We start from the raw sequence: 144,179 nt of genomic DNA, 5'->3' as shown, positions 1-144,179 counted from the left end.
TAAGACCGTAAGCAGTCCAGGGACACCTAAATCCCGTTGTCCAGTTGTATCCAAGCGCCTACAAACCACACCGTCAACTCCCTCCTTGTCAATTTCCTCCTTAGTCAGGATCGGAAGTAGTCCTCAAGGCCATGTCACTGGCATGACTGACTCTCCTATCCGGGATTCCTCCGGAGGATCCTGCATTGCTACGCCTCCTGCTGCCGCTGCTGCTGTTGCTGCTGCTGGGAGTCGTTCATCATCCCAGAGAGGAAGTTGGAACACCACTACTTTTACTAAACAATTGACCCTCCAACAGTTTCCCGGGAACATCTTTTCTATGCCATTTTTCCAGTGAGTGTTTGCTGCTCTGCAGCGCCGATCTGGCGCTGTGGAGTAGCACTTCGGGAATCGGCGGAGAGGTAAGTATAATTACCTATGGGTACAGGTTGTGCAGTGTGGGACCCCCTGGACCCAGGGGCCCGTGTGCACCGCACACCTTGCACCCATTGTAAAGACGCCTATGTGTGGAGAGCTGTCAGCGGGGAGCAGGGGGCTGCTGGTTGTGGGGGAAGGGGGGTTTGTGGCGGGGTTTGTGCAGACGGGACAGTGGATGAACAGGCCCCACACCACCTTTCAAAGTGCCCTCACCCCCTCCCCATGCATCTGATGGTGTGTATGCATTTCATGGTTTGTATGCATCTCATGGTGTATCTGCATCTCATGTGTATATGCATCTCATGTGTATGCACAGAGATGCAGTTATTAAGATGCGCGGTCTCAGAAATGTCTTGAAAATGTATTGGGCCTTCCTGGCGGTGACTGGGAGGTGACTATGCAGATGCATGGAGATGGCCCGTCTTATGGGCGTGTTATGGGATTGTATCAGGTGTGTCACTGAAGTGTTGCAAACTCAGACGCCTAATCGCTCACGTTGGAGGCCATTCTCTGACGAAGAATCTGCACCTAGCATAGGGCTGGTGCAACTTTATATGGTGCTACCAATGGTGGCGTCTAAAGTTGCACCAAGCGTCGTTTGAGCATTTAAAGATGCTCAAAGTGGGCGTTTCAGTCCTTGCACATTCAGATGCACTTGTACACCAGGGAAGGGCTTATGTCGGTATTGGCATAAAGTCACAGAAGCAATAGTGGCAAAAGACGCACACACGGGCGCTGCAGCATCCAACTCGCAATCAGGCCAAAGTATTTGTGGCTTACACAAACTATAGCAAAAATGTAACAATAAAGGGCACAATGCAGCATTGAAGGTAAGTTCGTTTTGCTGACATATCTTGCGTGTTTTCCCACTGTGTATTCTAAAGAGCCAAGCATATGCCAGTATGGACAATGCTGACATGTACACACCTCCATGTGTGCCTAAAGGGGTGTTAATGAGTGGTAATGGGGAATATGCAGACAGGCTAAGTTCAGTGAGGGCATGGTAATGGCATGGTATGGTTCTGCATACAGGGGCAGATTTAGAAATCAGAGGGCCTGTGTGCAAAGTGGTTCCCTCCACCCCCACACCCCCCCACACACAGACACATAATCCATCACCATAACTCAAATTTTAAGAAAAACACTAATTTACTAAGCTACAAGATAAAGAGTTTAGATTTTCTTTTTACTGGCTTTCTCATTAGCAAATACATCTATTGCATCTGATGTCTAGAGGGGATTGGTACGGGGTGCCGGCGCTTGGGATCTCGGCTATCAGAATCCTTATGCCGGTATCCCGACAGGGTGAGGAAACCAACACCTGTCGGTAGGTATCCTAACCCTCCCCCTCTCCTAACCCTCCCTCCCCCTCTCCTAACCCTCCCCCTCTCCTAACCCTAACTCTCCCTCCTCGGTGCCTAAACCTATCCTCCCCCCAGGGGCGTTTCAAGAGAGGAGGGAATCCGTGTGCAGTCTCCGTCTCGGGCCCCCTCCTCTCAGTCCAGCGGCCGGCAGGTGCACTGAGCACATGGCTGTCAGTGCCGCACTGATAGACTCTGGGCACTAGAGTGTGCCCAGAATCTATAGTGTATGCGCAGGTCACCGGAAAAGTGGTTGCAGTGGCCAGTTTCCCTGTACTGCGCATGTGCAAATCTACGGGAAAATGGCTGTGGCACCCATTTTTCAGCTGTTTTTACAGTGCTGAGACCGGCGCCGATGTGGAACTCTGGAGAGGTAAGTGTAACATGGGTGCATGGTGTGCGGTGCAAGCCCCCCTGAACCCAGGGGCCCGTGTGGAACACACACCCTGCACCCATTATAAATATGCTCCTGCCTCCCCCTCCCCACACCCTAAATCTAACCCTCCCCCCTTAGTACCAAACCCTAATCCTACCCCAAGTACCTAACTCCCAACCCTAATGCTAACACTCCCCCTATCCATGCTACTTACCTTGAGAATTCCGGTGATCGGGATATTAACTGCATCCCATCTAGAGACTGGGCTTGTGCATTTTCAATGGATAATATACTGTAGCTAACCCACTGAGTCGTTCTTGAGATATAGTGCTCCAGAGGTGGGCAGGGAGCTGCAGCGCAGTTCAATATTCTAATAGGGGAGCCACACCAACTGCCAGTGATGTTTGGCAGCAGTTGGGGTGACAGTTGGTGTGGCTCCCCTATTTGAATATTGAACTGTGCTGCAGCCATGATGAGTCAGTCAGGACATTGCACAGGAGGAGGAAACATTTTACCCCTTTTCACCCCATTAGGAGTCAAGTTTAAAAAAATTACTGCGTAGTGGGTGCTTACATCATGAGAGGAATATACTCCCCGAAGTTCATCTTTCTAGGTCTAGGGGTTTGGACTGGTCGCTGATGAGTCAGTGAGTCAGGACAATATGATATATATATATATATATATATATATATATATCACAAAAGAAGAGAAGGGGCGCTCACTGAAACAATGTAAGTTTGTATGTATTATAAAACAGTTAATAATAACAACAAAAAGTCCCCGTTTTAGATATAATGTGGACAAGAAATGGCAATCGTAATGCTCCAATGATCAGTTCTTAGACACAAAGGAAGACAGTGGATATCCTCTCCTTTTCACATGTTTTGGAGTAAAAAATTCTGTTGATCTTTAGATATGATGAAAAACTCTGTTATCCAGGATATACGTTCTTTCCTTCAGATGGTGCTGATAGATAAAACACTGCCACAACAGTATTAAAAATAAAAATATTTATTCTATAAAATAATAATTCTATATGGAGTAGCTTACATCAATTTGTAAAATCACAGAAACAGATGAAACCCACTGCGTTTTGTCCCTTTTGATGGGACTTCATCAGGGGTATATCATCATGTGACTGAGTCTAGAGTCCTAATGTTAACCAGAAGAACCACAATGCAATACTCAGCTAGTAGAGCATGTGATGAATAAGTACACTTAACTTTTAGATCCACTTGTCGGGTATGTCTAAACCCAATGTGGCATAACACTACTCAAGTTTACTGCTAGAATCAACTCAGCATGCTGCATATATATATGGAAAACAGATTGAATTCTGATGCTCCGTACAGGTTATGGTGGTTATAACTTCTATCATAAATTCTGATAAATTGAATCTTCTTATCACACTGTTCTCCTCCCTTCAATAGGTGGCAACTCAGAGCCTGATTCAGTGCCGCTCGTAAGCGGCCGCTCGTTCGCTCTGAGCGATGTTCGCACATCTGCACATGCGTATGGGTCGTAATGCGCATGTGCCAACCAGTCAGTGTGGTTGGAAATCGTGTGTTCGCAAAATTGCGAGTGCCTGCTAAATTGAGTGACAGGATGAGGCGTTTGTGGGTGGAAACAGGGAAAGGTGCTTGAAAACGGGGAGTGGAGATCCGAACGCAGGCGTGCCAAACGGTCAAAACGGGCGTTTTAAGGGTGTGCATAATTAACAAAGCAGCGTCATCGGCCACGTCACTTGGTTGTCTCTTAGCCTGAACTGTTCGCATGATTGTGGTAGGAAAATCCTACCACAAGCACTACGAGCAGTTCAGACGCCTTTCGATGTACTCGATTAATCTAATAAATAGCGGAGATGACGCATGATGCGAACGGCCAGGGGGCGTTTTTACAAAATAGCGAGCGCATATTTCGTTCGCTCGCCCAGACATAGAGGCATCAACAGACCGCAAAGAGCGAGCGCTCTATTTAAATATCCGGCCCCTTTTTCTGAACGAGCAAGCGCAAATAGCGTCCGGCTCTGAATCAGGCCCTCAGTCCAAAGGTGAGACCGCTTGGTGGGATGGTCAGCAGCTAAAATATAAGAACAGGTCAGGACGAGTGCCTGATAGTGTGGTATTTTAGTCAATACTTAGAATTATAATAAATGATTAGTTGCTCGTACCCTTCATACGCTTGTTGGGTAAGCATATCTGATACATCGTAAAGGAACAGCATACGTCCTCAGTATACACCAGCACCTGTGACCCTCATCCCCATTGCTGCCATTGCTGCTATCCACCTGGTGGACCACCATTGCTGCCTATGATCTGCTAATCATACCCCAAAGGAGATCAGCCATCCCGATCTCTAAGATAAGCAACCTTTTTTTACTTATTGGAATTGTATGTATTGTCTGAATAAAGATCAGCTAAACTTATGCTGAAGTATAGACTTGGATTATTTGCAATTACTAAGGTTGCCAATGGTGGTTGCTGGTGTATACTGAGGACGTATGCTGTTCCTTTAAGATTTATTAGATACACTTACCCAACAAGCGTATGAAGGGTACGAGCAACTAATTATTTATTGTAATTCTAAATATATATATATATATATATATATATATATATATATATATATCTATCTATCTGTGTGCTTAATAATAAACTATATGTATATATATTCAGATTATCCCTGGGTATTCTATGCCATGATTTCAGTGAGGTCCAGGTATGCATTTAGTGCCGTTTTCATATGCTATAACGTGTGGAGTTACTTTGCATGCTGTGGGCACACCTAGTTACATTTTGTATACGCATTGGTGGTAATAATATGGCTGTGCCAACTAGTGATTGATGATAGTTCAATCACATTTGACATATGGGAGCCTGATAAACAGGTTATTGTGTGTTTTTTCATGTTTCACAGATATTGTTATATCCGTCTTCCAGTACTTCATATATGACTTTGTTGAACTGAGGTCTTGAGAAAGGTACATAATTGTGCCGAAACGTCGACCATGAACACAGACTTACCCATTCCACTGATATGTCTATAGAGGAATAAACTTTAAACATTGTTTTAAGCAGTGAGTGCATCCTTCCTTTCAGGAAATCTACTTCTATTTTGGGACCTATGTCCTTGGAAGCACCCTGATGAAGTCACGTCTAAGTTGAGAGTCCAGGACTTTTGACTTTATATATATATATATATATATGTATATATATATATATATATTAGTAACCACAAATGGAAGGACCAGCACACCAGGTGAAATGTCAAAAAAAGGAAAATTTATGTACGGTGCATAAATTACATGCACCTTACATAAATTAACCTTTTTTTGATATTTCACCTGGTGTGCTGGTCCTTCCATTTGTGGTTACTCTTATGCAATTCTTTATGTCTCTCTCTCTCTCTCTCTCTCTATATATATGTATATATATATATATTTATATATATGAATATATATAGCAATCATTGGTGTGTGAACGTTTCAATGTCTTCAATTCACATTTTCATCAGGACATTGAATTAAAGACATTGAAACGTTGACCTGATACGCTGTTCAGTGGTGAATTTCATGCCTGGTGTGCCACACCTGTGATTGATATACATTGTGATTTTTGAAGGCACAGAGCACAGTAATTATTGAAGGAAGGAGTGCCGGACTCTGGAGGTATATAATCAGCTTTCATAGGCTCTCCCAGCCCAGTAACGTATGTTCCAGGAATAGTGAAGGGGCGCACAATTGTAACACTGTGCACTTGATAGGCCAGCACTATACAAAGATGCAAATACAATTTGAATAGATAAAGGCCTAAAGCTGAGCCTTGAGTGTGAAGCTGCAGGTCCTGTCAGGTCACTGTCCTCCTGTTAAGGCTGGAACCAGCAGAAAATGGTCCCCACCAATCAGGCAGGTAACAAAGCTGAAAGCTCCAGTCCCAGGAGGGATGATGAAGATAGGAGTTTTCAGTGAAGGAGTCTCGTGGCTCATCCAATCAGGCTCCATGTCTGACAGAGTGCAGCCTGAGCCTCCAATTCATTAATCACTGCTGTTTAGGAGAACGTGAGAAATGACATATAGTTATATAATAAAAATAATAATATTTTATATAATAAAATAAAATCTGTCACTCTGACCCAGGCCAGCTGACATCACATTCCTGCTGTCTATAGTGCTAGTCAGTATATGACATATACATAAAACACAAATAAGACAAGACAACTATAAGTACATTTTAATCAGTGTTTATAATATAATATATAAAATATATGGATGTAAAAAAAAAGTTAATATCATCATGAGGTATAATTTTATTTCAGTTATATCTGGTAATGGTTACAGTGGTTCCATTTCTATTCCTGGTGGCTAGCAGTACTCGTGTTCCTCATTCAAGCAACTACTTTTTTCTCTAATGTACTGTTGTAGGGCCAGGCTGTCACACACAGTGTAAAAACAGTAAAGCTGGGTACACACTTGTCCAATCTACGGCAGATCAGGCCGCAGATCAGACTATTTATACAAACCTACTGCAGACTTGCTCGCAGAGTCTACATCTAATCCTCGCTACTCACTTGTCTAATTTTTCAACAGATCTCCAATCTGTGTCTGCTGCAACAATACATTCAGCTGTGCAGGAAATGGGATTTAACAATGAGGAATTGAATTATAATGTAAAAGAGGGGGAGGTTGAGGAATAAAAAACCTGTTTATTGGATGGGGACATGATTTCAGGTCACCAAAAAAACAAAATGCAATGATGTAGGGTTCCCCCCACAAAGGCATAACCATCCCGGGGCTCTTTGAACTGGCCCTGGTTAAAAAAATACAAGGAACAAAACGTGTAGAGGTCGCCCATATCTTATGAACCAGCACCAGGCTCTTGGAGCTGGCACTGGTTCTAAAAATACTAGGTACAACAAGTAGTGGTCCCCCATATTTTCAGAACCAGCACCAGGCTCTACTAGCAGGGGGACCCATGCCACAGCCAGGGGACACACTTGACGGGGTCCCCTGACCAAAGCCTTCACTAACTAGTCAACTCAGGCTAGGGATTCCTGGGAAAGTGGGGACCCTCCCAATAAAGGGGTCCCCCCTATCCCAGGCACCCAAGGCCAGGGCTGAAGCCCAGGGCTATCCCCAGCACCCCTGGGCTGTGGGTGCTGAGTTGATTAGTAAAAGTTTAATATTGTCTTTTACAGGTGGAACGCCTACTGGTACTTGTAAAACCAAAAGTACCAGCAGATGGGGCATTAAGAGCCCGCTGGTACCTATAGTACCCCTGTAATAGATATATTAAAATAAAAACAAAACACAGAATGTTTTAATAATTATTTTGCTTCACCTGGTGTGCGGCAACCTTTAAGCTCTTTTACATGGCCACCGCCTCCCCCAGGACTTCCACGGCGTCTTCACCTGGAGGACTCCTTTGTATGGCTGTGGCCCATCCAGGACTTCCCTGGCATCTTCTATCTTCAGGAGCTCTTTAGTGCTCCTCCTCTACCATTGGATTATCACCTGCTGACTCAAGCTGGCTTATATAAGCCGGCATAAAGGGGACAGGGCGATGACGCGGAACGCCATGATAGGCTCGCTGCAGTCATTTTGAACTGCAAAAGTGGCGCTGCGAGGGCATTTTTGAAATGGGAAGCCATGATGTCACCCACTGCCGAACTCTGCATACAGTTCATCGCCATTGCCTGCTGATGCCTACTGTCGCCACCACCGCATGCCCGCTGTGTCCCGCAGCTGTGGGATCTGCCGCCACGCTGATGGTGTGTTGGGCTGCTGGGACCGGAGATCGGTCACCAGCTCCAGTCTTCGCAGCCTACACACTACAAAATTGGTCGTTTGGTCGGTGGCCAGGTCTCCTATTTTTTAAGTATGACTAAAAAGCAGGAGATCTGACAGGTGTCCAAGATTGGGTGTGCGGGTCGGTCTGCGGAGGTACACACCTGTCTAATGTCGGGCAGACCGGTCTGGAGTCGGATCTACCAAAGATTGGACAAGTGTCTACCCAGCTTAATAGTATAAATACACGCTGTGTGTTATTATCGGCATCATTAAAAGTTCTGGCAGTCAGCAGAGGAGGAGATGAAGTGAGGGACAGGTTGTGGGGGGTAGAGCCAAACCGCCAATCAGAGCCTGCAGAGTGACATAGACTGTGGGAGGCAGTGGCGGAGTTAAATACCGGCCAGTCATAGCCTTCAGAGTGATTGACAGACAGACTGTGGGAAGCTGGGGGCGGACCCAAACTCCAGGCAGCTGGAGCCTTGAGAGTGAGTGACATACATACTGTGGGAGATGGGGCCAATCAGAGCCTGTAGAGTGAGTGACAGACGGTGAGTGGTGATGGCCGAGCCAAATGCTGCGCTGATGCATTAAGGCTCCCTGGTCCTCTGGATTTTTCTTTCTTTACCCAAATAAAATACTACTTGAAAACTGTCAGATGCTGGGTGCAGGGTGAGTGCCACGGGCTCCCACTGGTGCAAGGACCCGTGTACACTGCACACCCTGCACCAATTGTTAATACACCTATGTGTACATAAGCTAGTTACAGATCTTTTCCACTAGGGATAGGGCTGGTGTGAGGGCCCATGTGCACTGCACACTGATAATGGTGACGGATATGAAATCAAAATTCCGGAATTTTACTGATATTCCATGAGAGTAGATAGGTGTGAAGTACATATATGTCTGTATATATAGGGCCTGATGTTCTGGAAGCTGCACAGACGCCAGACCCGTTCTGCGCATGTGAAGAACGGGTCTGCGAGGCCTCACGCAAACTGGCAGCAGACTGACAGTGATTGACAGTCTGCTGCCGTTTGTGGGTGGGGAGGGGGCGGCGATGCCCTCTGTTTCCCGAAATGGAGGCGTGTCACCGCCTTTGCGGGGGAGGGAAGAAGCCAGGATCTCCGTCGGATGACGGAGATTTCCTGGTCTCTTCCTCTAAACTGCGGCCGATGGTACGCAGATTAACCGATGATGCGTTGGACAACGCAGCTCGGATAAGTAATGCACAGGGGGCGTGATGCCTCCTGCTGCATTATCATATCTACAAAGCTGCCTGCGTGCATACATCATATACCTATAGCCTGCGTGCAGCTTTGCAATTACGATTCTTACAGAATCAGGCCCTCAGTCCTCAGGACCCGCCCAAACAGTGAATATTTACCATGTCTCCTCATAGAATCACAAGTGAAATAATTAGCTCCACCTGTGGATCTTTTACAATGTGTCAGTGAGTAATGACTACACTTGTGCACCTGCTGGGTGACATGGAAATGTGACCTGTGTTCGGTCATGAGGACCGAGTTTGAGAACCACTGATCTAGTAAGTATCTACAAACACACAAAGGTGTCATAGGATGGCAGTCAATAGATCGACAATGAAAAGGTCGAGTGTGTACGTAGACACCAAGTGGTCAGCAGGTACAAAAGGTCAGCATTGGAATGTGCAATGGTTAGGGTTAAGGTTAGGCACTTACCGGAGGGTTAGGGTTATGCTTAAGATGGAAAGTTAGGGTTTGGCACTTACCCCGATGGTTAGGGTTATGCACTAGGAGGGACAGTTAGGGTTAGGCACTTATCCAGACCAACCTTCTGAGGAATTGCACCAGATACTCGAAATGCATTAAGGACTGAAACCACAAAGAAGCAACCTTTGGCCCTCATTCAGAGCCGCTCGTTAGCGGCAGTACGCTCGTTCCGAGCGATGTTTGCACATCTGCGCATGCGTACGGTTTTTAGTACGCATGCGCGAACCAGTCAGTGCGGCCGAAAATCGTTGGTACGCAATATAGCGAGGGCCTGCTATTTTGAGTGACAGAATGAGGCGTATGTGGGTGGTAACAGGGGAAGGAGCTTGAAAATGGGGAGTGGAGATCCGAACGCAGGCGTGCTTAAAGGTCAAAACGGGCGTTTTATGGGTGTGTATATTTAAAACAGCAGCGTCATTGACCACGTCACTGGGTTATTTTATAGCCAGAACTGCTCGCAAATTTGTGGTAGCAAACACCAACCACAAGAATAGCGAGCATTTCATACGCTGGTCGATGTACTCGATTAATCTAATAAATAGCGGACATGACGTATGGTGCGAGCGGCCAGGGGGCGTTTTTAACAAATAAACGAGCGTATGTTTTGCTCGCTCGTTCAGACTTAGAGGTGTGAACAGACTGCAATGTGCGTACGGATCATTTGAATAGCCACCCCTTGTTTTTAAACGAACGACCACAAATAGCGAACGGCTCTGAATCAGGCCCCTTATCTGCTACCAAATGCTGCTTGTGAGACACTGGGGGCAAATCCGGATTGCTTCACAGTGCATCCCAACGCTGAACTTTTACCATCATCTGGTACGCAGGCCATTAGGTCTTTCTTGCTGTCTTATTAATGTATGCATTTATATGCTAATTTTGTGTCTATATACATTGTACGTTTAACATTTTATTGGATGAGAAGTTTTTAATGTTATGGTCAATGTGGACCTAATAAACCGTCATATCTGACTATATACAGGATTATGCTGTTTTATTTTTCTACTTTATTTTTCATGTATTTGGTTTGGAGTATGCCAGAAATTGACACTCAAGAAAACAGTAACCCATCTTTATTTATTCATTTTCTTTTGTAGTATTATTGATTTAGCACCATAGTTTTTTTTCACATCATACCTACCGTTAAGTACTTACCCAGATGGTTAGGCATCAGGAGGGAGGGTTAGGGTGAAGATTAGGGTTAGAAAAAAAAACATGTTGACCATTTTATTGTGTTGACCATTCCAATGTCAACCTTTTGTACCTGTCAATCTTCATCCATGTCAACCTTTTGTACCTGTTGACCTTTTGTACCTGTCGATCTATTGCCTGTCTACCATTTGGTGTCGATCTTTTGACTGTCTTTCTAAATAGTGTAGATATTTTAATCCACACCCAGTGTAATATGTAATAAATATGATATTGACAATTAATTATGTTAACCATAATTTTAGCATAAAAAGAGAAGCATTGAATGAATAACGGGAGTGCTTCTAAAGCAATATTAGGCTGAACTTTGATTTGGGGTTTATCCGACATCCCGTGAAGTCAGGCATTAATGCTTTTGCTGTATTGTTTCCAAAGGCAGTACAGTGTGGCAGACAAGTGGTCTTGGCCTGATTCAGAGATGTACGTAATGGCAATTTTTACACAGACCGAGAAATTTTTTCTATTGCTTATGCGTAAAAGCCACACTGTGTATGTGCGATTGTTTTGTAATTCTGCATGCACAGAGAACTCTTAAACAAAGTGAGTGATAGGTAGTCGGCATTTGTGGTTAGAAAACGCAGGTCTGTCTTACCTTTTAAATGCCGTTACATGGGTGTGCATAAATTAGCCATTGTGATCTCATATGCTGCATGAGAGCTCTCTGCGTGTCGGCAGAGCTGCTGTAATTGAAGCAGGTCAAACTTGCCGCAAGGGCTGCATGGTTGGACACTCATAGTCTTCTATAGGGTAACGCCAGGATTTTCTGGCGTTACCCTCCGCACCGATAATAGGGTGGCCGAGGCTTAGTACATATGGAAATACGGTAAAAATCCTGAAAACGGGGGTTTTTTACTGCATTTTTCCTTTAGTACATCCCACCCTGAGGCCCTTAATGATATCCCTTTCAGACCGAGAAAAAAAAAAAATTACCGGGTCAAACATTTCAACCCAGTAATTTGCTGATCAACACAGGTCGTTTTTCTGTCTGAAAGGGTCAACTAGGGTCAAAAATCCCGGGACTTCGACCCCAGGAATTTACCAGGGTCGGAGACCCGGAAATTTTGACCCAGGTTGACCCTTTCAGACAGAAGAAATACCCGTGTTAATCAGCAAATTATCGGGTAGAAAGGTTTGACCCGGTAATTTGCTCTTCTGTCTGAATGGGGGTTCAGGTAGGGTCCAGCAAAATGACACGGCACTCAAATGCCGGGTAAAAGCCGGGTTTATGACATTTTTCTGTCTGAAAGTGGTATAACACACATAAAGAAGCATTGATGAGTCATTGGTTCAATATGTTTCAGTCAGTGGGAGATGTATGTAAATGTTGGTTTGACCTTAGGACATCTTGTGGTGAAAGTTAGAACTGTTTCAGATTAATTAAAATGCATCCATGCAGTTTTAGCTCCAGTAAGTTATACTTCACATTTTCCTTGTATGCAATATGTTTTTGTTATTTGTTATTTTACCTTATTTAGAAAAGTCATGCAGATCTGATCCAGTTATGGTTTAAATGCTTTGATGTCTTAGTATTACTATGTATTATATGTTTAATCTGTGTACCTGACAACTATGTGCCAGAACCAGCACTTACTTAGACTTGGCAGATGTAAGTTTTGATGTCAAAACTACTCTAAAGGGGGGCATCCACTACACGATTTTAGCAGGCGTTGTTATCGTTCAATTGTTTAAAAATCGTTTATAAATCGTGTAGTGTTTGGTCGTTAACGATCAACGAAGCGCGCTCCCGCTGGTCGTTTGATCGTCTCGTCAGTCGACTGAACATGCAGGTCAATTTCACTTGATCTATTAAAGATAGTTTGCAAATTGTTTGCAAATCGTTTGCAAATCGTTCAGACTGAAAGATAAAATTTCAAGGGAAAAAATCAAGGGAAAATTGTTTAGAGATTGGACAGGGAGTAGATCGTTTAGTGGCTGTGCCCCTTTATGGCTTTCAGAGACTCTCTCTGGCAGCGGTGCTTGTACAGATTGCTGGTATCTTGGTTCTGGTCGCTTGACTACAAATATGGATCACATTAGTTTTCCTCCATTGTCTGCCAGCATGCCCATAGATAATTAGCTCCCTTGTGTTTACAGTGCCTATGCACCCTTGTGGCCTTTAAACACCTTGTGCATGATGCAGAGTTGGACACTGCTGTGTCTGCTCTTGCATCTGTTGTCGATGACTCGGCTGCGATGATATACAAATCATACTTACCAACTTATAAGTAGTCCTTTCCGGGAGCAGCCGGAGAGGACCTGGTGCTCTGTGCTTTGGGGGGCGGGGCCAGGCTATAGCCGTCATAAGGCCCTGCCCCTTTACTGTAAATCCCAGCAATTTGCAGGTCCGTGAAGAAGGGGCGGGGCTAAATAACGCGATTCGCATCATTAAGCCCTGCCCCCTCAATACGGACCCGCAAATTTCTAGGAAGTGGGAAGTGGGCTGGATGCGAGAGATCTGCCTACTCCTCCGGACGGTGCGGGGGGTTACTTGAAAAATCGTGAGCCTCCTGCGACCCCCGGGAGAGTAGGCATGTATGTTAGTATCAGCCACCCCCTGGTGTAGTAACTTGCATCTCAATGAGTAAGCACTGACACACCCACTTTCAGCATTTGGATGCTTTACCATTGCTGGCAATTCATGACAGTGCACCATTGCGTGTACCATCGACACACGCACCAGCCCTATGGCAGGTATAGTTTTTCCGTCTGAACATGATCACTGTGACTGTGACTTTATGGCTGAGAATGCAGCTGCTGTCGCTACGTGAACATCAGCATTGCGTTCGAATTGCGTACACCTATGAATACTGTGTAACAACCCTTGGTTTCCATGACCATGTATCCTACGCTTTACTACCAAAGACATCCCCCCAGTTGCTATGGGCTAACATTTCAGTTCCTTGGGCCTGATTCAGAGATTGATGGTAATGCAGCTGCACTCACAGCAGCTCTCGCACTAGCAGATGTGGGAATATGCATATGCTAATCTCAGCCTTCTCTTTGTACTGGACAGTGCCATGGAGTGTACAAGCACCCACATTAAAGGCTGTGTGGTCTGTGCATTTGCAAAGGAGTTTGTAAACACTACAACACTGACGCAACATTGGCCGCACCATCGACATTTGTGGTAGCCTAGGGTCAACTAGCTACTCTCCTCTAATCCAACTAAACATGGCCTCTGAAGCATTGTATTTGCTATTGGGAATACAGTAGCGTTCCCAGACATGTCTGTGACACTCCCATAACACCCATGAAACGGCCCCTTTTTGCGATCACTTTAGGTCATCTCACATTCTCCACCCTGATACGCTCAGGAAACGTAACCCCTTTTTCAAGTGTTCGCGATATCGTACACAATTGCATCTGGCATAGGACACTTAGGTTCACTGAAGCTCAGTAAAGGACTCCAGGACTTTTCATGAATGCGCAGTAGAAAAACATAGCTTAACTGCGCAAATATCAGACCTGCGTCTGCATTCAGTATGGTATCCCGGCTGCCGCATGACCAGCAGTACGATTCCCGGCTGCGGCAGCCCGACAAAACAGCAGAGCCCGGCAGTGGAAGCCCGACAGCGCTGGAAATCCCGATCGTCCCTAAGGTTAGTATAAACTAATCTAACTAACCCCCCCAACCCTAACCCTCCCTGGGGTGCCTAACCCTAACCTCCCCCAAGTGCCTAACCCTAACCTCCCCCCTCTAAGTGCCTAACCCTAACCCCCCTTTCCCCGCTGCCTAAACCTAAGTCCCCTGGGGGGGTGCCTAACCTAAGTCCCCCCCGGGGGTGCCTAACCCTAACCCTCCCTCCCCCAAGCCTAACCCTAGCCCTCCCGGGGGAGTGCCTAACCCTAATCCCCCCCTGGGTGCCCTAATCCTAACCCTCCCCCCCCCGCAGCTGTCCGCTCGCGACGCCCGGCATCCCTTCGATCGGGATGCCGGGCGCCTGTCTCCCGGCGTCGGGAAAATGACAGGCATCTAGATTTTAGACGCCTGTCATTTAACCCTAGGCGGGATAGAAGATTCGGGAAGCTGGCGGTCGGGATTGCGGCCGCCGGCTTCTTAAACGTATCCCCTGTGTCCATCTCTGAATCAGTCCCATTCTCACTGAATTTGTACACAATATGGGTAGATGAATAGGAGTATATATCTCTAGACAGGGAACTAAGATTAATTTTGTTTAGTGTCTGGATATTCAAACAAATCACCAAATGTTTGGAATCGGATCTGTGTCCAATTTGCCACACATGTATTGACTGATGAGCAACACAATTAAACCTCCCCTGGAACCTCCCAATTGCACAGATAATCTTGAGGGAATGAAGGCAAAGACCTGTCCAATAGATTTAAGTCTATGAAACGTTCATCTGTTCTACTTGACATGTGGATGCAGCTGACCTGGCATCTACTGGGGCTTCCCTCTATTCCCACCTCTCAACATTGGATCTCTCTCCCGCTACCTCAAAATTCTGATGCAGGGCACTTCGGACAAGTGCATGGCTTTGCTGATGGCATGTCACATCTGAGCGCACATCAGAGGGCTTCGGCCAGGGGCAGAACTTTTCTTTTAGGTGGGCAGTTTACGAATTAATCATGACTTCTCCCCTCTCTACTCATTACTCCTCCCACTTTCAATCTTGCCCCCTCCCATTTTCAGTCTCAACTCTTTTAGGCCCCTGGCACTGCAGCTGTGGTTATCAAACACACCATGACAAAGACGCTGGAGAAGCGTTGAAATGCATAGGTGACTATTCTGCAATACACCTGTTGCACCATCCAGATACCAACTGCTGCAACGCTTGTCATCCAAGTAACCTTTCCTGTCTGGCTTAATGCCACAAACAGAATGGATACCAACTGCGGGGTAAGCCGCCTAGGAGAAAACAAGGCTCCCCTTTTCACGGGTAGAGCCGCTCCATTTGCAGTTCCTAGACACTCACCTCTATTGCCCGCTGATGGTGCAACCACCTTGGCATTGTGAAAGCCACTTATTCAAGGGAGAATTTTGTCTGGAGCCATGTGCAATCTGTTGCTATCAGAAAGAGCTGCTACAAATCATGACCACCGTGTACCTGGCCATTCACCCTCAATGCTGGCTACCTGGGCTCATTACTAACACTTCAAAATCCGCTATCACGAGGAGGAATATCCACCTAAAACTCCTCACTTTGGTGGCAAGTATTAATTAAACTTTTAAAGCATTAATACCGGACCTAACAAATCAATCAGACTGTAGTCTATTAGAAATTAGGTGTGCAGGTCAATACGCTCCAGCTAGAGGAGTACTATGTAAATGTGTTACATTGTATACTTTTTATGACACCCATATATGTGTCTTTTAATGAGATTATGTTATTTTGCTTTGCCATTTAGTAAATAAATAACCCTTTTTTTTAGATACGAACCAAGTATACATTGACTTGTCAGTTGTATTCACCCCCTGATTCACTAGCTGCTTTTTTACACATAGTGGTTATCAAATACCTCAGACACATAGATAGATAGATAGATAGATAGATAGATAGATAGATAGATAGATAGATAGATATCACATGTCTGATCGCTGATTGTGGCTCTTGGACTCCTGATAAACACATGGAGCAGTTATAGGTCTGGCCACTAATAATAATAATGATGATGGTGGTGTGATATGCTGAGGACTCTGGGGCAGGGAGACATGAACAAGCCCCACCTAGCCCCAGGAGTGCACATCAGAGGCCCCTAACACAAGCCGCATGCTGTCTTACTACCTGGTCGGGATGAGATCTACCACCACTGCCTGCTTCACAAGCAGAACCTCCCTGAGGACCAGGGACATTGAGAAAGCCATCTTCCACGTGAGTGGAGAAGTTTCGCTACGGCAGCAACAGGATCAGGGAAAGTGAGAGTGAAGGTTCTGACGTCACTATGAGCTTGTTCCTTCCTGCCAGTAGGGGTTGTCCGTCCACTCCAGCCGCGTGCCTTGTGTCACGACCAGGGTTTCTCGGCATGGCGGTCAGTGGGTAATACCTGTGAGGACGCTATGGCGAGGGGCATCTGGCGGTGGTGCTGGTGTCTGGCGGGGAGCATTGGCTGTGCGTGGTCCTATGCGGGCATTTTGTCATTCTGGGCTGGTCAGGCCTGGTGGTGCTTCTGTTCCGCTCCGGCATGGGCGCCGCCATCTTGCCTATGGCCATGTGACCTTATCGCCCTATCCTGGTGTGTCACGTGCTCTCTCTCTCTGGCCTGTCATGGTAGAGCACTGGGTATTTAAGGGAGTTCAGAGCTCCCTTCCATTGCCAGTGCAACATGTTTCTCAGCGGAAGCTGAGAGAGAGTTCCTGTGCTTATACACCAGTCGTTGGAATCCCTGCCTAGCCTGCTTCACCTTGCCTGCTCCAACTCTGCTGGATGCTCCTGCCTCCTCCATTTACCTTTCCCTTGCCTGAGTTCCTGAGTCTCCTGTACCCTGCACTTTGCCTCCACTTGCATTCCACTGAATCCTGTTTTCTTCAGCCTGCACTTCTCTCCAGCCCCACAAAACCTGGAATACTGGACTGTCTCCTGTCTGTCACTACCTAGACTTTTTCCCATTGCCTCACTACAGTTCCAAGTGCACCTTAGTACTACCCGGACTATTGTGTTGCCATATTCATGTCTACTAAACAACTCATTAAAACTTCCACTTTCTCTTTTAAGTCTGCTTCAGTGTCTGCTCCTAATAACACCCCGGGTCCATAACAAAACCAGAACCTCACACCTTGGACTGACTGGAAGTAGCCGCAGCTCACTCCCCTGCACGGAGCTGCAGCATCAGTAATACAATTTAGCTGGATCCACCACTGGCAGCGACCTGTGGGCCTTCCAGCAGTGAAGCCTAAATACTCTTGCGGGTTTCACTGGTGGAAATAGGGGGCTTGCGTCTCTGCCAGCACATATCTAGATTAACATAAGTAAATTCACTAAAATCAATTTTATTTCCTTGACACCTTAAAAACAAAATGTGTCAAATACAACCAGAAAAGTACAAAAACATCTCAGTACTCTGGTGCCCTAGGACAGAGGAGCATTTTCTTTCAAGATTGTTTTTGCTTGACCAAGTTGATCCTACGATCTGCTGAGTCAGAGATAAAGAGCAAGTCAGGACAATAACAACTTTATTAGCCTCAAGCAAATTCATACTTCTCATTAACATTTATCCCTAGAACTAAAATTGTAACTGTAAGGCCAATTTAATCACTAAAACTATCCAAGCTCGAAGTGACAGTGGAAAATAAAAAATATATATTTGATATACGACTTTTAATGCTTTGTTAATACATTATACTATTGTTGTACCATTAAATCCTTGGTTGTCGCAATTTTGAAAAGGTTCCCACAATTGTTTTAAATAAGTAATTACGCTGAGTGGAACTATCTTTGGGAGGTCTTGGTGAGATTTGGCATGGGTCCTTGGCTCATGCATGCTGCTGTTTCTGGCTCGGTGTACAGTCTTATCTGTGCAGTTAGTGAGTTTTTTGGCTTTTCTGGCCTCCTTATAAATTTGTCTAAGTCCCATATCTTTCCTATCGATGGTTCCTTCCACACAAAGTCATCCCTCTCCTGTCCTCTGCAGTGGACCCTACATTTTTGCTATTTTGGAGTTTTTGTAACCCCTAACTTTGCGGATTATGCAACCCATAATAATGACAATATCACCGTCCAATTTAAGTGTAAGGTTCAAATTTGGAAGAAACTTCCTCTGTCTGTTACTGGACACATTTAATTATTTAAAATGATCTTCCAGCCCAAATATTTATGTGTCCTACAACACTTCCCATTTTATATCTGTAAAAACTTATTTTATTTTTTTTCAGGTATTGAATGCCTTGTCTTCTCCTTCATCTCCAGAAAAAGATGCCTATGATTGCCTGTGTACCCATTGCTCCAAGGCCTGGGTGACTAGCCCTCCCTAATATTACAGTGGCAAACACAGGATTTTGAAAAGGGGGTGTCCAAATACTAGGTTACACAACCAATGACAAAAAAACCTAAACACATACAGGCAGCACTCCTCGGGTACTCAATAATCCAAGATTGCTAATCCATTTATTACATCTTTCATCAATACCTTAATGAAAGAAAAAAAGAAATGGATGAATTGAATACGTTTCGGGGGTGCCCTCTCGTAGTTCAATTATAGATACTGAAAATACCATGTGGAGCTTTTCAGCCCCTGTAAAAAAAAAAAGGCGGCATTGAGTCCTCCATTGGAAACAGACACTCACACTGGCACAGACACGCACACACAGACAAAGACTACACAGACACACACACACTGACAAAGACTACACAGACACACACACGCTGACAGAAACACCCACTGACAAAGACTACACAAACACACACATACACACACTGACAAAGATTCCACAGACACACACACTGACAGACACACCCACTGACAAAGACTACACAGACACACACATACAGACACACACACTGGCAAAGACTACACAGACACATACACTGACAGACACACACACTGGCACAGACACACACACTGACAAAGACTACACAGACACAAACTGACAGTGACACACACCTCTCACTTAAAATCACAAATAAATACAGCTCTGGAATCATTTATTAAGGATCAACCCCCACCCTGCCAGCACCCCTGCCCACTCGCCTTGTCGGCACCCCCTTCCCAGTCCACCTCACCAACATACCGCACCCCACATGTGAAACACAGACTTGCAGTGCAGCTCCAGGAGAAACTGCAGGCACGGCAGTACGATCTCTGTCACCCGGAAGCAGCTCTCAACCTCTTACAATGCTGGTGCTCCCATATGAACTGCCTAGGAGGGGCTGCTCGCTACCGCTGCAGCTCCCCCTACAGTCAGCACAGTATAACAGCAGGCACAGTTGCCTGAGCTTTGGCAGGAGCCCGAGCCTCTCTTTAAAAAAAAAAATAGTTCAGCTGCACGGCTATGGAGCAGCTGGTAGGGGGGGTTTCTAGGTACTTAGAACCCCCCCCTGCGTGCGCGGGTGTATTAGGCTTTATTACATGGTCTTTCAGCTTGCTCACTAGGTGGACCTGTTGTGTGATGTGATTGTAGTGATCATACTTTGTTGGGCTTCCTGGCTGACCAAACCTTTATCTCCTGTGCTGGTTTTAGTTTCTAAGCTAGTGTTGTCTAGGCCTGCTCTACTAGTGCAACAGTTTTTTTTGATGTGGTGCTTTGCTCAGGGTCTGTTTTGTGGGGTTGGGTGGATCCTAATGTTCCACTCTGGTTCAATGGCTTCTACCCTGAGCTAGGCATGCCCAGTACTTACAATATCTGGCTGATATATGTGATCTCCTGTATAGGGCAGCTCTTTCAAGATGGTATCCTCAAGTCTTTTGAACAGTTGCAAGTGAAATTTAGCCTTACTTATGCTGTATTTTATAGATTTCCATACCTTCATCTACATCATGCCGTGCATGCCCAGTTCGTTACTGTACACCTGCTGATGTCCCCTTCCCTTGTAATGATTGTTTCTTAAGTCACAGGAAAATTATCTCATTCCTTTCCAACAATCTTATTGCCTGTTCTTTCTCAGATGCTCTTCTCCTCCTGAAATTGAAGTTGGAAATCGACATGGTTATTCCTACTGATGAGCAGTGGGGACATATTTTAGGCTCCATTTTATACACTGCCCTCTGTGACCATTATCAACCAATTCATTGTTATATATTTCACATATCCTACTGTACCCCTGTCTGCCTTGTTAAGGTGGGTGTATATGATGCTGCTGACTGTTGTAAGTGCGTAGCTCCTGTCAATGGCTTTTGGCATTTTTTCTGAGCCTGCCCAGATATCCATGATTTTTGGATGCAGGTCTGGTCTGACATTAGAACTACTGTCTCCATGCTCCCTCCCAATGACTCCATATCCTGCTTATTTGGTCTCACATATAGGAAAATGTTCGTGTAACCATTTATAAATAAGTGTCTCTCCAGATTTGCCAAGGTCATAATGGCTAGAGTTTGGTTTGCTCTGGATTAGTGGATAGTCATAATTGACAAGGTTTGGTTTATGACACAGCTGATATTGAGCATTATGTTTATACAAGTAGGAATGCTGTCTATACATATCACAAAATATGGGATTGGTGGGCTCACTCTCGTTTTATTGTGTCAGAATGGCTGGTCGAGACAATCCTCCTTAGTACTAGCCTTGCCCTCTTCCTCATTCCCCACCCTGCACATCACTCCATTTATATATGTTTTATAGTTGGATGTTTCTCCCAGGATGTCTGATGTTCTGGTTGGCTTTTGTGTCTCATGTCTCTGTGTTTCTAATCTCAAAGCCTTATTGGTTTATTCCTTGTTGATATGTATCATTGGGATGTAGTTAATAGACCAGCAGACTAAATGCAACCGGTTTATATCCCGACTGCTAAAGCCAGACAGGAAACTTAAGATAGACGTCTAAATACAGACGCCTATCTTAATCCTGATGCCGAAAGACAGATGCTGGACCGAACGAGGTAAGTCTGGGCTTCTTAGCACTTAGCCGCGGGGGGGAGGGAGGGGTGGGGGAAAGGGGGGTTAGGTTTAGGGACTCTTGGGGGGATATTGGTTAGGCACCCCCCTGGGAAAGTTAGGGTTAGGCTAGAGGAAGGTGGGTTAGGGTTAGGCACCACTGGTGGGAGGTTAGGGTTAGGCACCCCCCTGGGAGGGTTAGGTTTAGGGTGCAGCAAGGGGAGGTTAGGTTTAGGCACCCCTGGGGGGCTTAGGGTTAGGCACCACCTCGCAAGTTTTAGGGTTAGGCACCACTAAAGGAGGGCTAGGGTTAGGGGGAGAGAGGGGAGGGTTAGGGTACTTACCAGCACTGGTCAGCATCTTGTCCTGTCGGGATTTGAACTGGCTAAACAGCTGCCGGTATTTCATACCCATTCCTCATTTCCATATGCTTGTGTTCCATTTCTCTTAATGTCACAGCATTTTATGTTGTTATTTACTGTTGATATGCTTTTTTGTTTTACTCTTCTTGAAACCCAATAAAAAATACTTCATTTAAAAAAAAAATATTTTTGAAGCATTATCTTGAAAACCTGATGACATTTTGGCAGTTATGTCATTATCTGAACATGTACAATATGGGTCTCATCATAGTGTACATACTGTACATATACTGATTCTCTAAACTTCCTTAACAACCTCACTGACCCTCTATCCCCCCTTTTGCTCTCAAACTCTTATTTTTCTGTCAGAAACCTTTATCACCTTTGCCTTTAACACCTGTCTCTCTCTCAGTCTCTTTTCTGTGCTCTGCTCCCTTTCTTACCAGCCTTATGATGTTTGTTACTTTCTATCTGTTGCAGCTGTTACCTGTCGGGTCAATATTCCCCCCACTCCGCTCTGTTCTAATTATTCTCTGTTATTTTTGTTTCATTTTGTTTCTCTGTCTTCCCCTTCTTTTCATCACAACTTATGGAGCATACACACGGTCAGATTTGTCAGATGAACGATCGAACAATTTGAACGATTTGAACGATTTTACCAAAGTTTTGAACGATTTGAACGATTGAACGATTTTTGACTGCATTAAAATGAATGGAATCGTCCAAGTCTGACTGCAAACACATCAGATGTCAGATATCGTCATCTGACAAACGGGAATGCGCATCGTTTATCGTCCATCGTTCAGGCATGTCAGATATGTCAGATTTTCCTTCAGATATGAACGACTTTTAAATCGTTATCGTTCTGATCTGAAGGAAAAATCTGACCGTGTGTATGCACCATTACACGTATCTGCATCTGTGTTCTATTTACTCCCAAACAATGTCTGATAACTCCCCTGTAATATCTCTTAATCATTCTATTAAAGCAAATTTTCAGCCGTTCCATTACCTTAATCCCCTCTATTGCTGTGCTCCTCTCGCTTTCAGGGGGCGATTCAACTGATTCTTAAATTGCGGTAATTATTGAGCCCCCAATGTTGCAATTCAATTGTTTTGCATGGACATTAATTATCGTGCTTGTCGTGCCCAATTAGCCTGGGGTTAGCCGCGTACAGCAGCTAAACCTATATAAAGTCCACGCTAGGGTGCCAAACTCCTGTTTGGGCGCCCCAAAACCAGGACTTTTCACACATTTCTGCTCACCTCCTCAGGAGGGGAAGAGCAAAAATGCCGCTGCTGGTTGGCTGTTCATGCCCGAACGGAGCAACAATTAAATAGTCTACTTTTATCTTCCCTTCAATAACTAATTTTCACTTTGCGGTAGTCACTGATACTGAATAACACATTTTACATGTGACATAAAATCATTTACTCTACATTTACTCTGGAGAATTTCATTTAACATTTAACAGGTTGAGCGAACAAAAACAAATATATTTACACCTAATACTTTTTACACAATGGACTTCCAACTTACCTCAATGTTTATTATTATTATCCTTTATTTATATGGCTCCACAAGGGGTCCACAATGCCTTACAAGGTACATAGAAAGAATCGGTATGAACAAAACAAGAACAAAGCCAGATCAGCAAAGCAGAGGGTGTGGCGAGGGGCGTAATGCACATTTGGGGGCAGAGCAGGGGCATGGCTGCATAATCGTGTCATCACGGCCTTGCCCCTATTACACAATGTGGTGATTACTGGTATTGTGCTGCAGGGGATGGGGCTACGATGATGCCATTCAGCGTAAATCATTCCATCGGCTCCCCCGGGACTGCCCACTTGTATTGTATGAGTGGGCAGCTGTGGGGGGAAAGGGGATGCCGGTGGGGGATGTGCGGGGGATTGGTGGCCGGTTGGGAGACTTGTCCACCTTTGCAGATTTTCGGGAGCTTCCTGGCAGTTCCGGGACGGTAGGCAAGTATGTGATGGTGATTTGAGTTGGTTGCAGGGGTGCAGGCCCCGCAAGTGGAACTCTTTACCTCTGGTCCCTACAGCAATGTCACCCTCTGAACCAGCTATATATATGCTTCTGTATATGCTCTATGCTACACCACAGAAAGCACACTCAAAAGTAATTCAAGTGTACTTTTTTATTTATATTAAGTTGTAGTATTAAAAAGTGGACATTTGTATTCGATGGACATGATACTTGGGCATAAGTAACCCCCAGGAGAGCTTTAGCTTTACATACTATCAGAATATTTAAAAAGAAAAAAAGAAAAATCTACAGGTGCAACTGATTGACTGTAGTTATCTTACAGATACATAAATGTGTGCTATTTATAACACTGTGATAAATGTATTGGTTTTTGAGTTTAAATAACTTGCTTTACTATACGTGTTACAACAAATTACTAATCCTAGTACTCACAATTAAATGAATTCAGTTCCTGATGAAATTATTATTTCTCAAATGCACTATTTCTAAATCATCATTTAACACCAATAACTGTGACTCTATATATACATATACAGTGCATCCGGAAAGTATTCACAGCGCTTCACTTTTTCCACATTTTATTATGCTACAGCCTTATTCCAAAATGGAATAAATTTGTTTTTGTCCTCAAAATTCTACACACAATACCCCATAATGACAACGTGTAAAAAGTTTTTTTGAGATTTTTGCAAATTTAATAAAAAAAAAACAACTAAGAAATCACATTACATAAGTATTCATAGCCTTTGCTCAATACTTTGTTGATGCACCTTTGGCAGCAATTACAGCCTCAAGTCTTTTTAAATATGATGCCACAAGCTTGGCACACCTATCTTTGGGAAGTTTCGCCCATTCCTATTTGCAGCACCTCTCAAGCTCCATCAGGTTGGATGGGAAGCGTCGGAGCACAGCCATTTTCAGATCTCTCCAGAGATGTTCAATCGGATTCAAGTCTGGGCTCTGGCTGGGCCACTCAAGGACATTCACAGAGTTGTCCTGAAGTCACTCCTTTGATATCTTGGCTGTGTGCTTAGGGTTGTTGTTCTGCTGAAAGATGAACAGTCGCCCCAGTCTGAGGTCAAGTGCGCTCTGGAGCAGGTTTTCATCCAGGATGTCTCTGTACATTGCTGCATTCATCTTTACCTCTATCCTGACTAGTCGCCCAGTTCCTGCCGCTGAAAAATCCCCACAGCATGATGCTGCCACCACCATGCTTCACTGTAGGGATCGTATTGTACGTCCACCCCACTATATGCTATGCTGGTGTGCTATACATCCACTGACGTGCATCCTCCATGGGCAGGATGTACTTCATGTGGATCTATTCACAAAGGGTATATCATACTGCCACACATGTGTCAGTTTTCCCATATATGCCTTGGGTCCTTGTATGGTTCATCACCCACAGTGCAACCTTCGTAGTGCGCCCAACAAGGCTGCCTCACCTGGTACACTCGTGGATGGGATGAAATATACATGTACCTGATTATTATGTTGGAACCCTACTCCTAGCATCAGGATGCTGCAACCACCCATTTTGTGTCATCTCTTCTAGGCGTAACCTATTCCACCCAGGGTAATCCTACGTAGTGCGCCGAAGACGGCTGCCTCATTTGGTACCTTTGTGGGTGGCATATATAACCCATGGAAGTTATTTCCAAAAATGTCTGCACCAACCCTGCAATATGCTTATTGTGCTCTCTCTAGGTTTAGGTTGATTTTAATTATCTCAGTGTGGTTTTCTATTCTTTTGCAACACTAAATCCTTGTACAATGTACCATGTTTTCTGAGGTCTGTAAAGTGACTTTGAGTCCTATGGGAGAAAAGCGCTATATAAATAAAATTATTATTATTATTATTATTATTATTATAATTATTATATACAGGACCAGTGATCACAGTGTGCCATTAGATGCCTCAGTATGGCCATCCTTCCTGAGCTGGATGTTTTTATTTTAGATGTGGGCACCATTCCAGACTATTGGAGCAAGTCCGGGAGCCTGGAGGAGCAGCAGAAGAACCTAACACTGCCCTGGACATATATGTATATATTGGGCTCTATAGCAGTGCATCCCTAATAGTGCATGTTTTCCAGATCTCCTAGTTGGTGCACAGGTTATTTATTACTGTCTGATACATGTTAAAAGATCCACAGGTGGTGCTAATTATTTCATTTGTGATACTGAGAAGAACATTCAACACTAGTAATATTCTATTATACTACTATTTGTACTGTGTTCATGTGTGTGCTGGGGAGGGGGGTTTCCAGGCAGACGGAACCCCCCCCTGCGTTTGCCTATGGGACTGGTGATGAGCGGTGCCTGAATTGCTCCAAACATTGGCCCTGATTCAGAGCCGGACGCTCTGACAGAGCGCTCGCTCTGAATCAGGGCCGTCCCTCCTCCTTTTTGGAGCGGCCTCCTGGCTGCTCACATAGCTGTGGGTGACCACCCACAGCTACAGCGAGCTGCCAAAATGATGGTCGCGATGGTCAAGACCATCGCGACCATTGGGCTTGTGATGAGACCGTTGCGGTAGGGTCTCTTGCTGCCGCAAGCCCTGGAGTGCTTTTGGCTCTATCAGAGCCAAAAGCACTCCCACTGACTTCACTAGTGATGTCAGTTGGGCCGGCCCCAGATGGTAGGCATTCCCATGGGAATGCCTCCATCTGGGCAGCCACGCCCCCGGCACGCCCACCAAAGGGGGCGTGCTGTCAATCACCATCGACAGCACGCCGCCTGTGGTGCGAGACCCATAACAACGGCTTGGCCGTTGTTATTCGGGTCTCGCGCATGCGCACAACGGAGCCGCCTCCGTCGTGCGCATGCGCACTTGGGCAACATCGACCTGCTTGCGATCGCTCAGCGCTCGTGAGCGGGTCTGAATCAGGCCCAGAATGCCTGGCATTCACACCAAAGAGTTCAATCTTTGATCAGATCAGAGAATTTTGTTTCTCAGGGTCTGCGAGTCCTTCAAGTGCATTTTGGCAAACTCCAGGTGGGCTGCCATGTGCTTTTTACTAAAGAATGGCTTCCGTCTGGCCATTCTACCATACAGGCCTAATTGGTGGATTGCTGCAGAGATGGTTGTCCTTCTGGAAGGTTCTCCTCTCTCCACAGAGGAATGCTGTAGCTCTGACAGAGTGACCATAGGGTTCTTGGTCACCTCCCTGACTAAGGTCCTTCTTCCCCGATTGCTCAGTTTAGACGGCCAGCCAACTCTAGGAAGGCTCCTGGTGGTACCGAACTTGTTCCATTTACAGATGATGGATGCCACTGTGCTCATTGGGACCTTCAAAGTAGTAGATATTTTTCTGTATCCTTCCCCAGATTTGTGCCTCGAGACAATCCTGTCTCGGAGGTCTACAGACAGTTCCTTGGACTTCATGCTTGGCTTGTGCTCTGACATGCACGGTCAAGTGTGGGACTTATATAGACAGGTGTATGCCTTTCAAAATCATGTCCAATCAACTGAATTTACCACAGATGGACTCCAATTAAGCTGTAGGAACATCTCAAGGATGACCAGTGGAAACAGGATGCACCTGAGCTCAATTTTGAGCTTCATAGCAAAGGCTGTGAATACTTATGTACATGTCATTTCTTAGTTTTTTTTATTACATTTGCAAAAATCTCAAAAAAACTTTATACACGTCATTATGGGGTATTGTGTGTAGAATTTTGAGGACAAAATTAAATTTAATCCATTTTGGAATAAGGCTGTAACATAACAAAATTTGGAAAAAGTGAAGCACTGTAAATACTTTCCGGATGCACTGTATATAATGGCAAGATAAGGTGTAGCAGACAAAAAAATGGGTGTCTATCCAGTGGCGTAACTAAGGGGGGTCGAGCGGGGCATGTGCCCTGGGCACCATGGCAAGCCTGCAGAGGTGGGCACTGCCAGCCAAGGCATCGTACCTGCATGCCCGCCTCCCACCACCATTGTGTCCTGAGTCTGTCCTTTAATGAGCAGGCAAGTGTGACTGCTAGCCGGATGCTGGCTTGGCTGCCTATAAGGGGTGCTGCAGCAGAATCTCGCAGCCCCTCCTAGGCAGCCTTCCTACCAAGCTCTATCCTCCTGACCTGGACTAGAGCTGCTGTCTGTGCCAGGTGAGGAGTGATTCTTCCCTCCCTGGTGCTCTCCATCTCCGTACACCACAGGTAAGCTATTGGGGGAGTTTGGGGCGGATGGCTAAACTGCCGTGGGGGGGGCTACTGGATGGCTAAATGCTGCAGGGGGGAATTGGATGGTTAAACTGCCATGGGGGGGTATTGCGTTGCTAAACTGCTGCGGGTGGTGGATTGGATGGCTAAGCTGCTAAACTGCCGCAGGGGGGGGGTTGGATGGTTAAACATCCACAGGAGGGGAGGGGAGTGTTAATTTTTTTAATGTTGGGGGATGCTGGCTGCATTTGTGTGATATAAGTGTGTGTCTGTATAGGTTTTCAGTGTGTGTCTGTATAGGCTTTTTGTATGTATGTAAGTGTGTGTCTGTATAGGCTTTGTGTGTGTAAGTGTGTGTCTGTATAGGCTTTGTGTGTGTAAAGAAGAAAGGGTCTGGGTGGGCAAGATGGCACTGTACTCTAAGAGATTTCTGCCTTTCCACACTAATTAGACTTATCCCTGAAAGTCTAGAAAATAAATGGAAATTTAGTGGAATAACGTATGGAGAAGTGGCCGATATCACTTATAATACACAAGGAGTGCTCTTGGAGTTTCAAAATAAATACTTATCTCAAAAAAGATGTTCTGTTTTTTCCGTCCTGTTGTGATATTTGATTGTCCAACAAACCCCAACGGTACTCCAAATATGTAAATAGAATTATGACAAGCAATGTGTAGTATCCTTTATGATGCAAATTATATCATGAAAAAATTATTCCCAATACTCCCCGTCAAGAATGAACCAGGATCTATGTGGAAATGTAGGATGGTACACACTCTACTATGTGATACATTTAAAGACACACCTGACTTACGAATAAGTCGTTCTAGATACTGCTTATATGGGTATCTTTAGAATCCTTTCTTAATGGTGACATTCTATCTCCATCAATATTCCTCTAAATTAATAGGTACACACCTAACTTACACAAACATAGGTGGTAATCAACTCATAGAGGTTTCTTTTTTCTCTTAAGGGTGTATATAACAATATCTCCCCTATTTTCGGAGTATACCGTGGACAGTAGGAAATGTATGGTGCATACCCGTACTCACATGTGGGTTGGTAAGTGCATCTGGGTTTCTTTATCTCATATTCCAAAAAGTCCAGTATTCAAAAAATTGGAATTAAAAGGTATACATTTATTTCCACATCTTCATTAAAGGATATAATACTTAAAACATGCGGTCAGCAAAATATAAAAACATCTAAGTAGCAAATCGGAGTCTGCACCAGGGTACAATGAGGTATGTGTGACAGAGCTAATAAAAAATCCTAGGTTCGCTCTATACAAAAAATGAAAAAGCAGATACCTCAAGAATACCACTGTGCAGAGTCCTCCTTCCTGTGCTCCTCCAGAACCAACGCGTTTCGAGAATAATCTCTTTATCAAGGTGTGGAGGTTTCCAGCCAGGTTACTCATTTTATACTCCTCCGGTATTGCGTCATACCAACGTCACTTCTGGTTCTGATCTGTAAGTCCAAATCCCCGAAATGGCGCAGCAAAATAATCAGCAGATCTCCCATCCCTTTTCTCTTCACATCGCTAAACTCCCATTTCTCTAGCCTCCGGGGAGTGCAATAAGAGTCCATAAACTTAACTCTGGCAATCTTTACACAAAAAACGGAAACGGAAGTGTCTGGGTGATCGCAGGGGTGCTTGGGAGATGTAGTTTTTCCTGCTTATAGAAACTGCAGGACTCGTATTGAACATGCTGAACAGCAGGGATACCTGGGAAATGTAGTTTTTTTACTAGATATGAACTACGTCCTATTTGCTTATAAGGAGCAAATCGTTCTTGGAAGTAAACGGATGTGTGTGTGTGTAAGTATGTGTCTGTATAGGCTTTGTGTGTGTGTGTCTGTATAGGCTTTGTGTGTGTAAGTGTGTGTCTTTAAAGGCTTTCAGTGTGTAAGTGTGTGTCTGTATCGGCTTTGTGTGTGTGTCTGTATAGGCTTTGCGTGTGTATAAGTGTGTGTCTGTATAGGCTTTCAGTGTGTGTGTTTGTCTGTATAGGCTTTGTGTATGTAAGTGTGTGTCTGTATAGGCTTTCAGTGTGTGTGTGTCTATACAGGCTTTCTGTGTGTATCTGTATAGGCTTTGTGTGTGTGTGCATTTGTATAGGCTTTCAGTGTGTGTAAGTGTGTGTCTGTATAGGCTTTGTGTGTAAGTGTGTGTCTGTATAGGCTTTGTGTGTATGTAAGTGTGTGTCTGTATAGGCTTTCAATGTGTGTGTATGTATAGGCTTTCAGTGTGTGTGTAAGTGTGTGTCTGTATAGGCTTTAAAGGCTTTCAGTGTGTAAGTGTGTGTCTGTATCGGCTTTGTGTGTGTGTCTGTATAGGCTTTGCGTGTGTATAAGTGTGTGTCTGTATAGGCTTTCAGTGTGTGTGTTTGTCTGTATAGGCTTTGTGTGTGTAAGTGTGTGTCTGTATAGGCTTTCAGTGTGTGTGTGTCTATACAGGCTTTCTGTGTGTATCTGTATAGGCTTTGTGTGTGTGTGCATTTGTATAGGCTTTCAGTGTGTGTAAGTGTGTGTCTGTATAGGCTTTGTGTGTAAGTGTGTGTCTGTATAGGCTTTGTGTGTATGTAAGTGTGTGTCTGTATAGGCTTTCAATGTGTGTGTATGTATAGGCTTTCAGTGTGTGTGTAAGTGTGTGTCTGTATAGGCTTTCAGTTTGTGTATAAATGTGTTTCTGTATTGGCTTTCAGTGTGTGTGTAAGTGTGCGTTTGTATTGGCTTTCAGTGCGTGTAAGTTTGCGTCTGTATAGGCTTTCAGTGTGTGTGTAAGTGTGTGTCTGTATAGTCTTCGTGTGTATGTAAGTGTGCATCTGTATAGGCTTTCAGTGTGTGTGTATGTGTCTGTATAGGCTTTCAGTGTGTGTAAGTGTGTGTCTGTATAGGCTTTGTGTGTGTGTGTGTGTCTGTATAGGCTTTCAGTGTGTGTGTCTGTATAGGCTTTGTGTGTGTGTGTGTCTGTATAGCCTTTCAGTGTGTGTGTCTGTATATGTCTGTATGTATGTATGTGTGTATGTATATGTGTCAGAGTGTGTGTCTGTGTGTGTGTATATGTGTCTGTATGTATATGTGTAAGTGTGTGTGTATGTGTCATGGTGTATGTGTATATGTGTCAGTGTGTGTGTGTATATATGTGTCATGGTGTATGTGTGTATATTTCAGTGTGTATCAATGGCAGTGTGTGTATATGTGTCAGTGTCACGCTTGGCGCTGGGGAAGTGGAAACTCTGGGTCCGGGTTGCGGGAGGAAACGAAGGCGAGGGGCCTGGATATATGTTCTCCTCATCCACAGCTCTCGAGTGTTGACGAGACCTGGGCAATGGTGCGGAGTCTAACCCACAGGATGGTGTTCGCCAGTGACCCCTCCAATCGGGATTTGGGCTTAGCTGCACCCTGTGAGCAGGTCGCGGTCCTTTGACCAGGTACCCGAGCTCAGTGGGAATTGGAGACACAAATAACTGTGGCCCTAATAAGAGATGCCTAAGATTTAAGGCACTGTGGAGTGATCCACAAACTACGTAAAGAAGTCTGGCAATACTGTAGCACAAAGTTCACTAGTGACAAGTTTAGCACACAGGCAGATATGGTAATTCACTGTTGCATGAAGTTCATTAGAGGCTCGTTTAGCACACAGGCAGATGGTAATTAACTGTTGCACAAGGTTCACTAGAGACACGTTTAGCACACAGGCAGATGGTAATACACTGTTGCATGAAGTTCACTAGAGACATGTTTAGCACACAGGCAGATGGTAATACACTGTTGCATGAAGTTCACTAGAGACACGTTTAGCACACAGGCAGATGGTAATTCACTGTTGCACAAGGTTCACTAGAGACACGTTTAGCACACAGGCAGATGGTAATACACTGTTGCAAGAAGTTCACTAGAGACACGTTTAGCACACAGGCAGATGGTAACTCACTGTTGCACAGGGATCACAGTAACGTCTTGGCACATAGGCAGAGATGGAACACACTGTAGAGGAAATAGAATGCCAGGAACCTGGACCGGAACTCAACTAGGGACTAGGAGACAAACGTTGTTCAGGCAGTTTGCAGAAAGGTGGATGCAGGCTATATACCCCACAGAACCCTTTGATAGGTGCACAGCGATCAGCTGATGCTCACCTATCCCAGGCCGGAAGTACAGTCACATGGGCCGACTGACATGGCGGCGCCCATGCCGGGAACCCCGATTCCAGACACCGGACCTCCCGCAGTCCCCTACGCACGGGGAGAATGCTCAGCGTCCTCTCAGCTGCCGCGCCAGCTGCCCGACCGCCCGGGAGATCAAAGGAAGCCGGCGAGGAGGTAAGGCCGCGCTGATCCCCGGCAGAGCCCTGACAGTCAGTGTGTGTGGATATGTCTGTTTGTCTATGTCGGTGTATGTGTATCTGTGTGTTGAGAGACAACGCTGGGGGGAGGTGATGGTGTGCTGAGAGACAATGTGGGGGGATGATGGTGTGCTGAGAGGCGATGGTGTGGCTAAGAAGATAAGACACAGGGAGGAAGATGATGGTTTGGGTAAGAGATCATGCAGTATGATGACGGTGTGGCTAACATGATGCAGTGAGATGATGGTGTGGCTGAGAGATGCAGGGGGAGATGATGGCGGTCTGAGAGATGCAGGGGGGAGATTATGGTGTGGCTTAGGCGATGCCGTGAGGATGGTGTGCTGAGAGATGCAGGGGGAGATGATGGAGGTCTGAGAGACCAAGGGGGGAGATTATGGTGTGGCTTAGGCGATGCCGTGAGGATGGTGTGCTGAGAGATGCAGGGGGAGATGATGGTGTGGCTGAGAGACGCAGGGGGAGATGATGGTGTGGTTAAGAGATGATGCAGTGTGAAGATGGTGTGGCTGAGAGACGCAGGGGGAGATGTTGGTGTGGCTAAGAGATGATGCAGTGTGATGATTGTGTGGCTGAGCGATGCAGGGGACAGGAAGTTACACAGGGGGAATGAATCTGGTTGAACCGCTGTTGTAAGTTGTTGACCTTGTTAATATTCTTACACAAACAGGCATCTTCCGGACAATGTGACCTACATGAATAGTGAATACTGACTGAAGACGCCGTCATCCCAGGGAGGATGTATTTCTTCAGAGGTTTCACATTGTGAGAAACCAGGGGTGTATCTAGGGGTCCAAACGCCCCTGGCAAACTAAGGGACTGGTGCCCCCCTCCAATGACTGCTTCTACTAAAAAAAAAAAAAACCACACACTGGGGGTAGTTTAATTTACACACGTGAAGAAATAGGGAGAGTATAATTTTTATTTCTCTTTTTAATATATATATCTTTTATAGAAACCACTATATATACATTTTTTATGCAAAAAAACCACAGGAAAAACAGTGAATCAAAAACAAACAAAATGCATTATGGGTAACATAATTTACATATATTCAAATTGGGTTATCTATACAGCATTATGCATTTTAACAACTGATACCTTCACTCCACCATTAATTTACTGGGATGATAACTCACATGAATCTTTTATATTATCCCACATAAGAATGAAGACAGTCCATACGGATCATGTCTTATTCTCCACATGGGGTTAACCACAACCTATAAAGATCATAGCCAATTCCCCAAACTGAAGAAAATACAAATTTATTAAACTTACACTGGGGGTAGTTCAATTTGCATGCCTGTAGAAATAGGGAGACAATATATATATATATATATATATATATATATATATTATTTTATATATATTTTTTTCAGTTATAACACTCACTACATGAAAATCACTGTTTACTAATTTCTATATGTCAACAACACAGGAAAAGAGGGCATCAATAACAAACAAGATGCATTGTGGGCAAGATAATTTACCTTGTGAATAGAGCTTTGTGATTGATGTGGTGCTTGTGCTCTTTTCCTACACAGTTGACATATTGGAATTAGTGAGTGGTGATTGATATGTGTTAGGTATTGTAGAGATATATTAGGAATAAAAATAAAAAAAAATTACTCTCCCTAATTTTAAATGTTTCTGATATAAAGGGACATATAAGAAGGCTAATACATGCTAGCAATCAATTGGGAACACTGGCAAGAGCAGAGGAAACAGAAGGAGACCAGGGATCCTTGCTGCAGCTGACTGTGGGACACTGATAAGAGCAGAGATCATGTGCTAGTGATGTCGGGCAAGGGCCATCCAGGCCAATAGGAAGAAACACCCCTGTGAGAAACCACTGTATAGGTAAGATACATAAGGAATGTTCCCAGACTGACAAGAAATGGGTGGTGTGCCATGATGGCACACCCCATTTTAAGTAGCCACACCCCTTCAGGTATTTGACGATGCCCATTTTTTGCCACACGCCCAAGGTGCGCATAATATATTATGCTGTCTGCAGGGGGGCGCCAATCTTACATTTGCCCTGGGCTCTGGAGACCCTAGTTACGCCACTGCCCTTTACATTTTCTACATGCATAATTGTTATGAATGCAATGCAAGTAGCAAGATAGGGTATGAGGTGCTATCTCCTGGGGTAGACGGTAGGGCTTGCCATGCAACAGCCAGTTCACAGCACAACCAGTCTATGTTGCTTGATTCAAATAGCCTCTGCTATTTTTATTTTCAATAAAAGTAAAAATAAAACATAATCATAAATACTATCCTAGCCTATCCATCTCTAACTAATACAAAAGGCTTCCCTCTCTATGGGTGAAAGGACCTAATGTTCAACTCACAAAAATACAGTAGTATAGCACAGCACTCACTTTAAGTAGTAATGATGTATGTCAGCAAGCCAGCAGCTTGTTCCCCAGGCAATGAGAGACTGACTGGAAAACCTGACAGACCTTTATTAGCCTCTCACAGGTGGTCTGTTAATCAAGGCTGCTCACTATCACTAGAAACCTGGGACATACATAGCTCCTCCTTCACTTTCTCCAACTGCTTCTGCAAAAGCCTGATGAGGGGAATGACTTGACTCAAGCTGGCAGTGTCTGAACCGACTTCACGTGTGGCAAGTTTGAAGGGCTGGAGAACCTTGCACAACATGGAAATCATTCTCCACTGCGCTTGAGTCAGGTGCATACCCCCTCTTTTGCCTATGTCATAGGTGGATGTTAAGGCTTGAATGGCCTTTTGCTGCTCCTCCATCCTTTGAAGCATATAGAGCAGGGGTCTTCAAACTTGGCCCTCCAGCTGCTGTGGAACTACACATCCCAGCATGCACTGCCATAGTTTTAGCATGCTGTTATATAAAAAAGGTGGCAGTGCATGCTGGGATGTGTAGTTCCACAGCAGCTGAAGGGCCAAGTTTGAAGACCCCTGATATAGAGGGTTGAGTTACACCGCATCGCAACCTCTTGCTTCAGGTGATGTCAGGGCAGGTTCAAGAGTGTGTGCTGGTGCTCCAGTCTTCGGCACGCAGTCGCTGAATGGCAAAAGTGGGCAGAAATTTTTCTGGCCACCCAAAATCGTCTCCTGCACGCCCCTGTCATTTTTCAGAACATTCTACACCACCAAATTTATTGTGTGAACAAAACATGGGATGTGCTGGAATTTGACCAGATGTAATGCCCGCACAATATTGGTGGCCTTGTCAGATATCACAAATCCCCAGGAGAGTCTAAGTGAGGAAAGCCATTGGGCGATGATTTCCCTCAGTTTCTCTAAGAGGTTGTTGGCGGTGTGCCTCTTACTGAAACCGGTGATACACAGTGTAGCCTGCCGGCCCTTTACTTATGACACAGGTGCACGCTTGGCGCTACTTTGTTGATGCACGTGCGGCTACTGCGCACACAATTCACAAACACAGGTGCACACTTATTTGTTGATGCACGTGCGGCTAATGCACACACAAACAGAAAAAAAATATTTTTTTCTTGCACTTGGGGGGAGCACCCCTGATGGACAGAGCACCCATAGTTCACTTCACCTGGGTGGTGGGTGGCGGGTTGATTGTGTGAGTGTTGTGTAAAAATAGAATTATAAATACATTGTCTTTCCAGTAGAACTGCAGGTCCCAGCAAGCCTCCCCCGCATGCTGGTACTTGGAAAACCACAAGTACCAGCATACGGGGCATTAAGGGCCCACTGGGACCTGTAGTTCACCTGTAAAGAAATGTTTAAAGAAACACACACACACCTTACACAGTATAAGTTTAATACATACATAAATACATACACACTCACACATACTCACCTATATTACCTCAAGTGGTCCCCTTGTCCAGTCCAGGTGTTTTTATACTTCTATTTTTACACAACACTCACACAATCAACCAGCCAACCACCAGGGATAGCGCCGAGCTATCATCTAAGGCTAGGGGTGCCCTGGAGAGGGAGACCCCTTTTTTTGGAGAGGTCTCCAACTCCCCATGGATACCTGGTCTTGGCTGACTAGTGGTCAGGGCAGATGCTGCGGCTGGGGGGCCCGGTGATAGGTCTCCCCTGGCTGTGGTATCAGTCCTCCATTAGAAAGGGTCCAGGGCTGGTTCTGTGATTTACAGGGAGACCCTACGCAAATTTTTCCCTGTAAATCCAGAACCAGCCATGCTTCCCATAGCCCACTGCTGGTTGTACTGAGTACAAGGAGACCCTACATAATTTTTTCCCTGTAGTTAGTCAACCAGACCTGGGTTTGAACAGTCCGAGGCTGGTTCTGTTTTGGGGGGTGACCTCACGTCAATTTTTTTTAAACTTTTAACTGTTTAATTACTTTTTACAGTCAGATACATGCAGGCATCTCACTGATGTCTGCATGTATCTGTGTCAATCCGACCTGCTCAAGCTCAAATCAAAAGCATGAAGCAGGTCTATTCTATTGGTGATTTGAAGTTTGATTTGAAGTCTGATTTTGAGGTCTTTTTCAAATCGAATGATAGTAAGTAAGGGTTTTGTGTGTTGGGCTATGTAAAAGTACCAATGTTTTTCTGATGGTCGATTTGAGGTCGGTTTGATAAAAAATTTGATTTGAAGTTCGATTTTACATTCAATTTGGCCTTTAGTAAATACCCAAAAGCAAAATCAAATACAGATCGAATGAAAATCACACCTCAAATCACTCAAAATACCAAATCGACCTTTAGTAAATTTACCCCCATGTCTGCAGTATATCCAGCCTGCATTGCAAAGGGCTTTATATCCTGTCTGCAGTACTGTATTTCAAGTCAGCATTGCAAAGTACCTCAGATCCTATCTGCAGTATATTAAGCTTGCATTACAAAGTTCCTCAAATATTGTCTGCAGTATATCCAGTCAGCATTACCCCATTGCCTCTCATTCTGTCAACAGCATCTGCGAGCCAGCATCCTCAAAGTGCCAGTGCCTGCAGTATCTTCTGTAAGCTTCACGAAGGTGCCTCTGATTCTGGGCACAGTGGCGGATCCAGGGGCAGGTAAGCAGGGCTATTGCCCAAGGCACTGCGGCCTGAGAGCGTGGCCGCAGTGTGTTGGTGCCATCTAATTACACAGCTCTTGCCCAAGCTTGCCTGCCGCAGAGCCACCATAAGAGATGACCGTGGCGCCATCTTTATGGCCACTAGTTTTCTCCCAATGCCTCCAAGAATGCCGGTGTGCGTCGCGACCAGTCCAGCGCAGCTGATGACGTCACTGAGACTGTGAGCGCCGGGGAGAGGAGACCTGGCTCTGTCCCGTGCTTCCTGTCCCTGTCTGCCTCTACTTTGCGGGACTCAGCAGGCGCTTCCTGAACCTGCCTCTATTCTGCAGTACTTAGCCGTGCTTCCTGTCTCTGTCTGCCTCTACCTGTTATTCAGTTTAACAAACTGAATAATGGGTAGTAGCAGGCAGGGTAAGTAAGCACAGCTGAGCCTGTACGGTTCTTCTCTTCACCACAGTCCCACCCCACCGCTGCTCAGGGCCGGTTCTCCCGTTACGCATGGTATGCAGCTGCGTAAGGCGCCACATAGTGGAGGGCGCCTCAGCTGTGTACCATGCGGGCCACGGTGCAGACTGTGTCTCTGTGATACAGCTGCGCCGCCTGTGTAGCGCTGACCGGACGGAGTTCGGTCAGCGCTGCACAGCACAAACACACAGCTGCCGGCTCCGGCAGCTGTGTGTTTGCTTTAACAGCTGATGAGAGTCAGACAGACTCTCATCGGCTGCTGCTCCCACTGCCAGAGCCGGACATCTTCCGGCTCCCGCAGTGGGTAATGGGAGTGACATCATGACGTGACATCCCTCCCATAATGCAAAGCGGCGGATGGAGGAGCTGATATCGGCGGCGGGACCAGGAGCAGGAGCGGGTTTCAGGTAAGTGTTTTTTTAAATTATTTTTATTACGTCTCTACTGGGTGGGGAAGGTGGATTACTACTGGGGGCTCTACAAGGGGGATTACTACTGGGGGCACCACAAAGGGGGCTACTACTGGGAGCACTACAGGGGGGCTACTACTGGGAGCACTACAGGGGGGGTACTACTGAGGGCACTACAAGGGGGGGCTACTACTAGGGGAATTACAAGGGGAGATTACTACTGGGGGCACTACAGGGGGGAATAATACTGGGGGCACTACAGGGGGGGATTACTACTGGGGGCACTACAGGGGTGAATACTTTTGGGGGCACTACAGGGGGGGAATACTACTGGGGGCACTACAAGGGTGGGGGGAAACACTACTGGGGGCACTATAAGGGGGGGATTACTACTGGGGACACTACAAGGGGGGATTACTACTGGAGGCACTACAAGGGGGGGGAACACTACTGGGGGCACTACAAGGGGGGGAATACTACTGGGGGCACTACAAGGGGGGGAAACACCACTGGGGGCACTACAAGGGGCACTACAGGTGGGGAAACACTTCTGGGGCACTACAAGGGGGGGAAACACTACTGGGGCACTACAATGGGGGGATTACTACTGGGGGCACTACAAGGGGGGGACTACTACTAGAGGCACTACAAGGGGGGGAACCACTACTGGGGGCACTATATAAAGGGCACTGCATAGGGGGTACCACTACTTGGGGCACCGCATAGGGGGGAGTACTACTGGGGCACAAGAGGCACTGCACAGGGGGGACCACTACCGGGGCACTGTAAAAGGGGCACTGCATGGGGGCACCAAAAAATATACTCGCTTACCAAAGAATTTGGGCTAGGGCCGGCCCTGCCACCGCTCTTGCTGTTCCCCCTGGCCGAATCCTAGGAGAGTGGCCGGCCCTAGGCAATCAAAAGGAGTCCGAACCAGAGAACACATGATCCCCAGTCTGGCCTGCACTTGGTAAGTCCCAGTATTCTGCACTTCTGCTGGTGATGTAAGCAGCATTGCACGTGAATTTGAAAAGGGTGGAAGGAGAAGGGAGCATCCTAGCACGCTCTATAATAATTGCCACACATCTAACTTGCATTATGTGTAAGAGGCACAACTACTGTGGGCATCATGTGTAAGAGGAGCACAACTACAGAAGACGTTATGTGTAAGAAGCACTACTACTGTGGGCATTGTGTATAAGGGGCACTACTCTGTGGCATTATGTGTATAAAGGGCACTACCATTGTGGCATTATGTGTATTAGGGGCACTAATACTGTGTGTCGTAACGTGAATAAGGGACACTATTGTGTGGCGTAATGTGAATCAGGGGCACTATGGACCTTATTCAGGGGCGGCCGTACGGTCTACGACCGCACGGTCGCCTCGATGTTTGCCCAGTGTGCATGCGCACGAGGGAGCCGGCTCCCTCATGCGCATGCGTGAGACCCGCTACGACCGCCAGCGCCGGTCATAGCGTGTCTCTTTCCAAAGGGGGCGAGCTGTTGATGTTGATTGACAGCTTGCCCCATTTGGAAGGCGGGCCGGGGGGGTGGCAGCCCAAATGGAGGCATTCCCATGGGAACGCCTACCGTTTGGGGGAGGCCCCACTGACATCACTAGTGATGTCAGTGAAGAGCTTCCGGCTCTGACAGAGCCAGAAGCTCTCCGGGGCTTACGACAAGTGAGACCCTACCCTAGGGTCTCGTCGTAAGCCCCGATGGTCGCGATGGTCTCTGACCATCGCGACCATCACCCGAGCGGTCGTTAGAGCTGTGGGTGTAAACCAACAACCTAACGACCGAAACAGAGGCGGGCGATCAGGATGCAAGCGGCCGCCCAGTTTCTGAGCGACCGCTTGCATCCTCCGACCGCCTCTGAATGAGGCCCTATGTGTGGTGTAACATGAATAAGATTGTGCTACCGCGTGGTGTAATTTGAATTAGGGGACTATTGTGTGGCAATGCCACTTCCTTGTGAGACCATGTCCTTTTTTGGCACGCCTTGTCCCTTTATAAAAAATGGGAGTGAGGCCACAAATTTATAGTTTGTAGGGGGGCACCGAACACCCTAGCACCGGCCCTGCCGGGAGATGGAGCATGGGAGCAGCAGCAGCTTGGCATCAGGTGTGGCACTGTGCGTCCTCACACCACTCACTCATCAGCTCCAGTACCTGCTCCCTGTTCAACAGGGTTGTAAATTAGAAAAAAACATGTGCTCAAACACCTATGGGCAGCCACTGACCCTGCCTGACTCCTCAGAGAGACTGTGAGTTTTATTTTCCTAAGGATTAATAATAAATAAATGCTTCAACTTCAAGCCACACAGACAGTATATAGTTGCCCTTTCAACTAGATGGGTCTATTCATCATCACTTAATTTTTCCAAAAGCAGGTGAAAATGAAAATTTTCACCTGCAATTATAAAAATTAATTAATAGGGCAAATCATCTAGGAGGTACAGCAGGAGATATCTCGGATATCTCCGGCTTACCTTCCTCTGGCAGAATGGCCCGCTGTCCCCATACACTAGAATTCATCAAGCTCCAAATATATAATATTTTTGGACCTTGATTGCTGGAGCATTTGCTATCTTCAGTGCTCCCGCTACCTGCTCCTTCCCTATGAGAAGGAATCCCGGGTCCCTCCCCCCTGTCCGGCTCCTTCCTCCTTCCACTGGATGTCGGGGCTCTTGTGTGCATGTGTGACCTGTAGGTCACGCATGCGCACTTCTCTCACACTTTTCCTGAAAAGGAGCAGTGGAGCTGCTTGCGGGACAGTTGATTTACGGATCCGCTGTCACCGCACCGCAGCAATGCTGAATTGGTCCGGAATCTGTGGCGAGTTAGAATGTTAATTAGCGGGGTCCGAACAGACCCCGATAATTATCATCATGAATAGACCCCTTAGTGACAGGGAGGCTATGTATACATTTGCTCAGCACTGTATAGCAGTGGCACCCTGCAGTATGGTATAATGTACATGGCCCTGCAGAATGCAGGCAATGCACTATGATTTTCTAAATTACCTACAGATGGGCCCAGCTAGTTTGTTGTTCATAGTGCGCCATTCAGGCCTCTGTGTCACGTCATGTAATGTTAAGTAATGGCTGTACTGTGGCATACCATGGTATTCTACAACAAAACATAAGCCACGGCATGTAATACACCGCTTAACTACTGGGTGGTGAGTGCTCCACTGATGAAATTTGTACTACTGAAAACCATACTGTTAAATTGGATGGATATCCCTGACGAGCGGGCCAATCACATTCACGCAGTGTATTTGCATATTGCATGTTCGCACAACCAATCTTTTTAATAATATCACATAAGCTCTTAGAACGGGACACAAATCAGTACACATACTGTACATAACTTCAGTAGTGTAATTGCTGTGTTCTTATGATGGTAAAACCGATACTGTACATTAATGAGATGCACTCACAGCTTTCAATGAGATGGGATGAATTATTCCCTAATGGTGGGGTACTGTGTTTACATGTACTAGTATAATATTTTGAAAGGAAGACACATTTTTTTATTATTAAAAACAGCAGCGGGTGGGTGGAGTGCACACGGATGAGCCTGCTATTGACCTTGTACACATTGCCTGCTGGCGTGTGTGGACTAGAGGTTTGAGTGAGCGCCTTTCAAAGTGGTCGTCCCGGGTTCAAGACCTGCAAAAGAACAATTTTTTTTTAAATCTTCACTACAGGATTAAAAAGAAATCACTTGGTAGTGTGTGAGTTCTGTAATTTATACAGGTATCTGTCTTGACCAAAAAGACGTACTCCCAGCATTGCATAAAGACCAAGCAATTGAAGTTCAGTATTCTTATCCCACCCTACTGAACTCAATACATTGTCCACAGCTTCCCACCACCTGGCATTTCTATGCTACTTTATGCCACTGTGCTGCTGATGCACTGTGTGCTCAAGAAAGTGGTGTGTGGCCCTGCATATGCCATGTAGCGCCCTGCTAGTCATGCTATGCTGTGGCATATCGAGTCTCATAGTACTGCGCATGCCCAGTGGAGCTGGTCTGGAGTCCCACACTGTGCATCCCAGACTTAGATACTAAAGTGATTTCGTGACTTAAAAACTAATAGTGGGCTCTGGGCCTGAATCAGAGCCGGACGCTCTGACCAGAGTGCTCGCTCTGAATCAAGGCCCTCCTACATGAAAATGGAGCGGCCTTATGGACGCTCGCATAGCTGTGGGTTACCACCCACAGCTATAGCGAGCGTCCATGATGATGGTCGTGATGGTCAAGACCATCGTGACCATCGGGCTTGCGACTGAGACCCTGCGGTAGGGTCTCGCTTCCGCAAGCCCTGGAGTGATTTTGGCGCTTGTGAGCGTCCTGCGCTCGCGAGCGGGTCTGAATGACCCCCTCTATTTGAAAGAGGGGTCTCTGTATTACAAACTGACTGTGAGTTTTAAGCTGCACACTTGCATCAATGTCGGCACTGTCGGCGCTGTCCCAGACTTAGATACTATAGTGATTTCATGACTTTGAAACTAGTAGTGGGGTCTGAGTGAAAGAGGGGTCTCTGGATTACAAACTGACTGTGCATTTTTGTGGCACTGGTGGCACGTCGGCGCTGTGGTGGCTGCCAGCTCTGAGGGTTGCACATGGGATCTCCAGCGCATGCCCAGTGGAGCCACTCCATATGCCATGTAGCACCCTGCTAGTCACGCTATGCTGTGGCATATGGAGTCTCTCATAGTAAAGTGCATGCCCAGTTGAGCCGGTTGGGAGTAACACACAGTGCATTAGCACTAGGCTGATGCACTTTGTTCTGTACATGACAGGTGCGGCTTTCAACACGGCTGGTGTGTGTGGGCTAGAGGTTTGGGTGAGTGCCTTGCAGAGTGGGGGTACTAGGTTTGAGACCTGGTAAGGGACATTTTTTTTTAATCTTCACTACAGGATTAAAAAGAAATCACTTGGTGGTGTGTGAGTTCTGTCATTTATACAGGTATCTGTGTTGACCAAAAAGACGCACTCCCAGCATTACATAAAGACCGACCAATTGAAGTTTGGTATTTTTATCTAATCCTTCTGAACTCAATACATTGTCCACAGCTACCCACCACCTGCCATTTGTATGCTACTTTATGCCACTGTACTGCTGATGCACTGTGTGCTCAAGAAAGTTGTGTGCGGCACTGAATATGCCATGTAGCACCCTGCTATTTGCACTATGCTGTGGCATATGGAGTCTCATAGTAATACGCATACCCAGTGGAGCTGGTCGGGAGTGACACATTGCATCAGCACTAGGCTGATGCACTGTGTGCTGTACACAACAGGTGCGGATTTTGACACGGCTGGCATGTGTGGGCTAGAGGTTTGGGTGAGCACCTTGCAAGAGTGGGCGTCACAGATTTAAGACCTGGTAAGGTACATTTTTTTTTTAAATCTTCACTACAGGACTTGGTGGTGTATGAGTTCTCTCATTTATACAGGTATCTGTGTTGACCAAAAAGTTGCACTCCCAGCATTGCATAAAGAGCGAGCAACTGAAGTTCAGTATTTTTATCCAAGCCTACAAAACTCAATACATTATCCACAATTTCCCACCACCTGACATTTTTCTATGCTATTTTATGGCACCCAGCAACATTCTATGCTAAACCGCCTTCCATTAGACATTGTATTGTACACATTACAGAGTTGTTTCTCTGTGTGTATGGCCACCCAAGTCCCTTCACCACCTCCCCCCACCATGATGCATTACTATTCAACCTCACTGAGCTAATTGTATGGCTCAGCACCATCCCCCACCATCATTTGATTCTATTCAATGCCGCCATATGCGGAGCACACTATTGTTATTGTACACATTGTCTACTGTAATTCGTAGACGTCACATCACATACACGACAGGTGCAGCTCTCAGTATGGCTGGTGTGTGTGGGCTGGAGATTTGAGTGCACACCTTGCAGAGTGGGCCTCCCAGGTTCGAGACCTGGAATGGGATTTTTTTTTTTATTAATTTTTTTTTATTTGGAGAATCACAAGTACCAGAATGTGGGGCATTATAAGCCCACTGTACCTGTAGTTCCAAAGCAAAAGAAATATAAAAATAAACACACACCATAAAAAGATAAAGTTAAATTAAAACATACATGCACACACGGAATGGATATGAAGTATCCCGATGCCGGCAGCCAGAAGGGAGAAGGTAAGTACCCTATCCCTACCCCTCTCCCCCCTAACCCTCCCTTAGTAGTGCCTAACCCTAACCTCCCCCTCTATTGTCTAACCCTAACCTCCCCTGGAGGGTGGTGCCTAACCCTAACCTACCTCCAGGGGTGCCCACCCTAACTCTCCCCCTCCCATGGCTAACGCTAAGGGCGCCCCAGACTTACCTCGTTTGGGCTGGTGTTCTTCGGCGTTTGATGTTTCTTTCAGTATTCCGATGCCTATGTTCAGTCCCATGCCTGGCTTCTGCAGTCGGGATATAGACCGGCGGCATCTCGTCCACCGGTCTATTGACTGCATCCATGCACACACACATGTACACACACTATAAATATATTACTATTTACTGTATAGTATATATTTATATTATAGTATATTTATAAATATAAACTTAATGCAAGTACTACATTAATACTAATGAAAAAAATACACAAAACAGTTTTGAAAATAATATTTTCAATAAAACACCAAAAATATAAGAAAATTAAATGTAAATCAAAATTAAATAAAAATTGTACATATTACCGCCGCCGGCAGCTGAATGACCAGCTGTTTGAGTTGCTCTGTGAGAAAAAAAAGTACAGTTTTAGAACAGTAATAGGGTACAGTAAAAGTAGAGAATCAAGTCTTTCACTAGTACTGTACAGTCATTGACTCTTAATAAAACCTAATGTACCTAAATAGGATGTACAGTACTTCACATGGATCTATCATACAGCTTATATTGTAAGTAATTTTTGATTGCGCACAACATGGATGGCTCACCTGGCACTCTCGTAATGGCATAAAAAAAACTACATGGACCCGACTTATGTATTTTGGGACTCTAATACCCAAAATGTCTGTACCAAATCTGCTTGACACCTACTGTATTGTGCACTCTAGTTTACTTTTTTACTTCTGTACTAGTGTACAGTACCTAATCCACAGTGTGCGCTTTGGGCCTGATTCAGACCCATTTGCTAAGCTGCGTTCGCACGTAGCTGTCAGCAGCCAAAGTATGCAAATCCTGCGATCGATAGCAAGACATTAGCACATCCACTATGTCTTGCCGTACGATCGCGGTATGTTTTTAGACGCCCACCAGCCTGACACAAGATGCCTACTTTCCCTGAGTAACATACATCATCTCCAGGAAGTGTATTAAACAATCAGTAACATCGAGTAACATTGGACCCATACGCACCACTTGTGGTTGACCATACCCTACCGCAAGCACGGCGAGTGCTGCTGTGTGTAAATCAGCCATGTGATGTGTACGCTGACGATGCATCTTAACTATGCATGCCCCTGAAATGGCATTCTAACGCACAGACATGCTTGCATTCGCACCACCACACCCCCGTTCCCATTGACCACCCCCTGTCACCCCCCACAGATGGCACGTCCTGTCACTCACGCTTGCGGTGCATCTGTGTATAGGCTGCGAATGCTTCCCAATCACATTCACTAGTTCGCGCACGTGCACTGCGTCTTGTACGCATGCGCAGATTGCAAACATCGGCAGGCTACATGCGAACGCAGCCTTGTGAACGGGCCCATTTTGTGTTAAGCACCTTGAGCCCTGCTGGAGAAGGAGTGCTACAATACTTAATGCGATGCTGGGAGTGCATCTTTTTGGTTCAACACAGATACCTGTATAAATGACAGAACTCACACAGCACCAAGTCCTGTAGTGAAGGTTTAAAAAAAGAAATGTCCCTTACCAGGTCTCAAAAACCGGGACACCCATTTCTTGCAAGGCGCTTACCCAAACCTCTAGCTCTTACATGCCAGCCGTGTTAAAAGCCGCACCTGTTGTGTACAGCACACAGTGCATCAGCCTAGTGCTGATGCACTGTGGGCCTGATTCAGAGCCCGACGCTATTTGCGCTCGCTCGGTCAGAAAAAGGGGCCGGCTATTTAAATTGAGCGCTCGCTCTTTGCGGTCTGTTGACGCCTCTATGTCTGAGCGAGCGAACGAAACATGCGCTCGCTATTTTGTAAAGACGCCCCCTGGCCTCTCGCATCCTACGTCATCTCCGCTATTTATTAGATTAATCGAGTACATCGAGAAGCATCTGAACAGCTCGCAGTGCTTGTGGTAGGTTTATCCTACCGCAATCATGCGAGCAGTTCAGGCTAAGAGACAACCAAGTGACGTGGTCGATGAAGCTGATTTGTTAATTATGCACACCCTTAAAACGCCCATTTTGATCGTTTGGCACGCCTGCGTTCGGATCTCCACTCCCCATTTTCAAGCACCTTCCCCTGTTACCACCCACAAACGCCTCATCCTGTCACTCAAATTAGCAGGCACTCGCTATTTGGCGAGCGCTCGATTTCCGATCGCACTGACTGGTTGGCGCATGCGCATTACGACCCATACGCATGCGCAGTTGTGCGAACATCGCTTGGAGCGAACGAATCAGGCCCTGTGTCACTCCCAACCGGCTCCACTGCTATGAAGTTGTGGACAATGGCCCTGATTCAGACCCACTCGCGAGCGGCTGTCCGCTCGCAAGTGGGTCGATGGTCTGCAGTGCGCATGTGCACGACGGAGGGAGCTCCGTCGTGCGCATGCGCGAGACGCGATGAGTGAAGGACTTTCCTTCGCTCGTATTGTCTGATCAAAGGGGGCGTGCTGCCGGGGGCGTGCCTGCCAGACGGAGGCGTTCCCAAGGGAACGCCTACCGTCAGAAGCCGGCCCCACTGACATCACTAGTGATGTCAGTGGGAGTGATTTTGGCTCTGATAGAGCCAAAATCACTCCTGGCCTTGCGGTTGAGAAACTCAACTGCAGGCTTCTGCACGCAGTGGCGATGGTCGCGATGGTCAAAACCATCGCGACCATCATCCTGCACGCTCGGATATGCTGTGGGTGGTGACCCGCAGCTATACGAGCGTCCAGGAGGACGCTCCATTTTAATGGAGGTGGGCCCTGATTCAGAGCGAGCGCTCTGGTCAGAGCGTCTGGCTCTGAATCAGGGCCTATGTATTGAGTTCAGTGGTATTGAACAGAAGCGAATGATGGTTGGGGAGCATTAGCGAATATTTATCCCGCCTCACTAAAAGCTGTGCGTGCGTGTGAAATATATTTATAAAAAAGTACAGGACTCACACACTTAGGGGCATATTCAATTAGCCGCGGTAAGCCATTTTCAGCTGAAAAGTTTCGCTGATGATGTCATTTCGAAAGGTGAAAACTTATCCCTGCATTAAATTTCAAAGAATTTTCGCGTAGGCGAAAAGTCAATGCATTGGAATAGGCGAAAAAGATTCGCCTATGAAAGCAGGCGGAAAAAAGTGTAGAATTGCGGTTTTGGGGTGCAAGGGTGGGGAAACCACCCTGCACCCTTTGGACAGGCCCCCAAAGGTTAATTGCCTCAAAAAAATCAAAAAGAAAAAGAACACCCAAAAAATTACTTTGAAAAAACGGACGAAAAAGTACAAAGTTGGGGTACAAACTTAAAAACAAGCAAAATAAGCTTTTGGGAGGTCTGCAAGTATGGGGGAGGTGTTTTTTTTAATTACAGGTGCTCGCTGAAGGTGCAATGTGACAATGTGAATATCTAAGGTGCGCAAAACCTGCAGCCTATTTGCTTAGCAGAAACAGAATGTCACCACACTCTTTATCAACATATGCAACAGAAAAAGATTACTGGATATGCAAATGGCGCTGGATGTAACTTAAAAATTAACAGCTATAGATGATATTCAATATCTTAATACTTATACTCTGTAGGTGGATGTCTCCCAAGATGTAATGATCAATAAATGCTCATGGGTCAAACCAGCATTTCTCCAGGTTAAATATACAAGAAAAACAACAAGAAAAGCACACACACAATCTTAGTGGTTATGTGAGATCCAGAACAGCTGTCTTGTATAATTTAGTGACGTCTATATTGATCTGTGAAGATAACGTACCCCAACTTACATAGAAGCAAGTGGGGATACACTTGTAAAGGTATCTTTATCTTCCCACATGTGAATTAAACCCTCTGGTCACTGTGTGTTTATGATGATGGATATGAGTGTTCTAGAAATAGATGTGTACCATCACTCACGTGGCAAGTGGCGTTCCTCAGCTTATATGGGTTTCTTTAAGCTTTTCTAATTTTCTCAATAAAGGGTTTTTCCATCCATTAATTACTCCCTAAGTGTGAAGATCATATGAATATGAGGGAGATGGACGCGTGTAAAATTATTCTCCAAATTTATTTACACACAACAAACACCTATAAATCATGTACATGTAGATAAGAAGGGAAAGAATTCTCACAACCTGTGAGCAGCAGACAGAGTCCAGAAATCCGCCCTCTCCAAACAGGGAGAATAGTCTCCAATCTTTGTAGTTATCAGGTCCAAATGTCCAAAAGTAAAATAAGTCCCGTTTGTATTGACGCGTTTCGATCTGCTCCTGCAGATCTTTATCAAGATGCATGGGACTTAGTCATGTCAGGGCCTTTTAAATACCCTTGCTAATCAGTTGGTTGCTTCCATGTGTGCACCACCCCTACTCCTGCATGAGGCATAAGTAGGTCTTTCATTACAAGTAACATCCTTATGGGTTATCCATGGTGCTCATCATGCGTCGACTTTCCCGCTCTATGGATGACGTCATCATTCACTTCCGTGTTCACACTTCATGCCTCCCCAAAGTTGCTCCGTCTGTGGTTATTCCTGCCATTTTACGGAGTCACCACGGACGTAAAGGAAGGAGGAACTTCAATCTTCCATTTTTCCTCTTTGACGGAAGTGACATCGCGGCCCCACTGCCTTACTTCCGGTGCCACGTTGCGGATCTCCTTGTGTTTCTTCATTACCTAGGTAACCTCTGTGCTTTTCTTGTTGTTTTTCTTGTATATTTAACCTGGGGAGATGCTGGTGTGACCCATGATCTTGGGAGACATCCACCTACAAGTATAAGTATTAAGATATTGAATATCATCTATATCTGTTAATTTTTAAGTGATATCCAGTGCCATTTACATATCCAGTAATCTTTTTCTGTTGCTTGCTGAAGGTGCGTTTTTAAGGTTTTGTAAAACTTTACTTTTGTTTTTTTATAACCAAGCTTGCACCCATTTTCATGTACCCCAAATTTGCTGGTACTATTTATTTTCTCCCAAAAAAACTGCTAAATGCTATTCTTCACCACTTATGCAGAGACGCTAATTAGCAGCTATTGAGAGCATTTAAGTACCCCAAATAGCTTCAGTAGGGCTATTCAGGGGCATCTACATTGATCCCCAATGTTAGTGCATTTTTTGGGTGGTGTCAGGCTGATTTTCCCAAAACTAACAGCACTCTTTGCCTGTTTGCGTTTCGCTGGGTTCCATTTTCGCGTCCTTTGGAATTGAATAGGGCGAAAAGTGGGGCCGCGCACGAAAAGTATTCACCTCCAAAACAGGCGAAGTCAGCGAAAAGTACGGCAGGAGAAATCTTTCCGACTTTTCGCGTCCAATTGAATATGCCCCTTAATGTAATGATTTAAAACTTTATTAGACATTCTTCTACAGCCCTGATTCCATGAGGAAAATGCTGTGCTATAGTGTACCCAATCGCAGCTTCTGTCAGTCAATCATCAGGTGGTGATACAGAAAATGCATTGGAAATCTGACACATGCGTTGTGTAGTTTAGGAAAAGTGACACCTGGTGGACAAAATGTTGTATTACATGTTATGACTTTTTTCCAGTGCTACGCTACATTCCGTTATGAAACATTCTGTGTGGCGCGCCTCAAGGCGTACTGTGTGGCGCGAGATGCATGGCGAGCTAAATGGTGTATGGAGCAGCAAACTAGCTGGGCCCATCTGCATCAATGTACAGTTGCTAGGTTTACTACATTGTAAAAATATGTCATGGATATCCGTTTAGAAGCTTTTCATGAATGTTTAGTATTGAACAAAGCATAATGTAGAATGCTATTTCTAATCTGTATATTAAGACACAGGTCTCTACATCTTGGTACAATGATACACAAGGTCTTCAATTACAGCCTGGTATGCAGCAATGAATGGGACAGTGTGCTTTACTATATATTGTAGTAGGACTGGGTTTCTTCTAAATAAGAGGAACTTGGGACTCTGGGCCTGATTCTGACCCGCTCGCGAGCGCTGAGCGCACGCAAGCGGGTTGATAGTGCCCAAGTGCGCATGCGCACGACGGAGGCGGCTCCGTTGTGCACATGCGCAAGACCCGAATAGCGATGGCCAGGCCGTCGTTTAGGGTCTCGCTCCAAAGGGGGCGTGCTGTCGATGGTGATTGACAGCACGCTCCCTTTGGTGGGCGTGCCGGGGCGTGGCTGCCCAGATGGAGGCGTTCCCATGGGAATGCCTACCATCTGGGTTTGGCCCCACTGATAGAGCCAAAAGAACTCCTGGGCTTGCGGCAGCGAGACCCTACCGCAGGGTCTCGTCGCAAGCCCGATGGTCACGATGGTCTTGACCATCACGACCATCATTTTGGCCGCTCGCTATAGCTGTGGGTGGTCACCAACAGCTATGTGAGCGGTCAGGAGGCCGCTCCAAAAAGGAGCAGAGACTGCCCTGATTCAGAGCGTCCGGCTCTGAATCAGGGCCTCTGTGTGTGACAATGAACATATGTCAATGTGTGTATAGGGCGTGTAGCCCCGCAATAAGTATTTTATTTTGTTTGTATCTGTTTTTTATTGCACCCATGGCCATGCCCCCTATCAAGCCACACCCCCGAGCTCAGGATGGAAAGGAAACTTTTGCCCTGAGCTCCAGAATGTCTAGAATTGGCCCTGTCTGGGCACAGCTCCTTCTATTTAGCATTGGTCAAACACAGACTACTACAGCTCCCGGCTCCAGACATCTGGTGTTTCTGTTGTGGTTCTGACACTAGCACCCCTGTGGCGGTTTCCAGTTCTGAGTGTTCTGCAGCTGATTCCAGTTTTGAGGGAGAGGTGTATCTAACCTCGGAGAAAGATAAAGTGGATAGAGCTAAAGTACCAACCAATCAGCTCCAACTGCTCATTATTCAAACACAACCCATAAAATGACAGTTAGGAGCTGATTGGTTGGTACTTTATCTCTCTTCAAGGTTTGATACTTCTCCCCCTTAGTCTCCTTGTGGCTTGTTCCCAGTCTGAGTTCCCTGTAGTTGACTCTAGTTCTGTACACCTATTTTCAGGCCTCAGTTCTGTGTGTCCCATGACCGGTTCCAGTCCTGAGTTCGCTGCTGCAGTTTTCAGTCCTGGGTTCCCTGGTTCAGACTCCAGTTCTGAGTTTCGCATTTTGGCCTGCAGCATCCACAGAAGCCATGCCACTTTTCAAGGTAAGGCCCAGATGAGCAGGAACTTCCTCCAGGCCCACAGCTTCTCCTATACTAAGCCAGCTAATTCTAAAGGTTCTGATCCAGATCTACAACACCCGGAAGTCGTGACAGGTAGCTGCTGACTCCAACCAATCAATGGAGCTGTAGCACAGGAAAGTGAAGAGAGGGGGCAGGGCCAAACACAGTGGAGGGCAGGAGGGGATTGGATACTGAAGTGACCCAACATATGCTGGGTCCAATAAACTAATTACATTATTTAACACCTACTGTACTATTTTTTTATAGTCAGCTAGCACAGATGCATTTACAGTATGACACTAGGTTAACATTTTTAAAGAAAAAAAATGTCTTGAGTAAAAATACTGCCTTGGACAAATGCTGTCACTGATCAGATAGTGACCACACAGACAACACCCATGACAGTATAAACATACTTGCCGACTCTAATTATCTCCTTTCTGAGAGAAGCCCAGAGAGGAGATGCAACTGACAGCTTCAGGGGCAGAGCTGGAGTCTCCATGTCATTAGGCCCCATCCCTGTGTGTGTTGCAAAATGCCATTCGCATAATTTTAGCCCTGCACCCTCCCTACGGACCTGAGATTCTCCGTATGGTCTCCCCACCCTGCCCACTTCATTAGGAGATCCCCTACTCTTCCAGGGCTGTGGGGGGCTACCCAAAAAATTAGGGCTGACAATATGGGTATCCTTGCATTGGCCAGAACAGTTTGTTTGTCTGAGAGCATCAGTGGGTTGGTTTGTGCTCCCTATCCTTCATCCCTGAACATTCTTAGATGTGTACAGATGTGCTTTATATGTCATGGTAGCTGTTTAGTCTCGGTCTAATCCTGGTTGCTATAGGTATCTGGACAACCCAGAAAAGGTTATTTGGGTGTTCAACAGGTTCCATTTATTGAAGAATACCCCGCTACTTACCATCGGGATGCCAGCGATTGGAATGCCAGCGCCGGGATTCTGACAGGTGTCGGGATTCCGGTGCCTGCATTCTAAGTACCGGCATCCCGACTGTTGAGATTTTAACCACAACCCGAGGAAACCACATACCAGTAGGGAAATGTTCTTGTTCACTCCTACATAGAGGATCACCGTAATCATAGTTTAAACTTTACTAATTTTTTTTCTGCTATTGAATGTTTTATATATTTATCTATATCTTTAGTTAAAGGTAATATCTTTCAAACTATTCATTTTATGATTAGAGTTAAATGAAAGCATTGAGGTGAGCCTGTAGTCTATTAGTATGCAGATTATTATTTGATACACTATTCCAAGTGTTTTAATTATAATTTATTACCCTATAAAGCTGGGTGCACATTAGATGATGTGTACCCAGTGCAACAACTCCAGCGATGGGACCTGACATGCAGCAGGCGCATACACACTTGCCAATGCCAGGTCCAATGGGAGGGGGTGATGTGTCATGCTGCATTCTGCAGCATGAAATAATTACCGACATTCCCCTTCGGCCATGCAGTAGGGCCGACTGACAATTGTAATATAGTTTTTTATTATCACTTTGAAATTTAAAAAGGGATAATGGGATCCTGATAATCCACAATATGTTCAGTGTTTTTAGATTTCCTTCAAAATCAACACCCCATAGGTCACCCCATTTATTAGGGAGGAGGGCTCATCAGCAAATGCTCCTGTATTCACAAAGAAAAGAAACTTTGCACCAGAGGTTAGATGCTATGTTAATTCGGGAGACCCACTGGGGATTTACCCAGATGCACATCTCCCCAGTCAAACCCTGTCACTGTTTATTACGGTACAGCAACATTGAAACCTCTATGGGGTGCAAGAAAAATCTACAATATTGGTGTTTGCAGAGTGAGAGAGAAATGGTGAGAATGCTGGCACCTTGCGTTCATTGCCTCTAATTGTATTGCCTCAAAGTAATCTTATAGATATGTGTAAATAGTCAACAGCCAAACAATTAATTTGTTTAGAAATAGTTTATTCCCACTATTTCTCTAATTGGTAGGATCTGCCAACCAGACTGAAACCTTGAAAGCGGTAGAAATAAATTCAAACAATATAGTACTAAGTGGTTTGTCTTCACAGGCCATATTTACATTGGTTAACCCATGCTATAAAATACCTGGGGCCTGTGTAAGGACCAAGACAGTCCTGACGAGGCTTGGTACCTAGGAGATATCAGAGAATCAAAACTTTTTCTATTGTGCTAAGAAAGCACTATTTTTTGTCAATATCAATCATGATTCAAGCGACACTTGACCGAGAGAGTCCTTCTTGAGTCTCAAGAAGGACTCAAGGAGCTTTACAGAAATCATGAACATACAGTAATACAGAAGTTTAGATTTGCAGGTATTACAAAAACCAATAAACATAATACAGGGTTGATGCAGCCATTTTGGATAGTTAATTTATTATTTATCCTACCCATGGAAGTACCAGACGAGGCAGCCATCTTGGACGCACTACATAGGTTACTCTGGGTGGAATAGGCAATGCCTAGAAGAGATAAGACGTAATGTAGAAGCTACAAAATACTACAGTGAAATTACAAAATCATTAGGTCCATCCATTGTTCAATCTACCCACGAGAGTACCAAGTGAGGCAGTTATCTTGGGCTCGAAACATAGGTTACAAGGTGTGAGATAAGCAATGCACGGAACCAAGTCATATATGGGTAAATTAAATATCCAGCATCATCGGTCCCAATCCGATTATACTCATTCATTCAGTATTATATATTCAGTTCCATTCCAACCTGCTGTTCAATAGAGATTTTCTATTCCTGTTCTCGCCTTCAGGCCCATCATCCACTGCCGTATCTCTACCTCCTCATATCTGTGTGTGTGTGTGTGTGTGTGTGTGTGTGTGTGTGTGTGTGTGTGTGTGTGTGTGTGTGTGTGTGTGTGTGTGTGTGTGTGTGTGTGTGTGTGTGTGTGTGTGTGTGTGTGTGTGTGTGTGTGTGTGTGTGTGTGTGTGTGTGTGTGTGTGTGTGTGTGGCATAACGGATTGTGGGATTCAGGGGGAAGGTGCTCCTGGTGATAGAGAGCTGGTAATGTTAGCTTAATGTTAGGGAGCCATATGGTGTTTGGGAAATGTGTTGATATGACATTTTTATAAGTAAAAGCCATCTAACAAGTGCAACTACCATCAAGTGGGTTTCTTTGTAAGGAGAATCTTACTATCTATCTATCTATCTATCTATCTATCTATCTATCTATCTATCTATCTATCTATCTATCTATCTATCTATCTATCTGTCTGTCTGTCTGTCTGTCTGTCTGTCTGTCTGTCTGTCTATCTATCTGTGTTTTCAGGTGTTCTGTCCAGTTTACAATGCAATTCTAAAAACTAGAAACATTATTTACTAAATACATAGCAATATGATGCAGAGCATACAGATTTGACAAGTGATCTGTTAAGCCCCAGTGCTGCATGGGAGTGTTGCCAAATTGCCGTGCCTTTGTGAATACCAGGGTCCTCTGCAGAAGTTGTGCACTGTTGTTCTCTGACGAAGGAGGTGTAGCCAGGATATCTTTGGAGCTTTGCTTCATCTCTCCGGTACTCAGTCCCCTATACTCTTCTTCCTTGGTGACCCTAGAGTGAACACATGGGGCATGAAATTTAAAGAATAGAGGAACTCATTCAGACCTGCTCTCTAGAGGCTTTCGCTCGCTCCCAGCGTAAGCAAATCTAACGCACGCCCAGCAAGGCAGGCGATCGTACGGCAAGGCATTAGCAAGCCCACTATGTGGCCTGCCCCTGTTACCACCCACAAACGGCCTCTCCTATCACTCATTGAACTGGGCTGTCTATGCTGGGCGAGCGAACGATTCCCGATCTTTTGCAGTGGTTAGAGCACGCGCATTGTGATACATACACATGCGTAGATTGCAAATGTCGGCCAGCTACGAGCGATCGCATCCTAGCGAGTGGGTCTGAATCAGCTCCAGAGTGCATTGTGGGAAGCAGGAGGACCTCAAGTCTTACTTATTTTGCTGATTCACCACTTAATTGCTATAGAGTGACTATACAACTGTAAGTGAAGGCAAAACACACTTACTGTTGATATGAGGAGCACAGTATATCAGAAGGTCAATGGGTTCTGACAACACAACTCACCAATTATAAAGTTATTTTGAACATAATGTATAGTTGTATAATTGTTTACTATATCTGGGATCTGCACTCCTGTAAATTATTGGATTAATAGAAGGCACTGATCTGCTCATAAAAAGCAAGAGGCTGTAGTTCTTTAATACTGGTAATGGAAAGTCAGTGTGATTAACCATTAAAACTTTACAGAAATTACACTGGGGAATGCATTAGGGATGGACATCGGAAGCCGATGGTTAGCAATCATCGATGTTTATGATTTGATGAAAGTACTTTTTCCATCGAGTACCTGGAATTCAATGGTTGCCAGCCATCGGATGCAGCTTTTCGATGCTCATCTGATGGCTGACTGTGGGGGGAAGCACATACCGCTGCTCCGCATAACAGCGGGTGAGTAACAGGATAATACTGTATATCTACTCTCACTATATGGGGAGCCTGGGGGCAGCCAAGCATCTCAGAGAGTTCTGGGCATGCCCCCACCATGACATGGGGGGGATGCTGCGAGTCTTCACCCTCTTTCGAAGAGGCTCTGCCCCCTTTTCTGGTGTCAAGTGTAACTATCGTGATAGTTATACTATCTAATAGTTGCGATGCGATGGCTAGCTGCCATCGCATTGCTGGATTGATGCTGGGCTTCCTATGTCCATCCCTTGAGTGCATTAGTTTTAATAGTACATAGGTTTTCCTAATGAACAATGAATCGATGGTACCAAGACTCACAGTTTATACAATTTTTATATATATATATATATATTAGGGGTGTGCACCGGCCACTTTTCGTGTTTTGTGTTTTGGTTTTGGATCTGGATCTTTCTTCGTGTTTTGGATCTGGATTGGTTTTGCCAAAACCACCCTTCCGTGTTTTGGGTTCTGGGTTTTGTGTTTTGGATCTGTATTTTTTTGAAAAAAAGCATAAAAACAGCTAAAATCACAGAATTTGTAGGTTTTTCTGCTCCTATGCTATTATTAACCTCAATAACCTTAATTTCCACTCATTTCCAGTCTATTCTGAACACCTCACACCTCACAATAGTGTTTTTATGTCCAAAAGGTTGCACCGAGGTAGCTGGATGACTATGCTAAGCGACACGAGTGGGCGGCACAAACACGTGACCCATCTAGGAGTGACACTGCAGTGGCAGACAGGATGGCAGTTAGAAAAACTAGGCCCCAAACTGTACATAATGCAAAGAAAAAAAGAGGTGCAAGATGGAATTGTCCTTGGGCCCTCCCACCCACCCTTATGTTGTATAAACAGGACATGCACACTTTAACAAATCAATCATTTCAGCGCCAGGGTCTGCCACACAACTGTGGCTGAAATGATTGGTTCGTTTGGGCCCCCACAAAACAAGCTGGCAATTAATGTGTCCCTGCACAAACTGGCTCTACGGAGGCAAGATGTCATCCTCATCCTCCTCATCCACCGATTCCTCACCCTCTTCAGTGTGTACATCCTCATCCTCACAAAGTATTAACTCGTCCCCACTTGAATCCACCACCACAGGTCCCTCTGTACCTTCTGGAGGCTGGTCTCCCTGGAAGAGCTGATAATTCATTTTGATGAACATCATCTTCTCCACATTCTGTGGAAGCAACCTCCTACGCCTTTCGCTGACAAGGTTCCCGGCTGCACTAAACACTCTTTCGGAGTACACACTGGAGGGGGGGCAACTCAGGTAAAATAGAGCCAGTTTGTACAGGGGCCTCCAAATTGCCTCTTTTTCCTGCCAGTACAGGTATGGACTGTCTGACATGCCTACTTGGATGCTGTCACCGATGTAATCCTCCACCATTCTGTCAATGGTGACAGTATCATATGCAGTGACAGTAGACATGTCAGAAATTGTTGCCAGGTCCTTCAGTCCGGACCAGATGTCCAAACTTGGTCCTGCCTGCCCTGCATCACCGCCAGCGGGTTGCTTAGGATACCTAAGTTTTTTCCTGGCAGCCCCAGTTGCGGGAGAAAATGAAGAAGGAGCCGTTGACGTGTCACGTTCCGCTTCAGCTGACAGTGTGTTCACCAGCAGGTCTTTGCACCTCTGCAGGCTTGTGTCGGCCGGAAAGAGAGACACCACATAGGCTTTAAACCTAGGATCGAGCACGGTGGCCAAAATGTAGTGGTCTGATTTCAACAGATTGACCACCCTGGAATCCTGGCAAAGCGAATGAAGGGCTTCATCCACAAGTCCCACATGCCGAGCGGAATCGCTCCGTCTTAGCTCCTCCTTCACTTTCTCCAGCTGCTTCTGCAAAAGCCTGATGAGGGGAATGACCTGACTCAAGCTGGCAGTGTCTGAACTGACTTCACGTGTGGCAAGTTCGAAGGGCTGAAGAACCTTGCACAACACGGAAATCATTCTCCACTGCGCTTGAGTCAGGTGCATACCCCCTCCTTTGCCTATGTCATAGGTGGATGTATAGGCTTGTATGGCCTTTTGCTGCTCCTCCATCCTCTGAAGCATATAGAGGGTTGAGTTCCACCGCGTCACAACCTCTTGCTTCAGGTGATGGCGGGGCAGGTTCAAGAGTGTTTGCTGGCGCTCCAGTCTTCGGCACGCAGTCGCTGAATGGCGAAAGTGGCCAGAAATTTTTCGGGCCACCCAAAGCGTCTCCTGCACGCCCCTGTCGCTTTTCAGAAAATTCTGCACCACCAAGTTTATTGTGTGAGCAAAACATGGGACGTGCTGGAATTTGCCCAGATGTAATGCCCGCACAATATTGGTGGCGTTGTCAGATATCACAAATCCCCAGGAGAGTCTAAGTGGGGTAAGCCACTGGGCGATGATTTCCCTCAGTTTCTCTAAGAGGTTGTCGGCGGTGTGCCTCTTACTGAAACCGGTGATACACAGCGTAGCCTGCCTTGTAACGAGCTGGCGTTTCTGAGATGCTGCTACTGGTGACGCTGCTGCTGTTGCTGCGTAAGGTGATACATCTACCCAGTGGGCTGTCACAGTCATATAGTCCTTAGTCTGCCCTGTTCCACTTGTCCACATGTCCGTGGTTAAGTGGACATTGTGTACAACGGCATTTTTCAGGACACTGAGGACACTTTTTCTGACGTTTCTGTACAGTCTCGGTATCGCCTGCCTAGTGAAGTGGAATCTAGACGGGATTTGGAACCGGGGACACACTACCTCCATCAATTGTCTAAATCCCACTGCACTAATGGCGGATACCGGACGCACGTCTAACACCAACATAGCAGTCAAGGCCTCAGTTATACGTTTTGCTTCAGGATGACTGCTGTCGTACTTCATCCTCCTCGCTAAGGACTGTTGGAGGGTCAATTGTTTAGTAAAAGTAGTGGTGTTCCTACTTCCTCTCTGGGATGATGAACGACTCCCAGCAGCAGCAGCAACAGCAGCAGCGGCAGCAGTAGGCGTAGCAATGCAGGATCCTCCGGAGGAATCCCGGATAGGAGAGTCAGTCATGCCAGTGATATGGCCTGCAGGACTACTTCCGATCCTGACTAAGGAGGAAATTGACGAGGAGGGAGTTGACGGTGTGGTTTGCAGGCGCTTGGATACAACAGGACAACGGGATTTAGGTGTCCCTGGACTGCTTACGGTCTTAGCCAAAGTTTCTGAACTTGACAGTAACTTTTTATGAACGCGCTGCAGGTGCCGTATAAGGGAGGATGTTCCTAGGTGGTTGACGTCCCTACCCCTACTTATTTCACCTTTACATATGGTACATATGGCAAGACAGTTGTTGTCCGGATTTGGATAGAAATATTGCCAGACCAAAGAGGTGGAATGTTTGGTCTTCTGCCCAGGCATGACCGTGATGGGCTTTTTCATCCCACGGACAACAACTGTCTCCCCCGGAGCCTGATTTAAACAAACCACATCACCATCAGAATCCTCCTCGCCAACTTCCTCCTCAGCGCCAGCTACACCAGTATCCTCATCCTGTTGTACTTCAACAGTGACATCTTCAATTTGCATATCAGCAAGTGGACTGTGGGTGCTCCTTTCAGCACTTGCAGGGGGCGTGCAAATGGTGGAAAGAGCCACCTCTTCCCGTCCAGTGCTGGGAAGGTCAGGCATCGCAACCACCACCACACTTGGACTCTCTTTGGGGATTTGTGATATCTTCTTAGAAAGCACAGTTCTTCGCTGTGCTTTTGCCAGCTTAACTCTTTTGATTTTTTTAGTGGGAGGAGTGCTTCCATCGTCATGTGAAGCTGAACCACTAGTCATGAACATACTAGGGATCGACCTTAGCCGTTCCTTGCCACTCCGTGTCGTAAATGGCATATTGGCAAGTTTACGTTTCTCTTCAGCTGATTTAAATGTCTTTTTCAAGGTCATTTTCCTGAACTTTGCCATTTGGGATTGTATGTGCCCTCTACTATGACATTGGGCATCGGCCTTGGCAGACGACGTTGATGGCATGTTATCGTCTATGTCATGACTAGTGGCAGCAGCTTCAGCACTAGGAGGAAGTGGTTCTTGATCTTTCTCTATTTTATTTTTATCGGAGAAAGTTTGGTCCTCCATTTATGTTATATCGATTTGATATATACGTGCGGCTAAACACAGAAAATAAATTTTTTTTTGGTTCGGACTGGAGTGTACTTTGTGGGTTACAGCACCCTTTAACGGTCAAGCCAGCCGGCCCTTTACTTATGACACAGGCGCACTCTTGGCACTACTTTGTTGATGCACGTGCGGCTACTGCGCACACAATTCACAAACACAGAAAATAATTTTTTTTTGGTTTGGACTGGAGTGTACTTTGGGGGTTACAGCACCCTTTAACGGTCAAGCCAGCCGGCCCTTTACTTATGACACAGGCGCACGCTTGGCACTACTTTGTTGATGCACGTGCGGCTACTGCGCACACAATTCACAAACACAGAAAATAATTTTTTTTTAGGTTTGGACTGGAGTGTACTTTCGGGGGTTACAGCACCCTTAACGGTCAAGCCAGCCGGCCCTTTACTTATGACACAGGCGCACGCTTGGCACTACTTTGTTGATGCACGTGCGGCTACTGCGCACACAATTCACAAACACAGAAAATAATTTTTTTTTTGGTTTGGACTGGAGTGTACTTTCGGGGGTTACAGCACCCTTAACGGTCAAGCCAGCCGGCCCTTTACTTATGACACAGGCGCACGCTTGGCACTACTTTGTTGATGCACGTGCGGCTACTGCGCACACAATTCACAAACACAGAAAATAATTTTTTTTTTGGTTTGGACTGGAGTGTACTTTCGGGGGTTACAGCACCCTTAACGGTCAAGCCAGCCGGCCCTTTACTTATGACACAGGCGAACGCTTGACACTACTTTGTTGATGCACGTGCGGCTACTGCGCACACAATTCACAAACACAGAAAATAATTTTTTTTTGGTTTGGACTGGAGTGTACTTTCAGGGGTTACAGCACCCTTTAACGGTCAAGCCAGCCGGCCCTTTACTTATGACACAGGCGCACGCTTGGCACTACTTTGTTGATGCACGTGCGGCTACTGCGCACACAATTCACAAACACAGAAAATAATTTTTTTTTGGTTTGGACTGGAGTGTACTTTCGGGGGTTACAGCACCCTTTAACGGTCAAGCCAGCCGGCCCTTTACTTATGACACAGGGGCACTCTTGGCACTACTTTGTTGATGCACGTGCGGCTACTGCGCACACAATTCACAAACACAGAAAATAATTTTTTTTTAGGTTTGGACTGGAGTGTACTTTCGGGGGTTACAGCACCCTTAACGGTCAAGCCAGCCGGCCCTTTACTTATGACACAGGCGCACGCTTGGCACTACTTTGTTGATGCACGTGCGGCTACTGCGCACACAATTCACAAACACAGAAAATAATTTTTTTTTGGTTTGGACTGGAGTGTACTTTCGGGGGTTACAGCACCCTTTAACGGTCAAGCCAGCCGGCCCTTTACTTATGACACAGGCGCACGCTTGGCACTACTTTGTTGATGCACGTGCGGCTACTGCGCACACAATTCACAAACACAGAAAATAATTTTTTTTTAGGTTTGGACTGGAGTGTACTTTCGGGGGTTACAGCACCCTTAACGGTCAAGCCAGCCGGCCCTTTACTTATGACACAGGCGCACGCTTGGCACTACTTTGTTGATGCACGTGCGGCTACTGCGCACACAATTCACAAACACAGAAAATAATTTTTTTTTTGGTTTGGACTGGAGTGTACTTTCGGGGGTTACAGCACCCTTAACGGTCAAGCCAGCCGGCCCTTTACTTATGACACAGGCGCACGCTTGGCACTACTTTGTTGATGCACGTGCGGCTACTGCGCACACAATTCACAAACACAGAAAATAATTTTTTTTTTGGTTTGGACTGGAGTGTACTTTCGGGGGTTACAGCACCCTTAACGGTCAAGCCAGCCGGCCCTTTACTTATGACACAGGCGCACGCTTGGCACTACTTTGTTGATGCACGTGCGGCTACTGCGCACACAATTCACAAACACAGAAAATATATTATTTTTTTAGCACTTGGGGGGAGCACCCCTGATGGACAGAGCACCCCCTGGACAACACTACAGCACCCCTTTAGGACTGGGACACTGCACAGGACTTTGGAGTGGACACAGCCCCTATGGAGAACTGACTGCACAACACAGTCCAGCCAGCCCCTATGGACTTTGAAGTAGTGGACACAGCCCCTATTAACAACAGCAGCACAGCACAACACAGCCAGCCCCTATGGACTTTGAAGTAGTGGACAACAGCAGCACTACACTACACTACACTACACAGCACTAACTCCCACCCTCCCTCTTCACTGTCCACAGCCGAGTGAGAAAATGGCGCCGACGCGGGTACCTTATATAGGATCCAAAACCCGCGAGACTCGGAAGGCGGGATGATGACGTTTTGCCTCGATGTCAGATCCGAGTCAGGCGGGAAAAGTCGAGCCTGACTCGGATCGGACTCGGATCGGGGGGGCTCGGGGGGGTTCGGATTTCAGAAATCCGAACCCGCTCACCCCTAATATATATATATATATATATATATTATATATATATATATATTAATAATTTAATATTGTTGATAAAAAGTATATTCAGATGTGTCCACATACACTTAGCCTCAATATGTCATATGGTGCGAGACATCTTTAAGTTGCCAGGTCCTGTGCAAATCTGCTTGGATTGAGCGTCTTTTTTACCTGAAATTTCATTTTAATCCCAATGTGATGTGACTAGGACGCATGAGGAGACTGCACTGATTAAATTGATATGCGACACTTGTATATCTATGTGCGACTATGGACCTCATTCAGACCCGCTCGGTAGCGCTGTGCGCTCGCAAGCGACCCGATGGTTTGTGAACACGCATGTGCACACTTCATTGTGCGCGAACTACTCTGTGCAATCGCAGCCTGCTCACTTGCCCAGGAAAGACGGCCCAGTGAAATGAGTGACAGGAGAGGCCGTATGTGGGTAGTAACAGGGGCAGGTCACTAATAACGGGGGTGCGGAGGTGCGAAGGCAGACGTGCCTTGGCGTTTCAACCAGTGGCGTAAGTTCATACCAGACACGGAGGCAAGTTATAATTTGGTGCCCCCCCCCCTATCACAGTGTGCAATTTGCATGCAGACAGGCTATAGATAGACTAAGGCAGCAGCTGATGGTCTGACGTGGAGCTCTCCACTAGTGTATGGTGGCTTCTCAGGTGCTGGGAAGGGGTGCCATGTATTAGGTGGCCATGACGTTACACTCTGGGTGCACAGTTACAGCCCGAAGTGGGGGGAATATGTTGTGGACAATGGAGAAGGTGCCCCTTCAGGGCTGGAGCCCGGCGGCAGGCGCCTCTGTTGTCTCCCATAGTTCTGCCCCTGGTTTCAACGCCGTTTTTAAGGTGTGCCTAATTAACAGGCAGCATCACAGTACACGTCACATGCCTGTTTTTTACACTGAAGTCCTTGCAGTGCTTGCGGCAGAGTAAGGCAACCACAAGCGCAGCGTTCGCTACTGATGGTGCTCGATGTACCAATGTTTTAATACACTTCCTGGAGATGACGTGAGCTAGTGGGCGTCTCAACATACGCTAATGGGTGTCTGCTTACACAGAGCGATTGCTCACACAGCCAAAGTGGGTGTGCTTATGCCTTGGCAAGCGAGCGCTTCCCATGCTGTCACTTTGACAAATTTGCATACACTGGATGCGAGCGATCGCATCTAGCGAGCGGGTCTGAATGAGGTCCTAAGTGTGTAAATGAAGCACAAAGGAACAAGGCGTGGAAAAAAGCTGTGGCGTTTGCATCACAGCACTTCATATACAGATACAGATTAAATTGCACATGGATATACCAGTGTTACATATCATATTAATCAGTGCAGTCTCTTGGTGCGTCCTAGTTGCATCACATTGTGACTAAAACACATCTTTGGGTAACAGAGACACAGAAAAGATGCTTGGCGGGACCTGGCGCACCAAGAGGGGCTATTTGGCATGACTGCAGCAATAGTGTATGAGGACACAACTGTAATAATGAATTATATACATTTATTTAAATTATATATGTATAAATGGTGAGTTTTGACTAGAGATGAGCGGGTCCGGTTCCCCGAGAACAAGACACACCCGAACTTTGGGATCTGGGGGCGAGAACCGAGTCCGGTTCAGGTTCTCCTGTCAGACTTGGTTCTCAAAACGAGGCAAAACGAGTCATCCTACCGCTGTCGGATTCTCGCTGGGTTTTGGATCCTATAAAGGTCCCCACGCTCACCACCATTTTCATTCCGGCTGTGGAGAGTGAAGAGGAAGCTAGGGAGGAGCTGTGCTGTTGTTGTCCATAGCGGCTGTGCTGTTGCTATGCATGGCTGCTGTTGCCTATAGGGGCAGGCTGCTTGTATTGTCTTTAGGGGCTGGCTGCTATTGTCCATAGGGGCTGGCTGGGCTGGGCTGTGCTGTTGTCCATAAGGGCTGTGTTGTTGTCTATAGGAGCTGTGTTGCAGACAGAAGAAGAGGGGAGCTTCAGTGGCTTCTGTGTCACTGCAGTCCATAAAGGGGTGCTGCTGTGTTGTCAAGGGGGTGCTCTGTCCATCAGGGGTGCTCTTCACCCCTAGTACGAAAAAAATAAATATAAAAAGGTGTTTTTTTTTCTCTGTGTGTGCGCGCGTTAGCCGCACTTATCAACAACGTAGCGGCGCCAAGCATGCTGCCTGTATCATCAATCAAGGGGCTGCCGCCTTGTTGTGCCCCCCCCAAGTGCAAAAAAATTATTAATTAAAGTGTTTTTTTCTGTGTGTATGCGCTTTAGCCACACTTATCAACAACGTAACTGCGCAGGGGTGCTGCTTGTGTCATTTATCAAGGGGCTGCTGCCTTGTTCAGGGGTGCTCTTCCCCAGTTTTAAAAATAGTTGTTTTTGGTGTGGTTGTGTGCATTAGCTGCAACTTAGCTGCTCTATAATTGTTGATGACACTGCTGCAAGACCACAGTGAGTATGGAGGACAGTTACATGACAGGAGAGCAGGAACATACAAAGGGCAACAAAAGACAAAAACTATCTTTTTGGGGCACTCTTGAAAAAATATTTTTTTTTTGAAAAATTGAAGATTATGATATCGTGGTCAATAAAATTTAACCTTTATTAAATTCCCTCTAAAAAGAGTGGTAATTAATACACTCCAAATATATAGTCAGTCACAAAACATTTTATATAACACACAGATCATACTGAAATAACATAGATGAATGTATGTTTAAAGGCAACATTTTTTTCATAAATCTCTCTAATCAGCCCTGAGGCAGAAATAATGAGCATATAAAGAAAATGTATGGATTTACTCTAGCCTTCAGGGATATGCAACCACTCCAAAATAACGAAAAAAATAAAAATAATGATACAGCCTCTAATACATAATAGGGTGAATAATTAATTATTATTATTATTATTATTATTATTATTATTATTATATTATTATACAATACTGTATTCTGGTACACAATAATCTCTCTCTGCTTAGATTAATTGATAGATTGCTGTTTCAGTCAAGTTTTGGCACTGCAGTTGCCATTAAATAGATCCCTTAAACCAATTGGTCAAAAGTCCCAGACTGGTAATAAATGACTAATCAAGCTTCGTGCTAATATGACATATATGAATACATGGTAAATTCAATCAGAATCAAATTGCTGCGAGTTAAAGAGAAACTTGATCAAATAGAAACCTGTGTAGACAGATCAGTTCTTAAACTCAAATAAATGTTAATCATAAACTCCGTCCTCAAAATAGACAGGGCTCGTCTGAGACACATATATATATATATATATATGAGCATACAACAAGCATGATTGAACTGGAAACATATGTAAGGATTGACCTGATGGAAGCAAAATATACAATAGAATCACTTAACCCTGTAAGAATAAATCTAGGCTGTAATGATACTCAATATCACATGGTCCTTGAAAGTGATACAATTGAATTTGGTATAAATAAATTGACCAACTAGTAGGGTATATAAGTATCTCAAAACACCTGTATCAAGTCAGTGAAAAAAGTGAGGTCCAGGGTAAAGAGGGGCGACTATCCACTTCTACTTTACCATGTCTAGGCATCGAACAGGGGATGAGAGAGAGGAAGACGCTGTCCCTGGAAGAAACAACAGCAGCGCTTCTGCTTTCTGGGTCATCAGCCGTGTCTTTACTCCTGTTACCATGCTGGCATTGCAGGAGAAGTCACCAGCATCCTCCCAGATGAGAGAGCGCTATGAGGGAAAGTGAAGTAGAGTACCTTGTTACCACAGGTCTGTGTGAGAGAGGCTGCTGGAGTGGAGATGGAAGAACACGCGTTCCTTCTGAGGCTTGGTCACCTGATCATGGCTCAGTTGAAACGCGCTTCCTTCCATCAGCTGCGCGAACAGCAGCTTTCGCATACACCACTCCAGCAGCCTCTCTCACAGTAGAAGTGGATAGTCGCCCCTCTTTACCCTGGACCTCACTTTTTTCACTGACTTGATACAGTTGTTTTGAGATACTGTATCTTATATACCCTACTAGTTGGTCAATTTATTTATACCAAATTCAATTGTATCACTTTCAAGGACCATGTGATATTGAGTATCATTACAGCCAGATTTATTCTTACAGGGTTAAGTGATTCTATTGTATATTTTGCTTCCATCAGGTCAACCCTGTGATTTTATTGTATATTTTGCTCCAATCAGGTCAATCCTTACATATGTTTCCAGTTCAATCATGCTTGTTGTATGCTCATTTATGTATATGTGTCTCAGACGAGCCCTGTCTAATTTGAGGACGGAGTTTATGATTAACATTTATTTGGGTTTAAGAACTGATCTATTTACACAGGTTTCTATTTGATCAAGTTTCTCTTTAATTCGTAGCAATTTGATTTTGATTGAATTTACCATGTATTCATATATGTCATATTAGCACGAAGCTTGATTAGTCATTTATTACCAGTCTGGGACTTTTGACCAATTGGTTTAAGGGATCTATTTAATGGCAACTGCAGTGACAAAACTTGACTGAGACAGCAATTTATCAATTAATCTAAGCAGAGAGAGATTATTGTGTACCAGAATATAGTATTGTATAATAAAATAATAATAATAATAATAATAATTAATTATTCACCCTATTATGTATTAGAGGCTGTATCATTATTTTTATTTTTTTCGTTATTTTGGAGTGGTTGTATATCCCTGAAGGCTAGAGTAAATCCATACATTTTCTTTATATACTCATTATTTCTGCCTCAGGGCTTATTAGAGAGATTTATGAAAAAAATTTTTTGCCTTTAAACATACATTCATGTATGTTTCAGTATGATCTGTTTGTTATATAAAATGTTTTGTGACTGACTATATATTTGGAGTGTATTAATTACAACTCTTTTTAGAGGGAATTTAATAAAGGTTAAATTTTATTGACCACGATATCATAATCTTCAATTTTTCAAAAAATATTTTTTTCTTCAAGAGTGCCCCAAAAAGATAGTTTTTGTCTTTTGTTGCCCTTCGCAACGGTTTTGTATGTGTATTACACAAATTCTTTGGGTGCACCACCAACAGAGGGTCATCGAATAAATAAATATTGTGTGATTGACCATAATTTTGGTTTAGAGGTTTTATCTTCTTTCTATATATCTTTATTATATTATTATTCATCAGTGCGGAATCTTCATAATTATCAGGAGAGCAGGAACCACATACCAGTCTTGTAGCTGCCAGCAGCAGTCATGATAACGATGCAAAGCCGTCAACGTCATCTATGAAGGCCGATGCCCCAGGGCTTAAGTCAGGCCTAGTAAAATCAACCTTTACCCTGTTAAAGAAAAAAAAAATCTAAAGCTAAGTTAGCTTTAGAGAAACAAAAAATTGGCAATATGCCATTCACTGCACAAAGTGGCAAGGAAAGGATAAAGCCTTGGCCTTTATTTATGACTGGTAGTTCAAGTTGTGATGATTTAAGCCCTTCTGCTTGTAGTAGACATATAAAAAAAATAAAAATTGTTAAGACGAGTAAGACACTGGAACCAACTGTATGCTCCGAAAAATCACAAATCCTCGAGGAGAGTGCAAGTGTGTCTGCGGTTGCCATGTGTGAGCCTGACCTTTCAAATAGTGTACTTAAAAAGGATCCTCCTTCCAACATTTGTGTGCCCTCGGTAAATGTGGGGAAGAGCAGTCAACATATTGCTGGCGTAGAAATCGAGGATGCTTCTGTGGAATTGCACCAGGAGGATCATATATTCCTGTAGTAATTGGCGCTGCCGCTAATAAGGATGATGAGGATGTTGCTGATGAGAATGTTGATGCTGAGGAGGATGTTGTTTGTGCAAATCAGGCAACAGTTGTTGCCCATGGTTTGAAAAAACCCATTGTCATGCCGGGGCAATAGACAAAAAAATCGACCTCCTATGTGTGGAATTATTTACACCCAAATCCAGACAACAACTGTCAAGCCAACTGTACCATTTGTAAAGCAAGTGTGAGTAGAGGTAAGGACCTTAACCATCTAGGAACCTCCTCCCTCTTGCGTCACATGCAGCGCATTCATCAAAAGTGTTTGTAAAATGTAGACAGTTTGGCTAGCAAAAATGTAACAATGAGCAGTCCAGTGTCACCTAATTGCTCCCTCCTCTCTGTTACATCCAAGCGCCTGTAATTTCCACCACCAACACCTGCATCATCAACATCCTCAAACTTCATCGGAAGTAGTCCTGCATCCAATATCTGAAGAAGAATGATTGACTCATCTCCTATCCATGATTCCTTGACTGCTACGCCTGTTGCTGCTGCTGCTGTTGTTGTGAGTGGATCTTCATCCCAGAAGGGGACCAGGAGGAAGACTACTTGTAGTACTTTAACAAAACAATTGACTGTGAAACAATCCTTTGCAAGGGGGAGCAAGTAGGACAGCAGTCACCCAGTTGCACAGCGGATTACTGACGCCATAACAGCTATGCTGGCATTAGATTTGCATCCAGCATCTGCCATTAATGCAGTGGGTTTTACACAGTTAATGAGGTCCTGTGTCCCCACTACCAGGTCCCTTCTAGATTGCACTTCACTAGAACAGCAATTCCCAGTCTGTACAAGGACATTAAAAAAACCTTATTAATGTTCTCTGAAATGCCGTTGTACTGATATGTGGACAAGCGGGACAGAGCAGACTAAGGATTACATGACTGTGACAGCCCACTGGGTAGGTATATTGCCTACAATGGTGCAAACAGCAGCAGCATCTAACAAATGTCAGCTCATTCAGAGGCAGGCTACTCTGTGCATCACCGGTTTCACTAAGAGGCATACCGTGGAAAACCTCTTAAGAAAACTCAATGATATCATTGCAAAATGGCTTACCCTGCTTGCACTCTCCTCGGTATTTGTGATTTCTGAAAATTCCACCAATATTGTGAGAGCATTACATCTGAGCGAATTCCAGCACGTCCCATGTATTGCTCACAATTAATTTGGTGGTGCAACATTTTTGTAAAAATCATAGGAGTGTACAGGATATGCTCTCGGTGGCACGAAAAATTTTGGGACATTTTCGACATTCAGTGACTGCATGTCGAATATTGCAGCACCAGCAAGTACTGTTGAATTTTCCATGCCATCAGCTAAAGCAAGAGGTAGTAACTAGGTGGAATTCTACCCTCTATATGCTTCAGCAGATGGAGAAGCAGCAAAAGGCCATCCAGGGCTAAACAACGGCCTATACCATGCACCTTACTCAAGCACAGTGGAGAATAATTTCCGCGTTGTGCAAAGTTCTCATACCCTTTGAACTTGCCACATGTGAAATTAGTTCAGACTTTTGCAAAAACAGCTGGAGAAACTTAAGGAGGAGTTGAAGTATGTTGGACTTGTGGATCAAGCCATTGATTCACTTCACCAGGATCCAAGAGTCATCAATCTGTTGAAATCAGATCACTATATTTTGGCGACCATACTTGATCCTAGGTTTAAGTCATATATTGTGTCTTTTTTTCCGACGGACATAAATCTGAAAAGATGCAAAGAGCTGTTGGTGAAAAAACTGGCAGCTGAAGCGGCACGTGACACACCATCATCTCCTCCTTCAGTTTCTGAGGCTGCCAGGAAAAAAGTAAATTTTAGTAAGAGACCCACTGTTGGTAGTGATGCAGATCATTCAGCAAAACTTGATGATGACATCTGGTCGGGTCTGAAAGAACTGCCTACAATTACTGACATGTCTACCGTGACTTCCTCTGATATGGTCACCATTCAGAGGATGGTTGACAACTATTTTAGAGATAACATCCAAATAGGCATGTCAGACAGTCCTTTCACTACTGGCAGGAAAAAGAGGCAATTTGGAGGCCACTACACAAACTGGCTTTGTTTTATTTAAGTTGCCCACCCTCCAGTGTGTACTCCGAAAGAATTTTCAGCTCAGCCAGGAACCTTGTCAGCGATCGGTGTAGGAGGTTACTTCCCCCAAAATGTGGAAAAGAAAATGTTCATTAAAATGAATTACAAGTTCCACGCGGAAGACCTTTACCAGCAATTCACTCAACAAAATACAGAGGTGCCTGTAATGGTGGATTCCAGTGGGGACGAATTAATATTGTGTGAAGAAGAAGATGTACACACTGATGGGGATGATGATGATGATGATGACGACATCTGATCCATCTTACCTATACTGTAAAGCCAGTTTGTGTAAGGAGATCATTGCCGCCAATGCCCACTGCGCATTGGCAGCTTGTTTTGTGGGGACCCAAATAAACCAATAATTTCAGCCATAAGTGGCAGTCCCTATCACTGAACTGATTGGTTTGTTAAATTGTGCATGTCCTGTGTACTCATCCAAGGACAATTCCATCTTGTACATCTTAATTTTGCATTATGTGCTGTTTGAGGCATTGCTGCCTGATATTTTTAATTGTATAGTTTCTGAAACTGCCATCCTGTCAACCACTGCAGTGCCACTCTGTGACATGTTGAAAGCTGAACTGCCGCATGTTAGTGCCGTACTCTGCTGTTGCTTAGCTTAGTCAGCCAGCTAGTTGGATGCAACCTTTTGGCCTAAACTGGATTAAATCAATATTGTGAGCTGTGAAGTTAAATCCAGATCCAAAACCAAAACACACAAGGGTGGTTTTGCCAAAACCAAATCCAAAACATGAGGTAGATACATATCCAAACCCAAAACATGGGGGTCCGTGCACATCTCTAGTTTTGACCTCTGCTTGTCTTTATATAACCGTGAAACTCATAGTTGACTATGAAAATAATTGTAAATAACAGCATAAGATCCTCTATCAAATATCAACGCACATAATATACTCACAAATACTGAATTCTGATATCATGACTTCACTTTGTTACGTGGTATAGTATGTTTTCTGCTGTTTATTATTAATGGTATATTCAAAGTTCCAGTGCCTTATGATCAGGGAACTTTTCCATTACTTCTAAAATACTGTGTACATAATTCCTTATATTAGAAATGTAAATAAATGTAGCTGAATTTATATATAACTTCCAGGAATGTATAATTATGCAGGTACCAAATGTATTATATTCCAATTTCACAAAACCAGATGCAAAATGAAAAAATTACAAGTTCTACTACAAAGTTGCACAAAGTTACCCAACACCTGAGGTTCAGAGAGGCTGTCAGGCATACAAGGTCAGTCCTGTGTACATGCCGAGGTCACTGATAGAAGCTGCCTATATAAAACACTGGCAGATCCAGTTGAGTATGCAGGATTCAGGCAGAATACACTACACCATGAAGGATATCTTTGTTCTCCTGTGGCTCCTGCCATGTGTGATCTCCGCAGCTCAGCTGCCAGAACCACGTGAGCTGATTTCTTTTCTTTTTTATTGAGTGGCAGCAAACATTTTGTGGTGTAAATAGGCAGATATGTTATACTAGAGTGAATTAGCATCCACAAAAATGGTGTACGACAGATTACTACCTAACCCTGTCTTATTGCTCTGGTTATCATTATGTATGGGACCAAAATCATATTATATCCATTTACAAAGTAACCAAATAAAGATGAGGAGGAGAATTGACTTTGTAGACTGTAATCAATAGCTCATGCCTTGTACAGTGATGTATAAACAGGTTAGTAATGAATGAATAAAACATCATTAGCAGTCAAATCATAGAATGTGTTATTTCTAAGTAAAACATGTCTGTATCAATATTGTACGAATAAGTTGTATTTATTGTATTGTGTATTTAGTTATTTCATTATATGTTAGAAAACAGACCACATGCAGCACAAATAGTGAATACAGTGATATAGTTATACAGGTTGAGTCTCCCATATCCAAATATTCCGAAATACGGATTTTTTTTGGCATAACTGACAGAATGAGACCTTTGATTTTTGATGATACAATGTACACAAACTTTGTCTAAGGCACAAATTATTAAAAATATTGTATAAAATTACCATCAGGCTGTGTGTATAAGGTGTATATGAAACAAATGAAATTCATTTCTGTACACAAACTTTGTTTGAACCACACAATTATTGAATATACAGTACCGGTGACTGCTCTCTGTGGGATTACTATTCTATGCTGTATATGTTTCCCATGTGATGATCAGGGAAGCATTGACACCGGGGGGTTATATTTACTAAAGTGAGAGTTTTTAGAAATGGAGATGAGTTTATACACTAGCACCTTTTAGAAGATAATAGCTAGAATCTGTTTGGTTGCTATGGGCAACATCATCACTTATAAAAACTCTCACTTTAGTAAATATACCCCTGGTAATGCAAATGGATCCTACAGAGATAGTGCTAAATCATTGTGACGATAATTGTTATGTTGTTATGGTGTCTATGCAAATAATGAGTGTGCATTATAGCATCTCACCACACCGTCTGCCAGCAGACTTTACCTTTGTTCACCTAACACATGATTCATATAAATATTTTTTTTCCGTACTTCACTTTTGAGAATATCGTCCAATATCATCTAATGCAGATTAAATCTCCATAACAATCTTAATCCTCACTATGTTTTCAACATCTGTTGTACTACCTTCTGCCTGATTCCATGGGTCACAACACCAAAGCAATAAATCTAGAAATGCTTTAATATTCCTAATCCCACCCAGGGACCACCAAAGCAAATCCTTATATGTGCACCATACCGCCGGCCCACCCAACCATTACTTCATTCCATCCAGCCATTCCCAAAATGCTCTGCGCAATCTCCAAAGTTTTACCAATTCCATGCCCTAAATCACTAAGCTCCGCCCCATTTGCCCACATAAATTTGTGACTCTTATGCTAAAATCAGGACTATTGTCAGAAGTGTCCCTACCCTCAACTTTACAGCAGATATTCACAGACCCTCACCACTATCAACTAGGGGTGTGCACCAGCCACTTTTCGTGTTTTGTGTTTGGGTTTTGGATCTGGATCTTTCTTCGTGTTTTGGATCTGGATTGGTGTTGCCAAAACCATCCTTCCGTGTTTTGGGTTCTGGGTTTTGTGTTTTGGATCTGTATTTTTTTGAAAAAAAGCATAAAAACAGCTAAAATCACAGAATTTGTGGTTTTTTCTGCTCCTATGCTATTATGAACCTCAATAACATTAATTTTCTCTCATTTCCAGTCTATTCTGAACACCTCACACCTCACAATATTGTTTTTAGGCCAAAAGGTTGCACCAAGGTAGCTGGATGACTATGCTAAGCAACACAAGTGGGCGGCACAAACACGTGGCCCATCTAGGAGTGACACTGCAGTGGCAGACAGGATGGCAGTTTGAAAAACTAGGCCCCAAACAGTACATAATGCAAAGAAAAAAAAGAGGTGCAAGATGGAATTGTCCTTGGGCCCTCACACCCACCCTTATGTTGTATAAACAGGACATGCACACTTTAACAAACTAATCATTTCAGTGCCAGGGTCTGCCACACAACTGTGGCTGAAATGATTGGTTCGTTTGGGCCCCCACAAAACTAGCTGGCAATTAATCTGTCCCTGCACAAACTGGCTCTACGGAGGCAAGTTGTCATCCTCATCCTCCTCATCCACTGATTCCTCACCCTCTTCAGTGTTGTGTACATCCTCATCCAGGTAAGCTGGTCTCTCTGGAAGAGTTGATAATTCATTTTGATGAACGTCATCTTCTCCACATTTTGTGGAAGCAACCCCCTACGCCTTTCGCTGACAAGGTTCCCGGCTGCACTAAACACTCTTTCGGAGTACACACTGGAGGGGGGGGGCAACTCAGGCAAAATAGAGCCAGTTTGTACAGGGGCCTCCAAATTGCCTCTTTTTCCTGCCAGTACAGGTACGAACTGTCTGACATGCCTACTTGGATGCTGTCACCGATGTAATCCTCCACCATTCTGTCAATGGTGACAGTATCATATGCAGTGACAGTAGACATGTCAGAAATTGTTGCCAGGTCCTTCAGTCCAGACCAGATGTCCAAACTTTTGTCCTGCCTGCCCTGCCTCACTGCCAGCGGGTTGCTTAGGATACCTAAGTTGTTTCCTGGCAGCAGCAGTTGCAGGAGAAAATGAAGAAGGAGCTGTTGACGTGTCACGGTCCGCTTCAGCTGACAGTGTTTTCACCAGCAGGTCTTTGCACCTTGTGTCGGCTGGAAAGAGAGACACCACGTAGGCTTTAAACCTAGGATCGAGCACGGTGGCCAAAATATAGTGGTCTGATTTCAACAGATTGACCACCCTGGAATCCTGGCAAAGCGAATGTAGGGCTTCATCCACAAGTCCCACATGCCGAGCGGAATCACTCCGTCTTAGCTCCTCCTTCACTTTCTCCAGCTGCTTCTGCAAAAGCCTGGTGAGGGGACTGACCTGACTCAAGCTGGCAGTGTCTGAACTGACTTCACGTGTGGCAAGTTCAAAGGGCTGGAGTACCTTGCACAACACAGAAATCATTCTCCACTGCACTTGAGTCAGGTGCATACCCCCTCCTTTGCCTATGTCATAGGTGGATTTATAGGCTTGAATGGCCTTTTGCTGCTCCTCCATCCTCTGAAGCATATAGAGGGTTGAGTTCCACTGCGTCACAACCTCTTGCTTCAGATGATGGCGGGGCAGGTTCAAGAGTGTTTGCTGACGCTCCAGTCTTTGGCACGCAGTCGCTGAATGGCGAAAGTGGGCAGAAATTTTTTGGGCCACCCAAAGCGACTCCTGCACGCCCCTGTCGTTTTTCAGAAAATTCTGCACCACCAAATTTATTGTGTGAGCAAAACATGGGACATGCTGGAATATGCCCAGATGTAATGCCCGCACAATATTGGTGGCATTGTCAGATATCACAAATCTCCAGGAGAGTCTAAGTGGGGTTAGCCACTGTGCGATGATTTCCCTCGGTTTCTCTAAGAGGTTGTCGGCGGTGTGCCTCTTACTGAAACCGGTGATACACAGCGTTGCCTGCCTTGGAACAAGCTGGCGTTTCTGAGATGCTGCTACTGGTGACGCTGCTGTTGTTGCTGCGTAAGGTGATACATGTACACAGTGGGCTGTTATAGTCATATAGTCCTTAGTCTGCCCTGTTCCACTTGTCCACATGTCCGTGGTTAAGTGGACATTGGGTACAACCACATTTTTTAGGACACTGAGGACACTTTTTCTGACGTTTCTGTACAGTCTCGGTATTGCCTGCCTAGTGAAGTGGAATCTAGATGGGATTTGGTACCGGGGACACACTACCTCCATCAATTGTCTAAATCCCACTGCACTAATGGCGGACACCGGATGCACGTCTAACACCAACATAGCAGTCAAGGCCTCAGTTATCTGTTTTGCTTCAGGATGACTACTGTCGTACTTCATCCACCTCGCTAAGGACTGTTGGAGGGTCAATTGTTTAGTAAAAGTAGTGGTGTTCCTACTTCCTCTCTGGGATAATGAACAACTCCCAGCGCAAACAGAAGCAGCGGCAGCAGTAGGCGTAGCAATGCAGGATCCTCCGGAGGAATCCCGGATAGGAGAGTCAGTCATGCCAGTGACATGGCCTGCAGGACTACTTCCGATCCTGACTAAGGAGGAAGTTGACGAGGAGGGAGTTGACGGTGTGGTTTGCAGGCACTTGGATACAACAGGACAAAAGGATTTAGGTGTCCCTGGACTGCTTATGGTCTTAGCCAAAGTTTCTGAACTTGACAGTAACTTTTTATGAAAGTGCTGCAGGTGACGTATAAGGGAGGATGTTCCTAGGTGGTTAACGTCCCTACCCCTACTTATTTCACCTTTACATATGGTACATATGGCAAGACAGTTGTTGTCCGGATTTGGATAGAAATATTGCCAGACCAAAGAGGTGGAATGTTTGGTCTTCTGCCCAGGCATGACCGTGGTGGGCTTTTTCATCCCACGGACAACAACTGTCTCCCCCGGAGCCTGATTTAAACAAACCACATCACCATCAGAATCCTCCACGCCAACTTCCTCCTCAGCGCCAGCTACACCAGTATCCTCATCCTGTTGTATTTCAACAGTCACATCTTCAATTTGCATATCATCAAGTGGACTGTGGGTGCTCCTTCCAGCACTTGCAGAGGGCGTGAAAATGGTGGAAAGAGCCACCTCTTCCCATCCAGAGTTTGGAAGGTCAGGCATCGCAACCACCACCACACATGGACTCTCCTTGGGGATTTGTGATATCTTCTTAGAACGCACAGTTCTTCGCTGTGCTTTTGCCAGCTTAACGTGTTTGATTTTTGTAGCGGGAGGAGGGCTTCCATCGTCATGTGAAGCTGAACCACTAGTCATGAACATAGGGAAAGACCTTAGCCGTTCCTTGCCACTCCGTGTCGTAAATGGCATATTGGCAGTTTACGTTTCTCCTCAGATGATTTAAATGTTTTTTTTTAAGGTCATTTTCCTAAACTTTGTCATTTGGGATTTTATATGCCCTCTACTATGACATTGGGCATCGACCTTGGCAGACGACGTTGATGGCATTTTATCGTCTATGTCATGACTAGTGGGAGCAGCTTCAGCATTAGGAGAAAGTGGTTCTTGATATTTCCCTATTTTATTTTTATCGGACAACAGGCCTGATTCAGACCCGGTCGCAAGTGCTGAGCGCTCGCAACCGGGTCGATGGTGGCCCACAGCGCATGTGCATGACGGAGCCAGCTCCATTGTGCGCATGCGCGAAACCCGGCTAACGACGGGCACTCCATCGCTCCGGGTCTCGCAACAACGAGGGCGAGCTGTCGATGTTGAGTGACAGCTCGCCCTCTTTTGTGTCGGACCAGGGGGGGTGGCTGTCCAAACAGAGGCATTCCCATGAGAACGCCTGTCATTTGGGGGCGGCCCCACTGACATCACGAGTGATGTCAGTGGAGAGATTCCGGCTATGTTAGAGCCCAAATCTCTCTGGGGCTTGCGGCCACGAGACCCTTCCACAAGGGTCTCGTCGCAGGCCCGATGGTCACGATGGTCTTGACCATCGCGACCATCATCATGGCCGCTCGCTGTAGCTGTGGGTGGTCAACCACAGCTATGCGAGCGGCCAGCAGGCCGTTCTAAAAAAAAAAACCCGGCCCTGATTCAGAGCGAGCACTCTGTCAGAGCGACCGGGTCTGAATCAGGCCCAGAGTTTTGTCTTCCATTTATGTTATATTGATATATACGTGCGGCTAAGGCGCACACAAACACAGAAAAGAAGAATTTTTTTTGGAGTACACTTTGGGGGTTACACCACCCTTTAACAGTTGAGCCAGCTGGCCCTTTACTTATGACACAGGCGCACGCTTGGCACTGCTCCTTTGTTGATGCACGTGCAGCTACAGCGCACACAATTCACAACACAGAAAAGAAGAATTTTTTATTTTTTTTTAAGTGCACTTTGGGGGTTACACCACCCTTTAAGAGATGAGCCAGCCAGCCCTTTACTTATGACACAGGCGCAAGCTTGGCGATGCAACTTTCTTGATGTACGTGCACACAATTCACAAACACAAAAAATATTTTTTTTTGCACTTAAGGGGAGCACCCCTGATGGACAGACCACCCATTGGACAACACTACAGCACCCCTTTAGGACTACAACCTTTATGGGACACTGCACAACACAACCCAGCCAGCCCCTATAGACTTTTGGAGTGGACACAGCCCCTATGGACAACTGACTGCACAACACAGCCCAGTCAGCCCCTATGGACAACAGTAGCACAACACAGTCCAGCCAGCCCCTATGGACAACAGCAGCACAACACAGCCCAGCCAGCCCCTATGGACTTTGGAGGAGTGGACACAGCCCCTATGGACAACAGCAGCACAGCAAGATGATGAAGTTTTGCCTCGATTTCAGTTCCGAGTCCGGTGGGAAAACCCGAGCCGGACTTGGTTCTCGGCTCAGATCGGAGGGGCTCGGGGGGCTTCGAATTTCAGAAATCCGAACCCGCTCATCCCTACTATCAACACACATTAGCTCATTTACGTCCACCATTTGCCGTCACTATTTCACTCTTCTCTAAAATGCATAGGCATCACAACACCTTAATTTCCAATATTTACATTACTATAATACTTTATTTATATGGCACCAGCATATTCAATAGAGCTATACAATCATTCAATAATGGGCACAACAGTCACTACCCCATTGGAGCTTGCAATCAAATCACCCTTCTACAGGAACACATAGGGCCTGATGCTGAGTATATTCCCTGTATTTAGAATTGTATGCATCCTGCGGTGCTTCTGCCCCTTATTTGTGCACTTGGTTTACTATAACTAAATCCTCATCCTCAGTGCTGCCTTCACTCATAATTTGTGTATGTGAGAACACCCCATTACAGCCCAGTTATATCACTTTGGTTGTAGGTCTAGATATTAATGAATTGTGTGAGGCTCTGCATCACCTGTATTCAGTGCCGGATTAAGGCTTGTGGGGGCCCCCACCAATAAAATTGACAGCCTGCCCACCCCTTATACTAGTATGCCCCTTACCTTGAAAAGCCAGGAGCTCTGTTCATCGGTTCCACCCCCCCGAAAGCTTGCCGCGGAGGTCCACAGCTGCTGCTGCGGCTGATGTCCTGGGCCAGGACCACATGCTAACTGCTGGGTCTTGGCTCCAAATCGCTGCCCATGGCTGTTTGATGCAGTGCGATGCCGGGCCCACACAGATGACGAGAGGTGCGGCCTTGACGAGAGGTGTGGCCGGGTTGCGGGAACCTGTCAGTGGCCAATGCGACCTTGCACTGCAGCCAGAGGGAGAGAGGCGCCAAGGGTCCTTCACTAATGTTGCTCTTGCCCGGACTGGCCTCCCCGGGAGCTGGTCAGGTTGGGGCAATATGTGCTGCAGTGTGGGGGCCCCCAAATGTGTGGGGGCCCCTGGGCGACCGCCCCGTCCACCCCCCTATAATCCGGCCCTGCCTGTATTGTGCATTGTGAAAACACAGAAGATGCACTCCACAAACAGGCGCATATATTCAGCTCAGCAGCATCAGCAAGCCTCAGAGACATTTTATTCTTTACACAATAGAAGGAGGACACAGCACCCAGAGGAAGTCCATTAAATCATAGGGGGGACATGTAAACTCCACACACATAGGACCTGATTCAGAGATGGATGCTAATGTGATCACAGCTGTAATGTCGTATGCAACGCAGCTGCGAAAATATGCTAATGGTTCCAAATCTTACCTGAGCATAAGGACGCCAAACCGCTGCTTTCGCGTATGACGTCGCTTACATGCGTAAATAACCGTAACATTGATGCACATCAATCGGCCATCTTGCCCTTGTGGCAGGTCTGACCTGCCACAGACTTGGCAGCTCTCCTGACAAGCAGAGCTGTGTAGGAGATTGCAATGGCTAATTTATGCATACCCATGAAACGGTGTTCAAACGGAAAGACACACCTGCATTTTTCCGACCATCCCCCGTCACCACCCCAAACGCTGACAGCTTGTCACTCACTCTGCGATGGATTCCTCTGTGCATCTGTAGTCGCAGTGTGATCTATATGCATGCGCGATGGCAAACAATCGCTCGAATCTGTGGGGTGTAGGAGCGCAAACTCTGCATGTGTTGATGGTTTATATGTTTTGTCTTGGTCCTCAGTTGCCGGTGACATAAACACAGGTGCTTGTATGGTCTGTAAAAAGTAGTGCTCCACCGCTTGTCAGCAGGAGCGTGAGCTCCGAGTACTCAGTTCACCGGCCACCTTTTCGATCTGAATGGTCGAGCTGTGGACCAGATGGTAAAGTCACGGAAGGCTCCCTGCTGGGGAGGTGTGTGGGTAGTGAACAAAGGGCCTGATTCAGAGCCGGACGCAATTTGTGGATGGTCGTTCAGGAAAAGGGGGTGGCTATTCAAATGAACCGTTCGCTCTTTGCGGTCTGTTCACGCCTCTATGTCTGAACGAGCGAACAAAACATGCGGTCATTTTTTGGATAACTACGCCCCCTGGCCGCTCGCATCTTACGTCATGTCCGCTATTTATTAGATTAATCGAGTACATCGACCAGCCTATGAACTGCTCGCTATTCTTGTGGTTGGTGTTTCCTACCACAATCTTGCGAGCAGTTCTGACTATAAAATAACCCAGTGACGTGGTCAATGACGCTGCTGTATTAATTATGCACACCCATAAAACGTCCGTTTTGACCTTTAAGCACGCCTGCGTTCGGATCTCCACTCCCCATTTACAAGCACCTTCCCCTGTTGCCACCCACATACGCCTCCTCCTGTCACTCATATTAGCAGGCATTCGCTATTTAGCGAACAAACAATTTTTGGCCGCACTGACTGGTTCGGGCATGCGTATTATGATCCGTACGCATGCGCAGTTGGGCAAACATCGCTCGGAACGAACGAGCGGCCGCTTACGAGCGGCTCTGAATCAGGCCCAAATCCCGTGAGGTTGACTTTGTTAATACGGCAATCTTCTAGGTGATCGGCAATTATAAATCCAATGCACAGGCAGTCTGACAGAGCTTTTGAGGAATATTACTTGACGCGTTTCTCCGGGTTTAAAGGTCCTGGTTTCTTCAGAAGGTACCCGGAGAAACACATGAAGGAATACTCTGCAAAAGCTCTGTCAGACTGCTTGTGCATTGGATATACACCCACACACCTCCCCGGCAGGGAGCCTTCCGTGACTTTACCATCTGGTCCACAGCTCGGCCGTTCAGATCGACAGGTGGCCGGCGAACTGAGTACTCAGAGCTCATGCTCCCGCTGACAAGCGGTGGAGCACTACATTTTACAGACCATACAAGCACCGGTGTTTAGGTCACCAGCAACAGAGGACCGAGACGGAACATATATCAACACACGCAGAGTTTGCGCTCCTGCTGTTGGGTGGTGGAGCGCTACACCCCACAGATTACATGAGAGGCAGTGTCTGGGGTAAGTGTGTGGATTATACAGGCACTGTGCCTCAATATTACCCGGCTCTATGCAATGGTAACAATTTAATTTCTTTAGCAAACTATTTAACACAGTGAAAGATATATTTGTCGACTTCTTTCTGGGAATACAAAGGACTTTTTTATGTGGACCACCTACACTGACACAGTTTCTAGGACAAAAACAAATCCTTGTACTTTCCCAGTGCACAGAAAGCTAATACCTTGTATTGATATAAAGAGCTGGAAAGTTTTATTTTAAAGCACTGAAATTTATATTATTGTTATGTTCTGGGTTGTTTGTGGACCCGGGGTGGTAGCAGGAGCGATCACAAGAGCAGATGTAAAGGTAAATGTGGAACTTTTAATGATTGGCTTAACAGACATGGGAATGGCAAGAAATTGTCCAGGTATAGCACTAAAGTGCACTTAATAACTGCAGTGGAGTAAATGGGAGAATGTCCAGAAAGTGACAGGCAGGAACAGTCCAGTATACAGGTATGGTGAGCTGTAACAAAATGCAGGCAGAGGTAACGAAGTCCAGCTGGGTGTAAAAGGAGGTATGGTGCAGGGAAACAGCAGGTTCAAGTTCTCAGGCAGGGGAAAAGGTAAATGGAGGGTGCAGGGTAAGTCTAGCCGACACAGGTGCTCAGGCAATAGGAAAGGAAATTGGAGGAGGCAGGGGAATCCAGCAGGGTTGGAGCAGGTCAGGTGAAGCAGGCTTATGCAATGAAACCAGGTGAAAGCACAGGAACTCACTCTCTCAGCTCTCACTGAGAAACACGTTGCACTGGCAATGCAAGGGAGCTCTGAACTCCCTTAAATCCCCAGTGCTCAGCCGTGACTGGTCAGAGAGGAGCATGTGACACAACAGGATAGGGCAACTAGGTCACCTGACTGGAGACAAGATGGCGGCGCCCATGCCAGAAAGGAACAGAAGCACCACCAGGCCTAACCAGACCAGAGTGACAGTATGCCCACACGGAACCACGCACAGCAAATGCTCCCCGCCAGGCACCAGTGCCACCGCCAGACGCCCCTCGCCTTAGCGTCCTCACAGGTATTAACCGTCAACGACCATGCCGAGAAACCCTGGTCGTGACAATTATATTGTAACAATTTTTATTGATCGGTTTATTAAACATATCTTATAGTACCATTTGTGTTTTCTTCACATATAACCGCTCCAACATATTTTATCTAGTCCATAGTGCCCCGGTCCAAAATAAGCTCTTGTGTCCCCCCTTCAAATTTTTTCAACAAACACAAACACTGTCACAAGTACGGATCCATGTAGTGTGTTCTCTGTTTCTTTAAATATTTGTATTATCATTATTTACATGACACCACAAGGGGTCTGCACAGAGCCTAAAGCTGGGTACACACCATAGGACTGTGTGACCCTGCGATACAACAATATTTTGCACGTGCCGTACTCAATGCACGATCCGGTGTATGATTGCGCAATATATTGTTCCATGCTGCATGTAACAGCACCGCGCTGTTCACTGCATTGTCCCATCTGCCGTGCAGAGCAACAGATGAATGGTGTGATGAACAACCATCGTGAATGACGGATGGTCGTACACACTATACTGTACCTTTAGCTCCATGGGAGTTTTCTGTCCCCCCTATTTCACCTTAGGAGACCCGCGTTATTATGGTTTTACAGGTGTACCGATCGCATCATAATGATATATCGTATGATAAATCGTATAGTATGTACCCAACTTTACATAGTATGCTACTAAATACAGTATAGATAACTGTTTGTTATAAGATGATTCTATAGTGGCCTTAACCAATATGTTTTTTTTGTTTGTCCTCTTTCTTTTGAAAACCTGGAAAACAGGACAAGTACGAGCTGCCACTGATCAAGAGATTGCAGATCTGGCTGAGCAGCTGTATGCTGCAGATGTAAACAAAGCTGACAGCAGTGACGTTACATTGAACCTGCAGTATATGGCGTCTAGTGGAGAGACCAGTTCAGGAACCGACTTTTCCAGCCAAAAGTAAGCTGTTGTTTTCATGCTGATGCTTTAAGTTTGTAGTGTTTCACAGGCCAATTATTTTCCTTGATATTTGGTGGCTTGTACTAGTATCTGCAGGGCCGCAACTTGGGGGGGGGGCTAGAGGTGCACGTGCACCAGGTGCCGGATTGCAGGGGGTGAAAAAAGCTGACTCGAGGTGGCTTGGGGGCTGCAGATCCAGGAAACGGCCATCCAAAAATGGCCGCCACTAAAGAGGAGACAAATGCTAGAGGTCCTTACTGGCCCTCTAGTGTCTGTCACCTCTTTGACGGCGGCCATTTTTGAATGGCAGTTTTCAGCAGATTCCATGCGGACTAGCCGTCTGCATGGACTCTGCTGAAAATGGCCATCCAAAAATGGCCGCTGCCTAGGAGACAGATGCTAGAGGTCCTACTGGACCTCTAGTGTCTGTTAGGCCACTGCAATGCACACAGCGTTTACGGTACCGGGAACGCTGGTGCTGCTGGGAGAAGATGCTGAAAGCTACATCTTCTCCCGTGAAATCCCCTGGCAACAACCATAAACCCCCTGGCAACAAGTATAAACCCCCCTGGCAACAAATATAAACCCCCCTGGCAACGAGCATGAAACCCCATGGCAACGAGCATAAACCTCATGGCAACGAGCATAAACCCCATGGTACTGTACAAAGACATCAAGCATGGTGAAATTTAAATTGACAGTTTAAAAGTGTTGAGTCAAGAGACTGTTGTTAAGGCCTATGCTATTGAGAAAATGGACTTTGTTGAATAATAAGAATGTCCAACTTTGTCCAATAAGAATGGCCAAGCCCAAGTTCTTTTGTGTGACTCTCATCTCATTTTGTGTCCGAATTGCTACGAGGAAAAATGTGTGTAACATGGAGAAGCTTGTAGCGAGGGAGATGTTAGTAGTGTAGTGTGCTACTGTGCAGTCTTCAACAAATACACCAGTGACTACAGCTGTACATTCACTTTCAACTAATAAACCACAGATCCTGGTTAATCTACCTGAGTGATCATTGCCTATACAAATAACTGCTCATGTGTACAGTAGTCTGCTTATCTTCCAGACTGCACACACATTCTCGACAGGGTACACACCGGGGATGTGCAGTCAGGGTAGGCAGGGGAGGCAGAGCCTCCCTTAATACTCCTGAGATTTGATATAAAAATGATCAGAATAATACAAATAATATATTTATAACTTATAAACATCTTCTTTGTTTATTGTAATCATTTTTTTAGTTAACACTCACCAGCTTTGTGGAGCTTACTGGGACTGCAGGGAGACGAGAGATGAGGCAGCAACAGGTCAGCCTCTCTTCTGTATACTCAGACACTGCTTGCAGAGCTGCGGGGCGGGACCACACCATGGGCAGTAAGCTGCACAGAACTAATAGAGGCAGGCCACTGAGTATGGGGGGGGTGTGCCTTGAGCACTGACGGACACCTTGGATGCCTCATCTGACCAGGAAGTGAACTGCAGAGTTTAGAGATCAGAACTCAGTCAGCAGCAGCATGAAAAGACACAGTGATGCAGGTACAGTAGGAGAATAAATGGACACTCTAGCTTAGTGTAGTGAGGGGATAGTTACAGTGAGTAGGGGGTGAGATAGGCTCCTAGCACTCAGACCCATCTCCATGTGTGCCTCCCCAGCCATTGACCTCACCGCACATCACTGGTACACACTTGGCAGATGAATCAGCCATCCGGCTGACCCACTGGCAGATTTAGTTAGGATGTGTCTGTGCTTACAAACTTACTAATCGGGTGACCAATATGTCTATCCAGAGGCAGATGTGCACGATATATCTAAACGATATATCACATCTACCGTGTTGCATGGCCGTCGTCACGATATATCTGTTTTTGACATACACACCTGCAGATATGATATATTGTACAATGTGTACCCAGCATTAGACACCAGCCAGTCACCTTGTTATGGAGCTGACAGTGGATCTAATTTATGTTGTGCACAGAAAGGCCTATACAGGGGTAGAGACATTATAGCAGGAAAACCTTTGGTGTGAGGGCCCGTGCTGGCCTGCTCAGCATAGGGCTGAAATACCCTGGGTAAACTGGCCAGGTTCTCCCTAGCAAAAACTAACCCCGTACACTAGTGGCTCTCCCCAGACCCCTGGTTGGTGGTTGTGGAATAATGAAAATATTAAGAAATAAATGAAAGTAGATGTTGCTTGTGAACTATGGGGGTCATTCAGACCCATTCGCGAGCAAAGGATGCTCGCAAACGGGTCGATGTTCCCCCACTGCGCATGCGCACGACGGAGGGAGCTCCGTCGTGCGCATGCGCGAGACCCGGACTGCGACAGCCAAGCTGTCGCTCCGGGTCTCGCACCAAAGGGGGCATGCTGTCGATGTTGATTGACAGCACGCCCCCTTTGGTGGGCGTGCCTGCCAGATGGAGGCGTTCCCATGGGAACGCCTACCGTCTGGAGCCGGCCCCACTGACATCACTAGTGATGTCAGTGGGAGTGATTTTGGCTCTGATAGAGCCAAAATCACCCCTGGGCTTGCGGCAGCGAGACCCTACCGCAGGGTCTCCGTCGCAAGCCCGATGGTCGCGATGGTCAAGACCATTGCGACCATCATCATGGACGCTCGCATATGCTGTGGGTGGTCACCCACAGCTATGCGAGCGTCCAAGAGGACACTCCATTTTCAGGGAGGAGGGCCCTGATTCAGAGCGAGCGCTCTGATCAGAGCATTCAGCTCTGAATCAGGCCCTATATGTCCCATCAAATCTGTCATGCTTTTTGCGTTAGAGGATGCTGTTGCTTTTAGAACTATAAGCAACAACATACTGTACACATAGTAGCACAGAGTATATTGGCATTTGTAGAACTAGCTGGGACACGTAGTTCACCTGTAAAACACTGGTAAATGGTCGCTATGTCCTGTGAAGAGGAAAGTCGTAAATATGCATAGCATCTAAACAATGCAGGGGAAAGCCTGGCGGAAGCCCAGCAGCTCAGGGTGCACTAGACATGCCAGCAAAAAAAAAACTACTTTAAAACGCTTCATGTCACCAGAATATGGGCTCTGCGTTGAAAAATCTTGGATGTTGCAAGTCTGTGCCCAACACATCTGATTGCACCACTCTCTCACTAAAAGTGTATACTAATGGAAATTGCCTTTGTAAGGATCTTTTTAGTCTCTGCCATGTACATCCTCCCAAGGCAATTAAGAACTCTTCAGGGCCCTAAGCCTTCCATAGGACTAAATAAAGAAGAAGTCCCTCAGACCATTTGAAATCTAAGATTCTCTCAATTACTGTACATATCTATGATAGAGCATACATGCCTACCCTCCCAGTTTTCGCGGGAGGCTCCCGATTTTTCGGGTAACCCCCCGCACCCCCGGAAGGGTAGGCATTTCTCCCGCATTCTGCCCACTTCCTAGTGAAGTGGGCAGAATTAGGAGAATACCCGCGGCAATCGCGGGTCTCCGTGAAGGGGGCGGTGCTTAAACTGTGATTCTGCATGAATCACAGCATTTGGCCCCGCCCCCTATGTAAATTGTGCCCAATCGCGGCAATTTTACCGCGAGGGAGCTGGGCTTAATGACGCGAATCATCAAGCCCCGCCCCCGTCGGCCCCCTGCTGCTTCTCTTACACGGGCTTCTCCCGGGAAGAGAATATTAAAGGTAGGCAACCCTGTGATAGAGATGTGTGCCGACCCCCGGTTTTGGATCTGTATCTCCCCTGGTTTTGGATCTGGATATGGTTTTGGATTTTTTTCCTTGGTGTTTTGTTTTTAGGTTTTAGTTTTGGTTTGGATCTGTATTTTTTCCAAAAAATTATTTAAACAGCTAAAACCACATAATTTGTGCCTGTTTTTGTTCCTACAGTATTATTAACCGTAATAACAATCATTTGCAGGCATTTCTAGGCATTTTTAACCCCCTCACAGCTAACAATATTGATTTTTCTATTTTTCACCAATACAGGCCAAAGGCTGCAGCGAGCTGGCTGGCTAAAGTAAGCAACAGAGCAGTGGCACAAACGCACGTCAGTTTAAAAAAAATTAAGGACATATATGAAACATTGCCACACAGCAGTGGCAGACAGGATGGCAGTTTAATAACTATAATAATGTCAGTCGGCAATGCCCCAAATTGTGCCAAATGTAAAGGAAAGAAGCGCAAGATGGAATTGTCCCTGCCACCCACTCTTATGTGGGATATTAAAAAGGACATGCACAGTTTAACAAACCAAGGCCCTGATTCAGACCCACTCGCGAGCGGCTGTCCGCTCGCAAGTGGGTCGATGGTCTACACTGCGCATGCGCACGACGGAGGGAGCTGTCGTGCGCATGCGCGAGACGCGACGAGCGAAGGACTTTCCTTCACTCGTAGTGTCTGATCAAAGGGGGCGTGTTGTCGATGTTGATTGACAGCACGCCCCCTTTGGTAGGCGTGCCGGGGGCGTGCCTGCCAGACGGAGGCGTTCCCAAGGGAACGCCTACCATCAGAAGCCGGCCCCACTGACATCACTAGTGATGTCAGTGGGAGTGATTTTGGCTCTGATAGAGCCAAAATCACTCCTGGCCTTGCGGTTGAGAAACTCAACCGCAGGCTTCTGCTCGCAGTGGCGATGGTCGCGATGGTCAAGACCATCGCGACCATCATCCTGCACGCTCGTATATGCTGTGGGTGGTGACCCACAGCTATACGAGCGTCCAGGAGGACGCTCCATATTTATGGAGGTGGGCCCTGATTCAGAGCGAGCGCTCTGGTCAGAGCGTCCGGCTCTGAATCAGGGCCCAAGCACTTTAGCCACTAGGACTGACACTTTCGTGGCTGAACTCCTTGGTTTGTTTTGGCCCCCACAAAACATTTTTTGGAAGGACTACTTTCAATTATTAAGGATGATGTTGATGATGAGGGTGTTGGTGGTGGAGATTGCATGTGCTGGTCCAAACTGCTGGTAGGTGATACTATACTGTGTGTTATTAATTTACAAATTATAGTTTTGTTAAACAAATTGCATGAACTCGCTGCAAATGACATAACAGGGAGGAGGTGCCTAGATGGTTAACGTCCCTTCCTCTGCTAACTTTGGCTTTACAAATGGAACAGATGCCTTCACAACTGTTGTCAGAATTTAGATTCAAATAATTCCACACCCAAGACGTTGCTTTTCTGGCTTTCTTTTTATCATTAGCAAGAACTGCTGCCACTGGTGGCTGATTTACGCAAACCACATCCTTATCATCAACATCCACATTAGCGTCAGATAGGACACAAATTTCCCCCTCAACCTCCTTTTGCACTTCCTCCACACGATCATACTCATTTTTTATTATTTCACCATCTAATACTAGCAAAGTCGTCATGGCGTCAGTGATCCGCTTCGAAACTGGGTGACAGCTGTTAAACAGTCCTTTGATAGAGGAAGTAAGTATAATAGTCAATTGTTTTTTTAAATTACTTCCGATCATGATTGAGGATGTTGATGATGATGCAGGTGTTGGTGTTGGAGATCGTAGGCGCTTGGATCCCACAGAGAGGGAGCAGGTAGATTAAACTGGACTTGTTACGTTTTGAGTTTTGGAACTTGGCGACATACACTTTGATATTTTATGAATGCGCTCCAAGTGACGTAACAAGCAGGAGGTTCCTAGGTGGTTTAGGTCCCTCCCTCTACTCACTCTTGCTTTGCAATGGTTACATATGGCTTGACAACTGTTGTCCAGATTGGGGTGGAAATAATTCCACACGTGAGAAGTGGATTTTTTTGTCTTTTGCCATGGCATGACAACAAAGGGCTTTGGCTTTTTCAATCCATGGGCAACAGCTGTTGCCTTACTTACACAAAGGACATCCTCGGCATCAACATCCTCATCACAAACATCTTCATCATCAACATCCTCATCATCCTTAGCACCTTCAACTACTAAAATATCCTCCTCCTCCATGTGCAATTCCACAGAAGCATCCTCACTGACTACGTCTGCAAGATGTTGACTGCCCTTCCCCACATTTACAGAGGGCACACAAATGTTGGAACTTGGAGGATCCTCCAGTACACTAGTATTTAGGTCTGGCTCACACATGACAACTGTAGACACACTTGCACTCTCCTCGGGGATTTTTGATTTCTATTTCTCAGGGCACACGGTTGTTTTTTCCGAAGGGCTATCAGAATCAGAACCAGCAGTCTTCATAAAGAAAGGCCAAGGCCTTATTCTTTCCTGGCCACTTCATGTAGTTAATGGTATATTGAAATTTTTTTGTTTATCTAAAGGCAAATTTCCTTTCAATTTTTTTTTCTTAACTTCAGTAAAGGTAGCTTTACCATATCAATGGTGTGACTTAAGCCCTGGGGCCTGGGCCTTCATAGAGGATGAGGAAGTTGATGGCCTTGCACTGCTGGCGGTAGCTACAACATGTGGTTCTTGGCCTTGCTCTCCTGTCATGTGACAGCCCTCCATATTTTCTGCGGTCTTGAAGCAGTGTCACAAGCACCAATAGTGTAGCCAAGGTGCGGTTACAAAATTCACACACGTGCAGTCGTGCCCACACAGAAAAAAAATTGACAAAAAATATACTATGGGGTTTTTTTTGCCGGTCCACAACTTGGGCCCAGAGCACAGATTGATGATGACTGGAGTTGGGCAGCACTAGGTTGCGTTGCCGACTTGCTAGATCTTGTGCTGCTAAGCCTAACACACACAGACACACAGACAATTATTTGAAAAAAAAGACAATATGTTTTTATTTTTTTTCCAGCTCCAGAACTTGGGCCCAGAGCACAGATTGATGACGACTGGAGTCGGGCAGCACTAGGTTGCAACTTGCGTTGCTGGCTGGACACACGCACACACACAGACAGTAAAAGATAAAAAAAAGACAATTGATTTAAAAAAAATTTATGCTCAAGAACTTGGGCCCAGAGCAGTGATTGATCACGACTGGAGTGGGGCAGCACTAGCGTTGCTGGCTGGATCTTGTGCGGTTAAGCCTAACACGCACAGACACACAGAAAAATATTACACTAAAAGACACTTTTATTTTTATTTTTTTTACAATATATATATATATTATTGGGGGGGGAGTCCAGAACTTGTGCCCAGGTGGACGCAGCACCAGCCCAGATGTATTCTGCACCAGCCCAGATAGACACAGCAGACAGCAGAGTACCAACCCAGAATGAATCAGCACTGCAGCACCCCAGGACACAGCAGACAGCAGAGCACCAGCCCAGAATTGATCAGCACTCAGCAGCACCAGCCCGGAATGGATCAGCAGTGCATCAGCCCAGGACACAGGACACAGCACCACTCTCTCAGCCCTACACTACCCACCCTCCCTGTTCAGTCTCCACATCCGGAGTGAAATGGCGTCCGCTGCGTGGTCCCTATATACTACATTGATCATAGAGACGTAAGCTCGCAAACCACAAGATTTCTGACTCTATGGTTTTGCCTCGGTTTCGAGATCCGTCAGGCGGGAAACTCCGAGCCTGCTTGGATCTGACTCACATCTACAAAATTCTATTGCGAGTGGCCATGATGATGGTCGCGATGGTCAAGACCGCCGCGACCATCGGGCTTGCGACGAGACCCTGGTGGTAGGATATCATGGCCGCAAACCCCAGAGAGATTTTGTCTCTTACAGAGCCGGAATCTGTCCACTGACATTACTCGTGATGTCAGTGGGGCCGCCCCCAAATGGCAGGCGTTCTCATGGAAACTCCTTCGTCTGGGCAGCCACCGCTGGACCCGCCAACCAAAGGGGGCGAGCTGTCACTCAACATCGACAGCTCGCCCCCTTTGGTGAGAGACCCGGAGCGACGGATTGCCCGTTGCTAGCTGGGTCTCGCGCATGCGCACAACGGAGCCGGCTACATCATGCGCATGCGCTGTGGGCCACCATCGACCCGGTTGCGAGCGCTCATCGCTTGCAACCGGGTCTGAATAAGGCCCTGTGTTTTATGTGTAGATCCGTAAAAGGCACTTATAAAGTGTATAAATTTCAAGTGAAAGGTAGTGTATATTGCAACAGGGATTTCATTACCTGTAATTCGAAGAACGTAATCTATGCCTTGGAATGCCAATGTGGTTTGATCTATGTTGGCAAGACCACCAGAAATGTAAAAGTCCGCTTATAAGAAAAGGCCTAGAAATAAACATGGTTACAATGTTATATGAAAGCCTTTTTGGGTATACAAAAAAATCTCCTTATCATGGAGATGCGAAGATATTGATTTCCTGTATGTATTAAAAGGAAAACGCCTTATTGACAATAGATATGTTCGCCGACCCCCGTGTTTTGGTTTTGGTTTTAGATCTACATCTCCTTCGTGTTTTGGATATGGATTTGGTTTTGCCAAAACCGCCCTTGCGAGTTTTGGTTTTGGATCTGTTTTTTTTTCTTTAAAAAATTGATAAAAACTGCTGTTCCTACAGTATTAGTAACCTCAATAACATTAATTTCCACTCATTTCCAGTCAGTTGTGACCATCTCACAATACTGTTTTCATCTGGTTTAGGCCGGCTAGCTGGCTGACTAAGCTAGGCGGTAGCAGTGGGCTGCACAAACACGTGGCAGTTCAACCTCCAACATGGCACATAAGGAAACATAGGTTTTCATTAATCAAGAGGCCTGAGGAAGATGGAGTATGTATGTAGTTGAAGGCAGGGACAGGAAGGGTTGATCGGTAGTAAATTTAATTAAATTTTTTTATTCCGAAGCAAATTTATGAGGGGAGAGCATGGGTGAACAATAGCTGGCAGTGTTACCGAACAATAATATCGCAGCTAAGTTGCTAAAACACACACACATTTTTTTTTAAAAAGATCTTTATTTTTTGAGGAATGATAATTTTATTTTACTTTTATTTTTTTTGCACTGGGGGAAAGCACCCCTAGACGAGGCAGCAGCCCCTTGATGAACAACACAGCACCCCTTTTATGGACAACAAAGCACCTCTGTGGATTTGCGAATGGACCAGCTGCAGAGTCACAAATACATGGATGATAAACTGTGGTCTGGCCGGCAGTGTCACCGAACAATAATGGCATAGCTACTAGCTACAGTAGCACACACACACAAAATATCAAAACAGATCTTTTTTTTTTATTTGTGGAATGATGAGCACCCCTGGACGACACAGCACCCCTTTATGTACTGAAGTCCCCCTTTATGTACTGCAGCTTTAGCCCCTTTATGGACAAAACAGCAGCACCTCTTTATGTACTGCATCCCCAGCCCAACAACACTGCACCCTTGAACAACAGCAACACAGACCCCCAGCCTGACAACACTGCACCCTTGAACAACAGCAGCACAGACCCCCAGCCCGACAACACTACACCCTTGAACAACAGCAGCACAGACCCCCAGCCCGACAACACTGCTCCCTTGAACAACAGCAGCACAGACCCCCAGCCCGACAACACTGCTCCCTTGAACAACAACAGTACAGACAGAGCGCGTCTGTTCTGCACACTCTCTACAACCGGAGTGAAAATGGCGCAAATCACCGGGACCTTTATAGAATTCAAAACCCATGAGAATCCGACAGCAGGAGGATGACGTTTTGCCTCGTTTTCAGGCGGGAAACCAGAGCCGGACTCGGATCCGAGCTCGGATTGCGAAGTTTGGGTGGGTATGGTTCTCTGAGAACCCGGACTCACTCATCTCTAATTGACAATCACTATTTCTATTATTCCTAAATGTCCCAGCACACAAGCTTCTCCTCAAAGTGGCGGTTCCAGTGATGTTGCTGTGGAACCTCAACCTGCCCAAACTCTGCAATGGCACCAGGCTACAAGTAAAGGCCCTCCACAGGAACGTCATGGAGGCCACAGTGTTCAACGGCTGTGCTCGGGGTGAGTGGGTGTTCATACCATGCATTCCACTCATACAATCATAGTACCCCATCGAGTTCAAGAGGCTGCAGTTCCCCCTCAAGGTCTACTTTACAATGGCCATCAACAAGACCCAGGGGCAGTCACTGAAGCTGGCAGGGACTGACTTGAGGGAGGACTGCTGCTCACATTGGCGGTTCTACGTGGCTGGCTCCAGAGTGAGCTCACCCAGCAGTCTGGCATCTGAGAAGAGAACCATCAATGTGGTTTACAAAAAAACCTTAAGCGGAGAATAAAGAAGGTATACATACTGTACGTCTTAAAAAACTTAATTTTACAACCTTTACCCCAGAGGCATACAATTAAATAACCATATAATTTAAGTTAAAATGGGATGAAGGAAATGGAAATAGTAAATATCTTAGGTCTATCCAGGTGAAGCCGGGCACATCAACTAGTGGTTTTATAAAAGGAGGCATCTCTAATACTAACAAAGAAGAGGGAATAGACAGAGCATTACTGAGAGCAGACACAAAGAAATTGGTGGAAGTTGTCCATAGTTTTTGGCCAATTTAGTTGTGCAAATGGACTTTAAATTTATACTAGGTTTTCAATCATTCAAACAATCCCCTAGTGCTTTTTGTGGCAATTACACCGCAGCTAATAAGCAGGACTTGACGTAGATGGAAGGAAATCGTACGTAATATTGCCGCTATGCAATGTTATTCTCTGTAAAGCGGTGCGTATATGTGTGCGCTATATAAATAACTGGTAATAAATAAATTGTCCCTTATGTATATGCCTGGTTTGCTACTAGTCATCATCATCAGTGCGCCTGTGACAGGCAGGCTGAGGCAGCCATTACAGCAGTGTCATGGGCGGGCCTTGCAGGGCTACACGAAGGGGTGGACCTGGCGACCGTGGACGTAAATTACATTTTAATTCAGGCGGATCGGCTATCTGGCTGTGGGACCACCTTCATTTAAATGTAATTTATGTCCACTCCCGCCCGGAACTGATTTCATTGCCCGTCCCTGAGCGGGAGAAGCTAGTCCGTTCCACTGCCTTGTTAAGTTGTAATAAGTAGCGCCACTGCTAGCAATAGCATGTAGACTGTCAGTTTACACGTGCAATGTATGTGATGATGTCATGCTGCACGCGCACACCCGTGCTCTCTGTGTATGGTGTGTTCAAGAAGAGGAGCAATAGAGGAGCATCCTCAGCTGCGGACCACAACGCCAGGAGGAGGACCTGCCGAACAGTGAGAGAGAGACAACTGGCTGCTGCCTGTCCCTGACGGAGGTGCGGGAGCCACTCAGCTAGCTTTAAACTAAGCTATTATATCAGTTGCATACAAACATAAAGTGTATAAAATGGTAAAATCTAAAACGGGTGCAATTTATTTTTTTAACATCTTTTTACTGGAGCAATAATCAAGGCGAGTACAGATACAGGAGTAAATTCACTTATTTTACAACATATTGCATGTTACATTTTAAAATATGAAACATTGTAAAGAGACATGTTAAGAGGACATATTGTATTTATAGGAGGGCGCAAATTTATAGTTTGCAGGGGAGCGCCAAATACCCTGGCACCTGGCCTGCTTCTTCGTGCTGAATTCTGTCTCTGCAGTAATATCATCACATGGTGCGGTAGATGTGAGGGTTTACGTTAACAGTGTACCACACCCAGGGCCAAATGTAATAGGGTGAGAGTTTAGATAATGTGAGAGTTTAGCAGTAAGCTATAACATTGGTCAAGTTTTATCTTCAAAATGGGAAAACACCTGGTTGAGAGTTTAAATCGTGAGTTTTTTGAGTCTAAAAACATGGGAGTTTGCCTGTTCTCGGACTCTATTACAGTACATTGGCCAAGTTTAAAAAGTGCTTTACTACTAAACTGTCACATTTTCTAAACTCTCACCCTATCACATTTGGCCCCCAATGGGAGAGAATCATTTCCCATGGTCCTAATTAGCCACAGACCTTGAGTGACTCACATGTGTCCTTTAATAAAGGGATGAGTGGGTAACCATAGTCAATAATAGTCAATAATACAATGTATTTCCTGTGTTTCCAGGCATTTTAAAGAAAGCTTGAAGTGTCTATTGCAATAGCTTTTCAGCTTCATTATGTCTGTACGTATCCAGTTTTGATCTGTGCCTTCAATAAGCTTCTGTTTTTTCTATCTTGACTCGAGCAAGTTTAGCTCATTATTTTGCCATTTGAAAACGCTTTAATAAAAATATAAGCAGACCAATGAGTCATTTACATGTTGAAGTTATACAACAGTGCATGCCAGAGCCATTGCTAGACATTTTAGCAACCTGGCCAACAGAGACCACTGCCTTTCCCCCCTCTCCTGCCTATATATATATCTCAGTCATACATTGCTACTCACCTGGAACGGCTGGGAGCTCCAAAATATCAGGTGGCGCTCATGGCACCCTGGAAGAGTGGGCAAGTCTCCTGGAGCCGGCCGCACCTGGAGTTACAATTTCCATCCGTCTCATTCTAAAGATAATCAAATATCTAATTATATCTAACGACAGTGTTATTAGCCTTTACTATAGTTTTTGTTCTCTTCCGCAGGCTTTTTAGCTATGTGAATGAAGCCAAACTCTTTGCCCGCCCAACCTTTTCCAGCTACATTGCTCTACTTGACAATTATATCAAGACCACAGGAACAGCGGAGTCAGTGACGAGTGCAGAGACCACAGAGCAAACTGCTTTCGTAGATGAAATTTTCCAGACCTCCGTTCTGAGCACACTGTCAAGTTTTTTTGTTTCCACAGGTAAATCTAGAACAGACTTTGAGACGTGATTACTGCATAAAATACATTATATATTTGCACCCAATTAAGAAAAATAATAGGCATTTAAACCAGTGGGTACAAGGTATCTTATTAATTTCTCTTATTTATTTCTAGTTTTAAAGCTTGTGTTATTAAAAGAGGACAACATGATAAACAAATTGGACAGTGTTCCCAAGTCCCTTATTTAAAAGAACTGTCTCATCAGTGCACCATCATCCCTATGATCACCATAGTTTATTTGGGCATCACAAAACTCTGCAGCATACAAATAGAACAGCACATAAAATAGAGATCCAGTTCAAATAGGGCTGAAGAAAGAGGAGCAGATGTGAGACATAAAAATAGAGATGGCCCTGCTTATGAGACTTCTATTCTTCAGGGAGAGAGCATTGCTGAGACTACAAGTGCTAGGGAGTAGTATCTAGTGGTGTGTGGGTAGTATAGGACATAGTGAAGAGGGGGGTTTTTAAGAGAGTGCTTGAATGATTGAAGGATGGGTAGAGTTTGTCTAGACAGGGTATAGAGTCCCTTAAGCAGCATGAGAGAGTGACATGGTGAGGATCTCGTGATAAGGTCAGATATGCATGAAGGGGAGGAGTTTGTGAGTGCTTTAAAGGTTGATATTTACAAGCTTAAATTGAATGCTGAAGGAAAATGGGAACCAGCGCAGGCATTTGCAGAGTGGAACAGCAGATGTAGTGCGGCAAAAAAGGAAGCTAAGTTATTCTGTAGCAATTAGGATAGATTGTAGAAGGGAAAGATATGATAGGAGGAGGTTTCAGTATTGAAGGTAGGAGATAATGATACTATGGAGAAGGGTATTGGTAAAATTTTGAGGAGGAAAGAGATGTAGCACAAGAAACTCATGCACAAAGAGCCACCAAGGCAACAGGCTTGGTGAACAGCAGGTATTGCTAACTATGGGGGAGGCTAGAGGAAGGATAAAAATAATAGGATGATGAAAGATGATGAGCTTCATTTTGGATACATTGAGCTTTGGGACATGGTATGGTGGTATGAGATGGTAGAGATGACAGAAGGGATAAGAGAGGAGAGAGGCCAGGGGAGGAAAAGTATAGTGGTAGTGGAGGTCAAGAACAGAGCTGGAATCCCAGCAGATGAAAGGGGTGGAGGAGACGATGTGTCAGTAGTAGAGACACTGAAGAAGCGTTTGGAAAGGTAGGAGGTGGATCAGGAGAGAACAGGGTGCTGTGAAGGCCATGGGAGTGAATGGTGTGAAATAGGTGAGGGTGATCAACTGTATTGAAAGAAGCAGGAGTCAAGGAATCTGGGTAGGAAGAATGCATCCTTTGACTTAGCTATGAGTAGATCATTGATCTGTTAAGTGAAGGCAGTCATGGTGGAGTGCATATTGTTCAGAGGGTTGAAAATAGAGTGTGAGGAGAGAAATGGGTAAGACAATTGTATATACTCAACTACTCAGGTAGTTTAAAAGTAAAAAAAGTAAGAGAAATGGGATGGAAATGGGAAAAGACATAAGATGTTTTGTGGAAGATAGGAGACATGAGTTCATGTTTAACGAGGGAAGGGAATGTACCAGTGGAAAGGGACAGGTTGAAGTGGTGAGCTATGTGCAGTCAAGCATTGGGAGGAATGTGTGGAAGGATTGGGCTAGAAAGTATAAGGACAGATTGATGGGTAAGGAAGAGAGGAGTATGATGAGCCTTGTCAGTAACAGGAGAAAAAGAGCAGATGGTGGGTAGGTGAGTGATGGAAAAAGTGGGTGTGAATTGATGGTTCTGGCTAAAGTTAACTTTTTGACAGAAGTGTCTATTTTGCCTTTGAATTAAAAGTCATGAGCAATAGTGGAAGAAATGGAGGGTAGTGGGGTGGGGAGAGTTGCACCATGGTTTAATGAGTCCCTTAACCACTGAAAGGGTGAAATAATATAACCCATTCAGTGCTTTAATATCTGTGTGGCAACCTTACTCTGCGTGCAGGCTACTGTCATCGAGGAGCAGCAGCCCTCAGTGTGTTATATGTGAAGCTACTGACTGCTGGGAGTATGGTGCTGGGCTATGATGCCACAACTCAGCTCCACACGCCAGTCTAAGGTGTCTCTGCTCCCCATTATTACCTCCTGTCTGTATGGAGGAAGGTGCAGCACCCAATGAAAGGAAAGGGAAAATGCTGAATCTCATGCCTACAGTTTCCAGTCTGATGCCTAAATATAAGCTACTACTGTAGTGCACTGTACATATGCCAGCACAGAGTATTCCAAAAAGTTACACATGTGTTTTTTTCAGAGCCACTCAAGCCCTTTGTATGTGGCCTCAGTAGCAGGGGTGTAGCAAGGGTGGTTCCAGTTGAATATGAGCTCCAGGCGCCAAAATTGACAGAGGGCACCATTCAGGTTTCCGGAATTCATGGGGTGCTGTACAGTATGACGGCCACCTGTTAGTTTTATCTCAGTTTATTTGCTCTATATCCTAAATAAGTTATGGATCTGAGATCCGTTTCTACATTTCATGCTCCTCAAGCTGCCCAGATTGTCTCCCCTCCCTCCTCTGTGATCATCTTCTGTCACCTCCCCTTTCCTGTCAGACTGATTACATTCACTTCTCACCTCTTGAATTCCCTCCCCTATCTACCATGGGATCAGCTCTCTGCCCCTGTCCACTCCTTTCTTTTTGGCTTCTATCACCACCTTCTCTGATCAACTCTTTGTCCCTCCCCTCTCCTTTCTTATTGGCTTCTGTCACCACCCCTCTCCTCTCCTTTCTTATTGGCTTCTGTCCCCACCCCTCTCCTCTCCTTTTCTTATTGGCAGGTATGAGTTTAAAAATAAAACTCACTGCTTTGCTATGTAGAGTAATGAGGTGCTCCTAGCATGGTCACTAAGTGTTATTTGAAAGGTCTTTTAAAAAATACTGTATTAGGAGACCTGAAATAATGGTGGTAGACAGAACATGATTAGTTGTACTCACATTAATATAGGTGCAATGTATATTTGCGAAGTAGGAGCATAGCTGAGAAGGGAGCTTCCCATAGGTGTTCCCACTCCAGTGATAGCTGCTTGGGGAAGTAATTGCAGTAATAAGCTGTGCACCCTGTGGAATCTCACTCTAGCACATATATTCTGTCAATTTAAGTTAAATGATCAGAATATATAATACAATCTCCTCTATTGACTAATAACAATGATTCAAAGGAGATAAAAGTCAGATCCTAGGTGCTATATATAAATAAATCAGTGCCAAAAAAGCTGCCCCTTAATGTCAGTGTATCGCCGAAGCATTCCATTCCCCCAGTGCCCACTGTTTGCTGTTTGTATCTTAATTTTAGTATTCCCCCCCCCCACCAAAGGCTGGCCATACCCCACTTGCACTGTTCAGTACAGCGAGGGGGGGAGCGCTACGACATGCATTTATTCCGGGCGCCATGGTTCCATGCTACTCCTCTGCTCAGTAGGCCTGCACATTGATGAAATGAGTGTTGATTACCCCCAAAAAAATGCAAGTAATGTAAGGTGCTAAGAAGCCAGTTGCATCAAACAATGAAACTAAATATTGTAGAATTCAAAACAACTGCTTGAAGTTCTGACCTAAAAGACTGCCATGAAAATGATATACGCAGATGTCTGTTCTTCTGAAATTAAGTAGATTGTTTACAGAAAAGTTATGACACTGAGGCAATAACTGAGGTACTAATTAAGACACCTGTGCTCGAGTATGGCTATCCTTAAAACCGGGACTGTTAGTGTGCCTTGAGGACCGTGGCTGGGAGCCCCTGCTTTATTTACTATTCCAAAGTATCAGCTGTTTGGTCACATGTGTGAGTAACTGTAATTTTGTATTTCATTTACCTTCTAATGGCTGAGAGGTGTCGTATACAGATCACTAAACATAACTTATACTAATAACCATAAACAAAGACAAGGACACATAGATTTGGCATAAAAAAAATGTTAGCTATTTATTTAAATATTAAACAAAAATATGCTGGGAAGAAAGGATGGGCAGCGTCAGCACAATCCAACAATGCAGAAGTAACCAGAAATAACTGCCCAAGGTGCATAATCACAAATCATAATACGAAAAGAGGTATCCACGCAACGCTGCCCCCATGGTGCAGCTAACTAACCAGTGAATGAATGTGAGCACATGCAAGCATTAAACAAATTGCACCTAGACAGTTCTTTCCCGCTGCAATATAGCCAATTAAAAACAACCACCAAACCAAAACAAAGTAATTAGGGAGGGCGGCTGAGAAGGCAGGGTCAAAGAGGCTTTGGCCCAAAAAAACTGGGCAAAATATGCCCCTGAAACCTAATAGGACCACAGATATCATGTAATGTTCATACAAGCCGGCCCCAAGCCTAGAGGTTTAAACCACCTCACTCTCATGCCAATCATTCAGTTTCTCTTGTATACATACTCTATACATTAGATTCCACCACTGTAGGTGACTGGAATTGTTTACACATCTGACAGACATACAGTATATGGCATGATAAACATCAGAAACAAATGTGTATAAGTAAAAGACCTGTGGCTAAGGTATAGAGCATGCATGGATCACATGTTCTGGTTCCACATAGAATTTCACCAATGGTAGTAGTAGTAAGCACTCTGCCATATAGATACATTACATACTACTGTATTATTGTTTATTTTCAGTTAACTAAATGAAATAGCAACATAACATTGCTAAAAACGTGTTCATTTGAAATTCTGACAGGTTATTACACTAGCACCGAAAGCTTTAAGGCTGACCTCAAGGAGATGTGGTTTGGATTATACACTCGCACCAATGGACCTATGGATTCTTCAGGCTTTGAGCACATTTTTCACGGTAAGAAGAGAAAGAACACTGTAACTTATTACTGTCACTAGAAAGAAACATAGACTGTTCATACATACTGTATGCCCTACTAGTCCCAGTTCTTTCAGGCTAGTCCCACATTTCAGTGGTCAGTAGGAGTGTAACTTACTGTATGTGCATTTAGGCATGGTTGGGTCAGTCAGTGACATGGCTGTACTGATCAAAGGTGTTGCTGGATCATTACGGTTGGGACCATTTTTGGCGCAAGTTTTTGGCCTTGTATCTTGATGGGCATATTGTTGGAAGTTACTGATAAGACTGCACTGACTCTGTCAAAAGCTATGGTGTGTGGTTATGTCATAGTAACCAGGAGAGGAGGAAGGTCAACAATGTTTGATTCTACTGAAAATCTAGGTAGGAATTATGGGTCAAGCATAGTGTTTGACCCCCAAACAGCCTATATCGCTATTGCAGCCTACAAATAATTGAAACAATTTACATTTCTGAAATTATTCACATTGTAAATACTCCTGTCATATTTATTTCCTCTGCATAAGGGAACAATGTCGCCTTTATTCAGGAATTCGCCATTGTTGAACTACAATGGTCATCATGCTCAGGCACAACACATGGAGCACTGAAGACTGCCTGCCCTTGGTAGTTTGAAATGAACCAGCAAATTAAGAATTAATAAAAAATTACTTTAATGAGTACATATCTCCCAACATTTCATAATTGAAAATCGGTATCCTGTGCGTGCCAAAGAAGCGCTCGGTCCAAAAGGGATTGTTTCCTTCACAATGAGGGGTGTGGCCTCATGACACGCCCCTGTTTTCATCATTCTGTGTGTGTGTGTGGGTAGTCCAGCACTCCAGGAGATGTTGGGCTGCCTCCAGGCTCTCCCCACACTGAATAGATGCCATATGCATGTACTGTATATATTGCAGTTACATTTTACTGCCAACTGTAACAACAACATTTATGGAGTTATCTGTTGAATTGTGGGTGATTGCATCACATGACTGTAATACCAGTGCTGTCATATCTGAGCTATTTGCAGGGGCATAACTAGACCTTTGTGGGCCCCATAGCAAAATTTTTAAGGAGCCCCCAACAACTCAGGTCTCGACCAGAGTGTATACATGTATATAAATGTATATACGTATATACAAATATATACAGTGATCACACAGAACTAAAAAAATTGTGAGCCCCGGGGACCCCTCGCTTTGAAAAATTGGGATCCTACTCCACTAATTCTGGGTCCCATTACATATTATGGGGGGTGAGGGCAGGCAGCAGTTGGGACAGTGCTGGGGGCAGGCAGCAGTTGGGGTAGAGCTTGGGGGTAAAGGCTGGGATAAGTTAGAGTAGAGCTGGGGTAGAGGGGAGTAAGAGCAGGCAGCTGGGTGCAGGGGCTAAGCCTGTCGCCAGGTGCCTACCTCCCGCCAGACCCTCCCTTGTGCCATGTGCCGGGGCCGTCCTGCCATCGGGTGCCGGGGAAGCGGCCAATTGTCCCTGTAGTGCTGGGTGCTTGTGCTGCAGCATCAAAGGAAGGCTAAACTTGGGCTGGCTGGCTCCCCGGGCAAGGGAGGCATCAATCATTGATCAGGAGGAGCCAGGGGATTGGCTGCAGCAGCAACGGCGATTCTAATGGGTGGTTCAGTGCACACCTGGACCACCCTGTATGAGTGCAGGGGGTTGCTTGCTGGGCCGGCGGGCCCCCTAACTAGCCGGGCCCCATAGCAAGCGCACTCCCTGCACCTTATACAGTTATGCCACTGGCTATTTGATGCCTAGTGCTTTATCTGATACTTGTTGGATTGGGAGCAGGCACAATAAGGATTTGGAGCCTGATTCAGCAGTGAACGCAAGTTCACTGCTGATCGCAGATTCACAATCGCAGAACCCATTCTGCGAGTGCGCACAATGGGTCCTGCATAGTCGCACGCAAAGCCTTGAGTGCCTCTGCCTGATTGACAGGCAGATGCATTTAAGGGGTGGTGCAGGGGTGGGGGCAGCCGCCATTCCCAGAAAAGGGGGGTGTATGCCCTGTTTTCAGGGAGTGACTAGCCCAGGATCTGCGTTGATCAACTCAGATGGCCGAAGGCCCTGCGCCGTCCACCATCGCGACCACTGATGGTCGCGATGATGATCCCAGCTTGCGACCTCCGTCACAGTGCTGGAATTGCAATTGTAGCAGGGAGTGTCATACATCTCCTGCTGCATTTGCATTATTGCAGGGATCACAATTGCAAAGCTGTGTGTGTGCATACATCATATATCTATAGCCTGTGTGCAGCTTTGCAAATGCGATCCTTGCTGAATTAGGCCCTTGGTCACAAAACCCACAAAAAACTATATAGTATTGTGCTCTACCACAAGTATTTAATGGATTAATTAATTAATAATTAATTATTATAATTGCTGCTTGGGGAGTACTTACCTTTAAAAGCTGTGTGCAGGTAAGATTCATCCCAGTTATATAAGCATAACAATGATCATGGTAAAATTCAGATTAGCCATATGGTGCCAACTTTGTTGTGAGTTTGTCAGCTTAGCATGTATTGCAATATATGGAACCAACCAACATTCTCTGGGCCTGATTCAGAGCTGCTCGCAAAAAGCAAGCACTCGCTCTGAATCAGGACGGGCACTTGTTTCTTTTGTTGCGGCCTCTTGGCCGCTCGCATAGTTGTGGGTTACCACCCACAGCTTATGCGAGTGGCCATGATGATGGTCACCATGGTCAATCGCGACCATCGGGCTTGCGACGAGACCCTTGTGTTGCCGCAAGCCCCAGTGGACTTCCTGCACTATTAGAGCAGGAAGTCCACCTACTGGCATCACTAGTGATGTCAGTAGGGCCGCCCACAAACGGAGGCGTTCCTACAGGAACGCCTCCGTTTGCTCAGCCACCCCCCCTTCCCCGCCTTCCAAACGGGGCAGCTGTCAATCAACATCAACAGCTGCCCCTTTTGGATGCGAGCGCCGGAGCGAGTGCTTTTTGTGCTCGCTCCAGGGCTCGCGCGTGCGCACTGGGCCACCATCGACCTGCTTGCGAGCGGGTCTGAATCAGGCCCTCTGTTTTTAGCACAAAGTACAGCATGAATTAGCTAGAATAGCCTAATAAACTCTGGTGAGGATCAATGTCGATTTGTAACACTAGTGTCCTCTGTTGACTGTAATTCTCACTTCCCAATACTGGCCCCAGGCACATTGGGCCTGATTCAGTATGGATCGCTATTGCGATCACAGCTGCGATTACGCACGCAGGTATGCTGCGAAAATATGCTAATGACTGCAAACGCAAAACTAGTATAGAGACACCCAAAGCCTCCATGGAGACGCCCACTACCACTTTCGCACATCTGTAATATCTTGCAATCCTGCGAATACATCAGTAACATCGAGTAACATCAGCCCCTCACACACAATTACAACAGGTCTGACCATACTCAGAAATTGCTAACCTCATCGCACGCAGTGAGAACACAAGCTGCGTATGCCGTCGCAGTGGCTAATTTATGCACGCCCAAGTAACGACCCTGCAAAAAAGTATCACCAAGGAATGGGTGGCGAAAAAAAGTGCAAAATTGGGGTTTTGGGGTGCAACATTTTGGAAACCACCCTGCAACCTTCAGACAGTCCCCCAAAGATAAACTGTGTAAAAAAATGTTTGAAAAATACCTCAGAGGTCCCCAAAAAAAGCACTTTCATTTTGGGGGTGAAAAAGAAAAAAAGGGGAGTACAAAGTTAAAAACTAGCGAACTACAATCTAGGGGGGTCCCCAAGTATGCCCCAGGTGTTTTTTTCATTGCAGGCGTTTGCGGCAGGTGGATTTTTCATGTTATTTAAAACTTCACTTTAGCAACTTTTAAATATGCTCACCCCCATTTTCAAGTACCCAAAATTTGTTGGGACTACTTATTTTCAGCCAAAAAAACTTGTAAATACTATTCTTCACCACCTTCCCAAATCCCCAAAATAGCAGCTATTGAGCCCGTTTAAAGACCCCAAAAACCTTCAGCAGGGCTAATCGGGGGTATCCAGAGTGATCCCCCATGTCAGAGCATCTTTTTGGGGGTGTTAGGGTAATTTCCCCAAAAATCAGCAAAGTTTTCGCTGATTTAACATTCGCCGGGTGCCATTTTCGACAATTTCATATTGAATACGGGTATAATCGGGGGTGCGTGTGATACTTTTTTGCCGGCAAAAGCTCCGATGTAAGTGTATGGTTTTATTACACTATTTGCAGTGCAATTAGAACTGTGTTTTTTCCAGCAGACATGCAAATGCAAGGTGCAGGTTGTGACCTATTAAAGAATAGTACAAGACCCGATCGCCAGGACCTCTAGTGATTTTGTGGGCAAGAAAAGTCTGTGTGCTCTCCCTTTATCTTGATTAAAAAATCCCTTCTTAGGCCCTCCAACATGACCCCTTCCATCAGGTACAAAATGCTCTGCTCATGGACTTCCCAACCTAATTTATGATTGATGAGAATGGTGTTTCAACACAGGTGATGGCAATCATAAATTAAGAGGGAAGTCCATGAGCAGAGCAGTTTGTACCTGATGGAAGGGGTCATGTTGGAGGGTCTGCCTGTACCTTCATGTAAAATTTTGTTTTACTGTTACTGCAAAACTGGGTGCACTTCTCCACAAGTAGTGATAAGCAACACTGACCTACCCACTTTCTCCCACAGGTCGGGTATTTGGCCCACAAGTCCTTGTGTTTTCCCTTAAAATCAAGGTTACTTGTGCAGATATGGGTGGGTCACATGTGGTTTTACATTTTTGCAGCTTATTAATAGCGCTCTCGCCTTCACTTCTCTCTTGCAAGTTTACTTAAAATGGAAACTCAGGTATATATGGATTTATGATGAGATATGGCTTCCAGATGTATAATTTTGAAAGTCATTTAAAATATTCTACATAAAGAACAGATTAATGACAATTAATGTGTGTGGAATACTGTCCTTTGCGATATTACTGGTCATACTGTATCTGTTTTGGCCACTACAATACAAACAACAATTTGTATATAGATAACAGGTAAAAGTCATTGTTCCTTTCTGAAAACAGGTGAAATCCATAATGGAAAGATATCTGGATTCCATAGCTGGTTGCAGTTCTACCTGCAGGAAAAGTCTGGTGAGCTCAACTACCTGAGTTACAGTGCAGATGGACCAGTAAGTATAATGCATCGGATGTCTATGTAGAAGTTATGATAAGTAATCTTTCTAGTATAGATGTGTCCACATACATCTTACTCATACTTGCCTACCCATTCCGCGGGAGCCTCCCGCTTTAAAGTGGGAGCTCCCGCTACCCCGGAATATAAGGATAATCCCGTTTTCCCCACTGCCCCATCAAAAATCCGGACTGCGCATGCGCGAATCCAGATGTGACGGAGGTAGGGTTTGAGGACTTTATGAAGCTTGCTTCAGGACCTCACACTAATAATACAGGCCGGCCACTCCGGGGTTGTGAGTAGCGGCGGCTGGCCCAGCGCACAGTCCTGCTTCCTTGTAGCCCGATCCCAGTGCGGCCGGCTGTATGTGAGAACTCAAGCAACAGAGGGGCGGCAGTGCTGTGCTGTGGAAGCTCAGCCAGCCTGCATGGTCACAGAACCCTTACCTTTCCTCTCTGGTGGTTCTTCCTCCTCCACGGCAGCCACACTAATTGTAGGAGCAGTGAGACCTGAGCAGCAGCCTGAGTCTTGAGAACCTGGTAAGTGACACACTGTGCAGACTGCACACTGGCCCGGTATGGATTAGTTGAGGGAGGAGGTTTTAATTAATTATCAACTCCCAGTACACACTGACATGGGGTATTATTTATAATATAGGGGACTGTGATATGAGGGGAGGGGGACACAGCTCCCAGAACACAGTGATAAGTGGTATTCTTATATAGAGGAGAGTATAGTGATATATGAGGGGAATAACACAGCTCCCAGCACACACTATTATATGTGGTATTCTTATGTAGAGGAGAGGAGAGTATAGTGATATATGAGGGTGGGGTATAACACAGCTCCCAGCACACACTATTACATGTGGTATTCTTATATAGAGGAGAGTATAGTGATATATGAGGGGAATAACACAGCTCCCAGCACACACTGTTATATGTGGTATTCTTATATAGAGGAGAGTGTAGTGATATATGAGGGTGGGGTATAACACAGCTCCCAGCACACACTATTATATGTGGTATTCTTATATAGAGGAGAGTATAGTGATATATGAGGGGAATAACACAGCTCCCAGCACACACTGTTATATGTGGTATTCTTATATAGAGGAGAGTATAGTGATATATGAGGGGAATAACACAGCTCCCAGCACACACTGTTATATGTGGTATTCTTATATAGAGGAGAGTATAGTGATATATGAGGGGAATAACACAGCTCCCAGCACACACTGTTATATGTGGTATTCTTATGGAGAGGAGAGTATAGTGATATATGAGGGTGGGATATAACACAGCTCCCAGCACACACTGTTATATGTGGTATTCTTATATAGAGGAGAGTATAGTGCTATATGAGGGGAATAACACAGCTCCCAGCACACACTGTTATATGTGGTATTCTTATATAGAGGAGAGTATAGTGCTACATGAGGGGTTTAACACAGCTCCCAGCACACACTATTATATGTGGTATTCTTATATAGAGGAGAGGAGAGTATAGTGCTTTATGAGGGGAATAACACAGCTTCCAGCACACTGTTATATGTGGTATTCTTATATAGAGGAGAGTATAGTGATATATGAGGGTGGGGTATAACACAGCTCCCAGCACACACTATTATATGTGGTATTCTTATATAGAGGAGAGTATAGTGATATATGAGGGTGGGGTATAACACCGCTTCCAGCACACACTATATGTGATATTCTTATATAGAGGAGAGGTGACTGTACAGTGATATATGACACATCCTGCACTGCTGCAACAGCAGTGAGACACCAGCCAACAAATAGCAACTGGACAGCTGTAAAGGTGCGTACACACTGGGCGATAAAGTGGACGACTGAACGATAACGATATCGTTATCGTTCAGTCATCCACTTTATCGTCCATTTTTAAGCCCAAAAAGGTGAACGATAACGACGACGCGCATTCCCGCGGGTCGTTCGTCATCATCGTTCATCGGGCTGACATGCAGGCCAACCTGACGATCTCGTCAGGTTGCTGCATGTCAGGGAATGGGGGAGAGAGCCCGGCGCTGAACGATATCGTTAATGATATCGTTCAGCGGCTGTGCTCAATGCCATGAATGACATTGAGCACAGCCTGCCGGGGACACACAAGACGATATCGCTCAGGGAGCATATCGTCTAGTGTGTATGCACCTTTACTCTTACCCAGAACCCCCAGGACCTGCATTCCACAGTATCCATCTCTGATCTCCCGTTATTGCCGGCGTCCCACTCCTGAGTAAAAATAGATTTGTTAGTGTATAGATCCCATTCAGTAAATATACCTGGAAGTGATGTAGAGTGAGGGCGGAAGTGTGCCATCATTCCATGCCCATACAGGCCACCAACAGAAGAAATTTGTCCCCTTGTGGGCTCGCTGCGCTCGTCACAGGTTTATATTCTATGTGCACGTGGATAGTAATTAATGACGTTGAACAGTATTTGATGATGTCAGATTATATCTACTGAAGGGGATCTATCCACTACCAAATAGATAGGCCCATAGGTAAAACTAGACACGCCCTTTGGGCGGAGCATGGCATTCCCTCCTCCTCAATGGCACATACTACAACCAACTAGCATCTCCCTGAAACTCATTTTCAAAAGTAGGCGAGTATGATCTTACTTCCTTGTGCGTGAAACAGTCCTTCTAGCGGCACCATGCCATGGCGTGAATCTGTAGCGCCGAGTGTCTTTTCGTGTGACTTTTTCCCTTCAAATGTGTCTTCTTCGCAAAGCGATGGGAATAGGACACACAAGCAGCTTCTATGTGCAACTGCGCTGTATCTGCATACGAAATGCTACATTACAGTGTCAAAGCTGCTGACACTGTAACGTAGCATTTTGCATGCAGATATAACTGCAGTCGCACACAGTATGTAGGGAAGCCGCTTATCATTTTAATCAGCAGAAGCTGCTTGTGCATCCAATTCACATTTGCGAAAAAGACGCATTTGAAGGTAAAAAGTCGCACGGAAATACACTCGGCACAACTGAGTTGCACATCGCTCACACGTTAAGTTTAACGCATCTTGTAGCGCATGAAGGCAAGATGTATGTGGACACATCTGTACATTGTGTATTACATGAAAGAATTTCTTGTGTAGCACACTAGTTTGTGGAAAAGAAGCTTGTGTGAGAGGCTTGCTGTACGTTCCACTGAACGTCAGGAAACTTTTTTGTATTTCATCACTACTCATTGTCCTTTTGCACCTTGGTAGATATTTTCCGCTGCCCATTGAGGATTTACAAGTTAAATAACCATTAATGGTTTGTTTACTTTACACATATCCGTTGGTAAGATGGGAAAAAACACATGAAAACTAAGGAGCACTTTATCACTTATTAATAGCAAGTATTTCATAGTGAAACCCTGTGATGTTACAATTTTAGAACACAATAAATCCCAGGATATAAACTACATAAATGACATTCCTTATTTCGGAGTTTAATCCGTCAACAGGAACAAATTGCAATAACACAGAGATACAAAAATAGCTTACCTTAAATACCCTTCTAAAGGAAAGTCTCATCTGCGCTGCACGCCCTAGCCGGCACTTTCGGAACCGAAAACTGGAAGTGTGTCACCGGGTATACACAAGCGCTCTCACGGCAACAGCTGCAGAGAGAGAGAGTCACCACCCACCACTGCAAAGCATGGTGGTATTCCCCTGTTGTCAGGGTTGTGTATGGGATGCCGATGTTCAGGATCCCAGCGGTCAAAATCCCGACGCCGGCATCCTGACAGGGTTAGTATACAAACACCGGTCTTTATTGAACGTATCCCTCGAACACAACAGCGCCGAAATCGCTGATAAAAGCACATAATGTCTGGCCACATATTAATACAAATACATTTGTGACCTGTATTATTTATTATGCATTATTTACTGTACATTCTCTGACTACCGATGGGCGCTATGCACTTTTAACCTAATTGTCTATATTATGTATTAATGTACTGTATGTGGCCAGAAATTATTGCTTTTATCAGCTCTGTTGCGTCATCATAGCTCCCCCTGCCATCAATGGTGCGATTACCGGCGTTGTGAAGCGGGGCAATGCCACGGTGACGCGATTCTGCACAAATTGTGTAATTACTTACTTTACTGGGGAAGTGGGAGGCCGTGGCCGGGTGGCCCTAACCCCTGGGAGACTTGTCCACCTTCCTGGGTGGCCGGAAGCACCACTCAATATTTGGGAGCCTCCCGGCCATTCCAGGGAGGTAGGCAAGTATGCAGTGAGATTTACTCCAAAAGGCAACATTGCAAGGCCGAAAGTTGCTGTATTGCTTCCTGTGCAGAATTTTGTTGCCTTTGCACTTCTCTGCATAATAAACGTAAATACACTGCCACATGCTTACATTTATATTTGTTAATGTATCATTTCTTATTTTTCAGTTGTCTTTCAAATATGAACCACTTCTATTTTGCATTGTCTACATTGCAGTTACATCCAGAGATCAACACTGCTTTGTATTCCAGGGCAGCTAAAATAACGTTGCTGCATTTAATGTACCTGTCGTCATTGGGATTGTCGACAAAACATAGTGGAAACCATTAAGGGAGATTTAATTGAGTATGAATCACATCACAAACTGCTGTTAAAGTGCCAACACCAACTATTAGTCCCGCAACGAGAGATAGAGGGCCTGATGCTGACATGGACGGAATTAAAACATTGGGTGCAAGTGCCTGATATTTTCATTCTTCACATGCGTCCAAGACGCACTGCGCACATGCCCTGATGTTTACCACTGGGGGACACGAATTGGAATTGTATGGAGATCCATGCAATATTGATAGGTGTTCCTAGGTAACTGCAGGGGGTGGCTAACGGTGGCGGGTGTGTTGGTGTCAGGGACTGCGTTCCACTGGCACCGGCAGCCATGTTCTGACGGTCATTTTGAGCAACCCTAGGGTTGCTCTAATGTCCGGTGGTTAGGTCTGATGTCTGATCGATGGTGCCTCTTTGTGTGCACATCAGCAGATTCGCGTCACGGCAGGCCAGCATCTCAATAGGACGCCCATTGACCGCTGCATTAGCATAAAGACACAGTCGCAGCTGCTACTGCAAATGCGTCCACCTCTGAATCACCTCCAGAGAGAGAAAGAGAGAGAGGCTCTCACCATATATCTTACAACTACGTTAAACCATTACCATCTTTCAATTACTGTGAAAAACAAGGTCTTTGTTTTCTTTGCAGCAAAAACAATTCCTCTTCTTGTGCACAAAGATGAAAAACCTTTGTTTTAAATACGCCCATAATAGCATAATATATACCTAAGCGACAAAACCTGTGCCGATTAGTGTCAGCTGAGCATTTGCAAGTAGCCAATCAGAAGAAGTTCGTTAGTGTTGGAGGCCATCATCTTCTGTCATTTAAACATGCCCTTGACCACCTACAAATAATACAACTTCCTTTGGCATATATGCATATTTTTCCTGATTTGCATTTGTTTGAATATACCTAACCCCTCCTTAGTCCTGCCCCACCCCACCTATTTAGGTACAAGCAAAATTATGCAAATCTGTATTAGCATGCTCAGAGCGAATGCACATAAAATATGCTGCACAAACTGGCATAGAGCTCACTCTGTGAGTATGTAAGTCATTTCAGATCAGTTCTTAAATAATCTTGTAGCCCATTTCTCATTAAAAAGGAGTGTCACGGCCAGGGTATTTCAGCATGGCGCTAGGCGAGTGTTACCTGTGAGGTCATTGTGGCGGGGGCTGTCTGGTGGCGGAGCTGGTGTCTGGCGGGGGGCTTTGGCTGCACGCGTTGTTGTGCGGGCCTGTTGTCACTCTGCGCTGGTAAGGCCTGGCGGCGTCTCCATTCCGTTTGGCATGGGCGCTGCCATCTTGCCTTCTGGCCATGTGATGCGGCTGGCCAATCCTGGTGAGTCACATGTTCCCTCCAGCCAGTAACAGCACGGCATGGGGTATTTAGGAAGGGTCAGTGCCTTCCTTCTTTGCCAGTGCAACGTGTATCTCAGCCTAGCTGAGAGGGGGTTCTCTGTGCTTTCCTGTTCCTGTGAATCCGCTGTCTGCCAGTCTGCCTGTCAGCTCCTAGTTCCCACTGGACTACCCCGCTACCTCCATCACCCTTGCCCATACCTGAGTGCCTGAGCCTGCTGACATCCTGCACTTCAGTTCACTATCTGCAAACCTGGCTTGTTTATTTTCAGTTTCACTACCTGCACACCTGGACTGCTCTAATTGTTTCTACCTGGACATTAACCCTTTTGCTCCCACCACAGAACTCTTGTGCACATTTATATTTTCCTGGACTTTTATTTACTGCCACATTATATGTCCACTCGAGCACTTATTAAAAATCCTAGTTTTATTTACAAATCTGCTTCTGTGATCGCTCCTGCTACCACCCCGGGTCCACAAATAACCCAGAACGTAACAGTTTGCACTGGCCCCATGGAGCCGGCCACAGATCAGGAGTCAGGAGTGGATTTGTTCAGGTGCATTTCTGGTCGATTAGAAAATCTGGAAAACATGCAGCATCAGATGGCTAAATTTCTGCAAGAGATGTCCAAGCGACAGGATAGTTTGCAAGCTTCCTTTTCTACCCCTGAAATACCAGCAACTACATCCGCATCAGCGTCTGGGAATACAGGAGGCAGATCATCTCCCCGCTTACGTCTTCCTTTACCAAATAAATTTGACGGCAATCCTAAACTCTGCCGAGGATTCCTAAATCAGTGTGACATACATTTTACCCTGCAGCCTGACAACTTTCCAACTGCAAGAACTAAAGTGGCTTATATAGTCTCTCTGTTATCCGGCCAAGCCTTGGAATGGGCTTCCCCACTCTGGGAGTGCTCAGATCCACTGCTGGATAATTACGCAGGCTTTGTGTCATCCTTCAGGAGGATTTTCGATGAACCTGGGCGTACTGTATCAGCATCATCAAACATCATGACACTGAGGCAAGGGGTCCGTCCTGTCAGTCAATATGCCGTGCAATTTCAAATTTTAGCATCAGAGCTCAAATGGAATGAGGAAGCCCTCACCTCGGCCTTCTGGCATGGGTTGTCAGACCGACTAAAGGATGATCTAGTCACTCGAGAGCTTCCTACTAATCTGAACGACATGATTTAATTGTGTATCAAAGTTGACCTACGCTTCAGGGAACGTCAGGCTGAAAAAAACAGAACTGACCGGCAAAGGTCATTTACCCCCTCCATTTCTACCCGTCCCATTCCTTCTCCCACTGAAGAGGAGCCTATGCAGGTGAATCATACACACCTCTCCAAAGAAGAACGGCAGAGAAGAATGCAAAAGAACCTCTGTCTGTACTGCGGAGAGTCTGGTCACCTGCTGATCTCCTGTCCCCGTAAACCGGGAAATGCCAAATCCTAACTGACCCTGGAGACATCAAGTTAGGAGTTATGAACCCGTCTCCAAAAATTAAAGATTTCACGATTACCCTAGCCTTGGATCTTAAACCCAAACCTGTCTTTGCTACTGCTCTAATCGACTCAGGAGCAGCCGGAAATTTCATAACGTCTAGTTTCATTGATAAATTTCAGATACCTTGTTTGACTCTCAACCATGCTATCTCTCTGACCTCGATAGACGGACGCCCTCTGACGAACGGGATAGTCACCAAAGAGACTCAACCTGTATTGGTCCGAATTGGGGCACTTCATTCTGAGTCCTTAAAATTCCTGGTGATATCAGAGGCCTCTCAAGAAATTGTTCTTGGTCTACCCTGGTTACGTAAACATAATCCCAGGATTGATTGGAGTTCTATGCAGATTCTGTCATGGGGTATGGACTGTCAGAAATCCTGTCTTCCAAAAATTTGACCTGTGAGAAAGACAGTTCCATTAGTTTCTTCTGCCATTCCCAAGGAATATCAGATGTTTGCCGACGTTTTTTCTGAACAACAAGCAAATATCTTACCCCCTCATAGGGAGTGGGACTGTCCAATTGAATTGATACCTGATAAGATGCCACCTCGTGGTCGTACCTATCCGCTGTCCTTGCCTGAGACTCAAGCCATGACCGAGTACATCCGGGACAACCTGGCAAAGGGGTTCATCCGCCCCTCTACTTCACCTGCCGGAGCTGGGTTTTTCTTCGTTGGCAAGAAGGATGGTGGTCTAAGACCATGTATCGATTATCGAGGCCTTAATGACATTACTGTAAAAAATCGATACCCTCTTCCCCTGATTACTGAGTTGTTTGATAGGGTCAAGGGCTCTGTCATTTTTTCTAAATTAGATCTAAGAGGGGCTTACAACCTCATTCGTATCCGAACTGGCGATGAATGGAAGACCGCTTTTAATACCAGAGATGGACATTTCGAGTATTTGGTAATGCCTTTTGGATTATGTAACGCCCCTGCTGTCTTTCAAAGTTTCGTTAATGAGATTTTCCGGGATCTGTTATATGTTTCGGTTGTTGTCTATCTGGATGACATACTGATTTTTTCACCCTCTGTGGCTAAACATCAAGAACATGTTAAGGAGGTCCTGACCCGTTTGAGAGAAAACCACCTTTACTGCAAACTGGAGAAGTGCGTCTTTGGAGTGCCCAGTGTACCTTTTCTCGGCTATGTAATATCTGGCTCCAGTTTAGAAATGGACCCCAAGAAGGTACAAGCAATTCTGGATTGGACCCGACCTCAGACACTGAAGGCCATCCAGAGATTGTTGGGCTTCGCCAATTATTATAGACGCTTCATTAAGGGATTTTCTACACTGCTGGCTCCCATTACAGCCTTGACCCGCAAAGGTGCTAATCCTGCCCAATGGTCACCTGAGGCAGAGTCTGCCTTTCATCTTCTAAAACAGGCCTTCATCTCAGCACCAGTCCTTCGACAACCAGATCTGGACAGGCCTTTTTTGTTGGAAGTAGATGCATCATCTGAAGCTGTGGGAGCAGTCTTGTCTCAACGTTATGAGGACAACCGAGTCCATCCGTGTGGGTTCTTTTCTAAAAAATTCTCTCCTGCCGAAAGGAACTACGCCATAGGTGAGCAAGAACTACTAGCTGTAAAGTTGGCGTTGAAAGAATGGAGATATTTGCTAGAAGGCGCCAAGTTTCCATTTACTGTATTTACAGACCATAGAAATCTCCTATTTCTCAAAAACCTCCAATGTGTGAGTCCTCGTTTGGCCCGCTGGGCAATATTCTTTGCCAGGTTTCAGTTCACCCTGACCTTTCGGTCTGGAGCACTTAATCAGAAGGCTGATGCCCTATCGAGATCTCTCCTCTGTGATGATCAATCTGAAAATCAAAGCAATACCCCTGTCTTGGAATCAAGAGTTTTCGCCGCATTACAACTTCAGCCTCCTACGGGAAAATCATTTGTGGCCCCGGATTTAAGGAAGCAGCTTCTCACTTGGGCACATTCCTCTCACTTCGCAGGGCACTCAGGCACTCGGAAGACCTTGGAGTTCCTGAAAAGACACTATTGGTGGCCTTCTATGAAGACAGACATAATGGAGTTTATCTCTTCCTGCTCCTCCTGTGCCCAGCATAAATCATCACGACAAGCTCCAGCTGGGGAATTGCTTCTATTACCTACTCCATCACGTCCATGGACGCATCTCTCCATGGATTTCGTCACAGACCTGCCAGTCTCTCAAGGTTTCAACACTATCTGGGTTGTAATAGACCGATTTTCTAAGATGGTCCACTATATACCGTTGAAGAAGTTACCTTCTGCCCCTGACCTGGCACAGTTGTTTGTCCAACACATATTTCGTCTACACGGCCTTCCTGCTGAAATTGTCTCTGACCGTGGTGTGCAGTTTACTGCAAAATTCTGGAGGGCTTTGTGTTCTGTTCTTCAAGTGAAGTTAAACTTTTCCACGGCCTACCATCCGCAAAGCAACGGCTCCACCGAGAGAGTTAATCAAGATATAGAGACTTTCTTAAGAATTTTTATGTCATCTTCCCAGGACAATTGGGCTGCCTTGCTGCCGTGGGCTGAGTTTGCACATAATGCTTCCTACCACTCGTCAACTAACCAAACGCCATTTCAGGTTGTATATGGCCTTCATCCTCGTGTTCCCGAATTCCGAAGTCTGCCTGTTTTCGATGTTCCGGCCGTGGAGGACACGGTGCAGAATTTTGCTGCCATCTGGACTCAAGTACGGTCTGATTTGTTGAAGGCATCCTCTCGCTATAAGACCCAGGCCGATAAGAAGCGTAGAATAGTTCCACGCATGCAAGTTGGAAGCCAGGTCTGGTTATCCACCCGGAATCTTCGTCTGAGGGTTCCTTCTATGAAATTTGCACCATGCTTCATCGGTCCCTTCTCCATAACAGAAGTCATTAATCCTGTGGCCTATCGTCTACAGTTACCCCCATACCTAAAAATCCCTAATTCCTTCCATATTTCCTTATTGAAGCCCCTGGTCCTGAATAAATTCCATAGTGCTCTACCTGCTTCTCCTCAAGTCCAGACGGAGAGAGGAGTTGAGTTTGAGGTCGCCCAGATCTTGGACTCTCGTCTATGCAGAGGTCATCTACAGTATTTGCTGGACTGGAAAGGTTACGGTCCAGAGGAACGTTGCTGGACAGATGCTCGTGATGTCCACGCTCCCACGCTCATCAGGAGATTCCATTCTGCCCATCCGGAGAAGCCTGGTGAGTGTCCTGAGGTCACCCCAAAGGGGGGGGGGTACTGTCACGGCCAGGGTATTTCAGCATGGCGCTAGGCGAGTGTTACCTGTGAGGTCATTGTGGCGCTGGCTGTCTGGTGGCGGAGCTGGTGTCTGGCGGGGGGCTTTGGCTGCACGCGTTGTTGTGTGGGCCTGTTGTCACTCTGCACTGGTAAGGCCTGGCGGCGTCTCCATTCCGTTTGGCATGGGCGCTGCCATCTTGCCTTCTGGCCATGTGATGCAGCTGGCCAATCCTGGTGAGTCACATGTTCCCTCCAGCCAGTAACAGCACGGCATGGGGTATTTAGGATGGGTCAGTGCCTTCCTTCTTTGCCAGTGCAACGTGTATCTCAGCCTAGCTGAGAGGGAGTTCTCTGTGCTTTCCTGTTCCTGTGAATCCGCTGTCTGCCAGTCTGCCTGTCAGCTCCTAGTTCCCACTGGACTACCCCGCTACCTCCATCACCCTTGCCCATACCTGAGTGCCTGAGCCTGCTGACATCCTGCACTTCAGTTCACTATCTGAAAACCTGGCTTGTTTATTTTCAGTTTCACTATCTGCAAACCTGGCTTGTTTATTTTCAGTTTCACTACCTGCACACCTGGACTGCTCTAATTGTTTCTACCTGGACATTAACCCTTTTGCTCCCACCACAGAACTCTTGTGCACATTTATATTTTCCTGGACTTTTATTTACTGCCACATTATATGTCCACTCGAGCACTTATTAAAAATCCTAGTTTCATTTACAAATCTGCTTCTGTGATCGCTCCTGCTACCACCCCGGGTCCACAAATAACCCAGAACGTAACAAGGAGGTGGTGAGGGATTCTGGATTCTAGTTTTATCATCACTATAAACAGTTCATTAAACTAAATCAACCCACACTAATAACATTTTATTTTTTTTAGTGGACGGGATATCCTGATGTCTATGGTTTTCAGTTCATGTGGACCACCTACCTGAAAACTCTGGGCTCCATGTTTTTGGGAACCAGTCCTGAGTTTGAGTTTGCAATGTTAACTCTTTGTTATGTAACTAGGCCTGATAGTCTGTGAGTATTTCTAGCTCATTTCTATGTTTATCATTGAATCTATCTGCGTCACTGCATTTTCTAAGACGTCTCATATTGTATTACAGGTGCACTGTCAGAATGGGTGGTCAGACCCTCAGAATCCAAACCTACACCTGGGCCAACTCATCATATGGAGATGGCAAGAGATATGTAGCATCTGGTTACCCCACTGTCTAGAGGAGAAGCTGTTACTTCAATGTGGAAATAAACTTATTCATTCTGCACGTAATCTGTTAGCCAGCTTTATTTGTTCACAATACACTTTTATTTGTCACAAGTGGTAAAGTAGTCCCTATTCTAATAACACTATATTCAAAACTATATTTAGTAACAGGCAAGCTTTATAATTAGATGGCAATTGGTGGGGCTTCAAGTACATTCTTCACACCAGCAATGTTTAAGCAGATGGAATAGGTCATTGGGGAGCATGGTTGGTGTAACGGTTCGCATTACTGCCTCACAACACTGAGATTGTAGGTTCGATTCTCATCACGACCCTAACGGTGTGGAGTTTTTCTATTCTCCCCATGATTGCGTGGGTTTCCTCCCACAATGCAAAAATATACTGGTAAGTTAATGGCTGCTAAACACATTAACCTCAGTGTATATAGTATGTGTGTGTACAGTACATGTGATGGTAAATATAGATTGTGAGCTCCACTGCGGCAGGGACTGATGTGAATGGCCAAATATTTTCTGTAAAGCGCTGCAGTATATGTAGGCGCTATATATAAATGACTGGTAATAAATAATGACCACTCACATGAGATGTTGTGTCACAGACTTGTAGACTCTGAATCCACACTGGTAGGTTCCCATTCCACCAGAAGTCACAGAAATATTTGTTAATCATTGACTTCATGATCTAAACAAAGATTATTTCCTACATAATGATAGGTTTAATAAAAGGTTCATTGTAACAGATCACTGTTTTACCCCTCCTGGTGTGTCTATCCTGTTGCATACCTTTGTGTCATCTGCAAAAAGGCATAGTTTCCCTCCAATACCATTTGCAATGTCACAAATAAAGATATTAAAAGCACTGGTCCAAGTACAGATCCCTGAGGTACTCCACTGGTAACATTTCCCTTATGAGACTGTACTCCGTTTACTATAACTCTCTGTTTCTTATCCTGCAGCCATGATCTTATCCATTCAACTATCTTTGTATCCAATCCCATGCTTTCCAGTTTATTTAACAGTCTGTGATGTGGAACAGTGTCAAAAGCCTTACTAAAGTCTAGATAAGCTATATCTATGCCCCCCCTTTATCTATTTCCTTAGTCACCCAGTCAAAAAAGTCAATAAGATTTGTTTGACATGATCTCCCCCCAGTAAATCCATGTTGTTTGGGATCCTGCAAATTGCTGGATTTGAGATAATCTACAACTCTTTCTTCCAACAACATTTGCTCTTTTCCAGTCCTCTGGAATTACTCCAGTAGCTAGTGACTGGTTGAATAATGCTGTTAATGGTGTAACCAGCAACCCTTTAAGCTCATTTAGTATCCTTGGATGTATCCCATCAGACCCCATTGATTTATCCACTTTCAGTTTTGAGAGTTCTGCTGGATCTTCTCCTCTGTAAATGTGATTGTCTCTACCTCATTTTTCTGATCACACCTGCAACTTAACTGTGGCCCCTTGCCCTCTCTCTCAGTAGTGAATACTGAATAAAAATAATTATTAAGATGATAGCTATTACATTGTCTCCCTCAATAAGATTCCCTCTTTCTCTCTTTAGTCTTTTTATTCCACCTTTTGTTTTCCTCCTTTCGCTTATATACTTAAAAAAAGTTTTGCCCCCTTTACCCACTGACAGTGCCATTTTCTCCTCAGCTTTTGCCTTTGCACATCTGATTACTTTCTTAGCCTCCTTCTGTTTTACAAGATACACCTCTTTGTCTTCCTTACTTTGCGTCTGCTTGTATTCCTAAAGGCCATCTTTTTTGCATTCACAATACTTGCTACCTCTTTCCCAAACCACACTGGCTTCCTATTCCTTCGGGTTTTCCTAACCCTTTTGATACAAAGGTCTGTTGCCTTTAATAATGCACTTTTTAAGTTTTCCCACTTCTCCTGCACTCCTTTCAAGTTCCTCCACTCTGCCAAAGATTCGCTTACACATCTTCCCATCCCTGCAAAATCAGCCTTCCTAAAAGCTAACACCTTTGTTTTTGTATGGGATGAGTCAGTATCTGTCTTTATTCTGAACCATACTGCTTGATGATCACTGGATCCCAGGTTTCACCCACTTTTACATCAGGTATTCTTTCTCCATTTGTAAGTATCAAGTCTAATATTGCGTCTTTCCGAGTGGGCTCCCTCACCAATTGCTGGAGGGAGGCTCCATGCCAGGGGTGTTTCTAGAGAGGAGGTGGCCCGTGTGCAGTCTCCGACACGGGCCCCCTCCTCTCCACCCGGCGGCCAGCAGCACACTGAGCTGTGCGCGGCCAGCGCCGGAGTTATAGACTCTGGGCACTAGAGTGTTCCCAGAGTCTATAGTGTATGCACAGGTCACCGGGAAAATGGCCACCACGGCCATTTTCCCTGTATTGCGCATGTGCAAACGATGGGAAAATGGCTGCCAGGGCCATTTTCCAGTCGTTTTACAGCGCCGGACCCCCGCACCGACGTGTGACTTTGGAGAGGTAAGTAATATTATGGGTGAAGGGCGTGCAGTGCGGAACCCCCCTGGACCAGGGGCCCGTGTTCCCTGTACACCCTGCACCCATTATAGATACGCCCCTGCTCCGTGCAATGAATTCAGGATGTCCCTATTTCTAGTGGAACTTGCCACAGACACCTCCCAGTTTATATAGGGTAGATTAAAATCTCCCATGATTATAACCTCTCCTTTTAATGCCATTTTAGTGATGTCCTGCAATAGTTTATTGTCCAGTTCCTTTTCCTGACCTGGTGGTCTATAGATCACCCCAATACGAAGAATCACTTTCTCCCCTGTTTCTATAGTCACCCAAAGGGACTCGTTTTTTTCTTCAGTATTGTGTATTAATGTAGTATTTATGCTTTCCTTGACATACATTGCTACGCCTCCTCCTATTCTTCCCATTCTGTCCTTCCTAAATAAAGTATATCCCGGTATAGCTATGTCCCAGTCATGATTTTCATTGCACCATGATGCCATAATAGCCACAATATCCATATCATCCCTTGTCATTATTGCGTGCAATTAGTTCAGGGATTCTCTGCCTACTGTATGTTTATTTGGTTTTGATCTGAATTATCTTCTGTTGCTGTGGATATGCTACCTGTTCCATTTGCCAGCAGAAATAATACCTCTTTATCAGTGGCGTAACTAGGGTATTTGGAGCCCAGGGCAAATTCAAAAAAGGAGCCACCCCCCCCCCATGTGCGCGCGCGGCGAAAAATGGGGCGTGTCAACATGACACACCCCTTTCTTTTCAAACTGAACATTCCTATCCATATGCACCTTGACCCCAGTAGTACCCCCAGTATGCAGTTGTGGTCCCTCTCATGCAGGCCCATAGTAGTGCCCCTTATACAGTATCCCCAGTAGTGGTCCCTCTTATACAGCCCCCAATTAGTTCCCCTTACTCAGTACCCCCAGTAGTGGCCCCCCCAAATGCAGTGCCCCACGTAGTGTTCCCCCTTATGCAGTGCCCCCAGTAGCAGTCCCCACAATGCAGTGCGCCCAGTAGCGGTATCCCCTTATGCAGTGCCCTTTTATATAGTGCCCCCAACAGTAGCCCCCCCCCCATGCAGTTTTCCCAGTAGTGGTCCCCTTATGCAGGCACCCTGTAGTGATCCCCCCTATCTAGTGCCCCCTGTAGTGGTCCCCGCAGTGCCCCTAGCAGTAAGCCCCTTATATAGTGCCCCCAGCAGTAGTGTCCCCCCCCTCCCATGCAGTGCCCCCAGTAGTGGTCCCCCTGATGCAGGCTCCCAGTAGTGACCACCCCCCCCTATCCAGTGGTCCCTGTACTGGCCCTTCTTATTATTGCCCCCATTAGTGGTCCCCCGAGTGCAGTGCCTCTAGTAATACTAGGCCCCTTTTAGAATGCCCCCAGTGGTAGTCCCCCCCCCCAAGTAGTAGTCCCCAGTAGAGTAGCCCCCCCCAGTAGAGGTCCTCCCAATGGCACCCCCAGTAGATGTCCCCCCCAGTAGTAGCCAACCCCTCCCCCGTTGTGCATATAGGTTTAAAAATAAATAAATATATATAAAAATATACTCCAGTCTGTCCGGGCTGGCGCGCTCAGCATTATGGGACTGACGTCATGACGTCAGACCCATTACCCACTGCAGGAGCCGGACGGAAGTGCGGCTCTTGCAGTGGGTGCTGTAGCTGTCAATGAGAGTCTATCTGACTCTAATTGGCTGTTATTTAACACACGCATCGCCGCCAGCGCTGGCGGCGATGCGTGTGTTATGCACAGCCTGAGCCCGCCTCCTGGCGCTATTGGGCAAGCGCTCAGGAGGAGGGAACGGGCTCAGGCGTGCAGCACAGGACCGGCGCTGGAAGCCTAGCGCCGGTCCTGTGCAAATGTGTAGCGCTGACCGCACTCATTGCGGTCGGCGCTACACTGGCTAACTAGGGCGGGCGGGCCAGTACCGTGGCCGGCGGCGCCCCCCCTCGCTGCCGGTCCAATGGCGCCCAGGGCACGAACCCCGCTCGCCCTGCCCTAGTTACGCCACTGCTCTTTATTGGGGGAGCAGATTTATTTTTTCTTGTTTGGTTCACTGTCCCCCTCTTCTAGTTTAAAGTTATCCTGACCGTATTTGTTCTCATTGTATCAGTAATGATTTTCCACTAGAACACAGACTATTTTTCTAAAATATAGACTCTTAGTACATCTAGATTATCACAGATAGTGTAACTAGACAAATGCAATTTTGAAGTCAACTTGCCATCCAAAATGAGGCATCTGGTGATTTTTAAGACCTAGGCGAACTTCATGTTAGGTGGGTGTTTAGGTTTTTTTTTCCTTCTAACTATTGCAAGGACTAGTTATATTAAACAATAACATGATATTAGCTTGTGACTTTTCTCTGCCCTGGGGTAATGTATCATTTGCTTGCAAAAGTAACCTGGTCATTGCCCAGTGTCACTGACAGCCTCATCGTACAGATGCCGTTGAAGCAGCTTTGGGTGTCTGGCAATATTTAACAGGAGGGATAAGTATTACTAAGGCTGGCCATACACGCTACAATTATCGGGACGATCCGCCCGATATCCGCTAATCGTCCCGATAATTGTAGTGTGTGTGGGTGAGACCGAGTGTTAAATATTCCTCGGTCGGGCATGTCGGATTGTCCAGCATGCCCGTCTGATTCGATATTAATGAGTTAAACTGTCGGCTGCATCGGGCAATATATGCCCAGCTGCGGCCGACAGACAGACATTTCCTGTGTTCCTTCCCATGGAAGGAACAGGGAAATGTCTCCTAGCCAGGGGCGGAGCGCAGATATCGGAGCTAATACACTGTGAGATATCTCACAGTGTATACCACGGACATCTGCGGGATGGCACGCTGCCAGATAAGATGTCTGTCAATCTGACAGGCATTTTATCTGGACGTGTATGCCCAGCTTAAGTAACCCAATAAACAGTGACAACAATGAGGTCTGAATTCAAACATGATATCTGCACTGGTCTCGACAAACTAGGTGCAATCCGTGTCACTATACTCATGAAAGTTCTTATAATTAGTCTCCAGGTGATCTGTATCCCAACATCGGATGCAGGAATCAGATTCTTGGAAGTGGCAGCTAAAGATTCCTTACAAAGTACAGTATATGTGTGAAAGTTCCCGGAACTCACAAATACATATACAGTATAGAGAGAGATACAAACACACAGGCAATAAAGAAAAAAGGAGAGAGAAAAAGGGGTGCAGAGAAAAGAAAGGGAGAGAGAAACAATGGGAAGAGAGATAAAATGGGGAGGGGAACGAGGAAAAGAGGAGAGATAAAGAAAAGATTGGGTGAGAGGAAAGAATAAAAGGGGGAGAGAGAAGAGAAAGAGGGGATACAGAGAAAGACAGGATAGCAGGGCAAAAAGAGGGGTGGGTGAGAGATGAGAGGAGAGGGAGGGAGAGAGATATACATTGAAATTGGAGAGAGAGATAGGTGGAGGGAAAAAGACAGGGGATATGTGAGGGGCAGAGAAAAAGAAATGTGGAAAGAGGGCGAGAGAGGAATGAGAGATGGGAATGTGGGGGAATATAGAGGACAAACACAAAACCGGTGATTGTATATACTGTACCCTATTTTGACACAGGAAACACAATTTGGTCCATTTTGAAATGATAGCATCATGCTGGTGCTGCAGATTTATAGACTGCACAGTCAGGATGCAGCTCTCCCATTCCACAATACTCAAAAGTGATCTATTGGATCAAGGGCTGGTGTCTGTGGAGGCCACTGAACTCATTGCCAGCTAGACATGATGTGTGCTTTGTTACATGGCACGTTATCCTGCAGGAATTAATCATTAGACGATGGGAAGACTGTGGCCATAAAGGGATACAAATGTTCAGCAACAATAGTCTGGTAGGTTGTGGTATTTGACTGTTGTTTATAGGCCTAATGTGTGCCATGAAGACATTCACCACACCATTACTACACCACCAGCATCAACCATTGACACAAAGCAGGATGGATCATCTGCATGCCACAGCAGGAATCAAGACTTATCAGACCAGTAGGGGCGAAGCTTTGGTGGAGCAGGTGCTCTGGGCACCAATGGCTATTGGGGGCGTTGGCAGAGGCCATCTGTGGTTTTATATATTGATACTGTACATTGTAACAGACCGCCAGGATGGCAATCTATTACTCTGTTGTATCAGTGTCTCATCGCGGCTCTGCCCCATTGCCTGATGGCCATGCCCCTTCCACCCCAATGCATCGCTGGCTCACCACATGCCACTTGCCGCAGTCCAACCTATGTTGTTGCATCTCAGGAATTTTAAAGTAATTGATGTAAGTTAGAGAAATGTGACACAGATATACCTTGGTCTATGAGAAACATGAGGAAGTCATAGCAAGTGTTGAAAGTGTTGCTATTAGCATCCAGGCCAGCTTGAACCCGTCACTCCATGTTATGGAAGGTTTTAATCAACATACAGTATTGGGAGTCACAGTCTCAATTTCCCGCTGAATGTTTTCTCTCCGTGTAATGAGAGTCTGTGGCTTGTTGTGATACACAACACCACTGTCAGAAGCAGGAATACCTACTGACAAGCAGTGGTGACTCCAGTGGTGAGGCTGTAACACAGTCCAAAATTCAAATAGGGGAACCACACCAACTGCCATCCTACGTTATAAGTAAAACTTTTGGGCCAATAGCGAGTGAAACACTCTGTATAAAGAACAGGGGTGTATCTAGGGATCCAAGCGCCCCTGGCAATGTAATGTACTGGTGCCCCCTACCCCCCTTATGCAGTTCCCCCAGTAGTAATCCCCCCTATGCTGCATTGCCCCCAGTAGTAGCCCCCCTATACAGTGTCCCCAGTAGTAATCCCCCCTAAGCTGCATTGCCCCCAGTAGTAGTCCTCCCTATACAGTGCCCCCAGAAGTAGCCCCCCTATACAGTGCCCCCAGTAGTAATCCCCCCTATGCTGCATTGCCCCAAGTAGTACTCCCCCCTATACAGTGCCCCCAGTAATAGTACCCAGTAGTAGTCCCCCCCTATACAGAGCCCCCAGTAATAGTACCCAGTAGTAGTCCCCCTATACAGTGCCCCCAGTAGTAGTCCCCCCCTATACATTGCCCCCAGTAGTAGCCCACCCAAGTAGTAGCCTCCCTATACAGTGCCCCCAGTAGTAGTCCCCTATACAGTGCCCCCAGTAGTAATCCCCCCTAAGCTGCATTGCCCCCAGTAGTAGTCCTCCCTATACAGTGCCCCCAGTAGTAGCCCCCCTATACAGTGCCCCCAGTAGTAATCCCCCCTATGCTGCATTGCCCCCAGTAGTAGTCCCCCCTATACAGTGCCCCCAGTAATAGTACCCAGTAGTAGTCCCCCTATACAGTGCCCCCAGTAGTAGTCCCCCCCTATACATTGCCACCAGTAGTAGCCCACCCAAGTAGTAGCCCCCCCTATACAGTGCCCCCAGTAGTAGTCCCCTATACAGTGCCCCAGTAGTGGCCACCCCCCCTAAATTGCCCCCAGTAGTGGCACCCCTATACAGTGCTCCCAGTAGTGGCCATGCCCATAAATTGCCCCCAGTAGTGGCTACCCCAATACAGTAGCGGGCGCCCCCCCATCAAGTGCCCCCAGTAGCGGACACCCCCTATTTCAGTGCCCCCCCCATGCCAGGCTTACACACACACAAAGAACAAAAAAACCCAACTTACCTGGTCCCGGCTCCTGATGCGACCGCCTCTGTCTGAGTCCCGGCCCACTCTTCTCCTGTTTGGGAGAGACGTCATGACATATGACGTCTCTCCCATCACAGAGCTCATGAGTGAGCTCCAGCCGGCTCCCTCCGGGGATGACGCAGCAGCTAATGAGAGTCAGGCAGACTCTCATTAGCTGGCTGCTATTACAAACACAGCCGCCGCTGGCGGCTGTCTGTTTGTAAACTGTGTAGTGCAGACCGCTCTCACTGCAGTCTGCCCTACACTTGTGGGGCCCGGGGGACTTGTTCACCCCTTGCCTACCGGCCGGCACTGCCGGGCGGCGCCCCCCCTTTGGTCGGCGCCCATGGCGAGTGCCATCCTGGCCAATGGGAAGATACCCCTGATAAAGAAACACAGTAAATGTGATGCGATCCTCTTACCTTCTGCTGCGGGACCCCCGGCACACTACTGTGCATGCGCGGTCATCAGATTGCACATGTGATACGGATCCCTCTCCTGGTAAATTGTGCCTATAGGTAACAATGGCTAACGCACGCCATCTAAGGATGTATGGTAAATTTCACAATACAGCAGTCCCCATAGAAACCTATGGGGGCTATTATTGTGATCATAAACCCCCTACATAGATCCAGGGGATAAAACAAATGGAGTGGCGCTTATCAACAAGCAGCTGTTAATATGGAGTAAATATGAAAAGGTGATTAACAGCGGTAATGTGGGGCATATAGGTCTGTGAAGTGGGGTTTAAGAAATCAACCCTATAATGGACTAAAATATATATGAAATAAGGTTACACCTGCCTTGGTTAAAAAAAGCATTTAATAAGAGCGTATTGAACACAGTATCAATGTGCCACTCCCTATTAAGGGAGCAGTGGCATAGGTACATGATTAGTTAAAATAGCATATAAAAATATTTGGTATACAACAGTCAACTGACTGTAATGTCTCACTCATATGAATATCACTACTGGAGGGGTGAATAGTGATAGATAAGTCCCGGAATAATGTCCAATAATAATGTAAGGTGACATTACCAATCCTGGTTGTAGTTTGCAAGATGTCCTTGCAATAATATCCTCCTATGAGGAGGTGATCCAGTGGTGTCTCTAGATGAAAATAATGGCTGGTCCGGATCTATTAGCAATCATCCAGATAGTTCCTTAATCCTCCTTAAGTGAATCCAACATGCAAGGGAGCGGTATCAGGCTCAACGAGTTTACGTGTGGAAATGACAAACACCTTCACCTGCTCCTGATGAAGTTAAATGCTTTTTAACCAAGCCAGGTGTAACTATATTTGATACATATTTTACTCCATTATAGGGTTGATTTCTTGAACCCCACTTCACAGACCTATATGCCCCACATTAGCGCTGTTAATCACCTTTTCATAGATCCAGGGGATGCTTACATTTTGCAGGTATACCCAGAAAATGAATGTTTTACTGCAAAATGTATTTAATAAATATGCTCTATAAAACCTATTGGGCTGAATAACTCATCTCCACTTCCATTTGCAGCTGCCAACGGAAGGAGCGGTGATATGGCAGAATCTTTTGGACACTGCCTACTCTATTTACTCATGTTAACGCTTAGTGAATGCAAAGTGTGACTGGAGTATCCTCGACAGACTCCCCTGGATCACAGGTGTGGTGCTGGTAACAGACCTCATGTCAAAGGCAAATTCTTATTTACAATGGGTAACCACCAGAAAGGATTTTTATTTCTTTAGCAAAAATAAAAATCATCAAGCTCCCTACTCTACATTTAAAAATGATTTATTGATGATCATTTTATTTATTAAAACCAATTTTTTTATTGAAGTGTCACATTTACAGATATCGCAATGAACAATAATACAAATGTTCATGAAAGAGGAAAGCAATAATCACAATGGTGTATAACATCATCCAAACAGTAAAGAAATTAACCAATAAGTTCTATTCACAATTTCACATATGGAATCATTGCTATACAAAAGAAAATAAGAATAGTACAACAAATCATTATAAAGACAACATAGAAAAAAGAAAAATAAACTAGATTGCTCAAAAGGGACATCATTGACCAAATTAGCAATAGAGTAGGTACACATTTCAAGCCAAAAACCACGAATTAACGGACATACCCAAAGTCAATGGTACAAATCTGCTGATTGTGCCCCACATTTATAACAATTCAAATTTGGCAAGGTTCCTATCAAGAAACTCATATGGGGAGATAAATAATCACTATGTAAAGTATTTAAAAACATTGCAGTATAAGGGGAGTAAGGCATTAATGTGCAGGCTTTGTCATGGGATCAAATTAAATCATCTGCTGTTAAATTAGGAAATCGGGAGAGCCAAGGAGCAATGTATTTAAGAGAATTATCGAGTAAAAATACAGGACGAAGAAGGGTGTATATTATGGAAATGGCTTTTGTTGTCAGAGATTGGGTTCATATGAGGGTTTCCAATGGGTTGTTCCAATCCAAGGCTGAAAAATCTTGTACAACTGAGCTATTATAGTGTTGTGCTTGCAAAAATGCAAGTCGGTATGCTGCTAATGTGGGATAACTCTCCCTAGACTCCTGGAACATGAGGGGCTTTTTGGTGGATTTATTAACAAGTGTCCCTTTATCACCCACCCCCTGAGCACGCCATATGTTAAACGGATACGAGACCCTACCATTTTGAAAGTCTGGGTTGGAAAGAAAGGGGTGGTACAAAGACTTATGTGCATTCAGTCCAAATTTGTGCCGAAGAATGTGCCACGTCCCTTGGAGACCTCCTAGTCGTGAGTGTGAAGAAAGGTAATGAGATCACCACCCTCTAAAAATTCCTTTTAAAAAGAAGTATTAGCGTGTAGGTCTCGGTTGCACTGCCAGTCCTTAACATATCTGAAGTGCGCAGATACAATTGTACACTAGGAAAATTAAATCCCCTACGAGACCTGAGTTGTTGCAACTTATTTAAACCAATTTGCTTCCCGTTCCAAATGCACTTCCTGAAAATATAATTGACCATTTGTGAATCTTTATAAGAAAGAAGGAAGGGAAGAACTTGAATAGGATACATTAGTTTAGGGAACGATATCATTTTAATCAGGTTCTCCCTACCTAAGTAAGATAATAGTAAATTCTTCCACCCTCCAACTCCATCGGATTACTGAGGGAAAATGTAATTAGTAGAGAAGATGGAGATTACTTGAAATCTGGACACCTAAATACTTGAAACTTTGCGTAGCCCACATAATGGGGATGTTGGAAGAAAGAGGGATACGAGAAGAGGGCCGACCCAGACAAACCGCCACCGACTTAGTGGTATTGACCAAAAGGACCAGAAATAAAACCAGGCGCTAAAGAGTTAAAAAGATCCCTCCAGTCTTAATGCGGCTGAATGAGGTAGTCACCCTCATATATAAGAAAACATATGTTGAGAAAAGCAGTCGCAAAGGCTGGGGGTATACGTTAATGTACTCAAGTCAATAGTAAAACAATGTAAAATACATTTATTTATTTATAAACCAAGTAAACAAATATTGACAGCAGTAGACATTACATATATTCTATAATAAGAAAGTAATAATCTCTACAAATAATCACATAAATATTGAGAACATGTAACTTTTCAATGTGGGATCCCTAGATTATGGCCAGGTGATAAGAACTTTCTTTTCTCCAGAGAGATAAGGTGCAGTCTTTATATTCAATACCAATAATCGTTCATATATAGATGTTAGGCCCATACACTGAGTGAAGGGTAAATGTCAGTCAGTTGGTATTACCTGCAGGCTCTAGTCCCGTATGGAGGGCAAAAACGGCTGGGGCTGAAGGTGATGATCCTTAATGCCCGGATGGCAATGCGCTCAACCTGACCAGCGGGGAGCGACTGAAGCCGATGGCTGTTGCCTGTGTATTACAGGGGCCGCGTTATTCGGGTGTAGAAGAGCCCCGTTCAATTGCACATACAGCTCCGGCTGTAATGTCTACTGCTGTCAATGTTTGTTTATTTGGTTTATAAATAAATAAATGTATTTTACATTGTTTTACTATTGACTTGAGTACATTAACGGATACCCCCAGCCTTTGCGACTGCTTTTCTCAACTTGATATTGACCAAAAATCCTGATGTGGAGCCGAAGTCAGCTAAAGCAGCAAAGATACGATCAAGGGACATAGAGGGTTCTGACACATATAGCAGAATATCATCTGTGAATGCTGTGAGCTTAATCTCTTTGTTACCAATTTTGATACCTTGGAAAAAAGTACCGGACTGTAAAAGTCTAAGCAAGGGGTCAAGATCAAGGTTTAATAAAAGGGGCGAGAGGGGACATCCCTGTGGAGTACCTCTAGACATAGTAATGGGATTGCAGCTGCAGTAGCCATTAATTAATAAGGAAGTAGAGGGACTAGAGTAAAGATAACCGATACAATCAATAAAAGGGTGATCAAATTAAAGACGGCAAACAGATGCAGCCACAGGACCGTATCAAAAGCTTTCGTTGTATCTAAACTAAGAAGTACGTTTGAGTGTGATTTTCACCATGAGACGCCACTACCACTGTCACTTCTGTTCTAATCCCTTTTACCATTTGTTTATTTTTTACAAATCCAAGCTGGTGTTCTGTGAGTAACTGAGGCAGCAAAAGTTGAAGCCTATCATCCATGATTTTACCAAGTATCTTGATGTCCGTATTTAACAATGTTAAGGGGGTGCAAGAGTCTACTGATTTGGGATCTCGATGTGGCTTAGGGATCAACACTGTATACGCATCATTAAAGTGTGGGAAAGCTATGTTACTGATTAGAATGTTGTTGCATAGTTCAAGTAAATCAAGAGCTATATGTCCTTTTGGTATTTTATAGTATTCATTGGAGAGTCCATACAGACCCAGGGATTTGTATAATTTGAAAGTGGAAATTACATGTGTTAATTCATCCAACGTGATTTCTTACTTTAGTGCTTCATTAGCTGAAAGGGACAATGGGGGGAGGGCCGCCTCAGACATTAAATGGTCATGAAGAGTTTGGTCAAATGGATGGGCACCATATACGGTACATAGTAGGCCTCAAAATGTTGAAGAATATGGAAAGTAGAGGGATCGACAAGGGTGGAATTAGGATCTTTAATTGCTGTGATCAATCTCCTCTGAGTCCCTGTTTTAGACATATTGGCCAATAGTCGGCCTGTTTTATTGCCCCAGCGAAAATATTTAATCTTTGAGAAAGTCAAATCACGCTTCGCCTGCATCAGCAAAAAATTGGCTAATAAGTGCCTCGCTTGGGTGTATGCCAATTGTGTGTCATGAGAGGGAGTCTCCAAGTAAGCATGCATTGCGTTAGTCAGAGAACTATGTAGACTATGATATTGAGAGGAAGATTTATTTTGCTGTTGAGAGACAAAGTCAATAATGTGTCCCCTCATAGCAGCTATAGAGGCACCCCAAAATGTGGCAGGCCTATCCCAGAAATCAATGTTATCATCAAATAAGAAATCCAAAAATTAATGAGAAAGTTATGAAAGTCATCTGAGGTGTAGAGATAAGACAGAAAGCGCAATGGACGAAATCCCCCTGTAAAAACTAGCTTAGTGAGAGTAAGGGAGACAGGAGCATGGTCGTAAAGGACAATATTATGTATGTCAGTCTGGTGTGTATGTGAGACCAATGCATCAATGTGTGACCAGGAGCTATGCACCGCAGAGTAAAAAGTAAAAGAACGATCAGAGGAATTAAGAAGGCGCCAGATATCAGTAAGCTGAAGGTTAATTTTTAGAAATTGTACCTGTCTGTATAGGGTGCCTAGAAGGAGGTTGTTTGTCCAAGAAAGGGTTGTCTACTGAATTAAAGTCACCCCCCATGATCAGGAAGCCATTTTGCCATTGAGCCAGAAGCTGCGTGATGGCATGTAGAAACTCGGAGATGGACACTTTTGGTGCAAATAAGTTAACTAGAGTGTAAATCGTACCCCAAATTGTAGCATCTAATATAAAATAGCGCCCCTCCGGGTCTGAAACCTTGGAAGTAATAGTATATTGAACATCTTTGTGACACAGAATGGAGACTCCCTTTGTCTTTCTCTACATTCACACAACCAGGGGGCCCGTAGTGTGGAATCACCTCCCGCTTCCCAGTGAGTTTCTTGTAGGAATATGACCGAAGGGTAGAACTTACGCAAATGGGTAACTACCCATTTTTTTTTTACAGGGGAGTTAAGACCCCCCCACATTCCAGGGAATCAGTTTAAAATGGGTCAAGGCAGTGGAAATAGGGTCAGCATCGGGGCTTGTTGACGTTTATCCTATACCCAACTTAGCAAAATTTGAAGACAAGCATGAAAATCACAAGTAAGTGACCCTTCCGTCCCAGCCAGTGGAAGGGGTTGACAAGTTACAGCAAAGAAAAAAAAACCTGGGGGGGTTGAGGGGGGAGAAGGCGATCATCACCAGTACATGAGCAATGGACACACAACACTTCAGAACATATTTTCAACATTTTTCAATACCAAACAAATTTAGAGTGAGTATCACGGTTAGTAAATAAACACTCAAAAATAAACAAACATAGAGAATCATGGTTAATAGAAGAATAAGGACAACCTAAGTGGCCTAATTATATCAACAACGTGACAATAATTAATTCAAACAATATTATAGTTAGAGAGATCTCAATGAAGAGGAGTCCCAGCTACATTTAGGACCCGGGTGAAATGGGTTCTGCCCACAGTTGGGTCAGAAAACTACAGGGTTTGGCCATTATCTTGTTCCCGTAGCTTCACAGGGTACATGAGTTGAAAGCGTTTGTTATTATCATGGAGCAATTTATGAACATCAGCAAATTCTTTTCACTTTTGTGGACCAGATGCTGAAAAGTCCTGGAAGATCAAATTACGGGATCCTTCCACCTCCAATTGTTGGGCTCTATGATAGGCACTCAAAGTTTCCTCTTTCATGCGATAGTCAAGGAATTTTGCTATCACTGGACGGGGTCTAGTAGCAGAATTAGGTCTATCAGGCCAATGCGATGAGCCCATTCAATATGTGGTAAAGAGGTGTTACCCAAAATCCCCAATTCTCTAGGGAGGGCAGTCGTAAGGAATTCAATAAGTTGGGGTCCCTTAACTGTATTAGGTAAGCCAATAAAACAGAGGTTATTATGCCTATGGCAGTTTTCCAGATCATCAACCTTAGCCTGGAGAGATTGCATAGAGGTGGGATAATTTATTTATTAATGGCTTGATGATGCTAGTTTACCCATGTAATATCATAATTATTTTTCTTTAAACATAGAATGATAATCATTAGATAGTTGTTTAAATGTAGTTCTTGTGAAATCTCTTTTTTAGTATAGCGTATCACCTTAAAATATAAAATCTGCGATTATATAACATAATCAAATTGTATAGTGATGCATGCTTCACACATGGACCAGAATACAAGCTGCTGGTAACTCTCAGCCACTGACACTTTAGTTTGATCGGTATACTGTGGCCCTGATTCAGAGCCGGACGCTCTGACAGAGCGCTCGCTCTGAATCAGGGCATCTTTTTTAAAATTTTTATGGAGCGGCCTCCAGGCCGCTCGCATTGCTGTGGGTTGCCATCTTGACCATCGCGACCATCGGGCTTGCGACGAGACCCTTGTGGTAGGGTCTCGTGGCCGCAAGCCCCAGAGAGCTTTCGGCTCAAACAGAGCCGAAATCTCTCCCACTGACATCACTTGTGATGTCAGTGGGGCCGCCCCCAGATGGTAGGCGTTCTCAACATCGACAGCATGCCCCCTTTGGTGCAAGACCTGGAGTGACGGAGTTCCCGTCGCTATCCGGGTCTCGCGCATGCGCACGACGGAGCCGGCTCCGTCGTGTGCATGCGCTCTGGGTCACCATCAACCCGGTTGCGAGCGCTCAGCGCTTGCGACCGGGTCCGAATCAGGCCCTGTATCTGGCTCTACATGTGCTGCAAGAGAGCAACTTGAAACATATAGTTGTACAATTGTTGGAGAGCCATAGGTTACACTTGTGTACAATACAACTAGCCAAATAATACACTTAAAGTGGAATTTCCATCATATGCTATTCATGTTACAGCAAACTCAGGGGCGTTTCTGGAGAGGAGGGAGCCCGTGTGCAGTCTCTGACATTTTCCAGCCGTTTTTACAGGCGCAGACACTGGAGCCGATGTGGGACTCCAGAGAGGTACATTTTTTGGGTGCATGGTGTGCTGTGCGGGCCCTTAACTGGGTGTGCGGTGCGGGCCCTTTACCGAGGTGAAGCAAGAAGAACTACCGATGAGATGTATGAACATCCCCCTCTGTCGCTACCCGCTAGAGACCCCAGTGCATCAGGCTGGCTTAACTGAGCATGCGCGGGATCTCACAAGTATCGCAAGATTCCTGTGAGCAGCCCTGGAGCTGGCAGCTGCCGCAGCAGGGACAGCGCTGTCCCTGCTGTGGGGTCAGGGCATCGCCCAGCTGTAGCTGTCGATAGCGACAGCTACAGTGGGCGGAACAGTCAGGCGATCTGACCGTTCGTACATAGCCCTGCCATTAGGTGCTATCTTGTAGATAGCAGCGCCGATAATGACAGGGGCACATAGCGCCCATGTCATTTGCCGCCAAACCCCCGATCATACATCGGGTAGAAGTGGTATATATCGGGTAGAAGTGGTATCAGAGCACATAACGTGCGCTGATACCGCTTCTGAGCTTCTTACATCTCCCCCACTATGTGTTATGTGTTCATCCCCTTGTCCCTTTCAGCTGCCCTTTTTCATGGACTTCTACCATTGCATTTTTCCAGTGGGCACTTCATTCCTCAGTCCGAAACTGCACCTGATGCTTTTCTTTTAAATCTGAACTTACTTCCACGTTCTGGACATGTCCCCTCCCCTGGTGCACTATTAAAAGGAGGGGGCATAGTATATACTTGCCTACTCTCCCGGCACTGTCGGGAGCCTCCCAAAAATCGGGTGCCGCTCCCGACACCCTGCAAGACTAGGCAAGTCCCCCGGAATGGATGCCGGCACCCCACTAACCCCCGCGCCAGCTGCAAAAGTGGGCGGTGCGGGGGTGTGATGACGCGATTCGCACTAAATCGCGTCATCATAGTCCCGCCCCCTGCCTTATAATGCCAGTAATATTGGCGTTATGAAGCGGGGGGCGGGGCCACTATATGACGCGATCGCGTCGGCACGCCCCCGCTCCGCCTATTTGACCCGCCCCCATCCTCCCTGCTGGATGGACCTGCAGCCCCCTCCGGATTCCCCTGCCGAAATGTCGGCAAGTATGCATAGTATGCAACTGATCTGGGCACTTTGGTTTCATGCTACACCTCTGCCAGTCAGATGTTTTACCAATTAACACCTGTCCCGTTTTTGTAAGTCTGTTCCCACTGTAGCCTCAGTTCTTAGCTGACAGTAGTGGAACCCAGTGGGTCTTCTGCTGCTGTATTTCATCCACTTCATGGTTCAACATGCTATGCATTCAAAGATGCCATTCTGCATACCACTGGTGTAACACACAGTTATTTGAGTTCCTGTTACCTTCCTGTCTTCTTGAACCATTCTGGCCATGCCCCTTTGACCTCTCTGAAAAATAAGGCATTTTTGTCCACAGAACTGTCACTGACAGGATGTTTTATGTTTTGTGCATCAATCTCTGTTAATTCTAGTGATTGTTGTTCGTAAAATTCCCAAGAAATCAGCAGTTTCTGTGATACTCAAACCATAACTCCCAGCGCCAACAATCATTCTACGGTCATAGGCTCTCATTCAGAGTTACTCGCAAAATGCGAGCGCTCGCTCTGAATGAGGGCGGCCGCTTGTATTTTGCAGTGCGGCCTCCTGGTCGCTAGCTAACCTATGGGTTACCACCCACAGCTTTAGCGACCGACCAGGTTGATGGTCGCGATGGTCAAGACCATAGGGGCTTGCGACGATACCCTAAGGTTGGGTCTCGGCAACCGCAAGCCCCAGGGAGCTTCCTGCTCTGATTGAGCAGGAAGCTCCCCACTGACATCATTGCTGATGTCAGTGAGACCGCCCACAAAATGCCTCTGTTTGTGAAATCACCCCCCCACCACGCCTACAAAGCGGGCAAGGTGTCGATCAGCATCGACAGCCGCCCCTTTTGTAGTGACCTCCGGAGCGAGAGATTTTATCTCTCGCTCCGGGGCTCTCGCTCCGGGGCTTGCACACGCACAGTGCGGCCGCTGTGCATGCGCAGGGCATAAACATCGACCCACTTCCGAACGCTCAGTGCTTGCGAGCGGGTCTGAATGAGAGCCATAGTCACTTAGATTACATTTCTTACCCATTCTGGTGTCTGGTCTGAACAACAACTGAACCTCTTGAACATGACTACATGATTTTATGCATCACCGCCACATAGCTATTCAGATATTCACATTAACGAATAGGTGTACAGCTCTACCATTCAGCTGGTTAAGCTAATAAATGAACCATAAGTGGTGACATTCAAGGTCTTGTGAAAGGTGTAATGAAATTTAATACTACAGTTTTATTAAAATACTTTCCCATTATCCCGGAGGAAATTCGGATTTCATTATACCTTTCACAATACCTCGGATTCCGCTTCATTTGTTTGTACATGTTATAAGCTACATTTATATTTTTCTTATCACTAAAACACAGCCAATCTATTATAAACTACTTATTTAATAGTAAGTGAACAACTACTCAGATTATTATGGTGAGAGTTTGTTCACATTTGGAAGGAAGATAGAAAGCAAAGTACCCTCTATGCAGAGTCCTAAGAATAACTACCAGCGCACAAGGACATAGTGGAACTATGTATCTGTCCATGGAAACAGAATAACAGCAGATGGTGTGGATTATTTTCAGCACACGTATCAGGAAAGGTGGCTTTGTGCAGCTGTTCAAATACAGGTAGAAAGAATCAAAGCAAAAATACAGATTACAAGTGGTTCTTTTCTGTTGTCTACACTTAACTTAATTTCAACATACAGATCAAGCGGAGTGGTACTGTGTGCTCCTCAGTCGTACAGAATAAGGACTGGTACTAAGATGACCGTTCAGCATACACGACAAAGAAGTGGTACCACACAGCTGTGAATGTATAATGAATAATAAGAGATACTTGAAATTACTTTAAAAGTCCAGCACAAACATTTACTGGAAAATAATTTAGCATATACCTGGAGAAGTGGAACTGTTCTGCCAGTAATACATGCAGTATAAATACAGATATACAGTAGTAGAAAAATGTGTTGTGCCTCCTGTCCATATGATATCTGGTGTTTGTGCACATTCCCAGGCCCCTACATTTGGAAATCATCTATCTTACCATCCAGAAACAGTGGGTAGATCATTGGGCAGGTGGCCTAGCACATTAGAAGTGGATTAGGATCCCATGTGGCCCAATGCAACATACTGATTTGCCCCCCATCCACTCTATTTGTTTAAAATAAAAAACATAAAAACAGGTATTACCATACCCCAATGCCCTTCCCAATGGACCTGGGCAAGAGGGAGTACACTTGCCTAGGTCCATTCCTGACAAAAAACATCAGCTTTCATTCAACATGAGGACGTTACCAGTGCCATGAAATGTGTTTCAATTTTAAGTGAGAATTTAAATTTTCTTTTATGCTTTATTTTTTTTAAGCCTGTGTTTTTAAATTATCTTAATATTAGTTGTATTTTAATTATTCCTCTAACCATTGTTGTCTTCAATAGTGAAAACGATTTTGTTATTTTTAAATTTCATTTATCCACAAAAATAGTGAGTTACATTATGATGCCATTAATCTAACTAATACATCTTTTGCTTATTATCTATTTTTTGTTGGGTCATCCCTTATTTGCCAATTGTAGTCCATATTTTATGTTTGGGTTAGATGGTGTTTGACCTCTTATATCGGAAGTGCTGACACTACCTATTAAAGTCCTATATTGCTCAGCTTCCATTTATAGAGAGTAAGGGACTAGTTTTAAAAAGCCGAAGTTTCACAAAGAACACGGAGGACATTTAATATGTCAGTAGTGACATAAACCTCCAGTCTGTCACCCTGCACACTCAGGAGCATTAGCGGTTAGTAGTTAAGGGGGGAAGGGACAGGGGTCATGGGTCTGGGCTGAGTGTCCAATAGGCTGTTAGGATGGTTTTGGGGGAGTTGCTGTGGAGGTTTTATGGGTAATCTGTGGTAGAGGAGCCCTCTCTTTTTTTCCAGATTTTGGACGGTGAAGTACTGTGCATTGTTCTACAGGGTGTCCCTAAAGTCTGGACACATAGGAAATCTCATTAACTACATTTTTTTTACCAACACACATTAAATATGGCTTTGTTGAAAGAAGAAAGAATTGAAGTGGTACTTCTCAGTGGGACGGTCAGATCTAAAGATAGCAGATGAATTTAATGTACTTCATTTCATTTTTTTTAAATATGCTTTTTTGCCTATGTGTCCAGAATTTAGGGACACCCTGTGAATTGTCATTGACTGTTAATCGCATATCTTCTGTTTACTTATCTCACTTGAATTTCATTCTGCTCTCTTTCTCTAACACTATTCTTTGATCCTTATTCTTTTCTTCTCCTTTTTTTTTACCTTTACTCCTTTTTCTTTCCGTCCTTGGCGGAACGCAGCTATTCTCGCCGGCTACCTTGTGAATGTGCTCGGCAGTATGGCAGGGACAGGGTTGTCGGGCCAGGGCAGGGGCCGTAGCAGGCATCGGGTGGCAGTTTGGGACCTGTCTGGGTCCACCGGCCCCGCAGTGGCCTGTGGGCGGGTTTGCTGGCCTGAGGTAGACGCCATGGGAGATGTGGGGTTGTTCCTGGTGCCGGCAGCGGTCTGGATATGGGGGTCTGATGTGCATCTGCTAGCAATGCTGGGGTCACAGGGGGGCCTGATCATCTCTCGGGAGGTCCACGGGCAGCTCGGCCTGGCTTGTACGGCAGGGTGGTCAGACACTCTGCATTCACTAGATCTTGCCGAGGAAGTAGCAAGCTGCTCAGGCAAGCAGTGCATAGGGGGAAAGGTGTCACCAGACGCCATTTTGTGGAGGATGATCTAATTGCATCGGTGGACGGGGACAGCTTTTCCGATTCCCTGAATGGGGATACATTGGTGGACAGGACTGTGGTATTCCCACACAACATCCCCTCCGACACTGTGGAATAAACTGACAGACTACTGCTAGAGGACTGACGCTTGCGTCCTAGGGTGAAGGATCGGATTAGGAAGGGACGTTACATTAATATATTTGCCCTCACCAGTAAATCCAAAAAGTCGTGGAGTGCGGCTAAGAAGAAAGGGGGTTCATGGATTGAATCGTGCATGTCTAACTTTAATTGGGTGAAGGCCGTGTAAATTTCTGCTTCATGCTATCTGGAGATGTGTCCGGATGAGCATATGAAGGTGCTCAGGTATATGTTCTTAATACATGAGTTGTTTAGTAATGCGAGGAGTAGTGCATGGAGGGTGTATGATGGGGAGTTCAGGCACAAGCAACATGGCAGGGAAATTATTGACTTCGGAACCTAGGACATGGAGGTCTTTGTGGATGTTACTCAGCTGCAGTGATTACAGCAGGACCCAGCGCTTCCGCGTTGGGATTCCGGGGGTTTTGTCGGATCATCTGGCGCTGGGCCTAGGGCACCATGTCTAGGGTCGGGCATGATAAGTGTTTCGCCTTTAACAATGGGCAGTATGCTTTGGGGGCAAAATGTCGTTTTTGGCACTTGTATCCGCTGCGGGGGAGGGCACTCCATCAAGGATTGTGCTCAGATACAAGGTTTCGGGGATGGGGGTACTGGAGGGGGAGGAGGGGGGGGAATGGAAGCCGTGTTTCTGCACCTCCCCTCCCTAAGTAGGGCTCCCTACACCCGTCCGCGTAGGGGCAATGTCGGTATTAGCTGGACGTTTATCTGCTCCGGGCTGATGCTGGTTTTTTTGCGGTATGGGTTTAGGAGGGGTTTCCCACTCCCTGTAGTTAGGGAAGTGCACTCGGGGAAGGGGAATAATTTGCATTCAGCTACCGAATTGCCTGGGATCTTGCAGGGGAAATGACTTTCTGCTTGTTGGCCCACAGAACTCTGATAGATGCGCCAGTTTGCTTCGGGGCATGGTTGCATTATTTTCTGTGTTTGGAGTTCCCATAGCGGGGGGATAAGATGGAGGGGCCCACTACCAGGCTTTCTTATTTCGGCATTGAGATTGATACAGCTGGGGGGTTTTGCCGCTTGCCAGTAGATAAGATTCAGCGTCTGCATGATGAAATCATATTGGCGCTGGTGGTGGGTAAGTTGACACTGAGACAAGCCCAATCGCTTTTGGGCCTATTTAATTTTGCATGAAGGGTGGTGCCTGTTGGATGGGTTTTCTGTAGAAAATTGGAACGACTGACGGCAAAAGTGCGGAGTCCTCATCATTTTTTGCAGCTGTCGGGGGGAGATTCGCAGGGATTTACTGATTTGGGATAGATTCCTCGAACATTTTAATGGGGTGCGAATTTGGCATGACCCACCTATCTCTAATGTGGTGCTTCAGCTATTCTTGGATGCGGCAGAATCGTCCGGTTTTGTCGCTTTCTTTGGGGAGCGCTGATGTGCCGCGCCTTGGCCTGATGACTGGGTTAGGGGAGGTGTAACTAGAAACCTCCTGCTCTTAGAATTATTCCCAATTATGGTGGCGCTGGAGCGTTGGGGGCATAGATTAAAAGATTGTGCTGTCATTTTTTGGTGCGATAATTTGGGGGTGGTGCAAGTGATTAACAGGCCTTATTTTTGTCACGCAGTCGGATTATTGTCCAAATTATTTTGCGCTGTCTGTGGTACAACATTTCCTTTTGCACATGTCATGTTCCCGGGGTGGATAATGGGGTTGCAGATGCATTATCATGGTATTTTTAAATACTGTAGGAACATTGGCCCTCATTCAGAGGCGCTCGCAAGAAGCGAGCGCTCATTATGAATGAGGGCGGCCGCTTCTATTTTTAAGTGCGGCCTCCTGGTCGCTAGCTAAGCTGTGGGTTACCACCCACAGCTTTTGCAACCGACCAGGTTGATGGTCGCGATGGTCTTGCAACGAGACCCTAAGGTTGGGTCTCGGCGACCGCAAGCCCCAGAGAGCTTCCTGCTCTGATCGAGCAGGAAGCTTCCCACTGACATCACTGCTGATGTCGGTGCGGCCGCCCACAAAACGGAACGCCTCCGTTTGTGAAACCACCCCCCCGCCACGCTTACAAAACGGGCCGAGCTGTCGATCAACATCGACAGTCGGCCCTTTTGTAGTGAGCTCCAGAGCGAAAGAGTTTCTCTCTCGCTCCGGGGCTTGCGCACGCGCAGTGCGGCAGCTGTGCAACGCCTAAACATCGACCCGGTTGCGAGTGCTCAGCGCTTGCGACCGGGTCTGAATGAGGACCATTATGTAATATATATGATATCTTTCTTTTTAAGGTGGTACTCGCATCAGTGTCCAACAAAGACTTTGTAGCCATTAAGATCATAAAAATAGAGCTAATACCAGCAGTCTTATGAGGGAGTAGAGAATACCCTTAAAGAAATGAGGATGTCCCAAATAAGTTTCCCATATGCCACGCTTCAGGTACATGAACTTCTCACTGCTATTCTGATATTCTAGAGGACGTTATCCACTGGATTGTCCATTAGTTACACTTGTTAAGGGCCCTATTTACTACAAACCGCATTTAAAATGTGATTGTAGTGTGAAATTTTCATGTAAAATCGGATTGCAAATTTAGGAATATCACAGGGATTGAGCTCTGCCCTGCAAATCCCACCCGCAGCCTTCTCACAGTGGGCCTGATTCAGATCCGGACGCTATTTGTGGACGGTCGTTCCAAAAAAGGGGCCGGCTATTTAAATTGAGCGCTCGCTCTTTGCGGTTTGTTGATGCCTCTATGTCTGGGCGAGCTAACGAAAAATGAGCTCGCTATTTTGTAAAGACGCCCCTTTGCCGTTCGCATCACACGTCATCTCCGGTATTTATTAGATTAATCGGGAACATCGAAAGGCATCTGAACTGCTCGCAGTGCTTGTGGTAGGTTTTTGTTACCGCTATCACTGCGAGCAGTTCAGGCTAAAAGACAACCAAGTGACGTGGTCGATGACGCTCCTTTACTAATTATGCACTCCCATTAAACGCCCTTTTGAGCGTTAGGCACGCCTGCGTTCGGATCTCCTCTTCCAGCACCTTCCCCTGTTACCACCCACAAACGGTACATTCTGTCAATCAAATTAGCAGCCCCTCGCTGTTTTGCGAGCGCACAATTTCCGACCGCAATGACTGGTTTGCGCATGCGCATTGCAACCCATACGCATGCGCAGTTGTGCGAACATCGCTCAGAGCGAACGAGCGGCCGCTTACGAGCGGCTCTGAATCAGGCCCAGTATTTTTTGCAAAAAATACAGTGACAAGGTACCCGAGCAAGCCCCCCATGACCGTGATCCCCCCACCCCACGAATTCTACTCTATTTGCTCTCTAGTAAATTTATGTGAAACTAAAATAATGTCAAAGGGAGAGAAAACACCCTTTTTCACTTTATTTTAGCAAAAATAATGTTAATAAATAGAGCCCTTGGACTTAGGGCTACATTTACTAAAATACACTTACAAAGCCACCACGTCTTCAGTGGCTTCAGCCGTCAGATTTAAAGTAGTTTAGTATTTAATATAATTGCCTTTTTACATCCAGTGGCTAAACACACCGAAGACCTGGCAATTTTAAAAAGTGATATTTAGGGCCGGATACAATTAGCCTAGAAAATTACAGCGTACGGAAAAGTGCTAGTAGCCTCAGACTTGTACACCCAGAACTATTCAATTATATACCCTTTTCCTTGCACGGTAAATCCACTGCTATTGCGCTTAAACCCATAGATTCCGGGAAAAGTACCCGGAGCTATGGGTTGACGAGGTTGCAGCATCCGTGATAAAGGCACTTTCCGCGGATTTTGGTTGAGCCTCCCTCAGGCTTGAACAGAGATCAGCTTTAAGTGCAGTCTGTGGGCTTATCACTGGCTGTCGCAGGCTACAATTGAATAGCCCTGGCCACTGCAGTAATCCACGGTTAATTATTGCGGCTAATTGAATTCAGCTCTTAGTATTATTATTAGTGATTACACTTCCAATTATGATATTGGGAACTCTCTATCATATAGAGTTATGTGATTACTTAAGTTTGGTCACACACCTCTATTAAGTCTTAGATATTTGCCACTTTTCACCCTTGTACAATTATTTCCCCAAATCATCCAGACCAGCAGAAAATTGTTAGCAGGACTGGCCCAACCATTTATGTTTAACTATTTGCCGATCACCCGCCATATGTTGTATTACCATATGATTCACACACAATGATATGCCTATCTCACATACTAATGAAAGCCATTATAAATATCTTAGGAATCGTATAGTCCAAGGTACATGTCATTTTGGCAATCTAATTTTTGAATTGTCTTTAATGTCATTATTATTATTATCCTTTATTTATATGGTGACACAATGGTTCCGCAGCGCCTTACAAAGTACAGAAACAAATGAGCACACAAGACAACAGTTATTAACAGTACAGACAATGCAGGACAAGTACATGATTTATAAACAATGCTGCATAACACCTAAATAAGCAGCAGGGTGTCAGTAACCAGGGCCGAAACTAGGTTATCTGTCACCCGGTGCAAGGCAGCAATTTTGCGCCCCCTCCATTCCTGTACCTGGAGTTTGTCCTTGCTCCTCCATAAAGCAGTGCACTACTCAGACGTCCCTGGTATAGTGACTTACATTATTCCATACACCATAATGCCCATTACACATTATGCCACATACTGTAATGCCTCTTACTAAAGTGCCACTTACATATTTGCCCGACACCATTTTA

General features: G+C 45.4%; 1 protein-coding gene across 1 annotated transcript; it reads left to right on the top strand.

Moving 5' to 3' along the window:
- The first annotated feature begins 71,997 nt into the window (after positions 1–71,997).
- On the top strand, positions 71,998–118,214 carry LOC148534647 (uridylate-specific endoribonuclease D-like). The gene is made up of 7 exons (XM_088466196.1): positions 71,998–72,097; positions 83,463–83,622; positions 96,054–96,256; positions 100,979–101,092; positions 106,147–106,253; positions 117,819–117,961; positions 118,048–118,214. The coding sequence occupies exons 1-7, from the start codon at positions 71,998–72,000 to the stop codon at positions 118,157–118,159; spliced, it is 939 nt and encodes a 312-aa protein (XP_088322322.1). The 3' UTR covers positions 118,160–118,214.
- The last annotated feature ends 25,965 nt before the right edge of the window (positions 118,215–144,179 follow it).

Source organism: Taudactylus pleione, unplaced genomic scaffold, assembly GCF_031769625.1.
Source record: "Taudactylus pleione unplaced genomic scaffold, aTauple2 ptg000065l, whole genome shotgun sequence".
NCBI lineage: Eukaryota > Metazoa > Chordata > Amphibia > Anura > Myobatrachidae > Taudactylus > Taudactylus pleione.
This window is presented reverse-complemented; position numbering and strand designations above follow the sequence as displayed.

Excerpts from the sequence above, each read along its gene's own strand:
- LOC148534647 (XM_088466196.1), top strand. The coding sequence starts at position 71,998 with ATGCAGGATTCAGGCAGAATACACTACACCATGAAGGATATCTTTGTT. Across the intron at positions 106,254-117,818 it reads GTTACAGTGCAGATGGACCA|TGGACGGGATATCCTGATGT; the intron begins GTAAGTATAATG and ends TATTTTTTTTAG. Across the intron at positions 117,962-118,047 it reads GTAACTAGGCCTGATAGTCT|GTGCACTGTCAGAATGGGTG; the intron begins GTGAGTATTTCT and ends ATTGTATTACAG.